Here is a 110,304-nt window from a genome sequence, read left to right on the forward strand (position 1 = left end):
CTTAAAGCTAGTGGCTGTCTTAATTCCTTCTATACCAAGTGCATACATATATATATATATATAGTTGAACAAGTCAATGAAAAAGCAAATTGTGATCACAATTCTCAAATTTATAATGCACGTGAATGAATTGAATTGCTGTCCAACAAATTAAACACAAGAAACAAAAGAAATTAATTCAATATGAAGGACATGTCAGAGAAATTAAAATTGGTACTGAAGATTGCAGTAATAATGGGCCTATTACCTCGTCAGATACCCTATCCATTTAATTAAACAGTAATAATTGCCCATTTAATTAAGATTGAAGATTGAAGTAAGAATGTCACTTGACATGGTCAAATGACATGTTATGATGCAACTTGTTAATATGCCATGATAATATGATATGTAACATTTTTCAACATCCAATCTATCACGTCTCAAATGCTTGACATAACAGACATCACATGCTCATGAAACTGAGTCTCATAAACATGTAAGGCAAAGGATATTATATAAATCAAATGTATTGTCTCCAAAAGTCACTTCAAAATTTACATTTTACAAAACTTTAAGTCGCCAAATGCAATAAAAATGCAATATATTCTAAGAAAGATACAACATTATCCATCTAGCTAACTAAAATCGAATAGTCACATCAAAGTTTATATAAATTAAAAGGACAAATGCTAATTTTGCTAACCAAAGTTCTCGCCACACTAATCTAATTCCCCAAAGATGCAATGATATTGAATTCTGTAAAAATGATGAAAGTTAAAAAATGAGTACAACCGCTTCGCAAGTAACTAATATCCCCTTAATTGAAATAAGCATGCTTCAAAACATTTAAATCAAAATTATCAATATTCATATAGATATCAAAACAAAATTTCTAGATAATCTCATTCATAAACATGTTTTTTCAAAATTACATTTTTAGATAAATGAAATACTTTTAATTTTATTTAAAATAACAGGACTGACATAATTTTGCAAAGATTATCAATTTTAGTGGTGTCTCGTCACATGTGATGGCCACACGTAACCTTTGTAATATAGGTCATATTCATAACAAAAACCACAATTAACCCTAGTGGCATTGATCATAAGCATATCAAAAGCAATCGATGGTAGCATAGTACATATATATATATATATATATATATATATATATATATCATAAAAATCATTATTTTGTAACCGATGGCATGATATGAGATAGATCTTTAATCACAAAATACATATCAACATGAGCAACATTTAACCCCCATTGGTAAAGTCATAGGATAGTCATATTAGGAGATAAGACAAAATGTATTTTCAAATTAGACAAATTTGCAAAACAATATTATCCACTTTCACAAAACATATCTCATGCACATCAAATTTCACATATTTGTTTCAAACGAAGTATTTTATGTTTGTATTCACAAAGATAGTCATATATGCATACATTAAACAAAATTATATTCAAATTTCAAAATAAGAAATCATGATTCGCAAAATTCACATTCTAAACCCATTATAAGGAATTGATATATATATATATATAGATATATATATAGATATATATGCTCAACCCAATTTTAACTATTCATAGGATAAAATATTATTAGGAAATCCAAATTCACATTGAGGCAAATTTTTAGAGTGTGAAAACACCAAAACAATATTAAGTCACTTATTTAATTCACTAAAACCAAAACTAAAGAACAAGAATCGAAATCATTCTAAAGCCTATTAATTCAAAATACTAGGAATTACATACCAACACTACTAACTTATCAAAACAACCCATGACTCTGCTGGTCGTTCTAAGGTATTTAAGGTGTAACAACTCTTTCGTTAACTAAAACTAATTTTAAAATATTTTTTAAAATTTAGATTGACTTTATTTAATAATTTATAAATACATAAAAACATTCAAAACTTAGAAACTCATAGATTAAAGTACAAAATCAGTAACAAATATGGAGTTTTATGAAATACCTCAAATACTAATTAAAATTTAGCTTTTGAAGATTGTTAATAATTTTTTCAAAATGTGCTAATTCAAAGATAAGTTGTGAAATAAATATGTATTCATGCAAAAATTAACTAAAGATTGAATAACTCAAAATTTTGAAGTTTCTAGCAAAATAAGTCGAATATTGGTCAAAATAATTTTCAAAATAATTAAAAGCAAGTTTTCATAAATTGTAGAATTTTAAATTTTCATGGCCATTTGGCCTACTTTAAGCACTTATAACTTACAACCTAAGTCGAAACTAGAGGTGTAATCAGTATTAAACTAAACCTTACATAATTTACTAAACAAATTCATTATAGAAACAAAGATCAATGGAAACACAACTTTCAAATGCCAAAAGTCACAAAATTATAACTGAAATATCTAGAATTTTTGGATTTCAGTTTCAAAGAGCAACTTTGAGTCTTCGATTCTCTTAACACAAAAGCCCCCTAACCAAGCCATTAACACTAAATTAAAGACCACATTTCATACAATAAAAACCCTTAAAGAATTGACTCAAAAAATTACCGGAATGTAGAGTTCGAATGACCCAAAGTTAGGTGGTTCAAACTGTCAAAAATAAGTTTCTAATCAACCTCAAAAATTCATATCTATCTAATCACTCAACTAAATGAGGTGTTATAAAAATTATTAGAAAGATTTTTCAAGACCTTTCCATTAGTATCCATCATGTTACCCGAAAATCATCAAAACAATACTGATTTTGGATGAAAATTGAACAAACATAAAATAAACTTGGGGTTTTTGTGCAATTTCCAACCTCAGTTTCTCTCTTAGGGTTTTCTCCTTAAAATGAAAACTAACTAATGTTAAATAAGTTATTTAAACAACCCTTACTAAATCTTTTATTTTCTAGTAAGTCTTTAACATAAGAATATACTAATATAAGCCCAACTATTTATAAACTAATTCAATAAGGGATCCATTTGTCAAATTTGAGGTTTTATAATATATTGTTGTAACATTTGGGGTGGGGTATTGCACAATCAATGTCACGTCAACCTAATGTCAAAGTCATATAAAAATAAAAATAACAAGTAACATTTTAACTAATCATAATTATGCTTTTTAAAAAATTGATTATAATTATAGTCAATTATTATTTAAATATTTATTTGACTTAAAATAAAAATACAAAGATTTAATTAAACATAATAAAAAGATAGGAGCTTATTTGATTTTTTTTAATAATTTAAGGACTTTTTCAAACATTATATCTTTTTTTTTTTTCATCTCTAGTTTTTACAGTGTAAATGATAAATAAAATAAGGGGAATAAATAAATTTCAAAAATTTTATTTTTTTCAATTATGAAATTAATTTGAAATATCATTATAATTGGTTTTTCCAAGTTTTCAACTACATTTTTTAATCTCTTGTTCAAATTTAGTTACTATTTATATCTAGTACTCTAAATACTTAGGGTGTAAATAGAAAAGGAAAATGAAAAAAAATCTAATACTAAAAGTCAAAAGGCCTTTGATTTTGTCACTTGCTAGTTTCTAAAATTAATTTCTTCTTTATTATCATAATCTTTTTTGATGAATTCTTTATGTGAGTTCATAGCATATTAGTTATTTATTGTTTCAGTTGTAATGTATGAGAAGCACACATGAAGAATATAATAGTAGTTAAGCTTCAATTCTAGCTTCAGCTTCCTGCAAAAATCCATAGTTATAAGGAATTAATTGATATTATGAAGTATGCTTTTCAATTATATGAGTATTTTTGGTACATTCAATTATTGAATTTTAAAGTAATTAATTGATATCATGTGATGTTTATAAATTGGTGCAAACTAGAGGTGCCCAAGGGTGCAAAATGCCCATTTAAACCCACTTAAGTTATTTTTATTATTAAAATATTAAAAAATTAATATTTCAATATTTTTAAAAAGCAAATTAAATAAAACTATAATGTTCTATTGACAAGTCCAGGCAAATTCTTATATAGTAATGTTTGTGATTTTAAATACTTCACATTAAGTTTGCACCTATATATTATATATACTAATTGGTTAATTTAGTAGATGAATTCATAACAAAAGCTAAACTTCAAACTATAAATAAGAAGATCAATTAAATTAGGTTAAATTTAATCTGTCAATGGAAAATATTTGAAGTCCCTATCAATTATAATTGGTCTATTACCTGAGTTTTCATGTGTTCATCTCCATGATTCAAAGCCTAAAGTCCAAAGGAACTATGTGATTTAAAATGTTTAAATGCAAGTAGAGGATACAAAGATAGAGGAAAGCCACAAATTGTGACGTTGCTAAAAGATAATAAAAATTGAAGGTCAAAAATGATTCATGCATCTAATTAAACCTTATTGGAAAAAACAATGTAAGATATTTCAAAATTTTTACTTGAGCTTGATAGATTTGAAAACTAATTTTAATATTCTAATCATTTTAAAATCCCAATTGATGAAATAATATGACTAAAGAACGTAATCTTGATTTCTAAAAACATTAGCAGACAAAAGAAACTTTGACTTAAGGTTAACTAATATGAGATTATTAGGATGTAAGACACATAATTACAAGGTTAGGTTTCTGTATTATCATGATGTTGAAATGAAATTAAAGTGGAATGTAAAAAATTTTGTGTAATTATATCATCATGTCACGTCAATATGTCATGTTATCATCCATTATCACACGTCAACATACTATGTCACTACCATATAACATAAAATGATTAATTACATTTTAATTAATGATAATTAATTAACTGTTAATCATAAAAAATAATTTTTTATTAAAAAAACTGAATTACGACTTTAAGTTCATATTTAGGAATTTTTTTTACAGTATGATCGGCATTCAGGTGCATGAACTGCCTCATAAGTCATAGTGATTTTTCCAGATAAAATCATGGTTGCAGATGGACAAAGCAATAATGTGTGGTCGTGTGGGTCAGAGTTTAATTTCTTACATTATTCTTTGTCCCTTTCTTCACATGCTTTTGTTTCTATTCCTATTTGTGTTTGCGTGTGTCACATTTCTTGTCACATGAGTGTCGTAATGTGCGGGGTCCGAGAACCCGATCGCCAGACGTCGGTGAAAATTAAATGGTTTAGGAGTCGCCACCAATCTTTTTTATCTAGATGTGATTAGTCACCTATTAACCCGATTCTAATCGACGAAGTCCTAAATTAATTTTAAGTTCGTCAAAAGAACGAGAACTGGTCCACATTTTTAGAGATGGATTCGGGAGTGCGGTTACGCATGGAGAAGGGTTAGCACCTCCGTGACACCCGTTCCACGAACGGTACCATTTAATCTTAAGTTATCTTAATATAATCTTCTCTTAATTTAATCCCTACTTTATTAATTAATTTTTTATTAAATTGACTCGCTGAGTTTTTTATTTGGTTTTACGTATGCACATGATGCAAGCGTAAAATGATGTCATGACTTGTTTATTTTAAATAATGGAGTTGGTAATATTTTATCAGAAAATTATTCGAAGACCATCCCAACGCTTTGGTGAAGTCTCGAAATTCTCCTCTATCTCTTTATGCATCATATCGTGGAACAAAGCTACCATTGCCCTTTGGTAGGTGGCGCCTGCATTCTTCAATCCAAATGGCATTACTTTGTAACAAAACATTCCCCACATGGTTACGAACGTTGTTTTTTCTATATCTTCGGGTGCCATCTTAATCTGATTGTAACCAGAAAAGTCATCCATGAATGAGAACAACGCATGTTTTGTTGTGTTGTCCACAAGAGTATCAATATGTGGCAAAGGGAAGCTATCCTTCGGACTTGCTCTGTTCAAATCCCTATAATCAACGCACATTCGAACTTTTCCATCCTTCTTAGGAACTGGAACTATATTGGCCACCCATTCAGGGTACTTAGCCACCTCTAAAAATCCAGCATCAAATTGCTTCTTTACTTCTTCTTTAATTTTCAGCAACATTTCTGGCTTCATCCTTCTCAACTTCTGTTTAATAGGCTTGCAATCTGGTCCCAAAGGTAACTTGTAGACAACAATGTCAGTATTAAGACCTGGCATGTCCTGATATGACCAAGCAAACATGTCCACATATTCACGGAGCAGTTCTTCTAGCTTCTACCATTCATCAGATGACAGCGAGGTGCCAATCTTAACCTCTTTCTTCTCTTCCCCATTTCCGAGGTTGATTATTTCTGTGAGTTCCTGATGAGGTAAAATCTCCTTTTCCTCCTATTCCAACATTCTCGACAAATCAGGGGGTAAGCCGTAGTCATCCACCTCCTCTTCATTTTTCAATTCATCAACGTTCGGAATCATCTCAAAATCGATATTCAAATCGTTGTCTAGATTGTCTTCGTGTTCATTATTTAAAGACCTGCAAACAAGTAAAGTTGGACGCATGTATGGGCAAGTATTTATTGGCTAAAAGAATAGATGAAAGAAAATATGTAAAAAGATTGATGAATTATGAAACACATTATGCATTGTCATTTATTTAAATGATGAAGGTAACAGAAAGCCCTACTTAAACAAGAAATTACTCTTAACACCCTTGGATATAGGCATTTAGATAAAATTGTTCATTACATTTCTGAAGACTTAAAGATGATGGGCAATTTCGTGACTGTCCAATTGTTTAGCTCCTTTCCTGGCAGTACTGGATACACCACGGGGATCTTCTCGTTAAGTTCTTCATCTTTGATCATATGGATTGATAGCTGATCAAATATCCGTAGAACCTGATTGACCTTTGTTGGTGCTTCGGGATGAATGAAGCCTGCAGAGCGAAAAGTCTCATATAAGTGTGGGATTGTCCGTTCCTCAAATTCTTCTTCTTTTCCCTCAAGTTGAGCCATCCTTTTAATCTTCTTTCGAGCTGCCAGTTTCCTTTTCTCTTCTTTGGTAGGCTTGTACCCCAAACCAAACCTTTCTTCATTCTTTATTGGAGTCAGAAGACGGTTAATTCCTTGTAAATTCTTTCCTAACCCCAAACCGACACGGCATCTTTTACCCACTATCTGTTTAACCCCCATTTTAATTTCTACTGGCAAACGAGGAGTCGGTATCACTTCTCTTTTCCCCACATAAGTAGCATTAACAAATTCAAAAGATCTGAAAGAGCATTCTGGGACTTCTTCTGTCGCCTCTACATAAGGAGCAGATGATGGTTGAATAACCAGTATGTCTTCCTCTGCAAATACACTTATCAGTTGACCCTCAGCTATGAATTTAACTTTTTGATGAAGGGAAGATGGTATGGCTCCCGTCATATGAATCCATGGACGCCCTAACAAGCAATTGTATGACGGGACAATGTCCATGACTTGAAATTGTACCTTAAAAATGCAAGGGCCAATTTTTATCGGTAGTTCAATGTCCCCTACCACCTCCCTCGTGGTCCCGTCGAAGGCCCTTACAACCATGCGACTGGTTCTCATATAAGACACATCTACTGGCAACTTGGTTAAAGTAGAGCGAGGCATGACATTTAATGCTGAACCATTGTCGACCAAGACCCTAGGTACGGCATGGTCTTTGCATTTGATGGTAATGTGCAGAGCTTTGTTACTTCCTCGACCACCCGATGGGATTTCTTCATCATTAAAGGCAATGAAGTTCCCCACTGTAATGTTCCCCACAATGTGGTCTAACTTTTCCACTGATATATCTTGTGACACATAAGCTTGGTTCAAGACTTTAAGCAGCGCGTTCCTGTGTGCTTCCGAATTCAAAAGCAAAAACAACAGTGAAATGCGAGCAGGCATTTTGGTTAATTGTTCTACCACATTGTATTCACTGTGTTTGATAAACTTGAGAAATTCACCCGCTTCTTTCTCGGTAACAAGATTTTTGACCTCATTGTTCGGGGTAACTACAAATTCGACAACTTGGTCATTGGAAAAGGTATCTGCTTTCTTCAAGCCTCCCTCTCCCTGTGTAGGTTTTCCTTTTCCAACTCTTTTCGCTATCTCAGAGGAATAACATCGCCCACTTCGAGTTGTACCCCCCACACCAGTTAGATCTTCAAAAGATGCTTGGGGGGTTGATGAAGCCGTGCCCGAAATATTACACTCATACTTCCATGGGACAGCCTTATCGCTCTTGTAAGGGAACGAGCTGGGGACTTCGATGGTAATACCACTTCTGATCATAGTAGGGGATGTATCATTCATCGGGCTCCTGTTTTCTTCATAGAAGATGGTGAGAGGTTTAGGTTTGTTCATCCAGAATGAACTTGATGCCACTTCAGCTGGGGTGTCTCCGTTTATGGTTCCGACCAAATACTCTTCGGCTTCTTCATAAAACTCAATTACCGATGAATCCATCAATTCTTGCAATTTACAACGAAAGCTATCACAATTTTGAATGGAATGCCCAATTGCCCCTATATGAAATTTGCAAGAACAAGCGAGATCATGCCCCAATTCCTTTATGTCAATTGGTTCTGGAGTGATGGCATTCATCTTGGATAACGCCTCAAACACTTTATCCATTGGCGTTTGAATCTCATCAATGCTCTTTTTCATCCTTCGCATCATCCCTTCATGTATGGCATTCACTGTTGGTCTTCCATGATTAGGTAAAGGATTTCCATCAACACTTGAACTATCTTTTTTGGTAAAATTTAAAAGTCCTGCCTTAATGAGGGCTTGGACTTTATGTTTTAAAGAAGTACAATTCTTAGTGGAGTGCCTTTGAATTCCAAAATGGTAATCACAATGTGCATTCGGGTCATACCATTTCGAGAAAGGTGGTCGGAGTGGTTCTAAAGGGGTTCGAGCAATGAGTAGATTTTCTATGAGTTGTGGCAGCAATGTAGTGTAAGGAACTGGAATAGGATCAAACTTTGGTTTTTCTAGGATAGTTTTAGGTCCTCTTTGACCATGACCAGGATTATTGGTTGAAGCTACCGGTCTTGGTGGTGGAGTTTGTGGAAGAACATTGGTCTGAAACGTTGGTTGCGGGGCAGGTTGGTACACATATGGGTTTTGTGTAATGTTGCCTATGTTCGGATAGAAGGGTTGGTATGGGGGGTACGGGTAATATGGGTTAAAGTTGTGGGCTTGTTGGCTGTCGTGAGCGACTGTTTGCACAACCCCTTCTTTTTTCTTGGGCGTATTTCCTTTCTTTGAGCTAGCAACTTCATGCCCTTCAATTTTTCCACTTTTGATAATACCAAATCTGCAAAGTTTTTTGTGGCATTGCCGATCAAGCACTCATAGAATGGAACTCGGAGTGTGTTTATGAACAACACAGTCATCTCTTTATCAGTGAGAGGTGGCTGAACTTGCGCTGCTGTATCTCTCCACCTTTGGGCATATTCCTTGAAGTTCTTGCTTTGCTTCTTTTCCATAGTCTGCAATGATAACCGATCAGGAGCTAATTCAGCCACATGCTTGTATTGGGCTATGAAGGCTTTTGCTAAGTCTTTTCAAGTCTTAATACGATTTTGATCTAACTATACGTACCATGGAGCAGCTGACCCAGTCAAGCTGTCTTGAAAAAAATGGATCAGTAACTTATCATCATGAGACTGTGCAGCCATCTTCCGATAATACATGGTAATATGTGCCATGGGACACTTTGTTCCGTCATATTTTTCAAATTCTGAAACATTGAACTTGACAGGGATCAATACATCCGGCACTAAGCATAGCTTGATTGCGTCCATGGTACCAAACCTAGCAACTCCTTTGATAGCATGAAGACGCTCTTCCAACAAATCGTACTTTTTCTGGTCTTTTTCATTTTCTCCTATTTGTGACGAGTCCTTTCTTAGTTTCTCTTGCTCTTTTGGATCGTCTAAATCTGGGACGTGTATTAGTTCAGCAGAATTTATCTCAGAATATGGCCCAAATTGCCCATGAGTCTGTTGATGGCCCATCGGAGGTGGTGCATGGCATATGGTGGAGCGAACCTTAGGGGATAGGGTGGGTCATCCCTTTGGTTTCCACTGTCTTGAGCTGGTGGGTTTTCTGACGGAGCTGGCTCTTCTATCACTCTTTTTCCTTTACTGAAACTCATCATCAATTCCATCATCTTTGCTAACTGTTCTCTCATTTCTTCCTAAGCTCTTTCCATTTTGTCCATTCGCTCTCTTTGTTCTTCTTCGATGATCCTTGCTCGCTGACGAGTATTATGAACACGTTGGTCACTTGGCTTAGGTGGTCGAGCTATTTTGGAACCTTATTGTAATCATAAACATGAATTAGATGTGTATTCGATGCATGAATGAAAAAATGAACCCATTATCTTTATTTTTAGATGAAAATACTTATTGTTATGAAATGATAATTTATGCATGTATGAATGATTATGTACTAAAAGTATTCGTCACATGACACCCAACAACAAAGTCATCCATTGCATAAGATATTTGTCTTTGATTACAACTTAAAAGTCATCTAGAAATATTCACCAATCTTATTATAATGGCTATACACCTCATATAAATACTTAATCAACTGTTGCTCTTGTTTTCCAACTGAAAAGACCTGGCTCCTTAATATGTCCGTCTTCCAAGCCATGCTTCTCTCTTTGTAAGCCACCTCCCTCATTTGCCAAACCAAGTAATCCATCTGATCATGTTTCTCTGTATAAGCTTGTCTGTAAGATTCATCCCACTCTTGAATTCTGGTGCTCTGTTGCTTGAGGCGTTCATATTCCTGTTGATAAGTCGTCATGACCCCTTCGAGCTCTTCATACTCCTGTCTTAGTAATTGGATGGACTCTTGTTCGAATCGCACTTGTCTTCTTAGTCCATCATTGTGCACTTGAAGTTCATTGCCTCGATTTTCTCTCACCTGTATTTCCCTTTGAAGTTCACTAGTTATAGCAGAAAACTTATCATTCAGGCTCTCATACTTCCCTTCTATTTTTCGGACCTTCTTTCTTTGTTCAATTACCTCTTTTTTCATTTTCTCACACTCTTTTTGAAGGTCTTCATACCGTTACTTCCAATTGACATTTTCAGCTTTGGACTTCTTTCGAGCAAACTCACTTTCGAGCAAAGCGTCTCGTGGTTCTGGATCAACTGGGCCACGCAATGCATCTTCTTTCGAATATACCACATTCTTAACTCGTTGGTCATGCCATATCTGATATCCGGTAGTCACTTCATTGGTGTACCTCCCTTGATCAACTCGGCTAGTTTTCTTCCAAGCTTGCGCAATCTCCTCAATCCTTTTCAGAAAACCCGGCTCTCCATAAGCAAACTCCAAAGTATTAAGTCGGTGTGTCATCGGCACAAACTGCTCTGACCCAAATTGTCTTCTCACCATAATTGGGGCGTAACTGATGGCTTCCCATGGCCCCATTAACGGTACCCAAGGTTCATTTTCACATTTGTACAAGACCGAGTGATGCGGCATCCACGAAGCTCTCCATGTCACTTCCACACTCATGAGTTCCCGAAGTCTAGAGATCCATTGCTCCTTAGTCCTATTTTCTGGCTATTCACTCTCACAAAATTCTCTTATAGGGGTAGTTTGCGGATGAAATGGCTTTCTGAACTTATCGACCTTGCATTCAAAGTGACTTACTATCCAGATGGAAATAAGCAGTGCACATCCCACAAATCGTCCTTCCCCTTTTCTTCGACAGTAATTCAGTTATCTGAGAGTTTCCGCTAGAATAGAGGGTGAAGGATTGCCCTTGTTGATGACTTGCTCGAAGAAGTCTATAATTCCGACCTCTATATGTCCCAAGACTTTGGGAAAGATCACTAGCCCGTAAATTTCCAAGGCCATCACAAGTTGTCCTTACTCAGTGTCCCGATGCTTCATGATATAGCTACGTAGAAAACTCCATGGGATACATTCATTGTCCCCTTTTTTCCTTAGGTTCTGATCAACTTCCGTCGGGGTAATACCCATCATCTTGGCTAGCTTTCGCCTGTGTCCGGTCTTTTGTCCTCTCTAATATATCTTGTCCCGATTATCAAGATCGATTTGTTGGAGAGCCAAGTACTCTTCGATTGTGGGGACCATATCCACCTTATTGAACACAAAGCATCTATACGACGGATCCCAAAATTGCACAATGGCCTTCAACAACTGTTCATCTATCTGGACCTTAAGGAGTCGAGCTATGTGGCCATATTTCCTATCGAAATTTGCCCGAATGGTAGCCCCCCACTTATCCCATATGTTGAGCAAATCGGTGAAGTCATTCTGTTTAAGATCAAGGTGGACCCTATCAGGTAGTGATGAGAAGTGATCCTTTGACAAGCAATCTTTTTCACTTTGTTGGGCACTCGCCATATGCTGAGTCACTTCGTATATTCCATCATAACTTGAGGATGGCCATGATGACTCCATGTATGCAATTGGATCTACTCTGTCAACGGTTGTCAGGTGACAAATACTTTTCCTATATGCAAAATTATGATGCAAATATGCATGTGACAAAAAGTTTAAGTCAGTACCGTGAACAAGAATTCCAAAAGATGAATGAAAGTAATTAATAACCTGATACCTTTATTACTCGCGGAGAAGAATTTAGAACAAGGGGATTATGAAAATTCCTTCATGTGTACCTAGTCAAAAGGTATATTCTCACGAGTGAAGCTCTACCTAAGCAAAGGCGACTATCGGTATTCTACATGTTGAGTTTGGGTTGAAAATGGAGCTAAAGGTTCCCAAATTGCTCCTCACTGTCGTCCACATGGACTAGTAAGGCACCCCGGTCCTCACCCATTACAAGCTTCAAACGAACTAGGTTCGATCTGAGTGGGAGTCTTCACTAGCCCATGCGGAGGTTATCACCTCACGAGAGCGTAGCTACTTAACTCCCTCCTAATTAAGGACAAAGCCCAGGTGGAAGGCTTATGCATGAATGCAAGATGTGTAGTGTGTGAGAAGGAATATACTGACCTTGGACCAATAATTTCACACTCCCCTTATCCTAAATTTCTCGCAATTATTAAAAATAGTGAAGTAATAATAGCAAAATAAATGAATGCATTAAACAAAAATATGCAAAATTGATGCTATGGAAAACAGCAAATTATTTAAGGCTTAAGATAACTTATGATTAATTAATGGATTGACTCTCGATGTCCCCAGTGGAGTCGCCATCTGTCGTAACGTGCGGGATCCGGAAACCCGACCGCCAAACGTCGGCGAAAATTAAATGGTTTAGGAGTCGCCACTAATCTTTTTTATCTAGGTGTGATTGGTAACTTATTAACCCGATTCTAATCGACGAAGTCCTAAATTAATTTTAGGTTCGTCGAAAGAACGAGAACTGGTCCACATTTTTAGAGATGGATTCGGGAGTGCGGTTACGCACGGAGAAGGGTTAGCACCTCCGTGACACCCGTTCCACGAACAGTACCATTTAATCTTAAGTTATCTTAATATAGCATTCTCTTAATTTAATCCCTACTTTATTAATTAATTTTTTATTAAATTGACTGACTGAGTTTTTTATTTGGTTTTACGTATGCACATGATGCAAATGTAAAATGATGTCATGACTTGTTTATTTTAAATAATGGAGTCGGTAATCTTTTATCAAAAAATTATTCGAAGATCATCCCAACGCTTTGGTGAAGTCTCGAAATTCTCATCACCTAGAGATATCTTTGGAAGAACTCGCCTCTACAAGCTCTTCGGGGAAATCCCATCATTGGAATTCTCGCACCATTTGCAAGATAAATGTGGCATGCTATGACAGGATAAAGTGATAATGTCTACATGCACGCGTTTATTGACTTAAGCGGTTCATAATTCATCCAATTATGTGTTTAATAATTTATCACTTTATTTATATATTTATTTTGTCATTTTTTTTCATGAATTATTTATTTATTTTATTATTATTATTATTATTTGTTTTTTATTTTATTTTTTATTTAGATCCATATCTTTTAATTAACATTGTTGATTATTAATATTTTACTTGATTATATAACTTATCAAATAATTAATTAATTTATTTTCTTTAACGATTAAATTAACTTTATTTAGTAATATTTATTTAAACTAATTAACTAATATAAGTTCAAATATGATATTATGTAAATCTATTATTTTTTAATATATATGTCATTTTTTTAACAACGATTATTTGACTTAACAGGTATTGGAGTTTAGAGTTCGGATTTATCTCGACGCTTCGGTGAAAATTCGTCTCGAACTTCGCACTCAAAAAACATCCACCCGAAATAGGCAACTCTTTGCCCCTTTTTTAAGCAGAATTCTATTATTGGATTAACTCAAATTAACCACTTGGTTTTTTTAATACTTGTAATTTAATATTATATCGTACATTCTATATATTTGTAAATACCTAGAACATTTTATTTTCTCTTGCCTTTACAACTAATTATACTTTATTCTCATTTTTTATTTCTTTTCATTTTTTAGACCCATTTCTATTATTTATTAATTATTTTATACATATTAAAAAAAACTAAGTACTTTCTAATCTTCCATTTAATTAATTAATAATTTTTTTGCCTTGTTCATTCTCCTATTTTTTGTTATATGTTTATATATATATATATATATATATATATATATATATATATATTTATACATGCATATCTATTAATTTACTACATCTACTATCTATTGTATTAAATATTTTCATTTTTAGCTTTCATATATTTTATTTTTCATATGCATAAATTTCAAACAACACCAAAAATAATAAAACTATTATAACACTTAAACAAGAAATTAAATAATCACTTTCAATAACTTAAGCCCAAACCATTATTTAATGAATAAGTCCAATACCTATTGGGTTGTAACTAACCTACTGCTCCAAATGGGTTTAAGCTCCACTGGGCTTCAAATGTCTCCTCTAACTCGGTCTGGGCCCAAAAGACCTGCTGCACTTGTTTTTTTGGTTTGGGCTTGAATAGTCCAATAATGCCTTAGCCCAAGGAGGAAATCAAGCTTGCTGCTATAGCCCACTTAATCCTCTTCAATGTGCACCGTTTTTTGCTTCAAAAAATGCTTCAAAACGACGTCGTTTTGGTCTTCTATACCTAGGTATAAAAGCTTCTTTTCTTTTCTCTCTCTTCACTTTCCTCTCTCACTTTCTCTCTCATGCCGCCACTCTCTCTATCTTCTCCTTAAGCTTTTCTTTTTTTTTTTCTTCCTCCTTCCTCTCTCTTCACCGGCGGCGGTTAAGACCTCCCTCTCTTCGCCGGCGGCAACCGAAACTCTTTCTTCTCTTTTTCACCGTCGGCCGAACACCTACACAGATCGACTCCCTTCCTTTCACCCACTACCCGAACCCCCTTTGTTCAAACACGGATCTCTTGGCTCTCTTTTTTGGTTCTTTTCTGATTGCTTTTTTTTTTTTTGTGTGTGTGGCTAGGTCTTGTTGCTGGTAGATTTTGGGACTTTTGATCTGCAGTTTTTTTGTTTTTTCTTTTCTTTTTGGTTTTACAGGTGGTCCTTAAAAAGCCGGGTTGTCCAAAAAATTGGACAACCCGGCAATGGGGTTCTGGCACCAGGGAGTTGGTGGCCAGAACCCCATCATGCGTGGTGGTTGGGGAAGGGATGGCTGGGCGTACGTCCAGCCATTCCTTCTTTTTTTTTTGTTTCATTTTATTATAATTTAAAATTATTTATTTATTTATTTATTTTAGGTCTCTACAATGAGAGTCTATTTTTTAATTGAAACTAAAGCTTTACAAGATAAACCCACAACGTCATGACACTGAACTCAAAGTTAATGGATGTTTTGATTGTTGAGTGCAGGCCAGAAACTTCTTAGCAGATGAATTCGATCCTATATTTCCACAAAATACCAATCAAATTGCCAGATTATGATGCTAGAATGTAAAAGGTAGAACATGAAAACTGCAAAACTTGGATAGTGAAGTAGACCCCCATGAATTTTATTATTTATTTCTCAGGAAAATGTAGCTATACAAGCAGATCTGCTGTCTCTAACGATATCCCATAAAATTAGAAGAAAGCAGAGTCGTAAGTATGCTACTGATCAAGCAACATTTGCAGGACATACATGGTATATTAAAATACCGTTTTCTTATTTCAGTACAAGGCAATACTTTAAGGGTGGAGAAGGCAGCATTTCCATGTAAACTCAGATAAATTAAGGAAGTTACATACAATTACTTGAGCAGCAGGGAGGAACAGAAGAAAGAAAATGGAGTATATATCGTCTCAGCCAAATTGCAGTTTGCATTTTCACTCTGCCTTCACTTCCTTCTCTGCTTTCTGTTCCTTGGCATCCTTCACCTTTGGTTTCCCTTGCTTGGGCTTCATGAAGCAGAAACAAGAGCAGCAAGGACACTGAAACAAGAACTTCATGGCTTCGCTTTTTTTTTTCTTTTTCTTTTTTTGGCTTTGCTTGGTTTCCAAATGCCCAAAAAATCTTATGTACAGAGAGAAGAAAGAAATGTCAAGCCTTTCTATCTTGTTTCCTGACTCATAACGTTGTTTATATTATCCAACATTTTGCAATTACCCCATTGGATTCCACCTCAATCACTTTCAGTAAAGAAGATGCTGCCTAATAATTCCAACTTTAGGGTTAGGGGGATGAAAGGTGGCCCAGGGGGGTGGGTCTACCCCATGATCAACAATGAAGTTCATACTCCTAACAAGGCTCCTATCCTGTGGGTCAACCTTGGCCATGATCCGTTAGAAAAAGGATGGCCTCCTTTTAATTTCCTTGCCTTAAACTAAAGATTCCTAAGCTGGCAAGCAATATGCTACATACATTTGCATTATTACCATGAGGTTGAAATTGAGAAACTTGTCAATAACAATATTGGCCAATAAAAGTATTACCCAATATCTCTGTTGTTAAAAAACATGAAAAGGGATTGCCTAATTTTATACAACCTGCCATAGAAAATGGTAAGGAGTATGAGTTCTATCATTTTACTGCATAATCTTAATTCCTAACCATTCCATATGAATATAAAATAGAAGACATAATTTATAATTGAGGTGATTGAATTCCCTCTAAAAACAAAAAGTGTACCACAAAGCTATCATTTTTGGAGAAGATTATGGCTTAGTCTATCCCAATAATGATGTTTGTCAAGAATTGCAACCCAATTTGCATTCTTTATTTATTGCAATTGACTCTATTAACCTCGGACAGCTGTATACCTTTTGGATAAAGTTTGGCAAATTGTCAATCTACTGCACATGCAACCCACTTGAAGAAAGAATACTATTTTTGGAGGTAATTAAGTATTATGGAAGATAATTGTATACGGTTTAGACATATTCATTTGTCAGGTTTCTGTAGTGTATTAAAGATTTAAATCTTTTCAGATCCTCATCTAAGCTAGGGGACATGTTCACTCATCAATATCAATATCAACCATCTGCCTAGTAAACTCATGTCCATGTACCCGTATAATTTCACATTCACCTCCTTATATGCAAGAATAGAAGATTTTAGAGATAATAGAGCACTTTGATCTATCCTCAAATCCCAACATAAATGTTCACAAGGCTCACAGCATCAATGATACTTGGTAGTTTGACTAGTTCTAGCAATATAACTTGACATCAATTCATTTAGAGTTCACAACAGTGTGCTATAGTACAACTAGTCTTTTGTCAATTTGACAGACGTGGGGAATAAAATCAAGAAGGCTATTACCAATTAATGCTTGCCCAAACAGAGCAGCAGCCACTATAGTGATCTGAGTGTAACCTCAGTTGCTACCATTATTTGAATGAACTAGTTGCATTCAAATTCATGTACCCATAGTCATGAAAGAAAAATAGTTAGGCATTGTATCAGATATGAATTCCTTAAAAGATATGAACAAAAAATGGCAAATGTAGTCGACAAGGGAATTTAACATTTTTATTATGGAATTTTTTACCTGGAATTTGGGCATGTTTGCCCTTCATTGCATCTGTACCCCACCCCCCATGTTATTTTTCTAAAGCACATGCTTCCCAACTGAAGAGTCCCCATCTCATTCCCCAACAATATTGTACTAAGAGATAAAGGGGATAAATGAAAATAGTAACTGGTAACCTCATCTCAGTAATCTAGGGTGCAGTATTGATGTGTCAATATTGTGGTTGTGAAGTCATGGATAAAGTTACATATACAACACTCGATTGCAGGAATTTGTACTGCCACATTTGAACCCAAGATACGACTTATGAGCTTTAGGCACTATTTTTGTTATTCATTATTCAGGAAATAATACATGTTCAGAGTCGAGGAGATGATTTTATAGATGCAGGCAGCCTACGGTAGTCATACACCCCAATACCACATTTTCTGCCAATGCGACCTGCATCAACATACTGCACAAGAAGGGGACAAGGGGCATATTTACTGTCACCTAGACCAGTATTTAGAACTTTCATTATGGATAAACACACGTCCAATCCTATGAAATCTGCAAGCTCCAAGGGACCCATTGGATGGTTTGTTCCCAACTTCATTCCTGTATCAATATCTTCCTTGGTTGCCACCCCAGTATAAAGTGTGAAAAATGCTTCATTTATCATTGGCATCAGGATCCGGTTCACAATAAAGCCAGAATAGTCCTGAGAGCATATTATTGTCTTACCAAACCTGCAAATTCATAGTTGAGTTAAAATGGCAGTAAAAATAATGTGGTGACCATTCATGCAGTAGCCAGTAGGTCACCACATGGGATCCAATCAAATCCTTAGATGTTTAACTTTCAAGAATGCAGAAGACTTCACAATTGAACAATTGTTGGTGATATGAATTAATTTCCCCCGCCCCGCCCCCAATTTCCATTTTCCCCTTCCACATTTAGAGATTTGGAGAATGTTTTAGCTTGCTCAATCATGCACAAGCCAAGAATGGTAATCCATTTGACCAGATGGATATAGCCAAACACACTTGAATGGAGAAAATATCACTAGGGGAAATGAAGTTAATTATGTTTTTTACAAGCAAATAACTTTACCGCTCTGCCAAGGCTTTTGTTGCATGAAATGTCTCATCTGATGTGTCTGCACCTCGCACAATCTCAACCAACTTCATTATAGGAGGAGGATTCATAAAATGCATTCCAATCACCTGCCAAAAACATGTTGCTACAACCTAATCAGAGTCCTGACACCTTGAAATTGGTAGAGACAATTCATGCACGGTCAGAAAGAAGCTGCGATGTGATTTTGCATGTGATTGTCAATTGCATCAAATATTCTGAACATGGCTCCAGGGTAAAACTAGAAAGATGCACTGAGCATAACCTGGCGTGGTCTGCTGGTTGTAGATGCTAATCGAGTAATGGAGATGGAACTTGTATTTGATGCTAAAATGGCTGAACTCTTTGCAATCTTATCTAGTTCAAGAAACAACGTTTTCTTCACATCTTCAGATTCTATAATTGCTTCAATAATAAAATCTGCTGATCGCAGCTCTTCCAAATTTGAAGTAAATTGCAGACGTCTTAAAGCATCAGTACTAGCAGCCTGTCAAGTCAAAAAATGAAATACTGAAAACTGATACCAACTGACAAGAAATTTGCTATTATGCCTTTTTCCCCTTCTTCTCTGTCCGTTTGCACCACACCTTTCTATTGTCAGTTAAATCAGGAAAAAAGTAAGAACCATGCAAAAAAGAAGTTAGACCTAATCTATCCAATACCATTTGACATTAAATGTGCTATGCTACTTAAGATTGCACTATTTAGTCAAGAACATTCATTAGCGTTGCTCATCAAGGCTTCATCAATTACTATGCCTACTTAGCCAAATATCTAAGACATCAAATTTCACCCCCCCCCCCCCCCCCCCCCCCTCCCAAAGTTTCTTTTCCTTCATATGAATTAAAGAGAAAAAAAGGCTGGGCCGAAAAAAAGGACTTCCCTCTCAACTTACTTTGGTTCATGCGATTGGAAAGAGGAAGGACAGGCTTATTGGAGATATTTTTCAAGGTGTCTTTTCATAGTACAACCTCAAACTTAATACCTCAGCCCAGCCCATGTTATGGAAAACCAATGACCTTTTCTCTGTGGTACGTTAACAGTATTTCTTTCAGATTATAATGTTATTAGAATGTTTCAAACATATTACTGATTAAAATACTATTAACATGTTTCACATTGCAACCTCAGCCCAATCCCTGATACAGAAAACCAACGTCTCTTATGAGATTGGCTACATTAATGCTTTCTGACCAGAATGTTTCAAAAATGTTTTATGCATGCAAGTAACCAGATTGGTTTTGGCAGAAAAGTAGATTCATAGGCAAGATAGCCCAGTTCACCACTCTAAAGGTCAATTAAATGGCTAAACTAAACTTTTAACTGTGTGATAGCACAATATTCCTGATAACAAACTCCAGCCCTCCCTCTCTCTCCCTCTATGAGAAAGAAAAAAATTAGGCAATTCTTAGGACACTATCTATTTGCCTCTAATTTCAGTGAACCATACTCTACTACTTCATTTAAGAGTAAATTAAAAATTTTTGAAGCCCTTAAAATAACATGTATAAATTTTAAGTGCTTAAATTTACAAGAAAATTATTCGGATTTTGTCTTCAACTTTCTCTTTTCCATATCGAGAGACCTTCTGTCCTTCATACACACACAAAAAAAAAAAAGGATGCAACAAATCAATTCAAATCCCAAAAATCTTTTATTCTGAACTGGAAATGACATTTTTCAATGAATGTAAACTTGTCCAACACAAATATCCTATTAAATTTAGTTAGAACATTGATGTAGTAATAGTTACAATATAGAGAACAATTTTTTTTTTTATTATGAAAGGCTCCATAGAAAAGGGTCTTAATCAGTGCAAATGGGGGATCCAAGGAAGTAAGGATCATTGACCATTCTTGATGACAAAAATGTGATTGGCAAGTATTTGGGCTGCACCACTATATTTGATCGGAAACTAATCAATGAACAAATTGGGAAATTTTTGCAATTCGATAAGTACTCCCTTGAAAAATAAATCTTGATCAAACTTAATAAAACATAGAAATTGAGTCATCTGCTATCTATATGGATTCTGATAAACCATGGGCAACAAACAAAAAGCAAGAAACAATGTGGGTTAGGTAGGAGTTGGAGGTTTCTTTATTTTTTTAGGCCAGAAGGGATAGTATGAGTAGATGAAAGCATAAAGATTTTTAGTGGGGTGGAAGTTCAAAACAGATCCTTATGATTGAAGGCCTAATATTCTATTCTACAACAACCCACAAACCAAAAAAATTATTATTTGGCATCTGGTTCCTAGTAAAGTTGCAAGAATTCAAGGAGTATACACCTATGTTTAGGGAGATAATTACATGATACTTACACTTTATGAGTATTTATTGGTAAGGACTCTTACATTTTTAAATTTATTCATTTAGCAGCTGGTAATATATGATTCATTGACAGTGTATAGGATTTATACACTATAGAGCATCAAACATAAACCCTTTTTTTTTTCTTCCCATTGTTTCATATCTCCTATCTTCGTTTCAACTTTCCTTCTCTTACACTACTAATTCTAAGCCATAGTGCAATACCATACCAATAGTATTTGATATCATGCCTTACACACTGGTATTTATAACCTCACACAACCTCAATTAATACCAGTCAGAATCAAAAGCAGACACCAATACAATATCTATAAAGAGCATACAGTTGACATCACATCAATAATTTCATCCACCAAGTTCTTCCATCAATTTCTACAGCTACCAACTTTCTTGATTTTCCCACCCCTGACCAAGTGTAGTAAATTAATGCTGCATTAATTATAAAAACTCTAGAATCTTAGACACAAACAATCAAGCCAGAAATTCTTCTCTCTTCAGCTCAAAAGCTAAAGCAGCACTAAAGTTATCAACTTTGATCTGAGCTCTATTTAAGATCAAGCTTTTATCTGGATTCCTAACTTGAATCTGTTTTAACTCACACCCAATCTAAGTTTCAATCAGATTCACACCCAAAAAACAAAAGAATCTTTTCATTCAAAAGAAGCCCTTTAAAGACAAGTGTTCATCATTAGCACTATCTTTATTCATTTTGATCACCTTTTTTCTCCTATGTTGAATTTCAATACATAACTAAATACAAAAAGAAGAAAAAGAACGAAAATTCAATTCATCAGCACATATATACAGAGTACACCAGCCAACTGTCAGAAGGCTAATTGCTTAACTGGAAACAATCACCTAAGCAAGACTTCAACCCCCATCAGAACAAAAGTTAACAAAACTCAAAAGAAACACAAAAGAATCATCATCAAAGATGGAAAACCAAGTTTACGTACCTGGGAGAGTTGACCTTTGGAAACAAAGCGCTGAAGGGAAGAAGAGATGGCTTTGGAGGCTCTGGAAAGCGCAACAGGGTCAGTATCAAGGAGCCAAACGTGTAGGCCATGCATGGCACCAAGCTGAGCTATGCCTGAACCCATTTGGCCACTTCCCACCACCGCTAAACACTTCGTCTCAGCCATTTTTTTCCTCTGCAGACAACTACAAAAACGCCCTTCAAGACTAGCAAAGAAGATAATACTGGTAGCAGCCTGGGAGTGGATTCCAGGCGCCCGTGAGCCGCGTGATAGAGCGTTAGTCAGTTGGGAGGAATATACTAAAATTAAGATTAATCCTTATCTCTCCAACTTAATTTAACTACTTTAATTTGAACGGACTGAATTTCCTTGCTTTTGTTATCCTTTGAAGATAAAAAAGCATTGGTCTAATTCAGTATTAAATCCCTTTCCTTTTCACCTTTGTCTTTCTTTGTTGTTGGCTTCAGGGGCGGAGCGTCCCTCTGGAATGGCCCCCCAAATTTTTAAATGTTTTATACATATATATAAATTTTTTAATAATTTTTTAAAATAATTTTTTATTAAATAATTAATATAATTAAAAAATAATAAAATGATCTTACAAATTCTATTCAATTTTACTCAATTTTTTAAATTTTTTTTAATTTTTTAAGTTTCTCCACCTATCTTTTTTTTTTTTATCCTTATATTGTGAAATTATAAAAAGATAAATTTTTTTATTTAATTTTTTTATTTATATAACAATTATTATTTATATTTATTTAATTTTTTCAATTAATTGCTCATATATTTTAAGTTTTCATAAATTTTTTGTTTTAAATTTCTACGAATTATCAATCATTTTCTTTTTCTTTTTTTGTTTTGTATGTTATATCTCTTACTTGTAATGATTTTTTTTTCTGTTATGTGGATTTTATTTTTAATAATTTTAATTTTTAAAAATTAAAAAATTAATTATTGTATATGTAATTCTCAAATATAAGTTCAAGTGTTGCATTATTAGTTGTTGTTTAAAATTTTACTAATATATTATTTTTTATTAATCCTAATTATATAAGAAAAAATTATCTTGAGTATATTTTTTTAATGTGTTTTACGTTTTATATTTAGTTGAAAGAAAATTATCTTAAATATAAGAAGAAATTATTAATTTTATATATCATATTTAACTATTAATATTTTATGCATTATAGTATAATATTTAGTATTATAAACTTAAATATAATAAAATAAAAATATTAGATGTTGACTATATTAATTTTTTAGTTATTTATATCGATAAAGACAAGACTTCGAAATAAAATGGATGATAAGTTTCTTATAAATAATTTAGTTATTTATATTTAAAAAGATATTACCATCGTCGAGCAAAATTTTTCTAAAATACTATTATAATTTTTTTTATTTACATGTTATATAAAATTATTATCTATTTTAAATCTTTTGATTATTAACGGTTAAGGTCAATATATTAATTTTAAAAATTTTTAACTTTTTATTTTTCTTAACCTTTGGCTCCCCTCAATAAAAATTAACTAGCTCCGTCCCTAGTTAGCTTGATGGTCTAAATAGATAATAATCATTCCCCACAAGAAAAGAATTGCCTATGCCTGCCTATACTTTAGATGAGAAAACTGAAAAAACATATGTATGTAACAAGTAAAGAAATCTTAGTAACATCTTTTATTTCGACGAAAAATGTTTGCCCAACCTTTTTTAACACCCCCTAAGCTATATCTTATATAACCCTTAAGTACATTAATATGTTCGGCAAACCCTCTTAACAACCTAATACTCTTTGGATACATCGTGATGGTGTATTTTCAAAGTTATACCTCCTTATATGAAAAATTGTAGACAAAAAGTTATATTTTTTCATACGAAAAGTTACAACTATTTGGAAGTCACATCAATAGAAAAGTTATATCATATAGTGTAATTATTAAATTGTAGATAAATTTTTAGATAAATAGTTATGCCTCTTGGTTAAGTGATATGTTGAAAAAATATTTTTAAATCTAAAGGTTACAAGATAATTGAAAAACAAAACAACTCAAAAGTTTAAATATAAAAAGTTAATTTTTCATATTGTAACTCAAAGATTATATTTATTTTGCATGAATAGTAAACAATACTTTTATTCAAGAACCATGTCTTGCAATATGTCGAAGTATCTTTAAAGCATAGAGATGTCTTAATGAAAGAGTTGTGTTCTTAAAAAGAAACACTTATAAGTTTATATAGAGGACTTGTTGTCAATCATATTAACACAAAAAACAAAACAAGACGAAAGTAAAAAAATCAAAAGCAAAAAAAGTGTTATAGTTTGAATAAAATTCAAAAAAATAAATATAAACACTTGAATTTTCATCGTATTCTAAATTTCTTATAATATACTTATTGTAGAAAGTAGTAGACCCTAAAGCCAAATAACTTTAGATACACTCAACCCTAAAGTCAAATAATTTTACAAATACTTAGAGTGTATCTAGTAGACTACTCTCGTAATGTGTAAGATGAAGTTAAACATTAGCTTATTGTATTTCTAAAACTATTTGCATAATTCTCTTTTACATATCGAGTGATATGAACGAAACAAATCTTAAAAAATAACGTTTATTAAAAACACTTTTTAAAATCAATTTTGTCGATTCACTTTGAATTCCAACTATAGATGCCAAATTATGGTTAACTATTATTTTTAAAGTACTCTTTACAGGAAAATTACATTAAGGGTATTTCAAGTGTGAAAGCGCCCAGAGGTGTTCTAAATGTATAAGCGTCCAAGGGTGTTCTAAGCGTGGAAACGTCCAGAGGTGTTCCAAATGTGGAAACGCCCAGGGGTGTTTCAATCATGGAAATGCCCAAGAGCATTCCAAGCACAGAAACACCCAAAAATAAACAAGGCATAGCTATTTGTACAAGTGAAGTAAAAGTAACTCAGAATAAGTAGCAGAGTTAATGAGTTACCTTCACATTTGAAATGTTCTAGAGAGTTTGGCTTGGTGGCTCAGATATGGAAATAGTTAAAAGGATTTCCTCTTAACTTTTTTTTTTAAGTACATGTGCTTTACCCCTTTCCCTTTCCTTACTCCTTAAAAATACATGTGACGCACTATTAAATGCTACTACTCCATTTACCCAGAACTTATGCCCACTACTTAATTACGTGATCATTCTTTTAATATCCTATAAACCGTTTTTTAATTATTTTTCCATGACAAGAACATTTTCTCATGATTAAACGTGCTCTCCTAAATAACTCTTAAGAAAGTGTTCCTACTCAATATAAATATAAAAACTTGAAAGGTAAAAAGGAGATTTTAGACACCCAACAATGATTAGATTCCTCCAAGCATTCTTTCTATTCAGCCTTCACTATTATCCGCCGCTTCTTCCACCTTTTCTCACCCCTCACCACCTACCACTTCAAGCACTTATGCTTCAAAAGCTGCTTCAATCTTCCTATCTGTTGCCTCTAGTGCATCTCTATTCACTCATTGCAACACACCCTATCTCTTTAACCAAAAGAACCCTCTACACCAACTAAACTCCATTTACACCAATCCATTATATTTTATCAATTAGGGTAACAACTTAGGCCAAGTAAACATAGAAATCATCTTAACCAAAATAGCAAGTTGAATCAGGTCCTTTTATGTTCGGATGTGTATTAATTCAAACACGATCACCAAGTTGAATCTCATATCAACTTAGTACTCCTCGGTACATTATGCTTTCTCAATTAGAGTTGCAACTTGGATCAAGTAAAGACAAAGATCGTCTTGACCCGACTAGCTCGGATCAAGTTGGACAATAGCATCGTGACCGGGTTGAATCTTGGATCAACCTGGTCCCTCTTAGGTACATTTTGCCTTAGTACCAATCCTTCGTCAATCATGATATCCAAGCTTTCACCATTGAGCCCATTAATAAGCGGACCCTGGGCTGAATTCAAAAAGGTGGTTTTGGGTAAGCCCAATTTTCAGGCCCAACAATAATAGGCCCAGAAATAGAAATGGAGAATCATGGGTCACAAAAACAAGGACAAATTACGGCTAATGGCTAAAGAATTTAATAACCCATTTTCTGTCATGCACCAACAACTATTAAAATATAATAATTGCATTTAATGGGTTGTTCTCCAAACATTATTCAATATAGCTAAAGTTGGTCTAAGCATTAATATTTTGAATTTTTCACCTATGTTTTCTATCTAACAATCAACACCTTGGTGGAAAAAAAAATAAAAATGTCAACGCCATAAAAAGCAGAAAAAAAATTTAAAAAAATCCATCAAATGGCTATCATTGCTGTGCTTTGTTGTGGTTAATGCCATCAATGGGGTGGGGGAAAAAACAAGAAGAAAATCTTGGTTTCTTCTTATCTATTATGCTTATCTAAGAAGCCTAATTATGAGTCATTTTTGAAAGGCAACAAAGAGCTGCCAAAGTAGCATTATGGGGTATGCCCCTCTTTTTACCATATTTACCATTTCTTTCTCTTATGCTGAAAAGTTGTCACAATATGTTGACCTTAGTCCATCAATCATACCTGCTTTTTTGTTTGATACCTTCCTTAACCCAAGCCATGTTATTTATACCCACTTTTATCCCCTATCAAATCCATCTTTAAAAAAAGGTTAAAGGGGATTAGTCTTTGATCAAATTAAAGGAAATAAGATAAGATAAAAGGCATGTGTATATATCATTGTCCTTTGACACAATTGATGAGTGTAAAAGGCAATTGAGAGAAGAGTGGCTGCAAGTCACAGCATTGATACCAACTTTGCTAGAAATCCAAAAAGAAAAATAACAAAATAAGAAATCAGAAGGCAACAAAATAGTAAGAATAATCGCATAACATACACTCAGAAAAGAACCCAATTATTATGCTTTATGAGACAATAAACCCCAAAGAGATTTTCAATAAATAAATAATTGGATTGCAAGATATGTATCAAATTCAACATTTTAGAACAAAAATACAAAATACTTAAAAAAACTTCTGAACTATTTTTAAAAAAATCAAATAAACTCTTATTGTTTTATTGCATTCAATCAAATATCTCATACTTTCATTTTAAGTCAAATAAGCTCTTACAATTAATAATTAACTAACTATTATTAGTAAAAAATACCATTTATCATTTTATATAATGAATGTAGCACTAATGAGATATGCCGACAAGTTACAATGATAAGAATATGATATGTTGATGCCGAGTAATGATATCATCACACATTATTTTTTACTTTTCATGTCAGTGACATAAAAATGATAGTCAATCATTAATCATAAAACCTCATTTTAATTAAATTAAAAATATAAGAACTTGATTGAGCATAATTATACTAAAAAACTATTTCAAAAACAAATTAAAAAATTGAATAACTTTCATTCGATGGAACTAGCTTAATACTTATCTTAATCACAATCCTCTCCCAAATTCAAGATTAGGTATATCTGATTTGGTGGGTGACAAGTTTTTCTAGTGACATAGTTACCCTTGGAATTTTGCTCCTTGTAGTATTGTGTTTGTTAATTTCTTAAATTTTATCTTTTATTATCTTTGTTGAGCAGTAAATACATGCATTTGTTGCTAGGTGGTTACCTAGTTAGGTCATCTGTTGTGTGGCTCACAATAGGGCACATGACCTTCTAATCATTCAACCAAGACTGAACAAATTTCCACCCATCAATCTTTATGTCTACTGATTGTGTCAATTATTGCTTTTTATAGATTTCATTATCCATTTTTACAGTGATTTTTTTGAATAATATGAACCCCTTTTTGAAATATTTCAATGTTTTTAGCTAATCTCATGGAGCAGTATAATTGAAGCAAACAATATTATTGCATTTGAATGAATCATATGTGGATTAAGAGTAGGATTTGGAAACATTTATAAGTTTAATAGATTTCCATTTTGAGTTTTTATTCAATAATAATTATATATATTTTAAAAGATTATATTCAAATAGCTTCCCAATATTATTCTTAAAAGACTAGGAAAATAGTGGTATAGATGACCCAAAGTTGATTTAATTTTTAGTACATTTATCTAAAAAATTAGAAATGAAAAATTCAAATTCTTTCTTTTCTTTTGAATTTTCTATTATATATATACAAATATATATATAAAGAAACGAGTTAGAGTTCTTGTATTGTTGAATTAAACTCAACTATACTTGTAAAGAACCCGGTGTCAAGTTTTTTTTTTTAAGAAAAAAGTGTTTAATTCATTTAATAAAACTATAATATATAATTTGTTAAAAAGTTACAATTGATTTCAACTTTTATAAAACCAATAAAAAATGTTTTCCAATTTTGTTTATTTTTAACCTAATTTTGATTTCCAAAAATGATGAATTGTTTTAAAAAATTGCACTTATCAATAAATGCCTGTGTCGAAGATTTCACATTAATAAGAGATTAGATTAATTTTGAACTTATAAGTAAGAGGTTTATTTTACTTAATAAGCATGTCTTTTAGATTAAAAATATGAGTATATTACCATAAATATCAGAACTTACTCAACTTTTCATTTATGTAAAACTCTCTTGAGAGATATTAGGATTAGTGAAAGAAGGCTAGGTTTGGGTCGGTGAAAGGAAGGATGTGAAATCCTCATGAGAGAAACCAGTGTTAGAGAAATAAGAGCTGATGTGAAACTCAAGGTCGAGATTAGTGAAATGGGGACTGAGGTATCAAGGCCAGTGAAATAAGAGTTGATGTGAAACCCTCATGAAAGATATCAATGTCAATAAAATAAGGTTGATGTAAAACTCTCACGAGAGATATTAAAGTCGAGCTAATTCAATAAAAAGATTAAACCTAATAGATATATTTTTTTATTAAAGATATGGACAAAACATGCTGGAGCACATATATCAATTAATAGAAAAAAATATATATCATGGACATAAAAGTCAAAAACAAATTTCCCAACCATTTTAATAAATGCTGAAAAATATTAATTAATATAAAAATAAAAAGATAGGAAAAGAGGTGGGTTTGGTGAGATTCACATGAGAAAGGGGTAGGATTAGTTGACCACACAAAAACCCAAAAGAAAAGTAAATGTTTGCTACTAATATCCTCTTCAAATTTTCATCTGTTTTTCGTTCTCTTAATCTTTTGATTTGATTAAATTGAATAGATTCACTTAACTTATTTCCAAGTCATTACTTAGATCACGGCACCTGCCCCCATCAACTCCTCCCCGTGACGTCCGCCTTCCGCCGCTCTTTTCCACCGGCTAGATCCGGTCAGCATTTCCTCTCCTTTGACTCCCTTGCCTCCCACAACTTGATTCATTTCCACTCTCGCACTCGTCCACGCGCTTCCCCCTTCTTTCGAGTAAAATTATGTAGTACAAAGAGGCGAGTGGTTCCCACGCGCTGGAAACGAAAGTAAGAGTAGAATCTATGTTAAGTCCTAGTTAGAGCGCACCCACAAAAACATGTCCAACCTCATCATTATTTGGTTTTTTTTTTTTCAAGACAGAAAAGAAAAAAAGAAACTGACAAATGTAGGTATTGACAATCAGAAACAGAGCAAAACTCCAAAACAAAAATTAAAATTAAAAAAGAATGCAATTTAGGTTCCAAAAGTCAGCTCTGATGTCTACACATTTCAAATCACTCTCCCAAATGTACCTTCTTTGCTGCTTGTTTTTGTCCAATAAAATACAGATTCTCTCTCTACACTAACAGCAAAGAAAAGAACTTTCCTTTTCTTTGCTTTTTCCTTTCAATATTTTTTATCTTCTTTTGATTTGAAATGTCTTCTCTCTTAAGATTCTGTCCTATTTTTTTTGCTTTGAAAATCAATGAGAGAGAAATTAAAAACGTCTAGGTTTGAAATTAGAGTACGCAAGTAAGACCCTTTTGTGGAAAAAGAGAAGTTGGCCACTGTTGAATTATAAATATATTTTTTTGGGAGTGTTGGGTTCTGAGGAAGCTATTACTTCACCAACAAGTGAAGCTACACAGATAGATAGTAGGAACTAGGAAGGTTTTGGCTTATAAAGTGTTTTTTTTCTTTGTTTGAGTCTTGGGATCTGAATATTGTTTTTCGTTGAAAAGATTCGATCTTGGCTACTCTTTAAGCTACTGATTTACTAGGAAGGTGATTTTGAGAACTGGGTCTATCTCATTTTCCTCTAAAAAGGGTTGGTTTTGTTCAACAATTTAGGCTTCTGGTAAGTGTTTATTGCTTTATTTGCACGTTGTTTGTTGTCGGTTTTTGTTTTGGTTGTATTTTATGAGAGGGTATGTTTTGGGATGTGAGGAAAGTTGCTTCAGTTAGGAGTTTTCTTTTTTCCTTCAATAGGGGGTAGTTGTTTTACCAAAACACTTTCATGTGTGGACTTAAGTTCTGAATTTCTTGATTTATGGTCTTGGGATTTGATTTTTTTTTTCAGGTAGGGATTGTTGATCTCAATATATTTTTCACCGTTGGCTTCAATTTCCCAGTTGCCAAGTTGAGTATTTGCTGGATAGTTCTTTCGGAATGTGGGCATGTAAGTTACTCTATCTGGGTTTTCTTTCTCTTTCTTTGCATATGAAAAGCAGTGAACGTTGTCAATTATGTCATATTGAATGAATTTGTTAAGTTGGGATTCTTCCTTTTGCTTTCAGAAATGGTGATTCTGGGGTATATTCCGATGACTTTCCTTAATTGGGTATTCTTGGCTTGCTTTATTTGTTCTGCACTGAGTCTTGAAACCTCAGGCCAATCCTGTTATCCAAATGATGTGTTGGCACTGAAAGAATTTGCTGGAAACCTCACAGGGGGGTCCATCATCACAGCCTGGTCTGATGAATCTGTTTGCTGCCAATGGGATGGTGTTGTTTGTGGGAATAAGAGTAGTGTCTCAGCTTCTAGCAGAGTGATCAGCTTGATCTTGCCTAAAAGGGGTCTCAAAGGGAATATTTCAAGCTCTTTGGCGAGATTAGATCAGCTGAAATGGCTTGATCTTTCTTGCAATCATCTTGAGGATGTACTGCCTTTAGAGCTCTCAAATTTGAAGCAGCTAGAGTTTCTTGATTTGAGCTATAACATGCTGTCAGGACCAGTTTCTAAATCGTTTTCTGGTTTGACATCAATTCAATGGCTGAATATTTCAAGCAATTCATTTAATGGGGACCTGTTAGAGTTTGGCCGGTTTCCAGATGTTGCTGTGTTCAACTTGAGCAACAATTCATTTACTGGCCAAGTCAGATCTCAAGTCTGCAGTTACTCCAAACGGATTCAGGTTCTTGATTTATCAATGAACCGCTTAGTAGGGAGTCTTGAAGGCCTAAACAATTGCAGTATCTCTCTACAACAGCTGCATTTGGATTATAATTTGCTCTCAGGCTATCTTCCGGACTCTTTGTACTCAATGACATCATTGGAGCGACTCTCAATCACTGGGAACAATTTCTCAGGACAATTAAGCAAGAAATTGAGTAAGCTCTCTAGCCTTAAATCCTTGATTATTTCTGGAAACCATTTTTCTGGTACACTTCCGGATGTGTTTGGGAACCTTGCACGATTGGAGCTGTTATGTGCACACTCAAATTTGTTTTCTGGACCCGTGCCTTCATCCCTCGCACTCTGCTCAAAGCTTCGTGTACTTGATCTCCGGAACAATTCATTAAGTGGTCCTCTTGATCTCAATTTCACTGGAATGCCTAGTCTTATTCAACTTGATCTTGCTACTAATCATTTTTCTGGTTCCCTTCCCACTTCCCTGTCTGATTGTAAAGAACTGCAAGTTTTGAGCCTGGCCAAGAATAAGTTCAGTAGCCAAATCCCTGAGACTTTTGCCAATCTCAGATCACTTGTGTTTCTCTCACTGTCAAATAATAGTTTTATTGATTTGTCTGGGGCCCTATCTGTCCTTCAGCAATGCAAAAACCTTACCATTCTTATCCTTACAAAAAATTTCCATGGGGAGGAGATTCCCAGAAATGTAAGTGGGTTTGAGAGCTTAATGGTTTTCGCACTTGGGAATTGTGCTCTGAAAGGCCAAATACCAGATTGGCTGTCGGGTTGCAGGAAGCTAGAAGTTTTAGATTTATCATGGAATCACTTAAACGGCATTATCCCACCCTGGATTGGTCAGATGGAGAATTTGTTTTACTTGGACTTCTCAAATAACTCTCTCACCGGAGAAATTCCAAAGAGTTTGACAGAGCTAAAGGGCCTTGTTTCTTCAAATTGCAGCTTTTCCACTCTTTCATCTGCAGCTGGGATCCCACTATATGTAAAGAGAAACCAGAGTGCTAGTGGTCTTCCATACAACCAGCTTTCAAGTTTCCCCCCATCGTTATATTTGAGCAATAATAGATTAAATGGGACAATTTTGCCTGAAATTGGGCTATTAAAGCAGCTTCATGTCTTAGATTTGAGCCGGAATAACATCACTGGGGTCATTCCTGATTCCATTTCCAATATGGAGAACTTGGAAATTTTAGATTTGTCATACAATGACTTGCATGGGTCAATACCCCAATCATTTGCCAAGCTCACGTTTCTGTCAAAATTTGGTGTGGCATATAATCACTTGCAGGGTGTGATTCCAACTGGTGGGCAGTTTTATAGCTTTTCCAGCTCAAGCTTTGAGGGGAACCCTGGACTTTGTGGGAAAATAGTCTCTCCTTGTCATGTTGTGGACAGTAGTATGCTCAGGCCAGCTATTCCATCTGGCTCAAACAACAAATTTGGTCGAAGCAGCATCCTTGGAATAACAGTGAGTATAGGAGTTGGGATTTTGTTGCTTCTTGCCATTGTTCTACTTAGAATGTCAAGGAGGGATGTTGGCGATCCGATTGATGATTTGGATGAGGAACTCAGCAGGTCACACAGGTTATCTGAAGCCCTTGGCTCATCAAAATTGGTTCTTTTCCAGAGTTCAAACTGCAAGGAGCTCACAGTTACAGACTTGTTAAAATCTACAAACAATTTTAACCAAGCAAACATAATTGGTTGTGGTGGGTTTGGACTGGTTTATAAAGCGTACCTTCCAGATGGTACAAAAGCTGCAGTCAAGAGGCTCTCTGGTGATTGTGGTCAGATGGAACGTGAATTCCGAGCTGAAGTTGAAGCTCTTTCAAGAGCTCAGCACAAGAACCTTGTTTCTCTTCAAGGTTATTGTAAGCATGGCAATGATAGGTTATTAATTTATTCCTATATGGAAAACGGAAGCTTGGATTATTGGCTGCATGAAAGTGTTGATGGGTCTTCAATTCTCAAATGGGATGTAAGACTCAAGATAGCTCAAGGAGCAGCTCGTGGGTTAGCTTACTTGCACAAGGTTTGCGAACCAAACATAGTTCATCGAGATGTAAAATCTAGCAACATACTTTTGGATGAAAAATTTGAAGCTCATTTAGCAGACTTTGGTCTCTCAAGGCTACTTCGCCCATATGATACCCATGTCACAACAGATTTAGTTGGAACACTGGGTTATATTCCTCCAGAGTACAGTCAGACGCTAACTGCAACCTGCAGAGGTGATGTTTACAGTTTTGGTGTTGTTCTTCTGGAGCTTCTTACTGGTAGAAGGCCTGTGGAAGTATGCAAAGGAAAAAATTGCAGGGATTTGGTGTCTTGGGTGTTTCAGATGAAATCTGAAAAAAGGGAGGCAGAAATTATAGATCCATCAATATGGGACAAGGATCGTGAAAAGCAGCTGTTGGAAATGCTTGAAATTGCCTGTAAATGCTTAGACCAGGATCCAAGGCGGAGACCCTTAATTGATGAAGTTGTTTCATGGCTGAATGGTATTGAACATGAGGTTGTTCAACAATGAACCTTCATTGGTTTGTTTACTCTTTGAAATCTTAGTCGGGAGGGTATACCTGTAAAGCAAACATTGTCAAGTTTCTATAACATTGGAAGGAGTCCTGACCAAATGACTTTGATTTGTTGCAGAAACGATCATTTGGCATTGTATACTAACGGTTGAGAGTTGTATACATAGGCTATTTTGGCCATTTGTTCTACCTGAAATAAGTAATTATAGAATATCTAATTATTTCCTCTAATTTTTCCTCTCTGAATCAGGAACAGGGTGTCAGGTGAAATGCAATCTTTATCTTTATACACATACATAATGGTCGAAATGGACTACTTTTTTGGTTCTCTTAGTATGATCATTGATTCTTTCTCTATCATGATTTCATTTGAATGGATGAAATGATGCCTCTCAAGTCTTTGTAAGAAGAAACAACTTAGTTTTGTTGCACTGATCATAATTATCCACGCCATTGTTCATTGTGAATTCATTTGCTTCTTGAACCGGTCAGGAGTGCGCGCATGACATGATGCTTTTATGACTTAAAAAATGCTAATTATGATCATTACATGACTTCACTGATTACTTGATTCATAGTCAATGCACCAAACTGATACTATTATATTGGTTTCCTGGTTGAGAAAAAAGCTCTCATGGCTATTATCATGCCCCGGGGTCCCTTTCCCAAAGCCACAGAGCTTTGCACTTGATTCTCATAATTCCTTTGCCCCGAACTCATGGAATGGAGATATATCAGTATCTGGAATGTTTTTCTATGACCTATATACGTCAGTTATCTTCAGCACCTGTAATGACTTCTTTCCACTTACCTGTCCTGAAGTTGGCAGATGTTGTAATGGTTCAAAATTTTGGTTAGAGATGGTTCTACTACTTTAGAGGAAATCGACAAATTGTGGTGTTTCAACAAAAGTTGAAGGACTCTATTGAAATGGATGGATGGATAGTTGTCAAAACCTTCTCACTTTGTAGAATCCAGGAAACTATATCATCATATCTGCTATCTGCTATATACATTCTTTGGAGCCATGGGGAATAAGAAGAAAGCATTCGGTTTTGCTTTGCTTGCAATTTGCACAAAGAAGCTTGAGAAAGTAAGCAAGCATCCAAGGTTCCAAGTAGGTTCTTTTCCCTCCATTAGTTTGAATAGGAACTTGAAAAACATGTTAAAAAAACAAAGCACTTCTCTTTTCTCCTTTCTTTTCCACCTTTTGGGGGCAGAGGCGTAGGGGCTATAAGGAGTAGTTATCTGTCAAATAAATGAGGTTTGAGACATGGGTATTCTCCTTTTGACTTTACTGGTGTTGCCCAACAAAAGCTAATCATCAACATCCAAAAAGCAAGATAAACTGATATGAAATGCTGTTTTATAGTATAAGACGTGGACAATTCCCTTGGATTTTCTTCTGCTTTTTTTCTGATTGGCAAAAACATTGTATGAGAAACTCTAAAAGAGGCTTTTGGAAAAGAGTGAGATTCTTTTGTTAAGTGTAATACGACCCTGGAAGAAACTAATGCCAAAACAAAAAGTCCTCCTATCCCTGCAAAGCTTGGAAGTCTTGACATTATAAATAGAATTAACCATTTTTGGTTATTGAAATTTTCAGTTCAAGAGAAGAGGGTGAAAACATTTTTCAAACACGTCTTTTTAGATGATGTTGATATATCAAGATACCCTTATAAACAGCTATGCAACAATTTGCCATGAGTTGAAAACAGGCCAGATACAGTACAGACATGATTATCATGATTCATGATGGGGAATTGAGTCGAAGAGTTGTAGGAAAGTTTGAACTGTTTGGGTTCATATTTCATTTTCACATTACAAGATTTGAGTATGAGAGAAAGAAAAGAAAGAAAAACTTGTAAGATTTACTGAAGAAGATGAAAGTGTCCAGGCTTCTTGTCATGATAGTCCATGAGAAATGAAAATGGAAGGGGAAAAGAACAAAGGGTAATTGCCCAAATATTGACCTTTCACTGCTCAACTGAATGTCTTGACTCAATTCCAACTTTACATTTTTAAGTTCATCTTAAAAACCATGAATTAATATCTTTGTTTATTGAGCTTGGTAAGCTTGGAATGCAGATACTGACTCTGATCTGAAGAATGACCTGATGATATCAGCCTTCATTCAGTGTTATTCTTTCCCTAAAAGGTAACAACGTGGCCTAGTTGCCCTGTAGTTTTTGCACCCATTGTTCTTATCGAACAAGTTTCTTCAGCATTGTTTGGTCCTAAATCAATCAATCAATCAATAGCTTTTAGGTGGTGACTTTGGGGATTTTATGGCGGGAATAATTTTGGGTTGAAGTTTGACATTGGCAACTTTGTCCCTCCTGTGTTTCATGTTCATGATTTTTCAAAAAAAAACAGTGGATAGGCCTCACTCACATATGTCAAATGTTCCTTATGATCCTATCCAGAGGAAGAAACTAAGGTCACTTGCCATGTCAGAATAGAAAATTGAATGTCTATATAATATTGTGATAGGTCCATTTGCACCTACTATGTCCTCTTCTCAACTCATGTATATCAAAGTCCTTACCTAAATGGAAAATAGGTGAACCTATAGTTTGAAAATTTTTCCATGTTCCTGCTTTTAGTCTTCAAATTAGGAACATGTTCCATGCAAGTACCAAGAATGGTGTTTTTGTTAAAAATTTTCTTTCCAACTAAGTTACATAATTAAAAATTCATATTACATGTCAAAAAATTTCTAAATTAATAAAAAAAATATTTAATTTTTCTCTTTCACATATACTAAAGACGAAATTAAGTATAATTACATATGACAATTATATATGGTAAAGAAGCAAATACAAATTAATCATATAATGCACTTTTGCATGCTCATCCATACCTCCCAATTCTAGTAGGATGTGTACAGAGAATCACTATAACATCTTAATTTATGAAAAATGAGAGAATTTTTTATTATTTCACTGGGGAAAGTTTCCTTCAATTTTTCTGTTGATTTTTAAATGTTTGTGTGATCACTATTCACTAGTGTCTCATATCAACAGGGAAAGCATGGTTATGCAGGTGAAAAGGAGAAAATACTTTGTTGCTTTCACATTTTTCATGTCTTTTCTTGGTTGGGTTTCCCTTTTGTTGCCAAGATATTTTGCTTCAAGGAGATTAGCTTTCTCTCTCTCTTTTTCCCCTCCTAGTAATGAAGATTGCACAAGCCTTTCTGTAGTGGGTGCAGATAAACACTTTCTTTAAGGCCTGGGTCTGAATTAGACCAACCCAAGCATACCAAACCCAAGACTTTGAATCGACCCATGGAACCTAAACCTTAATTATGGATCTACAATTAAAGCCCATAGCTAGGGTCCTGAATCCTGATGGAACAGGTGCAGGTTAGACCCTTTTGAATCATCATCACCATTCACCATGCAACAGCACCACCGGTTTGTGGAACCATGACCAAAACTCCATGAACAACCCACAAAAATTACTCATCCTCGGCGTGTCCCCAAAGGACCAAAAGGTGTCTTACTCCTTCCACATGTCACTTCTATAGCATGACAAGTTTCCTTTGTTTTTCTGACGCTCCCACCATCAAAGTTTGAGTATAATTAGGAACCCTGGTGAAGAGGTGCAAAGAGGATAATAACAGTTTCAGCACAAGAAACCAAAAATTATACAAAGTAAAAAATGGAAGCAACATTTTTGGCTAAGAGAACTCTCTTCAACATCCCAAAGTTCTTGCCTCAAAGCCCTCCTGGAATCCAATCTACCAGAAGAGTTACCAGGGCTTGCTTATCCACTGCTTATGAGCGTGCCGAAGTAAGAACTTATTCATTTTCTTTTTACATTTTTTTTAGTGATTCACTTCTGCATTTAATGTTAAGATATTTACTTCATTAATACCTTTACAAGTGTCTTAAGATTGATTGTTAATTGATAAAATTAATATGCAGGGAAGCAACGCAGTAGTAGAAGAAGAAGGGTCATCAGATATAACAGATGCACCAAGAGATTACATAAGAGACGGTACGAAGCCAAACGGTTTCCACCGGAGAAGGCAGGCCGCCGGGCAGCAAGACAAGCTTCGCGGCGGATAGTGCCGAAGATGGAATTAAAAGGGCCGTGGAGATGGCAGAATATGTGGGAGATACGGCTAAGAAGACCCTGGATGGAGCTTGGGAAGCAGCTAAAGATACCGCACAAGGTATAAAAGAAAGGGTGACTGAAAACGATGATGATATTGAAGAGGATGTTGCAGTTGACGAGATTAGGAAAGCTGATCAGATTGTTGACACACAAGAATATAGGAGTGTTGAGGAATTGAGGGCCAAAACTGGAGGGTATGATAAGGCACATTGAGAAGCTTAAATTGTTCATGGAATCACTTTTTCTTTCAATGTTTTGTCATGCACAATAATATGTTTATCAAATAGTTTGGTTACACAGTGAGATTAGTTCTCCATTATCAACATATTCCATCAACCTTCTCTTCTAAGAGAAGCAGTACTACTTTCAAATCTCACTGCAGCCTTACCAAACTAGATTTTTTAGCAGGATTGTATGTATGAATCTGACCTTAAATGAAGCAAGTTCGAAGAAAAACAGGATGGGGATTCCCCCAAATAACTAAACAAATAGACAATCCTAGAGCAAGATGTTGCATGCCCCATTGGCAATAAGTGTTCATGGGTCAGGTTAGGCTCATTACAAGAGCTTGCTTGGAGTAAAATTTGCGTAAAAATCACTTGTACTGATCTTCACTAACCAACGCAATCCTCTGTTAATTAATTCTAATTCCTGCGTAATTAATTTGCAACAATTTGATATATATAGGATAGGATAGATGTGGGAATTGGTCATGGACTAAATTTATTCACAAATGAAAGTGGAGCAAAGAACTAGAACCTGAGGTCCAAAATTATTAGCTCTCCCTTTCGAAACAAAAACCAGGACATTCTTTCAGGGAAAGGCAATATTGGTGGTGCACTAAGAGTACTGTGAGGGCCAATCCATATGGCGATGCGAAGTTGTCCAATGTTTGTCGATTTGCATGGCTGTAGAAAACAAGACTCCTGGAATCCGATACGCTGTCTACGTAATTTTCCAGTGTGGAAAGAAGAGATTGATAATAAAATGAGATAAGAAAGCAAAGGAGGAAAGAGCCAATGTATAGATTTTAAGGCCATTTCGAGAGCGATCCTTTCAAAGGAAGAGTAGCGGGCATCACCAATCAATCATTGTAAGTGAAATGTGAGTATTCTTTTGGACATCCCCATAACAAGAGAAAAGAAAAGTGCACCTTTTGCATAACATTATCTAAATATATCTGTAAAGTCAAATTATATACAGTTATTTCAATCTCTATGTTTTTTTTTTATGTACATTTTATATAAAAGAAAAACCATGAAATATCAAATATACTATCATTATTTGGAAAGCATATTGCTGAAAAAGACCTATAGATAATATATGTCTCATCAAAACAGCTGTATATCTTTCTTTATAGAATAGTTCTCCCATATATATCATAAGTTCCAAACTTTGCCTTAAATCAATGCTTGCATCTTTATATCCTATATGAGGAGGAAGGATAAGGGGGGATGTGATATTGGGTTGTAAAGACAATGGGAAAAGCTAAAATTTGATGCAAAGTTAAGCTTAAATCTGCCATGTTCAAGTCTAATACATAGTTAAGGCCATAAGTAAAAGGAAACAAAGCAAGAGAATCCAAAAGAAGAGAGCGGAAATGGACCAAAACCCAACTGAGGATCGATTGAGAGTGATGGGGCATTTTTATTTTTGTTTGGTTCAGAAAGAGTGATGGGGGCATTTGATGGTATATGTAGAATGATTGTAGTATTAAGGCATTTTCGTTTACTCGAAAAAGAGCGACGCGGAAGAGTGGGGAGGTGAAAGGTAGCCATAGATAGGACCACGGTGGTACTATGGGCGGAATATGAATATAGTTGGCACCCATTTGGATCTTTCATGCCTCTTATATGATTCTCATCATCATCGATATAAGATAAGCATTTCTCCACCTAACTTCTTACCCAAGTCAGAATAAAACCTTGTTAATTACTACTTTAGTTTAACCTAACTAGTCAGTCGAGGTTAAACCCAGAATTTTTAAGGCACTAAAGATGTAGAAAACTATATGATATATCTTGCAAAATACCTATGGTATCATATGATCTGTTTCATTACCCACAGCAGAAGTTGCTGACTGTTTTCACTAATCACTGATCCCCTATTTTAATTCAGCATTTTTTCGGATGTTCATTGTTTAACCTAGACAAGACATTGATGGCAGTAAAAGAGATGTGAGAGTGAAATGGGAGAGTGACAGATGAGAGTGAAAATATCATTTTGCAATATAATTTTAATTCAAAAAGTTTTGACTCCTTTGGTTGGCTTTTTCTTTTTTCTTTTTTTTTTTTTACACACGCGCGCATGCACACATAAACGTAAAGACTCAAGCCGATTAGTTCTGCACTGTTAATTTTTGGCTGAACATTTTTGTTGAGTACCTAGTACAATGGCCATGTGAAACCTTGTGTTGTGTCAATGTCACTAGTTCAATTTTTTGCAAGCTTCCCCCAGTTTTGTCCTGGTAAAACATACTGTTAAAAGTGAGTTTACACTCATGCATGTAATGAAACTCAATGATATACACATGGTAATCGAAGGAAATATTGCTTTCACATCTGGTAAAGACAGAAATAGATAAAGTAGAATAGGGAATAAAGCATGGACTAAAGACTGGTGAGCTACTAGCCCATTTGAATGGAGAAAGCATAGGGTACTCTGCTACACTAAAAGCTTGTCCAACTCAAACAGGCAGAATTTTTTTGTGAACCATTGGTGCTGTACAGTCTATTATAGGATTCATTCAATTACCTTTGATATGTCTCTCTCAAGGGTCTCTCAGCACCACAGGTGTTAAATTTTACAAAGCTGTAGAATTTGTTCTCAACTTACTTTCCTTTCTTTTTTCTTATTTTTCTTACTATATAGAACTTGGAAAAACTAAACAATGCCTTGTCTCGTTACAAATCAAATTTGGAGTTAGTTTTAAGAACCCTATCTTTTTTTTAAGGTCTAATTGTTTCGAATTATACAGTAAGAGATAACCCTTTCCATTTGCGTTAATGCGCTCCTACTGTATAAGTAAATCACATTAATTATGTATGTTTGAGCTCAGGACATGTATATTCCCATTGCTATGAGGCAAAAAGCATAAGTTCTGGTTTTGAAAGGAATTTTAACTTAAGGAGAACTGAACAAAGAGAAATCAGACAATATAGCCATATAGGTTTAGTGATCTGAAACAATTACAGCGTACGGACCAATGAAAGCTTTGTTGAAGTCTAATAGATACTGCGTCTATCTGTAAGGTTTTGTTGCTTTCCTCAGGTGATGATGCTGTGTGAAACATGTGCCATCATCGTCCAAATTTCAAGGAGGGACAATTGATACAATCCCCATTAAGAAGCAAGTAGCAACCTACTCTCTTAAAACCTAGTTTTAGAGTTTAAAACATCACCTGGTGAACTCAAAGTAACTTGGGAGAAGCAATAATTGAGGTTGTGGGATTCACCAATGATCAAAATTTAGGCCTGAAAACTTCCAGTAATTGCATATAAGAACAAACCAATCCACAGCTGCTTCTTTTTGAACTTCCAATCATTCACCATACAACACTACACTGACACACAAGCAAACATACAACAAGAAAATGTTGCTTGTGGTCCTCAACTTTTTTTTTTCCACCTTTTTTTTTTCTTTCACTCTGTTCTCCTTCATTTCTTCAAAGTCCCACAAACTTAGCTCCCAACATTTTATCACTTCTCCATTATATATATCTCCTTCTCCTGCAATGGAAACTACAGACTTCAGAAGAAAGAGTGCTTTGAAAACAAAGATGAATAAGGGTTTCATAGCCGAAGATCTGGACGATGACATGGAGGAAGAAGAAGAAGAGGGTGTTGGTGATCATGGTTTTCCAGATGATGAAAAGAAGAAGAAAGCATATGGAAAGAGAGGGTCAAGTGGTGGTGCTGGGGTGTCACCGCCTTCTTGTCAAGTGGAAAAATGTGGGCTTGATTTATCCGATGCCAAGCGATACCACAGGCGCCATAAGGTGTGTGAGATTCATGCCAAGGCGCCGTTTGTGGTTGTTGCTGGCCTCAGGCAGCGCTTCTGTCAACAATGCAGCAGGTTTTGGTTTTGTTCATATTTTGATTATTCCTTCAGTTACTTATAGAAGAATTCATTTTAATCTTAATTCAAGCTACTCATAACACTTAAAATTTAATTACTTGACCTACAAGTCAATCAATTTAAACTTAAAGTTCAATGGTTCTTCATTACAGTATTAACACCTACTTATTCCATATTTTAAACCATCTGAGCTTAATGGGATAATTGAAACACATTAATTGAAGATCTTTGCAGAACATATCTACTGCCCTGCATCAAGAAATCAGGTGCAAAAACCAATAAAGAAGTTACTACATTCAGTGAATTAGAGGGTTTCTCTATTTTTCTGTTAATAATGAAGTTGAATTGAGTGAGACTTCTCTGCTAAAAGGAAAGGAAATTCCCAAGATTTTTATTTCAGGATCTTTTTCTTTACCTACATGTATTCAGAAACAAAGTAGACCACAGTGAAAACAAATAATTCATTTGGCTATATTTCCCTTTTAGTTATTCCCTTGTGGAATACCCTCTTCTTAATTTGCATTCCAATTATGGCACGAGAATGCTTTCACAGTTTTGACAGCTAGAATTTTTCCTCTTTGTTTCCTTTCTTTCCAACAAGAGCACTCTAGTTCTAACGTAAGATGTTAACCAAATCTGAAACACCACGACCACTTGCATTTTCATATTTTACCTTAGTAAATGTCCCTTGGACATTTCAACTCTCATGAAGGTAATGGCTTGATTTAAATGTACCTGTAGTTTCAACCTACAGTAGTAGACTAGACATAAAACAGGGCAATTATCTTAACAATTATACTTAGGTCAATATTTCATGGGATACTTCACAGGTTCCATGAGCTATCAGAGTTTGATGAAGCAAAAAGGAGCTGTCGTAGGCGTTTGGCCGGGCACAACGAAAGGCGTAGGAAGAGCTCAGCAGAATCATCTACAGAAGGCTCGAGCCGCAAAGGGATGAGTTCTCAGTTGAGAGAGAGTCAATGCAGGCAGGCTGATGATCAAAGAGCCAGAGTTCCAATAGCAATCCCAGGCAATTCATCTTTTAAGCGTTCCCAAAACAGATAAGGAGCTTAATGACCAAAACATCAGCAGCATGCTCCCTCTCTTCTGTCAGCCAATGGTTTATGCATTTCACTATGTACTGGTACTTACTATACTACGTTGGAGGATTCAATAACTATATCAGGCATAGAAATTTAAGTCTAGTATCAGTGCTTCTGAAGCCTGTGTTCTCGTGTCTTGCCTGCCGCGTAATCTAGGCTTTCTGTACTGATAACCCTTTATCTATGGAGTCTTCTATTGTATCAATGGTTATATCCATATTCCCTATGAACTGGTTGATCGCTAACCTTTGCATTTGTTTTCAAGTAATGGGTATGATATATTTGATGGGTAAGTGTTATATACATGATATTGGCCATAGCTGGACCAAGAGGAAAGGATCATCTTTATTGAACCAAATGTCTCATGTTGCAAAGTAATGATATCTAACCTCAAAGTTAGTTTGCACCCGAATATTTATTTTATTGATTGGTGCGTAATCCCCTATCCAGACAGCAGGATTCAAATTCCTTTTCCCTTAATTATTGAAAACAAAAAAAACCTCAAATTTGGTTAGCGTGACAAAAGTATAACAATCTATTTCGACTAAGACTTGGCCAACTCAAAATTGACTTGAAATCAAATTTGATATTTTCTGATCCAACTTGGCTTGTTAAATTGCAATATGTAGTCATGTGATTAATTTGGTTGGAAACCACTAAAGTAACATTTACAGAATGTTAAACTACTACTTCATCTGGAGATTCCCATTTTTTCTATATTACTTCTGAGGAAAAATGTTTCAGTAATTCAGCTGAAATGCTAAAGAAGTATGAAACCTAGGCTTGAATGTTCCCACTACAAACATAACGAATATCGGTGCAATGCCAGAAGCAACTAGTTAGGTACATAGAGCAGAACAATCTGTTTACATTTGAATCTATTTAGTTTATTAGACAGCTTCATTACAGTTTGCTTATGTATAAAAAGCTTCTGATATGACACAATATGCATAACATTCTTTTAACATAACAAAGGTACTTTCACTTCATTTGTGAAGAGATTGTTATGAAACAGAAGAAAGACAGTTGCCACACTCAAGATCACTAAAATCTTACAACGACGCAGGAAATGTCATCTGTGCTGTTCCTCTTTACAGCCTCCTCAGTTAGGCGCTTTGCTGCAGACCTGGCATCCTTAATGTTCCTAATAGCATCGACAGCTTCTTGGTTCGTCATTACCTGGAATCAGTTTGAAGGAAAAGACTATTCAGTCTGGGGTGCAATGTGTAGTTTCAACATATAAAAAAAAGGCATAAAGTGGAAGAGTAATATTGTCATGAGATTATGACACAATTAGATAGGGCCAACCTTCCATAAACCATCGCTTGCTAATATTATCAACTCCATATCATCACCTATCATCTCTACGGTCACATCTGGCTCTGAACTAAGATGTTCCTTTAAGCTCTTGTCACCAAATGCCCTTGACACTGCCAACTGCCCGTCAACACGTGGAACATCCCCTGAAATGAGAACAGAACTTACACTGTTCATGATCAGAGCAGATGAGGAGGGTGTAACTTTGAGTATAATGACCAGAAAAAAGGTTCATTTCAAATTCTACAACAACGTGATCAAGTCATCACGAGATCTCCAAATGAAGCCTGAAAAAGATCGGCACTCATTACCTGGAAAGTTTGATACAAAACCACCTCTATTTTCAATGCTCTCCTTTTCTGTGGTGGGCTCATGATCAATTGACAGCTGTTTAGCCTCACCATTCTTACAGATAACAGCCCGTGAATCACCAACATTTGCTATTACTAGCTTCTTGCAGTTAATCAATATTGCTGTGACTGCTGTTGAACCCCCTTGGCCCAAATCAACTGCTTTCTCCAATATAGTTGTATCCGTTATACGATATGCTTTCCTAATTGCATTCTCTGGTTCTGTCCAAAAGCCAGGCTGCTTGCAGGAAAAGAAATAAAGAAGGATAAAGTTATAGTTCATTCCAGAAAACAAAACTAAGGAGCATTCTTGATAGGAAAAATATGATGACAATGAAACAAAAATGAACTGTGACCTGTTGTAAGTTTGAGAGCATATTGATGCAAAGTTAAAACTAGAGAGCAGAACATATAGATGCTCAGGGAGAATGTAGGATAAGATGCAGCCATTGCACATTACCTCATTCAAGATATTATCAAACAAATTTGACTTCAAATAATCAGGAATAATATGGCTCAGATGACCATCAAATATAGCAAATAAACCAAGCTCGCTGTCACCAACTTGCTTAAATTCTGCAACAACATAGTCTTCCATGGGATGATGCCCCTTCCCCTTCACTAAATGATAACCGTGTGTTATGTTCTTTGCCATCTTACTTTTCCCTTTTCCAGATTCAGCTGTGGAAGAGCATAAGCCAACTTTTTCTTGTACTTTTTCCTAAAGTAAATCAATATAAGCAGTTGAGCAAACAGGAAAGATAAAGTATAGATGATAGTGATACCACTTGAACAATCCAACATATATACGGAAATTTTGTAGAGATCCTCACTGATGAAGATAACCATGGCATCAACAGCAAAGCATTGTGATATAAAAAGGGTTCAAACTTTTCAAAATGTCTTACTTCCATAGTTTAGAATGCAGTTAATTAATTATACCTTGTGCAAAAGGGATCTGCACTCTTTGCAACAATATTAATATGTCAACCTGGTCCTAATTTCTAAATAAAACTTGACAAAATTTCATTTTGTTAAGGGAACTTTATTTTATAATTATTCAGGTAAATTTAGCCTCTTTATCCAACTAGCCAAGCAGTTGTGCAATATTGGCACATAAATAAGGCCAAAACTCAGGCACATGGTTTAGTCATGAGCAATCATTACCTGAAAATCAATGATCTTATAAACCCAATTCTTCCAAAAATTACCAAATTAAATTACCCTAAACTATTTCTTAGAAACCATTTCCTATAACCTTTTTATGGCAAAATAATCAACAAAAAATCTATCACCTCATCATCTTGCTAATGGTTTCTTTAAAAAAAAAAAAAAAGAGCGCCAGACATTAGATAAATAGCCCATGTGAAAACAATCTAAGACCACACAAGATCCTCTATTATTCATGGCATTCAAGTACATTTACATTCCATTACCAGACAAGGCAGAACCCCATGTTACATATATTCCTTTCTCTAGGTTCCTGTACATGTCATTGCCATTCATTTTCCAGAACACAACAAATCCAAAAACCAAAACTTCCCTTGATCATTACTCTTTCTTATTCCTTAAAGGTCCCAACGTCCGACTCCCTATCTCCTTCGATCTCTTCATATTATATAAGAAATATAATATAAAATAGATCATGCAAAATCTAACTAACCCAAGGAAACCATCAATATTCATTTCAACTAAAAGGGTATTCACACAAGAAAGAAAAAAAAAAGATGCAAAACAGAAAGGGAAAGAAAAAAGAGCATACCTTCATCTTATGGAGGATTTCTTTTCCCGTCATAGCTTTCCTTGGGAAACAAAGAGCCTCTAAATATAGAAAGTAAGTGAATACGTCTTCCTTTTGTTTTTTTGTTGAGAAAGTGGTGAGGACACAGTGGCCAAGACACGCAACAAACTGAAAGAGAAAGACGAAAACAGAGGAGGAAGCCAAGGCAGATAGGGTGTGTAGGGAGGAGAGGCAGACAAGTGCTTGAGGAAGTATATCAACTGTTGACACGCCGCGGCCTTTGCTTTAACACCATGACGCGTTCTTTACACTTACATACGGTCTTGCCTCTTTTTTTTTCTTTTACTTTTGGCTTTTCATTTTGACTTGGACAAAAGAAGAAAACTCTCGTGTCATTAACGAGGCTTATATGAAAAATTTTATTATCTAAATTTTATTTATATTTGCGATAAATAATAATTTTATTTAAAATTATTAATAAATAAAATATTATTAAATTTAAAATATTTTAACTCGAACTCAAATAATAAGTAAAGTTTTGCAATCTTATAATTACTCGACTATTTTAAAATTTTTTATTCAAATTTTAATATCCTATCTACTAACAGTTAATTATTCAAACCTTTGATTGTGTAAAATATATATATATATTAATTGTTTCATAATTATATTTCACAATTCATATCTATATAATATATTAATAATTAAATTTATAAAAATAAACAAACATTAAAATTTAAATTTAAATAACAAATTATTTAAAAATATTTCAAATAACAAAAACAAAAATAAAAATTCATAATAAACATGAATAATAAGACTCAATGAGTGATACCCACACCTTATTCGAATATAAAACAAATACTTAACTTGTTACCTCGAACTTATCTCAAATGCAAATTTAAAATACCCATACTTTATATAATTGAATGAAACATTTACAAATACCTAATTAAAAGATACCCATTATTATATCTAATTTTATAATCGAAATCCTATCTAAACTCAATTATACATACCCTAATCTTCTTTAATGTGGAAAAACAATGTGTGGATAGAACATCTTTGCTTTTTTTCTGAAAAGACAACCGTGATTAAGGGGTCGAAAATGGTTGGAAAATTGACCCAACAGTCAACTCCTTCGATATCAATGTCACCAGTCATCAACTTTCCCATTCATCAATTTCCACCACTATACCTTTTGTTTTGTGGTGTTTAACAATGACAAATTTGCAAATAAAAATAGATATATTAATAATAATCTCGTAAATTCGAGCATGCGAGAATTATTATAAAATTTAAACACGCACGTGATAAAATGATTATTTATTAAATTTAATATCAACTAAAATGATATAAAATAATAATTCGATTTTCATAAAATCTACATGATTATTACTCATAAAATCCATCTCTTCTCTTTCATACTTTTAATTTTTGATTCGTTTATCATGAAACCATCATTAATTTGTATTTATAATCGAACCAGTCCAATTAATTTGATTTTTGATTGGTTTAATTTGCTTTTTAATTTAGTCAATTTGATTTTTTTTAAAAAATTTAATTTATTCGATCCTTAATCATGACAGGCAGACGCAGTCCATTACTTACCCCTAGTTTCAAAGCTCTTAACTGTATTTAGATTGGCTCCTTGTTCAAGCCTTTACTTTTCCTCTTCTTTTTTTTCCAGCTTGCTTGTCTCGAGACTTTAAGAGTCCATGATGAAGTCAATTTCTCTCTCCCTCCCTCTACACACACCAAAGATTTTTTTTTTCTTTTTTGTTCTTTTATTAGTTTGCATTAATGAGTAATAAATTGATGCATGAATTTGCAGACTACAATGGTATGGGTTGTCACAACTATTTATAACCAGTACAAATTTTAAGTGTATTTATTACAATTACTATTTAAATAAATATCTTATTTATTGTATTATAAAAATCCATAAAAAAATGACCCTTAATTATATCTTATTAAATCTAATAATATGGGTTTTAATTTAATAAAAAAAAGACTCCCATTTAAATTTTTTTAAATAGCATCTGAACATTTGGCTCATTGATTAGTGCATGATCCTCTACTTAAAGAGTAAGATTCGAATCCTCTCTCTCCTAATTATAAAAAAAATTCTTTAAATAAAAATTATATGTATCAATCATTAAATTAAATCTGTTATGATAGTAGGTGAATAGTTTTCTGTTCACCCATGGTTGTCATTCAAGCCTTTGGGTCCAAAGTTTTCTCATTGGACTCATTACATTGGATATTCCTTAATTGGGCTTTTTCTATCTAATTAGGAAGAGAGAAAAAAAAAGCCCATGAATTTAAGAAGAAAGCAAGGTGCTGGTCAAAAGGTTTGGCTCAAGAGTCAGCTAGAGCCACTCCTTCTAAAAACAAAAGGACCTACCATCTAACAGCCATTAGAGCATCAACAAAGAAATGATTTAAGAAATGGCTTTGCTTGCTTGTGGGCCAAAACAAGTAGACCAGAATGTGGCTGACTGCTGGTGGTCCCAAAGGCATGATGAACTCAAATGGGGCCCAAAAGTTCCTCCAAAGAAACCCAAATGGGAGACAAAAGAAATTTCCTAAGGAGCTCTTTGTCCTCAGCTTCTAGGACTGATCCAAAGTGGTCTGATCAAATTATAAATATATAGTACAACTTTGGGTTTTCCATTTTGTGTAGTCCCAAACAAAGAAAAAGCTTTGCTTTGTTGATCCCATCATAGGCATGGTCTTTGAGGGAGCCTAAACAATCTAATAAGTTAGTTATTATTATTATTAACTTCAAAGAATTGTCTCAGCTTGTGGCAATTAGGTGGTCAATGTCTCTCCTCTCTATGGTCTAAAAGCTCTTTTCTGCTTTACATGGAAGAGTATTTTTGGGAGGCTGTGTCAACTCATGAAAACAAAAGCAAGTGGATAAAGGCTAAAGAGAATGCCAATGATTTGATCAAACTAGACATCATATGTAAAAACTATGTAGCTATATTTTTAATTTGGCATGATTTATTAATTAAACTTGGAGCCTATTTTGGCAATTTTATACCATCAAGTTTGACCAATTAATTATGTTTAATTAAATTTATCCATTGTATTTTCGAGTTTTCTTGATAGATATTGAATTGAAAATTTTAATTTTCATGATAATTATTTTACGTTGTTATTAGAAATATTGTTAACTCTAACTCAAGTGACAAAGATAGAATAGAATAATATAGATTTTAAATTTGAGATATGGCGTTCAATCCTTATTATACTGTTTTTTTTAAGACAAAATTGTATATAATAGATTAGATCAAAGTGATTCAGATCATTGACTAAATCTTGAGCTTTGGTCAAAGTTGAATAAACCCTACTTGAATCATAAGACACACACATTTAGGAATATCCCACACAAGCTAACAATATTATTACAACACTAAGCTCCATGTGCTAGATTATGGCTGAGTTGGCAAGAATGGCTCCATGATTTACACCACCCAGAACTCATCAGAATCACACAGAACACAAGGGCCCAGATCACTCTAGCTGTCCCATCTAGACATAACACATGATTCTCTCACCTTGTTCCTATCATACTATCATCGACTTACTTACTATAAATACAAGTACACAAGCTTACTCATGCACCCCAAACTCCCACACAAAAGAAAATTAGTATAGTAATTAAATTCTTCCATGGAAACCCGCAGGAAAAGGTCCAGCTCTGGTGAGATATTCTCCTTTCCCAGCACCCCAAATCTGCAAGACCAAGATTCCGATTTCAAGTTCGGTTGTTTTACCCCGGATTCACCCTCTCTAGATCCTTACAGAACCTCACCAGCTGATCATCTTTTCTTCAATGGCCGGCTCTTGCCACATGCCTTCCCTTTACAACCTGCAACAATGGTAGCAGCTGACAGTTATCGTGGGACGAGCAGAACAAGCAGCATCAACAGCAAGGATTCATTAATGTCATCAAGGAGCAACAGCGCTAACAGCAGAAGCAGTTGCAGCAGCGCACGAACAAGCTCGAGTGACAATTCAGAGAGGAGACTGTGGTACCATAGCAAAATCCATGCACGCAAAACAAGCATAATGGTAACCGCTCAGCTATACGGGGATTCTCAAAGATGGCAGTATATTACACAAGTACCTGTTCTGAAACGTGAGGTTTCCGGGAGGAAAAATAGTGGGGCTGTGGTGAAAGAAGCATTGAGAGCTAAGAAACAGGGTGATCATCTTCAAGAAAGGAGTAGTACTAGGGGAAAGTCAGGGCCCTGTCTGAGACTTTTCAGGTTGTTTCTGTTGGCCTGCAGAGAATGTCATGCCATGGAACCTTCCAGGAAACAAGACGTGGTGCAAGGGAATTTGAGTGTTGGATAACTTATGAACCCATGTCTTTAATATACAAAACTTTTTCTTGCTTTGGGTTTGTGTTGATTTTGTGCTATGAACATTATTTGTGTGGAATTTGGGCTCAATATATATTTCCTGTCAACCGGAAAAAACAAATTACTTTGGAGATATTGATCAGTAAAAGGAAGAAAACAGCTGCAGTACTGCTGCTGGTTTCTACATGATTTTTGGTAATGATTAATATGTTCTCCTAGGGTTTCCTGGATTTGTGACATGCTGCAAGGCTGCAACAGGTGATAACTTTTGTCAAAAAGATGAGTGGGAAGCGTCAGAGTGTCCTGTTTCTTTTGTAAAAGCATAGTCATAGCACTATATGCCAATCTCTTCCACCATAATCTGACACTAATTTCAAGCTTAATTATTAGAAATTGGACAGCAAGAGATCACCTTAAACCCTTTCACTAATCAAGGTTTACCAAGTCAAGCAAAAACAAAAAGACCTCCAGTTATAATGATTAAATAGTTTATTATTAGGATTTGAATCTGAAATTTTAGTCAATGACATTTCAGATAGGACTTCATATAGTCCTTGATGCTCAGTCCAATTCTACCCAAAAACTTAAGGGGTGGGCAATTTTCCATTAAATCCGAATTAACTAAATTAATCTAATAAATTCAATTAAAACAGTTCTATTAATTTGGAAATGAGTACTATGAAATCGATTAATCTGATCAATTTGATTATAAATTTTTTTCAATTAATCGAATTAATCGATAAATTAAAAACATATAAGTGGGAATAGCTTATATTTAATAATTGTATAAAAAGTTACCAACCCAACCCAACCCAACAATATATATTTAATTAAGCTCATACAATATAAAAACTTCTTTAGTGTAAATAAGAAATTGGGCTCCATCTAAAAAAAGGGCCCAACAGTGAAAGAAAGTGAGCCCAATTAATAAGTCTGGGTAAGAAGGAAATAAATACCCAGAAATGTGACTGCCACAGCCCAAGCCCATAAAGTGAATGACAACAGGCAGAAGGCCATGGAATTTTCCTCTCCCCCCATTAGTGAAACTGGGAAACAGAGTTCACCATTAAGAAAGACTGGGGAAAACTCGGAGCAGCAAAGCCATAAGTAGTACCACTCCATTCAAAACAGGTAAGAAGGAGAATCTTCGATTATTGGTTTCGTATATATATAAGTTTAAATATGAATCCGGTGTGATTAATTGAGTTGGTGTTGTTGAGTATTAGAATTGAGTTAGGTTTGAATCAGGCCAAGTTTTTTTTGTCAATCTTCCCAACATGAGCTTGATCAATCCTTTTTTGGATCATTCTGGGTGTTGAATTGTTGTTTTTTTTTTTTTGGATGTTTGATTTTCCGAGTTCGTTTATGTTTGGTTGGTGGGAAAACGTTTAGGAAAAGAAAGCTGAGATGGAGATAGCTGGTGGAGGCGGAATCAAAGAAGAGAGAGAAATGGAGATGGACGTTGATGAAATGGATTCTTTGTTTGAAGGGATGGTGTTGTTTACACCATCCCAGTTGGCAGAAGACAAAGAGCAAGAGCAAAAGCAAGATCTTGATCATCTGGAACACGAATCACAGAATTCAACGCAGCAGCATCAGGTTCTGGAGCCACTTGATGAGAATCTGTTCTCTGACCTTGTTCTTCAAGTGCCGCTTGATCAGCCAGATCCTGGACCTGAACCAGAACCAGAACCAGAAGCGGGGCCTCCTTCCGCTACTGCCTTCTCTAGGCAGACCTCTTATCCTTCTAGAAAGAAAAAGAGAGCTACTGGATTTAGGATTGGATATGGTAGAGATGATCAGGTTAATAATAATATTGATGATCATGACGAGAGCCATTCTGCTGCCCAACCAATTACTTCACCTCATACCAGTACCACCACAAGCACTACCATATCTTTGGTCTCAGGCTCAGATTCACAATCCCACCAAGGCCAGGCTCAGCAGCAGCAACAACAACAACAGCAACAACGAAAATCTATTAATGATGCTGAAGCCCAATTTGAGCAAATCAAGGCACAGGTTGCCGATAAACTCAGCCGTGCTCGCAAATTAGCAGCCTCTGTATCTGAAGCTCGCAAGGACTCCATCAGGAGAAGAAGAAAGGCTGCTGATGATCTTAACTTAGCAACTATTAGATTTGGGGACCTTGAAAAGCAGTTGGAGGATGCTTGTGAAGCCGAGGATTTTGAGGCCGCTGACAGGATCAATGAGAGCCTTGCTGCTGCTGACAAGGATAAACAAGCTCTCCTTAGTGCTCTCCGAGATGCTGAGGCCCAATGCAATGCTATTGATTCCAAAATGCTCGAGGTTCTTAATTGCCAGATTGCTGTCGAGGAGGAGTGTGCCTCTTTGCTCCATCATTTCTCTGAGGTCAGTCGTCCAACCATCACTATACTCTTTTTAGATACCTACCACTTACTATTTTAATTTAAAAAACCAGATATAGAGTGCTCTTGTTTGTTAATTTAAAGTAGATTTTTGACAAGTAACTACTGGCTTATGAGTAACAACTGGGTTGTATTCAATTCCTTTCTTCCATTATTACATGGTTGTGCTGTTTGATTCTGACTTTTACATTCCTTTTCCCCTAGGATGCTATGAGTAATGCTGATTTGGTCTTCAAGAAATCAGAAGCACAATCTTCAGAAGAAAGGGAGAAATGGCTTTCTTCAACTGAAGCTTTGGAGTTGAACAAGATAGAATTACAAATTGAGGCACACTTAGTAGATGAAGCTCGTGCGGTATTCAACACTTCCCTTGACAGCTTGATTGAAGATGATAAGAGAGAGAAAGAATTTCTCTGTAATCAAAAAGATATCTTGACTGATGAACTGCAAAAACTACTTGCCTTAGTGAAAGACAAGGAAAAAGAAATTGCTGAAAATAACTCTAAAATTAAAGAAGTAGATCAAAGGATTGCTGATGTGGTATCTGGCTTTCAAGAGATGCAATCAAGTATTGATTCTAAGTATGACAACTTACAATCTCATCTTTCTCAGATGGACATAGAGAGTGAAACTCTAGCAAAGAAAAAGGAAGAAATTGACAAGCTCCTTTCTGAAGAAGAAGATAGGGGGATTAAGCTCAAGGAACTTGCCAGAATTTCTGTAGGTGAGGCAAAAATGTATCTGGAAGTTGTAGGACTAAGAAAAAGTTTGCTATCCTCAGTTTTGAAGTCCATGGAAGATAAAGTGACCCTTGCTAAGACGGAGGAGAAGCTTTCTGAGGATGTCCAAATGCTTCAACAGGACGCTTCTACTGCAAGGGCCTCCCTACAGGTTCATTTTTCTTCTCAAATATATAAGAGAGGGATTTTCTTTTAATTGATTATGTTTCATTACACTATTTTTTGACCCCCAACATGTAATTTGTTCCTGTTTAAGTTTAACAGAAGTTTGGTTGTATGCTAACTGCTGAATTGCACCATCTTGTAGTCCTATTTTGGGATTCAAACTTGCAGAATTTAACTTGAGTTTCTGGTCTTGCCCTGGTTGAATGCTTTCCAACCTGCAATAAATTTCTGTATAGGAAGCTATCATAGACAATAACTCATCCTTAATGTCATTACTGAAGCTATAGATAATCAATTCTTCCTATCAAACAATTTCAGTATCATGAAAATCAGTGGAATTTTAAATTCCATGATATTGCTCTTTGTAGTTTGTTTCACTTGAATTGTTTATTTATTAGTACACAAGAAGCTTTGGATATCTGTTTTTCCTTTTTATACATCAACTTGACAAAAGGTGAACATCAAATAAACCACATTGTTTCTTCCCCTTCTATGATTGCAGTAGATGATTGGATTTTCTCGCTACTGATTTCAGGAATTATCTTCAACAAAGTCAAGCATTCAGCAAAATATAGCATCTTTAAAGCAGAGGATCTTTTTCATAGACAAAATGGTTCCAGAGCTGGAAGCAGAAAAAAAGGTTGCCGCTGCTTCAAGAAATTTCAAGGAAGCTGCACGAATAGCAGCTGAAGCAAAATCATTGACCATTGAAAAGGAAAGTGTACAAATTGAAATGGACAAAGCTGTGTTGGATCTTGGGAAACTGGAGGAAGAGATAAAGCATACTGTGGACAGATTGCAGGAGATTGAAGGACTGATTTTGTCCAAAGAAAAAGAAGTGGCAATGGCTAGGTTTCAGAGGTTACTTCTAATTGCTGGTGCTGCTAAAGCAGAAAGATCGGCTGCTCTAGAGTTGGGTGACCTTGAAGAAGCCAACCTTCTACTTGCAGAGGCTGATGCAGCTGATGCCGAAGCAAAAAAGCTTCAACCAAAATACAATTTGAAAGAGGAAGAATTTGAAGATTTACCAAAGCACTTCATCTCCTTGGAACTTGTAACAAACCTTGGCCAGAAGAAATTAGCAGATTTAGCAGCATTGTCCACTGCCTGATGATTAGTATAGTTTTTCATAATTATGGAATCGAAGAATACTTCAGAATCACCTTCTAAGAGGCAAAACATGGGTTTGCCATTTTCTCTTCTGCAGTTCTGCATAATTTGTCATTGCTTCAGTGCCTTCAAAAGCGACACCATTTGCAGCACCATCTGGGTTACGCTGTCTGGTTCTTTTGCTTTACTTTTCATACCTACCATTTGGATCATTCTATGCATGTGGTCACTAGGTGCTTGCAACCAAAAGCATCACCTTTCATTCATCAGCCCCTGCGGTGGTCAATTTGGTTTGTTGCGCTGGCTTTTGATCTCTCTTTTTCGTTGTCTCCTTGATTCTTTACCTGTAACTGCTATATATAATGTGTACCTTTTTCTCGTGAGTTTTGTTCTGCCATTTGCTCACAGTGGCTTTGAAAGTTCAATTTTAAGAATAGAAAATGGATATTTGAAGCTTGTGTTTTCATTGTTAATGTGGCAGATTTTATATATATATATATATTGTAAAAAGCACATCCTTGAATGAGTTTCTTACTTTCTTTTGTTCATGAGTTTTGTGTTTTAGATTGGTTCTAATAGCAATTAATATTTTGTTGGAATTTGGAGAATTTTGAGTGACCGAAATATATTTGTTTGATTATGTGGCAGGAAAAACCAGTGACGGGATGGAGGATATTTGGGAAAGTGTGTTAGAGGCCAATTCAAGGGTTTTGAGAGCCTGCCATTGCTTCAGAAGTTATGCTTCTAAACTGGTAAATCAGGTTTTGAACTGTGTGCTAGTTTTGTATGATGATCATAATACTGTTTTTTCCATTCCAATTTTAATTGTGAAATTTCTATTTTTCAGGGGGGAAAATGAAAATGCAAGATTTGTGTGTCTGTTTCATCAACACAAGAATGTGATAAGAACTTTGTATTTTGGGTGCAATATTCATGTCAACTGGAAAAAGAGATACTTTGGAACTATCGGTCAGGCTAAACGAAGAGCACAGTGCTGGTTTCTTAATGATTTATTGGTATCATTAGTTTGTTCTGGGAAATCCATTGCAATTTGCAAAATCCAAGGGATATCCAGGATTTGGTATATAATAACAAGCCTGCAACAGCTTCTTCTACTTTTGCTAAAAAAGAGTGGAGAGTGTCCCAGTGTCCTGCTTTAAATCTTTTAATGAATCAAGATTCACCAAATCAAGTAAAAAGTTCAAGCATATGAAAATACAGGTTAAGATTCTGTTCCTTGTAAACTAATAAACATTGAAGGTGGATCTGAGCAGAATGTTTCTCAAGTTAGCTGGACTGAATCATGAACTAGCGTATAACAATATTGGGTTATTTTTCTTTTTCCCTTTGTTTTCTATCTTTTAAGAAATGAAGCATGCATTTGGATGGTGATATGATATATGTAGAAAAAAGATAAACAGTCTCTATTATAGCTTATTATTTAAATACAGAAGGTGAATGCAGGGTCCTAATCAACAAGGAAAACTTCATTGTCTGGACAATGTATATTGAAAATCTGCATTGCCCCTGACCTTTTTAACCTGTTTCAATTGAGTGTTGTTGATTTGCCTTGGATCCGTAGCTATTTCCATCAAAGCTATGTTAGAGATTCAACTTGCAATAAGAAGAGGTGGCTACTTAACCTAACCATTACTTAAAAGTTCCTTCCACCTTCATTGCTCCCTCACCAAATAGTAATACAAGGGTTTTCCTTGTATTGAGTTTCATTGATCCAATTATAAATCCTAATGCTTTGTGAGTGCAGCATTTGAGCAGAAGGGTAAAGAGACTACTTCAAAATTCCAAGGCCGATATTCCACGCAAACCTAAAGGGAGGAAAACTTACATTAGGATAAACTACAACAAATGATTAGAAAGTTCAGTTGAATGGATTAAAGAGAAGGATGTAGAAAGGACATCAAAACACACAGGAATTTCAGCAACTAAGGAACACAACCCTTTGTGCCTAAATACAAATTCTCAACCATTTGTCCCTCTATTACAGACCCTTGTAAATTTCATTCCAAGAAGGTTTCCATGACATCGGTATACATCCCTGCCTCAGAGTTCCTATACTCCACGGGTTGGTGCTGATGATGATCTACTGAAGTTGAAGATGAAGATGAAGCCATTCTTGCAGGTAATGTAAAGCTCCTCTTAAACTTGTTTTCCATCTTCCTCATATTCTCTGGATGACTATCCAAGCTCAAGTACTCATTGGGGTTTGCACCGGCATCTGAATTTTGATTAGAATCTTTTCCTTCAAGAATCAGCGGATGGTGGTTTTGGTCCGGTTTGTTGCCTAAGCTGTCAGGGTTAAACAAGAGCTTGGCATCTTCAGTTCGTCCAGTGAGAGCATTGAAGAAAGTCAAGCCATTAGGCCATTTGATGTCATTTTCATGTTCTCCCATCATATCTTCCATTCGGGTTTCAGATGAATGAGGCAGGATAAACATGTGTGTCTCATCTTTGGCTTGTGGAAATCCAAGTCTAGCTGGGTTCTGAAAATTAGGTGAAGCGAGCATTGGTGTCGCTGGGGGAAGCGGCCTCTGGCTCCAGTTGAAAAGTGGAGGTGGGGGCCGTGTCGGAATGGCAGACTGCTTCGAAGGAATTGTAGATGAGGAGGTATTATTTCTGTTCGAAGAAAACAACTGAGAGAGATAGAAACCAGATTGATAGCCAAGAGATTCAAAGGTATGCCTCATTCTTAGCACAAAATGAAGGTCTTCAGGTATCTGAGGATACACACAGCATCTCAATGAGATCAAAATATCAAACAGTTCAGCTATTTCACAAATAGAAGACTTGACTTTGATCTCCAATTCAACCACGAAAACTTGCACCAACAAAATTTAAATTTCCAAGAACTACTTCAAAGTTAACCAAATTAGTAATTACAAATTCTAATATGTCCGACTCACAATCTTGCAGGAGCCTAACTGCAGAAGACCATGGCCAGCTTGGATCACAGCAATAGTCTGGTCAAAAGAAAGCAACAATCACCCCAAGTCTTAATGACTTGACAAAGAGGGCAGAAAAAATCAAACCAGAATAAGACTAACAACAGTGAAATGAGTTGTTTCTGTGCTGACCTGAATGCCTGACTCAAATTGATCAGTCCATTCAGGAGGAAGCTGCAATTAAACAACAAAAGGGGAAAGGTTACACCATCAAACCAAATAATAAAGCACAAAGTTATGCCACACGCCAACTTTTCCATAAACAGACACTTGATCATTGAACCCAAAGTTCTATTTAGGTTAAACAATTGAAAATTAAAAAAAAAAAAAAAAAAAAAAAAGGAAGATGAAGGTGGGCTATACGACATACAGCATCAAAAGAACTCTGCCAATAATTGGAGATGTTGGGTTCACATTCTGTTGGTTCTTTGAACACCCATTTATGGCACTTATCTGATGCAACCTTTCCCATTAACCTGACCATGAAGTAGGAATTAAACCAATAAAAAATATACACTAAGAAAGAAACAAAAAAACCATTTAATTCCACTCTCTATCTATATTTTCGCTCAGAGAGAAAAGGGGGGGGTCAGGGAGGGACAGAGTTGAAACCAATAATAATAATAATAATAATAATAGCACCTACCCAGTACCCACCCTTCTCCATAATTATATAACTGAATGGACATTTTGCTGAATGCCTTCCTCACTGGATCTTCTCCATCAATCTCTTCCAAACAATCTGCAACTCTCCCTCGGCAGAATCCATCTTCCCACATCAGCATCCTTCACATGAAATTTCACCACAAAAGATGAACAAAAAAGAAAAAGGATCAAAATTTAGAACAAAAATTAAACATAAAAATTCAATTAATTTAAGAATGAAAATACCTCTAAATCACAAATTAATAAAAACCCATCTCACAAAAATCAATTACTAACTCAAATTTCACTCCAACACCCCCATCTCTCATTAACCAAATTTCCCCCGTTTTTCTCCCCTGTTTCTCCAAAGGAAACAAGTAATGCCTAGCTTTTTTACTGATATAATGCAAAGAAGTGTCAAGCAAAATGAAATCAAATAAGTCAAACTACATACTCGTCCACTTAATTAGTCTAAATTTTAAAACTCTTAAAACCCTGATTTCTCACTCATTTTCCTGTCATCCCAGGAACCAAACAAACAAAAAAAGGCAAAGCATACTTACAAGCTGCCATTGTCATCTCCAACCTTGCAACCATTACCACCTCTCACTCTCCTGCATCAAAAGAAGAAACCCAATTAAAGAAAACAGCTAAAAAAAAAAAAAACTTGAAAAAGAGGAAAAGGATAGCAACTGATAGCCATATAAATACAAAGAAAGGAGAAAAAAAAAATTGAAGATTTCAAGGAACAAAAACAGAACATACGGGCGAGGACGGATGGTCCAGAAGACAGAGTAAGTCCAGTCTGAGTTGAGACAGACGCTTCTAAGTGCCTCATGAAGGGCCATCATCCCAACAGCTTCTTTGCTCCTATCTGCTGCTCCTGAGCCCACCATCTCTTTCTCTCTCTCTCTCTCTTCCCTCTCTTTCTCTCTCTTTATATATATCTATATATATAGGCGTTTATATTTGTATGTAAGAAATAATATGATATGTATGCTTCTTCTTCTTTTTTTTCCTTTTTGCTCCAAAGCAACTTCCTTTGAAACACAGCTGCCTTGCCACTCCTCTTTGGTTAACTTGTAGTCTGGCTTGTAGTATAACTTATTTATTTGTGTGTACCTTCTTTTTCATTTTGTTTTTTTATTTTTTATCTCTTTGTCTTGGCAATCACTTCTTTCCCTTCTTATCAACTACAAAGCCAGACTCTTTGCTTCCTCTCTCTCTCTCTCTCTCTCTCCCTCCCCCCTCTTTATCTTTATTACTACTACTATTCCTTTTGTTTGTCCCCAACCAAACCAGCTTCTCTCTTTGAAAGACAGAAGAGAGTTAAAAAAAAACAAAAAATGGGATGTTTTTGTTTTGGTTGCTGTTGTTGTTCAAGAAGGAGTTGAAGTGTGAAAGTAATAGTGGGGACAGCTCTTTACCTTTGTTCTTTTCTTTCTTTCTTTCCTTCCTTCCTCCCTCCCTTCCTTCCTTTCTGTCTTTCAAGGCTTAAGTTGATGACTGTGGGAGGAGCCAACTAAAATCATATATAAAATATAAAAGAAAAGGGTGGTTGTGGTTTTTGATGACAAGTGAGAGAAAGGGCAACAAAATCACTTTGTTGCCCTCTGTGTCTGGTTGGAATTTCAGTTGGCTTGGGGGAAGTTCTGTACGAGGGAGGGTTAGGTAAATTTTCACACTTTGGTTGGTTCTTGACTTAGTTTCCCTGTAGAACTAGTTAGTATGTTCTTTCTTTCTTTCTTTTTTGTTTTTTATCTACCTTTTTGTTTTGGGGTAAATGAATGAGTGAAGTATCTAAACTCTTTCTCAACGACTTTTGTTTTGTTTTGTTTTGATTTGGGTTTGGAATTTAAAAAAAAAAATAAAAAAAAGCATTGTTACTGTGTTTTTATTAATAAGATCGAAAAAACGACACGTTTAAGATATAACAAAAAGAATTAAGCAAATTTAATTGATTTTTTAAAATAATTTTTGTAATTTATTTTGAACACTAAGAATGATTTGGTGAGGAAAAAATTGATTTGATTTGAGATAACTTGTGTATCATTGTATAATTAGGGTAACAAAAGTGAATGCAATGATGGGATAAAGTTGAAAGTAAAATGGGATCATGATTTGATTTTGAGAATTTGTGATGATAATATAAGCACAAACAAAAAGGGCAAAGAAATTATCACTCTTTCACTAAAGTAAGACTATGATTGAAATTCATGGTTTAGATTTTGGCCAGAAACTTAGGATTTTAATTATTCAGTAAATAATTTATTTTACCTCAAGAACTTACCCTTTTTTTTTATGAAAAAAAAACAAGCTTTACCCTAGATCTTTCACCTTTTGTAAAGCTGATTTGGATTATGATTACCATTTGGTAACTGTCATCAACCCAAGCTTGTTGCAATTTCAAGTTTCGCGTAACGATCCATTGAAATTCAATCCTCTTGTTACTTCGATTCATTTTTAAATTTTAATTATTTAAATATGTTAATGATTTAATTAAGAGATTTAAGAAAATTTACCTAAGGCCTTACTGTTCTTTTCACTTCATTGCCTATTATTATACAATCAAAGCCAAATTTCTCTCAACCCTTTTTATTTTTCACCAACACACACAAAGATCATTTTGCAGAAAAAAAAAAGAGAGAGAGAATTACCAAAGTGGAAAAAACAATAAAGTTTTAGCTTCATTACTTGCTTTTAAAAATTCACTTATAGATCAAATTATTTCATCATTACTATCAAGATTTTCCGGTATAATGTTGATAAATCGTACCGTATGTTTAGAGGTTGATCGAGGTCATAGGATGTATTATCGAAATACAAAATTTCTCTTCTTGTGTCGGGATGCAAGAAAATCGCTCTTTCAAGTTCAAAGAAGTGAAACATTGTTGTTGTTGGATTTATGCCTAATAAAAAAAAAGTCTTAACATATTGAAACTTAATTAAGGGCCCATTTGTTTGTTGCATTTGTAATGTTAAAAAATAGTTTTAACCTAAATGTAAAGATCAAGTGCATGTTGGTTTGGCTAAAATTAGTACTTTTTCACTCTTTTTTTTAGGTAAATGGTAAAAGTACACAAAAGCGATTTTGTAGTTACCAAATGCAAATTTTTTTATATCAAATCATCGAAATAATTATTTATAGCATTCGAGCATTTGGCTCATTGATTGGTGCATGATCTCTTACCTAAAGATTAGGGTTTGAATCCCCATCTCTCAATTAAAAAAATAATTATTTATCTTTTTTAATTACAAAGTTATCTTTTTAATTATTTAAATATTTTGAATTGAAAATAAAAATTAGTGCATTTCAAAAAAAGAAAAGTATAGTGAGTATATAACTATTTAAAATATAGCTTAATTTTTTAAAGCAATCTAAAAATTAATTTTTGCATACACTTTTATAATTAAATTTTAGAATAATTTAAATTTTTTGGAACATATTAACAATAATTCCTTAAAAAAAAAGAAAATAGCTCATTTTTTCCTTTTTAATATTATGTTACATTTTAACTCTTCCTAACAACTTTTCACGATAATACCAAACACTCAAAAATCTCAAATCATTCGTTTTTCACAACAATTCATCACATTACTTAGTAAATTTTTCAACTTATTAAACATCAATTAGTAAATTTTTTAATACTATTATTATACTATTAATGAAAGATCAAATTCAAAACCTATACTCTTTTGTATTAAGAATTAGATTAATTATTCCCCTAAAAAAAGAAAAAAAAGGGTTACTTTCCTTACAAACACCAAAAAGTTTGCTAATAATTTTCTAATATTATTATTTATTTAGTATTATAATTATAATGAAAAAAAGAATGAAAGAAGGGTTACCTGAGAGCATGGGGATGGCACAGAATCTTTACTGGTCAAAAGTGATAGGAGGAGAGGATTAGATTTGGATTAATAATTTAATAATGAATATGATAATGTTATTATGCCAGATTACTGTGACATAACTTATAGTAATCATGTAAAATTTGTACGGCTGTAGAGAAAAGGATCTTCCCCACTTGGGGCAACATCTTTCCTCTTTCCTACCTTACCTTCTAGCTAAGGCATTTCAAAACTCTAAATTACCCCCCTTGTTTTCCTTTTTTTTCTTTTTTGTTTTTTTGCCATCATTTGGACATTTTAGATTTCTATTATACATTTTTCTTTCCTTTTTAATAATTTGAGTGTGAAATTTAAATTAAAAAGCTTTTTTTTTAAATTATTGATAATTGAATTTTTCCTGTTAACATAATTATTATAGTATTTTTAAATATCACGTCATCAGATTCAATGTTATATCAACAATAAAATATCATACTAGTATAATTATAATCAAATATTATGTCAATATAAATAAAAGAAAATTTTTATCATATTTATAATCAGATTAACATTATCAATATTGAAAACGATAAAGACTCATTATTTTAACAAATGATTGTACATAAATTAAATGCATCATTTTGGTAGAGTCTATAGACTAATTATATAATTTAATTTTATATGAAATTAAAAAGAAAATTTATTTAAATTTGAATTATTATTATTATTATAATTATTAAGAATCTAAAAAGCTTATGAATGGTTAATTTTAAGAAAGTGTATAATATCATATAATTATCAAATAAACTCAAAATGAAAAAGTACTCGAGCATTTAGCTCATATGTCGGTGTATGATCTTTTACCTAAAGAATAGGGTTTGAATCTCTCCTCCCTCAATTATAAAAAAAAAAAAAACTCAAAATGAAAAATTACACACGAGCATTCGACTCATTAGTTAGTATATGATTTTTTTACTTAAAGAGCATGATTTAAATCTCCCTTTTCAAAGTTAAAAAAAAAAAACTCAAAATTAATTTAGAAAATAATAGTTATAAAAAAAAAGGAAAATATACGTCAGAAAAGTCTTAAATATTGGGAAAAATAGAAGGGTAGAAATATCTTTTGAGAAGTGTGGAAAGCGAGGGTGGGGGTGCTCATATTAAATGGGAACAAAGAAAAGTAATTATTAAATTATATATAGAATTTAAAACAGAGATTAATAAAAACACACAGACACACACAAAAGGCGTGTTGAGTCAGAGACAGAGCGAGGGAGGAGGTGGGAGATGAAGAAGGGGTCACGTGCGCACGTGCCATCAGCAGTGAGTCGGTGCATCGTTTCTCATAAAGAAAAGTGAAGCGCACGAATTGCGGGGCACTGCGTCCCGTACCTGGGACATCCACCCCTACCACCATCACGCGCTTTTTTCCATCCAGGCACCACTGCCAAAAGTAATATATTTAGTTATTTACCCCATAAATTTAAATAAAAGAATCTTAGTGTTTGATTTTCTCAAAATAATAGTTGTGCCAAATTATAGAAAAAAATAATTTATCAAAATGATTTACCTATATAATAATGAAAAATGTAAATTTTTATAAATTAAGAAAATAATTCCAAAATTATTCTAACATTATTTGTTAATGGAAATAAAACATAATATTTGATGGCTTTTTTATTATTATAAATAGTATTTAAATAGGCGAGTGTCATGGTAGCGATTAGATAGGAGAAGATGGAAAGACAAAACAAACGTGTTGCATTAATCCAAATCCAAGGCTCCGCATTGACCGCCCCAGGCCTCGCTCTAACCCCACGACCGTATCTTTAACGGGGCCCACATTCAAATCCCTTAAAAAAAATAAAACAAAATAAAATAAAAATTTAATCTGAGCTTAACTTAACCAAAGTGGTTAACCCTAACCCCCTAGCTCTAATCTTTTTCTTTTGTTAAAACTGACCAAAGCTGATGCCATACACTGCATCACCTGTGTTTTTTAAAACGAATTTCCACTGTTTTGTCTTTCTGATCCTTTATTGTTGTGCTATATATTGTTCATCGAGAGTGACTTTATTTATTTTTAAAAAATAAAAAGGTTTATTTATTTTATTCAAATTTTTATTATTTAAATAATTTTATACAGTCATGCCACGTTGACACCTATTGAATTTAATAATCAAATTTCATGTTATACTGCGATACAAGTAAACGAAATTTGAAAATTTTATTTTATTCTTTTATTCTTGAAAATATAAATATATTCACCGACGTCTTATTCGGTTTTGCAAATTATTAATTTCATATAATGAATATTAAATGAATTTTTTGTTATGGCAATTATAAAGATTTAATTCAAAATATTTAAACTCCAATCTTGCATAAGAAAAACTAGAGTCATCAAATTAAACGAAGTCAAAATAAACATGTCATGATAATTAATTATGCAATTTTTTTAAAAAATAAAAAAGATATATTTATTAATTTGTACCATTTTATCATAATCTCTCTCTCTTTTAAATTGAATAAACCCCAAGGTTTGATGTTATAATATCTTTTGAAAGAATTTTTTTTATTAAACTTAGTGTTTTTTTTTTAAAACAATAAGAGCATGAACAAAAGGAATGTACATAAGAATAAGAGAAAGAAGAAAAAATAAAATAAAGGGTCAGGTTGACCAAACTATACATGATGCAACCACAAGCACTAAGTTCAAATAAACCCCTAAATATAGGTGAGAATAAATTAAAAATTAAAAAAAAGAATTAATTTTCTTTTGATTTTTGGATCACTTTGTCAACTTATTTTAAGTTGAACTAAAACTATTTCATTTGCAATATACAATTCATCTCAAATCTCTTCTGTTTTTGGTCATAATATTCTTATATGATCCAATTGGGCAAAATTTAGTCAACCAAACTTCCTTTTCATACAGTGGACAAAACTTGCTATTGTTCTCATCTCAGTGGCCGCCGAGATTCCCCCTCTGCCAGAAGTATGCAATTGGAATTTGGAATAACCAATTTCCCCATTTCTACTTTAGAACATAGTAAGCTTTGGGACTTACAATAATATTAAAATATGACAAATTTAAGATTTTATATGAAAAATGATTAAAAGATAATTATAAAAATAATTATATAATATATATCAAGTTTTATATATATAATAATATAAAAAATTAAAAATTAAGAGATGACGGTCATTACCATCTGTCACTCTTTTAACTTTAATCTTGGATTAAATCACCCAACCCTTTTATACCAAGAATCCATATTCATAGTAATTATAATTAGTGAATGAATTTCATTATCATATTTAATTTAAATTAACTTATAAAGTTACAGACAACAAGTTGATTCAATTGATAAAATAATTCGTATTAATGTGGGTAATTTTTGATTAAAATGTTACTAATGATTTGTCCTTATATTAATTAGTAAATGCGGTCATTTTCAAATATTTATGCCCTAGTTGGAGACTTATTTGCTTCCAAATTCTTATGTACCAAACGAAACATTGAATAAAGATGTAAAAGGAAGCGGTTGTTGTTTTACTCTAAACAGTATAGTTACACCTCACCTCCATAATTGTAGTTCAAAGCTGGATTTTTCCATCCCTAACTATCAAAGAAAGTTTGATCCTTACTGTAATGCCCGTATCATGAGGTTTTAGGTGCATGCACACGAAATCGTTTTGTTAGTTTTGGTTACATATACATGCACATGAACACCCGAATATTAGACTTTTTAGGTCATAAACCTTATACAGCTCTTTCAAAATAAAAACATTTTGCCCTTTCTTGAAGTCAGTCCAGAGAGGTTTCAATACATTTGACCGAAATAACTTGTCAAGAAAGGAAAGAAAAGGAAAGAGTGTGAAACATGATGGAAAAAATTAGCCAAGAAAATATACTGGAATGAAGCATATAAAACAATCCAACCAAGCAAAAGTAGAATTACAATGTGATTTGTGAAGCCAGAAAAGGTCAAAAGCAAACACAGTTCGTGCTCTCCTTGACCCCATGCGTTCATTGCTTCAAGCATTTTCAATAAGTGTCTCAAGTTTGGTATTTTACATTAAGTAAACAAAGTAAATATTGTTGAGTTTTCTTTGGAATGGACTGGCACAGTGATGTCAACAGATAAATTTGGTCCCCATGCAAAGGTGTCGCAGCATAATCAGGCACTGATGTGTGTCAAAACAGTGTTTTGAGAGAAGCTGAGTATATTGACCAAAAACCTTTTTAGAGTGCCAAAGTTTTCACCTTCTTCTTGTATTGTACCCCAAAAACGAACCATGGTTAAGCAGGTCAATGATGGCAACAAAGGACAGAAATTCCACATTCTTGAAAATCTATAGGAAAGACAATTTCTTAAACCACCTAAATATATTCCCATGAATGATCATCCAAAAAACGAAGAACAAAAGACTAAGTTTTCAAAGTATAAATACAGTTTATGTAAGGTCAAAATCCCATCAGTGTACTTCTTTGCCAACCCATTTTTTGGTTTTGTCATTTTCCAACTCTCAAATCTCTAAATTGTACTTGGCTTAGAAGCAACTCAAGAACGCGAGGTTTAATGTCATTAATGGGGATTCCAGTACTATATATTCCAATGTTAATTGCCGACAAAGTCATGATCTTCATTAACAAGAAAATTCAATGAAAATTGGGTTCATTATTAGATATTTACAAGCTGGTTATATATATATATATATTTCCAAGATCATGTCAAAGAAATATAAAGATCAGTGCAATACCAGGCTAGCTAGCTAGATCATGTCAAACCAACAGGGAACATAAAAGCAGTCCATGAGCTTAAAAAAATTTAGCTGCCCTCTATATATGTATGTTATATGATGAATTCTGCAAATATACAGGAAGGTATCTAACAGGTCTAGGGTTGAAAAGAAAAGATACTTTCAACAGCTAGGAAAAGAGGGTTTTTCTTTTGAAGCTCTTATATTAATAATGTCTATATACTATCTATATGAACATCACAATTAAGACATAGGAGCCTCACTTCCTCATGCATAAGCACGAATACAAAAATTGTCATTTGAACTATAATTAATCAAAGAATAATGCAACTTTTGAACTAAATTTAACCCTTTAAATAGTTAAAAACAGTCATGATTAGAATTAAGCTATAAGAAATCATTGCTAAACCTTTTGTTGCTCCTTCACATGATGCATCAATCCACAATGTCTAATATAAAGAAATTGAAAATGGGGTGGTGGATAGTAACGAAATTCCTTTTGGGAAGAAACAATTACTTTTGTGTTAGTGGGTCCTCTTCAATTTTTTTCCCCTTTAATTTAGCCCTTGATTTGTTTATTTAAGTATAGTAATTATTAATTTCTGATATCTCTGGACAGACCAACCCTCTTTTCCAACTTGCAGCTATTAAAAAAAAACCCGGACGATCACGTGAGGTGATGCATGAACATGACATATAGTTAACAATCCTACGCGTGTCTAGACAAAAGGCTCTTTCAATGTTATAAATCCTCCATCAATATTATATAAAGCTACGTTCAAGATAAGTGTCACGATTATATATTATATTCAATCTCAATTTTTTTCATTTTTATTGAATTGGGACTTAATCGTAAGGGTTACTTGGTATTCGTATCATCTATTATATAAGAATATCGACAAAGTCAAGAGAGTTATGGATAATGATGACGGTTATCTCTTAATTTTTATTATTTTTATTATTATATATATAAAACTTTATATATATATATATATATAGTATGATTATTTTTATAATTATCCTTTAATTATCTATCATGTAAAATCTTGATTTTGTCATTATATAAGGATGTTAATTTTCATATTATTTGTAATCTTTTGGTTGATTTTTAAGATGTTTTAAACCCATGAATCTTATATTTCCAGAGGTGTTGAGTAACAATACTAATGATATCTTGTTTTCTTAAAAGTTTGGAAATTTTACTTTAAGTTCATCTCATTTAGCTAAAGAAAATTACAACGAAAAATAGTTTAAGAGTTTGGTTTTTTTCAAAGAAAAAGTATTTATATTTGTATTCATTTTAAAATCGGATTTAAAATAATGCTGGTCAAAGTTTTAGTTTTTTTTATTATAAACAGAAAATTGAATACGACAAGACTCATTCTATACTGACGAATCAATGCAAAAATTCCGTATAATCAATGCCAATCCATACTTTCTCATTATTTTCCCAAGACCTTGCTAGGTTCCTTGAATTATAGAACCAACTCGATCCTCCATTTTGGATAGTAACCACCTCCCATTGTGAAACTACGGAGCGTTTAGGGTTTAATACATAAAATAATACTAATTTCTTATATGTTTATATATATATATATATATATATATGTGTGTGTGTATATCATGTGTACGTACGCGTGTGTGTTTTTAAGCGAAGAAAGTTTGGTCTATTCAGTACCATACACATTTAAGGAGAAAAAAACTTTGAGATGGCATTTCTAAAGTTGACACTTTGGTGTCATTAAAAGCATTGGGACTGTGTTTTATTTAGATGCTATGAGCACAACAATATTTGCAGTCTTTTGAAGTGTAAGGTTACGTGGTTACTTCATATCCCTACAAAGTTGCTTAAAGAGATAGAAATTAAAAAAAAAAAAAAAGACAAACAAAGGGACAAAACATAAAGTGACACTTTAATGGGTTGTTAATGTGTTAGGAACCCATAAAACAGTAGTTATTGTCGTGATCAAATACTGTAATTAATTGTTCAATCTAATCGAATATAAAACATTCTTTTTATGGTATATATATATACATATATATATATGTATATATATATATGTATGTATGTATGTATAGATAATTAGCAATAGGATTGTCGTGAACCATTCTTAAGTATGTGGATAACAAAATATATTATTTGGAATTTGGTATTAAAATTATAATAGTGATAAAATTTTAAATTTTACAAATAAGTTAAGTTATAATTGATATAATTACTAAACTGACACGTGATAATCTTATAAAGTTATTTATAAAATTAAAAAATTTTATAGTGGATATATAAAATAATAATCTTTAAACATATATTACACAATAGTCAATATCTCTTTCCATCTTTTACTTTCTCTTTTTAACTGTCTCCCTTGACCCCCTCCACGCCCTTCCAAGAAGCAATGGAATTTTGGTTGGGATTGAGCCAAGCAAAGACTAATAACAAGTTCACAACATGTGTCAAACATGTGAATAGTTAACTATAGGTAAAGATGTTGATTAAACATAACTAATCCACATGTAAATTGACTATAAAAGTTGTATTTTCAAGTCAAATTAATTAACCAAATTTAGCTTATTAGGTTTTCACAAGCTCCCCCTTGTTAACTATTTAATGCTGACTTGAATTATTGGTTCAAAGCAATATCTTACAATTTCATTTGAATTATTAATTAGTCCCTGGTAGACCTATGAATGATTTGGAGTGAATCCAATGCTTTATATCATCATTTAAGCAGCTTCAAGACATCCTTGTTAATCAAACTCTGATAAGGTTACTTGGAAAATGGCAAGTGGATCCAGGCCCAAAAATCATTATGAACAAGAAACAAGCTTGGTTAAGAGTAATGCCCCCTCCCAAGTCCCAACCCAAGGACACAAATTCCACAATTTTCCTCATCAAATCTTTGAGTTAAGGAGAAAAAAGAGTTAGGAATTATCAGATGATTCCAAAAGAAAGAAAGGGTTAGGAATCAATGAGATGACAAGAAAAACAATCTAGGATAAGCAACCCAAATCCAGTCATGGTTGTCAAGGTTCTTTAGAATCAAAGGTTTGGATGAATTGAGTTGGGTTGATGGAAATTAGTCAAATCTTTTTTCTTTTGGCTCATAATCATCAGGTTAGGTTTTGATATTTGCTAGCTATTGCTCTCAGATCCTAACCAGCTTTGTAGGTCACAGTAAGCGTGCTAGGCAGGATCTGGCTCATGTACTATCTCACCAGAACATCACCCCCCCACCAACCAAATTCAACAGTTCCAGTTCAATCCCACCAAACATTTTTGAAAGCTGTCCTTAACCATGAATTTCTTTTGCATGTTTAACATGCAGAGACAGTGAAGGTTTGCATCGTTTATCAGAAGAGTTGGACCAGAAAACCTCTGGAGCATTTAAAACTTGTTGGTCAGGTGGAGACTTAATTCAAATTTTCTGGTACAAAAGCTTAATGATCTCCACCAAAATTAGGTTTACAAGTGCTTTCAATCCTATATATGTGAAGAACCCCACAGAATTCATTCAACATTCAACATAGATTTAAAATCCCTACCATGAATGGTTGCTTGTAGCATTTTTAACCTGGAGAAAAAGAGAAAGTGTTGCTTTCATAAAGATCATTCAGAATACTTTAATGCCAACTTCTTGACACAACCTCTTAATGGTTTCAACAATTATCCTATTAATTATAGCAACAGTGATGCCAAGGATGTAAAACCAATGGTCATCTTTCCTGACTAATTAATAGTGATACTGCATCATTTATTATGATTTTCAATTTTTTTATCATGTTAAAATTTCCACAAATAAATACATACATGCCATATATATATATATATATATATATATATATATATATATATATATATACACGTATATATATATGATAAACACATATACATAATAAATTAATATTAAAGTTTGAATACTAATTAATCAATTACTAAAATTTCTTGTACACCAATACTTTCGATGTTTCGATACAAATTGCAACATTCACTATGGAAATAAGTTCATCTTCATTTTTGTTTTTCTTTTTTTTGAAAGGTTATGTTTTTATATTAGGGTGGTCTAGAAGCCATTGGATGCGGTTGTAAGTTTGTAAGTTCTTCAACTTAGACTTCTTATGGCATTCGGCTCCTGATAGATGTAACTTTACGTTACAACTAGGACCGAGCTGCATCTAAAACTCTTGACAGCCTCATTCTGAGCTGTTTCTTCTTGAAGTGCCTTGTCCTCTCTTTCACTACGGAAAACATTTCAACGTACTTTATTCTTATCTCTATTAGCTTTTCTTAGTTTAGAAACCAACCAGCCTATGATAAATTTTCTTATTCGCATCTAACTCACAGTCCCCATCCTCTCAACTCAAGACAAAGCCCCTATCACGCCATCATCTCCGAACCAAGACAAAGTGCCTATCATGCCATCATCACCATTTCAACTCTACTCCAAGCAATCCTCACTACCTCCACCAAGAGCACCACTCTTCTTCAACTCTCCCTTTTCAATTGGAGTCGTGTGATTTTGAGTCTAAAAAACTTTATGCAACTGCACTGTCCCTTGCTCCATGTCACTAGAAAATTTATATAAGTACATGTATGAATTTATTTATTTTTTTTTTGAAAATGTGAATTGTCATGAACAACAATAGAATAATTTATTTCTATCATCTCATTATTGTTTATCTCATTAAATAACTCAATACATGATGTATATTAAGCTTGGAAGTGTTGAAATCGATAAGCCCTGGTAAATTTTGCAACTTGAAATCATAAAGTTTCTATTTTTTTTTATCATGGTGATATGATGATGCTACTTCACCTACCTAACCGAGAAACATAGAATTAGAGTTAAGAGTTAGCTTTTTTTTATATCAATATGTAGAGGTACTTACATTTTTGTCAAATTAAAAAAAATGATATATTTATTTTTAAAGACTTGTAATATTTTATATTTATTTTTTGATAAGATGATAATATAAAATTCACAAACTCAAATAAAAAAAAATTAACTCAATAACCTTTCACGTGACCTATTAAAAAAATTCAAATGGTTAGTAGCAATTTCTTTAGACCTATATATTTTTATATAAATTATAATAACTGGATTTACATTCAATATGAGATGGGGTATTATGGGATTCACAAATCCCATGTGAAAAAAATTTTTAAGTGGTAAATTTTAGTTTAATACTAATTAAGAACCTTGGGCCTTACTGAGCCTCGTCATTGACCTAAGTGGGTCGTCCTGGCTCGGCCCATATGAGTGTTAAAAAACAGAACAAATAAAAGCAGACAAAAGGTGCGGGCCGTCCATCGCGACGTTGACGCATGTACAAACAAAACCCTCAAAACGCTGCGTTTTGACTTCATTCCGAAAATAAATTTGCCAGTAATGAAAAAAACGAAGGGAATTACAAGGCGCAGGAACTCCATTAACAGACACATTTTTTTTTTTTTTAATTTTCTCGATCTCTCTCCAAGCTCTGAAAAATCCTCTCTCTTTTTTTTCCCTAGAGAGAGACGAACAAACATCGAAAGAACGAAAGAGAAAGATCTGCCAAAAATCAAACAGGTAAAAATTTAAAAAAAAAACGCGTTTCTTTCCAACAGAAGAAGGAACATAATGAAACGAAAAACTAAGTTGTTTTTTTTTTCCTAAGACACGGTGGGGTGTTGCGGTTTCACTATCAAAGGAGAGAGATTAATGGGTAGTTGTAAAATTTGTTTGTAAGAATTCTTGTTGTTTTGTTCGCCTGTCACTTTAACATATCCTGTCTTTCACCTAACAGAAAAGGAAATTTTTATTGTTGTGTGTGTGTGTTTTTTTTTTGGGTATCTCTTTGTATATGCTTCGCTTACAGTGTAAGAGCTTATGGGCATTTTCTGCTTTCATATTTTTTGGGGGTTTTTAGATCTTGGAATGTGGGTTTGCTTTATTGGGTTATGCTTTTACTTTTGTTATTTATACTTATGCTTTTTTTCGAGAGTATTGATTGGTTTTGTTTTGAATTTCTCTTTCAGGGATTGGTTTTTTGAGGCTGGTTTTGGCAAATTGGAAATGGGTATTGAATTCTAATTGAAGAACGGGAGGAATGTGAATGTTTTTTGAAGGGGTCGAATTTTTGGGTGGTTTTGATCATTGGTGTCCGAGGGTTTGTATGTAGAAATGGCTGACATAGCAGGCTTACAAGAAGCAGCAGGGTCTAGATTTAGTCAGTTGGAGTTGATTGGCAGAGGATCTTTTGGGGACGTCTATAAAGCGTAAGTTTATTATTTCAATTTCTTTCATTATCACATTGCTTGAGTGCATGTCAATGTTTATTATCATTTTGTTGTAAGGAAAGAGCTTCGTATGAATGTGACAGTGTTAGTAGTGATTGAATGTATTATCCTGCGCATTGTAGAACTTTGTTTGCGATGTATGATTTAGTAGTATTTTGGTGTTTGATAAGAGTAGATTCCCGGAATGGTGTAAATGATACCAATGCCATTGTTGAACTGAAATCTTTTACAGTCTAAGTTGAAACATATAATGCCCCTGAGATTTGTATTCTCTCTCTCTCCTAATTTATAAAGAAAAAACATCTTCCTGTGAGTGGGGGCAAAAGGAGCCTCAAGGTCAGTCGGGTATTAATTGAATACAGGGCATAAATTCACTACGTAATTTAATACAATTAAAGTAGGGGTTTATGGAGACATCTGATAACTTTGTGAGCATTATAATAACTTTATTCAATTATATTTGTTATTTCATTAATACTGGTTTGATTCTGTGAAATTTGAATTGTTGGATTATCCTGAGATAGGCACATAACTTAGTATATGTTAATTATGAAATAGGCTTGGAGAATGACAGTTGCAAAAATAAGGTACTTGTGTAATATCTAGGAGCATTGGTAATTGTGATGAACTATTAAAATGAAGTGCAAGGTTGCAAATGTAGAGTGTCCTCAAGAAACTGAATTTTAGTTATATTGTGTTTTTAATCATTGAGGAGTGCCCTCATTTGACCAAAAAAAAAGAAAGCAAAAAAGAAAAGAAGATTCAATTTTTGTGTCATGTGGATGGAATCATGAAGCTTCATAATTAAGTAGTGATTTAATGGGTGTGATCCCTCTGATTTTGTTGGCTTAAAGAGGCACCAAACAATAAATTTAATGGATCTATCAATGAAATGCAATTTCCTCTTTCCTAACCTAGATATATGTTCTTGAGATCAAAATGTGCATTAGAACTTGTCAAAGCTGGTCTGTAAAAATTTAGATTTACAGATGTGAGTTGTTTGTCATGTAAAGGAAAGTGAACTGATATTGTGAATTCATAATGGTTGATGATTATTTAAAGAAATAATTTTTTTCAGTGAATAACATAAGCTTTTAATTAAAGTGAAGAAACCAAAGGCCAATTAAAGAACTAAAAGGTGGATAGATAAGCTTTTTATCTTATGGGATTTGTTATATATGTGAATGTTCCTTATCAAACCATTTATAAAACTATTTAAAATTGAAATTTTCTTTTATTGTTGCCCACATATTTCTTGAGATTGGTAAACTACTTTGCTTTCTTGTGGTGTAAAAGGTACGTGGCCTAATGCAATATTTAATGATTTATTTGGCCCTTGTTACACTGCAATATCACTTCTTATTGATGCAGGATAAAAGGAAGCTGATTGAAGACTTAAAAATTTTTAGGGCTTGTATTATATGAGTTTAATTCTAATTTTTTGTACTTAGGGTATTTTAGGGTTTATGTGGTGTTTTGTGTTTATCTTAGGATTTAGGGTTTAGTTATATTACTTCTGTTTTTGGTAGCTTTGGATTATGAATTTTGGGGATTTGGAATTTTGAAATAGAAATTTCCCTCTCCCTTGGTTTCCTTTCTCTTTTTCTCTATTTGTTCTCCAATTTCCTTTGTGCCCATCACCATTGTCTCCCTAATTTTCCTTTGATTTTTTTATTCTCTTTATATTTTCCTTCTCCTGTTCTTCATTGGTTAATCTAGATGTAGCATTTGTTAAGTGATAAACAAATACAAATACTTCTTGAGTGAATTAGGTCTGTATACATATTTTTAGAAATCTGTTTTTGAATTCAGAAAAGATATATACTAGCCTGTTTTTTCTTGCTCTGCACTTCATATTATGTTGACTCAGTTAGTTCATGGATTTTGGCATGAGGTAGTGGCATCTTTTTATTCATTTAGTAGATCTTTGACTTCTTGGTTCCCGTGTGTGAAGAGGGATGGATGCGCATATGATTGAAAAGCTCTCGTTTCAGTCTCTTATCTGATTTTTATTCTTTCATTTTTCCTTTTTCTTTAAAGAAATGGATGCCATTTACATAGGAAGTGCTTACCTTGATAAATGGTTTAAAGATTGAAGATTTACAAATAAAGCAAGCGGGGTTTAAAAGGCTAACCTTTGGAATAGAGCCCACTTCATGTCAAAACTGGTATCCCTTTTTGCTTATCAAGGCAAACTGTTATTTGGTCTCCTTTTCTTAAGTTCACTTAAAGAGATTAGGCTGATTTTTTTGAAAGATGGAGCCTTAATTACCAGGGAATGCCTCCTGAAATTGAATTGTACATTATTTATGCAAATTATGCTTCTACTTTGTAACTATTACACTACTGGTCTCTTGGTAATTGGTCATACCACTGACATTGATTCTTTTCAAATGAGTTAGAGAGTGGACATTCTATTTCATAGTTGAAGCATATATGGTGCTTTGTCATACTTGACTATGTCAGTGCTAGTTGTACTGCAACACATCTATGCCAGTTTCTCACCCATAATCATGTTGGATATGCCATGACTGTTTGAATCATGACTCAAGGTTGATGAAAATGAGATTAATAGCTGATGCCTTTCTTGATTTGCAGGTTTGATAAGGAGCTGAACAAAGAAGTTGCTATTAAAGTAATTGATTTAGAGGAATCGTAAGTGGATAGCTTTGTTAATTTTTCTTTGATTTATTCCTCATTCAAGTGTCAAACAGCAGGTGCTTGCTTTGAGCGAGAAAGTCTTGTTTATGATCTTCTGTTTGTTGTTCATTTGTTAAGTATTAACTTGTTCTATTTTCCTTCCCCCCTCTTGCTCTTGGTCACTAGTATATGTGTGAGTTTTCTGGTGAGGAAACCACTGTTGCGTGATACATATAATTGAATCAATAGTTTGTGCATGTTCATTAAAGCAAATTTATCTTTCCTTTATCAATTTCATTTCCTGAAGTTCCATTATAGTTCATCAACTTGCATGGGAGTTTACAGATGCCTTTATTTACTAGCAAGTAGATGGGGGCATATAACAACTTCTTTCATTCGCTTGGTGTTTATTTTGCTCTTGATTTTTTTAGCTGTTTCTTATGCTTGCCTTTGTTTCGCATTTCTGTAGTGAGGATGAAATTGAGGACATCCAGAAGGTATACCTCACTTTCTTGTGAGCTAGTATCCTAACTCTTTAATGAGTTGGTCGTTAGGTTTTTCATATATTTTGTTTTGTTCCAGGAAATTTCTGTTTTGTCACAATGCCGTTCTCAATACATCACTGAGTATTATGGTTCCTATCTTCACCAAACTAAACTATGGATAATAATGGAATACATGGCTGGTGGTTCAGTTGCTGACCTAGTAGGTTACTTCTATTACTTGCTTCTACATGTTTGGTGCATGACATTGGAATTGAAGATTAACTAGGAAGTTTTGCTTTCCAATTTATATGAACCCTCATTATTCTTTTTTGGGTTTGACGAAATGTATTTTATTTTATGAATACGCATTAGTGCACATGTTCAAACATTGAAATAACTTTTTTTTCATTGTGTTTTTGGCATAAAAGATTCTGTATAACTACCTTTCAGTGTTATGTCAACTAAAGTAGGTAATGGTAATTGCAAAATTATAAAGGCATTGCTGCCATCTTTCCTGTAGTAGTACAACATTTTTTTCTTAGTGCTTTTAGCTCCAATTTCAATGCTATTTTTTACTAGACCTTGGTATTCTCTTTTTCTTTTCCTGTTCTAGTGTTAGCACACAATCTCTGATTTGATTTTTTTTTTTTAATTTTGGGTACATACAACCACTAGTTTCCTTTTATTTCTCTGGTTGCATATGAATGAGTCTTCCTCCGCTTATATTTGTGTTGGTGCACTTGTTTATTTTCTGATTTGATGCAATATAATTCCTGAATAACATTTAGGTTTTCTGGAAAGTTAATGATGAATTTTTATGTACAGCTCCAATCAGGCCCTCCGCTAGATGAAATGTCAATTGCCTGTATTTCACGGGATTTGCTGCATGCAATTGAATATTTACATAATGAAGGGAAGATTCACAGAGATATCAAAGGTTGTTTTCCTTTACCTCTCCCTAATCTACTTATAAACATAGTTGTCACAGAGAACATAAGAAAAATTTTAGAACATTTTGTTTAAGAGGCTTGTATTCGTGCCATGCTCTGTTTCAAATTATTTGTTTCCTTTGTTTTCAACCTTCATTTAGTTTGTTTAAGTGTTTTTTGGATTTAATGGCTTATTTTTTGTTCAATGACGACATTTATGCTATCACTTTTGGCAGCGGCAAACATTTTGTTGACCGAGAATGGTGATGTTAAGGTACTTTTCTTTCTCTCAAATGGGCTCATATTATCAAATTATTTGTATAGAGTGGCTTTGAGTAAATGGATAAAATGGGTGGAGATATATGCATTTTGCTGTTGGAAGTTAAGTATATGTACTTGTAACAGGTTGCTGATTTTGGTGTGTCAGCACAATTAACAAGGACAATATCAAGGAGGAAGGTACGGTATTTTGTTTCATTAAGATGCATCACTTTTCCAATAAGCATGATTGCTCTTTTCAGGCTTTGGCTGCAGCAATTTTTAATTTTTATGGCTTGAGTGACTTTTTGATTTCTGGCCATTTTCTCTTACACTCTATGGAAAAAGTTAAACTTATTTTAGTTAATGTTCATATCTTTTAGAGAAAAGAAAAGAAATGTAGACAGGTCCTTTGGTCCGTGATAATCTCTCTTTCTCTCTGAACCTCCCTATATGCTCTGAAGCTGCTTACTTATAACAAGTTTTTTGTCCCAAATAAGTTTTAATATACTGAAAGCTTTGATATATGCCCTTCCCATAATAAATTGATGGTCTACATTTGAATTGACATCTAGTTTTTGGAAAAAAAATTCACTGTAAGGTATTTTATATTAGAATTTAGTTTCTTTTAATATAGCTGTTCATGGTTTTTAATGCCATGAAGAAGAAAATTTGAAAAACTAATTTGTAAATGTAAAAAGTAAGGTTTTTAGGTGTTCAAAAAAGGAAAACAGGACATAATATTTATGTCTCAAAACTGAAAGTTGGACATTTGATCTGGAATTGAAGGGGTTCAATTTGGTAGTGCATACAAGGTACGAATGATTCTGGAGCACAACCTTTTTCCTTTCTCAATACCTCTCCTTTCTAACTATTATCTGTATGTTTCCATACCATCAAATCTGGAATTGTTTTCTTTGTAAACTGCTTTTTCGAATGGCTGCTTTAGTGTGGTATTGTGGAACTATTGCCATTTATTTGAATTTTACCTCCAATGTATTCACAGCCACCAGAGCCATAGAAATGCAGAGTTGTCTTGGAGGGAAACTTGAATGATATTTATAAAAGGATTAAAAAATTTGCTCATAGCCCATTTACCCCACAATTCGTAATCTTTTTAATGCAATCAGTGTTACAAGTTGTGTGATTGTCATATGATCATCAATGAACTAATATGGTTAACAATGTCAGACTTTTGTAGGAACACCATTCTGGATGGCACCAGAAGTGATTCAGAATTCTGAAGGATACAATGAGAAGGTAGTTCTAAAAGCAGTGCTTTGGAGTTTTCTCTTGAGTTTTCTGGCATGTCTTTATGCTTTCACCTGCTTTCCTTCTGCACATTCTCTCCCTCTTAGGCACACATGCACAGCCTGCAATGTCTTTGTCTGCTGAGTTGTGTTGAATAATGAGCATTCCATCACTGGGACTATTTGGTTGATACAGGCAGATATCTGGTCTTTGGGCATCACTGTGATTGAAATGGCGAAAGGAGAGCCTCCACTTGCAGACCTTCACCCTATGAGAGTTCTTTTTATAATACCTCGAGAAAATCCACCGCAGGTAATCTCAAGAGTTTTGTTATCATTCATGTCAAATGATTTATTCTTATGTTTCTACTTCTCTTGATGGGATTATCCTTCTTTACAATTTAAATGTAACCAAAATTTCTATCCTGCAGTTAGATGAGCATTTTTCTCGCCCTATGAAAGAATTTGTTTCCTTATGTTTAAAGAAAGTGCCTGCTGAGGTAATCAATTATACTTTCTTGGAGGATTTTCTTACTTTGAACTGTTTCTTATATGCTAATTGAATATATACCGTTAATTGATTGAAACATGCACTAGTTCTACGTTACAGATTTTTACTTCAAAGGGACCACTTGTGCAGCTGTTGATTGTTTTAGCTGATACTTTTGGCTAATTTGTTCTGTTTTCAGATATCTTGGAATTTGTCTCCTTCATCTCTCTCTCTCATTTAAAGCTAATCTGCCAGTTTTCTTGATTGTTTTTTAACCATTAGCAGTGACATATTGTGAAATTTCTGCATATTGGAAATGGAAGGAAATACTTCTTTTTGGTTCTTTGTCCACTAATCACATATGGGGAAACTTTTTCTTTATTTCCTTTTCTTCCCAATGTAGTAGGAAACAGATTTTGTGGTTGACCCCACAACCAGTAGAGTAAGGTGTAGAAGTTTAGTGTTGATTATGTTAGAAAATGGATTTTTGTTGTATCTAGTTTTTTCCTGAACTCTGTCAGCTGCCAATTAAAATGCACCGTAACTGTTGGTGTATTGGCTTCTAAATTCTGATGTGTATATAAGTTGAGTGATCCTGGGATATCGGCTTAATTATTTCTGAATGCTGTACAATGCCTTATGCTTTTCTTTAATCTGTTCAATTTCAGAGGCCTAGTGCCAAGGAACTTCTCAAGCATCGTTTTATCAGGAATGCTAGGAAGAGTCAGAGGCTTCTGGAGAGAATTAGGTGCTATGCTTGTACCTAGCGTTTCATATTTACATATGATAGGAAGCTTTATCAACACTGTTTTGGGGTGTCAAAGCACCTTGGAACACTCCAAATTATGCTTATGGTGTTAGTTATGTTCCTGACATGTCATGACAAGAGGATGCTGAGTTAGAGTATCATTCTTGCATTGGCTATTATAGTTAAGATGGTTGCCTTTTGTTTCTTAATAGAGAGCGCCCAAAATACCAATTAAAGGAAGATGCAGAAACCCCCAGAAATGGCCCCAAAGCTGTAGGAGAGTCAACTGACACTGTGAAGGTGACAAGAGATATAAGAGGTGAAGAAACTGTTCGAGCTAGGTGGGTTAATCATGTTGATTAGCTGTACTTCCTTGATTTTGATGGGATTTTTACTGACTTGTTCTGATCAGCAGTAAGCAGGGGAAAACGTTTAAAAATGCTGGATGGGACTTCAGCATTGGTGGAGAACAGAGTACAGGAACTGTCCGAAATGCTGTAAGACCTCCTCAGGTTAGAGAAAGGAAACTAGAAGCTGTATATAATCAAGCTACACCAAGAACTGCAGAGAGTGTTAACGCACTCAATGAATTCCCAGAAGTTTCTTTTGGAAAAGACACTAAGAAGTCATATTATGATGAACATCAGGATAATTACCAAGAGGATGTAAGATTCTCTCTCTCTCATGCAATCACACACGCACCTGCACACACTAAAAACTTTTCACTGCATAAAGGCTGTTGGCATCGTAAGTTTTTCCCATTTGTCCTATGCCCTTAATAAAAAGCTCTGTTGCATGGGATGATCTAGGGGCTTTAAAGATTGTTGTGTTTTAGAAATTGACTGAGAAGAGTAACACAGGATTAAGTTGACATGCAATGTAGTAATATATTTAATTTTTTTGAGAATTCTTTTCCTGCCTGCTCTGATGGGGCTAGAAATTAAGTTCACTTGTCTGGATTCACCAACCGTTTCTGTCAAACTAGAGCCAATTTCATATAATCTGTTGTTTCTGTCTCTTACACCTATCTTATATATATGTGTGTGTGTGTGTGTGTGTGTGTGTGTGTGTATCTGATCCTTTTATGCTCAGATCTTGTGACACTGTTTATGTTGCTTTATTCAGGATGACACATCTGTCAGTGGGTCCGGAACTGTTGTCATAAGATCTCCCAGAGGATCTCAATCATCTGCATTATTTCGTGACCCAAGCTCTCTTGTAAGCTTCCTTCACTTCCTTCATGGTTGTCTTCACAAAATTATTAAGTAGATAAAGTTTGTTGCCTTTTGTGTCCCAGCCATTGATTTTATTGGATTTCAATGTGCTGTGTAGTCTAGCAGCGCATATGCTTCTTTTGAAGATGCTTCTACCAGTGGAACTGTTGTTTTTCGTGGCCAACATGATGACTCTGATTCTCCTCGAACTCCAAGATCCAGGCTAGGAATTCAAGAGAGAACTTCGAGTGCATCAGCTGAAGACAGTGCAGCAAATCTTGCAGAGGTTGTTTTTAGTTAATATTTTATTTTTCATCTTTCTTCATCAGTTTTCTTGCCCTGCAAAGCTTTTTTAGATTTTTCTTGTTTAGTTGTGAATTACAATCAACAGGCTATAGAGTGTATGTTTCATTGATTGATAAACGATATTGATATGGTGTATGATGTTTGTATAACTTCCACTTTTGTTCCAACTATTTTTCTTACCATTTATATCTAACATGCACTTGTTTGATAATTTCTTGTTTTCCTTATTGTTATTATGTCCACAATCAATTATATTAATTATTGTCTAGTTGGAGTTTTCCTAGAACGTTTTGGTGTATAATGTATTTATTATTGGAGACTCAATTTCCTCCTGTAGAAATCTGAGTTTACCATGGAATTTGTATTTATTATTAGCTTCTAGATATAGTGTGTGACCATGCTTTCTGTTGAAACGCTCATCTTTTAATATGTCGTTTCAGGCAAAGGCTGCAATTCAAGCAGGGTTGAGGAAGTCAAATGTTAGGGACAGGCCTGCTTTGAGCAAGTTCAATAGTCCCGGGCACGAAAATAGAAGAAGAGATCAAATGAGTAACAGTTCTGATTCTTCCAGGTAAGCCTGATAAAGAAGTTACTTTCCGTATCTTCAATGCAGAATTTATTGTAGCTTTGGTTATTATTTGGTTGTGTTATCATCTCTAAAGTATGGTAATCTATTTCAGAGGTTCTCGTGAATATTTTGATGCACAAAGAGTATTTCCAAGATCACGTCAACCAAGTGATGATGAAGAAAATGCAAAGATAGCATCATCTTCTGTATCACTATCCATGTTGCTTATCCCTTCCCTAAAAGAGGTGTGCACCATGATGTTATACCTAAGTTTTTCCTTGCTAATTAGTGTGATAGAGGTAACTTCTGAAATATTCTTCCAATTTAAGCAATCTTCAATGCGGAGGCTGTATGGAGATGCTTGTATTGATACAGATATCTCTATATCAAGTATGCAATTATTTTGGTGCAGATTCTCATATATCCAGATTGAAGTGCCTTTTGTAATGTTAGGAGTGAAACAAGACTCTATACCAACTTAAGTGAGTTGGTAATCAATCATAAAAATTTACTTTGTTGAGATAGAAGATGGAAAAATCCAGGACTAAGAGGTATGGTATTTGAAATTGTTTGACTAGTAGAACATAGATCTACAGTTGTTTTGAGGCAGAGGAGCAACTTAATATGGGTAAAATCATGAGCAAGTCCAGGGGAGGTGATTATAAAATTAGTTAATAAATTCCTTACCTGTGCTGTAGATGGTGTGACCTGACACAAAAGTATGCATGTTTGTAAGGCATTAATTGAGGTTAAGAGCTTGTTTGTGTAAATTTCTGCCTTTACCTGAAGTCAGCATCTGAACATGGTTGTAAGAAGAAGCTGTTTACTACAGCCATACTTCTGCTTTCCTGTTGTACTGTGTCAGCTGCAACATTTATTAAGTCTGAATCAGTTTCTTCTTATCTTTTGGATCTTAATAGTATGTCAATGCATGTAATGTAGGTCGTTGCTGATGATTCAGAAGGGTCAGTTGCGCGTGCAGTTACAAATTCTCTCATAAATATGGAACGTACAAAGCCTGGATCTTGCGAAACTCTTGTTCGCAGGTTGCTCGAGCGATTGGCAAGGTTAAAAATTTGTGGAAGAAAATAATTTATTTTGTATCATAGTAATACCACCTTTATACATTATTTGTCTTGGTCTTGATGAAACTCAAGCAGAGGTAAAATTTTGCAGCTTGAAGGAACCTTCAATGAAAGATATCCAGGAACTAGCAGCTCGCATGTTCAATAAGGGCAAGGCGACTCCTGAAGATACGCAAAATGCAAACATGGAACCTGATAGTAGGAAAAAGCAACAGCATAAAGAACTTAATTCAAATTCCAACTTGAGCCCACTTGCTAGATTTTTACTGTCTAGGTTTGTTGAATTATTACTCCCTTACCTAACAAATGATCTTTAGTTTACAAATAGTGAAGTCCTATTTATAAATGTGTTAATCTTAATAGCACCTAACTGTTCTGAAATCTTCTCATGTGATGCAGATGGCAAAGCCAAACATCGCGGGATCTCAACCCAACTTGAAGGAAACTGCGAGATTTGATTATATCTCCATTTTGCTGTGTGTTGTCTTTAATGCAATTGTTCTGATTTTGATGTACATAACATTGTAAGAAATTGTGTATTTATTATCCATTATGATTAATTTTCTCTCTTACATTTTTGTTTTGCCATGGCAGCATTGGTGTATAATTAGGTTTTGCTATTAGCAACATTACAAGATGTAATCTCAGTAAACATTGATCATTCATTAAAATAATCTCTTCACTGTAATCTTCCCAGTGAACTTGCTGACAGTTTATAGTTCCCTTCATTTTCCTTGATATTTAGTAATTTTCATGAATGAATGGATTGGAGGCCTCATGAATCATTGGCACTTTCACCATCTGGTGATAGGCCCGTAAGAGATCATTGCCAGAGCTGTAATAAATTTTCAAGGGTTGTTGCATTTCTCTGGGTTTTGCTGAGTAATGGTAGGGCAGCTCAATAGCCCGTGTCATTGATGCATTTCGTGTTGGCTAAACTAAAGAGTATAATATTGGGCTTATTGCCCACCTTCTAAACTGGAAAATATGTTTAAACGCAATGGAGCTAGCAAACCTGTATGTCAAATTATCAATAGTGCTTCTGTTGCATTAACACTTTCAATGTCTTCAAGCATCATGAAGGCTGTCTGGACCACAGCATTACACGCAAAGGAGGATTATAAATGAACAGCATTAACTCAAGAAATATTAGAGAACGTGGCCATGGGCAACATTCAATTACGGTAAGTTCTACACATTGCTCAGCAGCACAAAAGGGGTTCAACTTAGCTTTTTCTGGCTGGATGAAGGGAGATTGTCATTTAACAACAAGATCAACAAACCATCCATAATGGTTTAGACTTAGTTACAAATTTGTGAGCAATAGCCTATGACCTAAGATTACTGGCACAAAAAAAGTTAGGAATTCAATTCATATTCACCTCTTCAAATTCTATTCGAGTTCTGCAACTAGCAAAGTTTAGGTTGTTGACTGCCAAGAGCTGGAGAACTGCAAACTATGCATGAATTAGCCAACTTCTGGGCAAAAAGAAGGTGCATGAGCTTTCTCGTCGTAATATACTAAGTTAAAACCCGCTAAACAACCTTACAGGTTATAGAAGAGCTATCAGCATATGGTTGATACACTGCAAAACAAGATCTTCTATCACATGTTTATTGAGTAATAGTGCATTTTCCTTTTTTGCCATTTTTCATGTGCTGACCAAGATTAGAATCACACAAGCATCATCTAGCATATAAGCTGTTATGCTTTACAGAGGTTGTTTCCCTATCTCATTGAAGAAAAGCTGTTGATTTCTTGGCTGCAAAATAAAACCACATTCTGGGGTTGCTCGTATGTTTGTTTAGTTTGATGTGATTTCCTATTTTCGTCTACCTCGAGAAGGTTGCTTTACTGGAGTCAGCTTCCGAAATGCAGCATGCAAAATCATAACTACAAAGCACATACAGTTATAAGTTCATACAAATCAGAGAAATATCAATAAAAGTAGAGAAGAATATGTAACATTTTACCTATATAACTGACACCAAGGGCACAGCATAGAGCCATTTGAACATTCAACCATACCAAAATAACTGCAGTAGCTGCAAAAGATGAGACGAGGTTAATGTTATAAAAACGAAAGAAAGTAGCTTCTATCTGCTATCACTCGCCTTCCTTCAGCGTCAATATGCTTAACTGATTTCATTATTGAGAATACATACTGATTAGAAAATGTCCATCCAAACCATAATCTTCTGACTAAGATTCCCAGGACAATCTACTCTTTTTTTGAACCCTGGAGGGCTCTTCTTTAGCAAATTCAAAATAACAAACGAGGCATTGAGTCATTGAGTAAGCTCTACATGTAAATTCTACAAGCACAATGAACAATTCTTCTTAAAAGCACAAAAAAGGTTATGAGAACTCACCACACTGCGCTATGCGAATTAAGACCTGTTGAGTGGCAGGAAATCCATCCAATTCCCATTTATCACTAAAGAACCTGAACAAATCCCAGAGTGCCAAACTTGATATCAACCCAACAAGTGCAAGTGGCAGCTGATACCTATTGACAACAACAGAAAACAAGTGATTAACTAAGTTGGCTATGCAATCATTACTTTCGTAAGTTTTACCTATCCAAAGTTTTTTGTGCTCACAACTTTCTCAGGAAACAAACAGAAAAATTAAAAGCTGAATTTACCTCATTCTAGAGTAGAATCAAAATAATTCTCAAAACCAACAAAAATTCACAAAAAAAAAAGCAAAGAACAAATAGGGTTTTAGCTTACAAAGAACAAGCAAAGAAGAGAATAAAAAGCGAGGCATAATTCCGAGCATAACGCTTAACATTCTCATGAACCCTGAGCCTGGCCTGAGAAACCGCAGCTGGAAACGAGTAGGATCCACAATCCCCGAAAAACCCTTTAGTCCAAGACGGAGTTTCGCCGGAGAAATCGTTGGTGGTGAGCTTGGAGAATGGGTTGAGCGTGAAGAGGGAGAGCAGAATCCATAAATGAGAAAATAAAGAGACCAAATAGCCCCAAAGGATGCCGGTGATTGGGATGGTGGTAGTCGATTCGGTAATTGTTGAGGCAGGGTCGGTGGCTGCGGCGGCAGACTGGTGGTCGTCGATGACGTCGAGGTAGCCGGAGTCACGGAGCCATGTTTCGAAGGTTGGGTCGGGGACGCTGAGAGATAATGGGTTCGAGGAAAAGACCATTTTTTGGGAGGGTAATTTTTTTCTCTAATTTTCTTTTTTTTTTTTGTGGGGTTTAAGGATACAGTAATTTTTTTTAATATTAGATTTTTTTTTATATGACCCATTTACCGCCATGGATTCCAACCAACTAGACGTTCAAAAATCCCAAAGCTCTTACCTTTAAAGAAAATGCCATTGAGACATATCCTCAAGCACCTTACCTTAACTTCCAGCTATGGATTCTCCACTCTCTCACGCCGTTTCATTCACCCACCTCTCACTCTCCTCTTCACAAACATCAACCCCAAAATCCAACCATTGATTCCCGCAGAGACTTCTCTTCCATTTTCTCATGGTTACACTTCAGTAACTGAACCTCAATCTTCTACCTTACTATCTCCTTATATCACTGTGCGTATTCAATGTCAAAAAGAGATTGCTGTAAGCTTTTAATTTCAATGGTTCATTTTCTATTTTGGGTTTTGTTGTGTAGATGAATTATTTATTTATTTATTTATTGGTTTGGGTTTGTTTAGGATATGTTTTCTGAAGCTCTTATGTGCTTTGGTGCAAGTTCAACCACTGTGGATGAAGATAACAATTGCGACACTTCCAAAGAGGTTACCCTTTTTTTTCTTTTTCTTGAAGACACGATTTTTATTGTAAAGTATGGCTTTTTTTGGGTTGTTTTCAAGGTTCTTGTGCAAGAAGAATGAGTGACCAAGCTTGTGAATTTGCTTCTTAATTAATGGTTTTAAGAAAAGGTTTTTGAAAGATGTTTTTAAAGAACAAATTTTGTATAATTGGTATTTCTTATGCAGATATGCATGGAGTCCATATTTCCTGAATCCGAAGATGTGGATGTATGCATTTCACAGGCTGCTGATTCTCTAGGCTTAAAAGAGATACCAAGTTATGAAGTTACAACAGGTGAGCATTATGACTGGATAAAGAAAACTCAGGTTAGTTTACTTTTCTCATTCTCTCTGGTTTAGTACAACTAGCTTTCCAAGGCACCTGCTTTGTGTGTGGCAATAATTGAGAAAAAAACTTTTTTTATTTTCTAATAGAATTTTAATTATGGTAATAACTTGTGATTTAAAAGGAGAAAAACAGGAAACAAAGAGTTGGTTATGGTGATGATAAAATCTAACTTCTTTCATAATATAATTTGAATCTTTGTTTTGATTTGAGACAGGAATCATTTGATTCAGTTGAAGTTACTGAAGGACTTTGGGTTGTTCCTGAGTGGAAGACTACCCCAGTATGGTTATATCCAGTTACCTTCTCTTAAGGTTTTGTTGTAATCTGTATTTATCATACATACACAACTGCCCTCTTTACTATTTCTTCAGAATCTAGTAGGCCTACTTGACTGTAGTAGGCCTTTAATGTAAACTCCTTTTAAGTGAGGACAATATTGCAAGTTAGCTAAGCATCTATATAAAGCAAAGCGTGTGTTTACATCTGCACATGTCAATCGTTTAGCTTCCTGCAGATAATCACCTCAATTTTCGTACAGAGTAGAACTCTTATTTTCTGTGTAGATAGAAGAATATTATTTTTTGGGTGAATTCAACAAATATAAATGTGTCTGTTTTCATTCCTTTAGGATGTTCAAGCAATGAATATTATTCTGAATCCTGGATTGGCATTTGGAACTGGGGAGCACCCAACTACTAGATTGTGTTTATTGCTGCTACAAAGATTGATAAAAGGAGGGGAACGTTTCTTGGATTATGGCACAGGTTCTGGGATTTTGTCAATTGCAGCACTTAAGGTAATTAAGTCTTCATTATATCATTGGAATGGTAACTATAATAAAACCTTGTCAATCTGAGTTATCAGTAAACATTTCTAGGTACCAATATTGGTTTTACCTTCCATTCCATTTTTGTAACCATTTATTCTATGATATGTTGTTTGTAATAGAGCTTGGATAAATATTTGATCAATTTTGAGTTCTCTAATACATCTTCCATGCGTATATGTCTCCTACTTTTCTCATATCTTCTTGCTATGAGATGATATGCTCACATGTGATTTAGAATTCTTGTCAATAGTTTGGCAATATGTTGTGTCTGCTGATCCTCACACACTAATTTCTCAATAATGATGTGAACTGCAGTTTGGTGCTTCTTTGTCTGTTGGAATTGATATAGATCCTCTAGCAATAACATCTGCACGTCAGAATGCTGCTCTGAACAACATAGGACCTGAAAAATTGCAATTACGCCTGGTTTCTGGCAATACTTCCTCTCCTTCAATTGATGATCAGAAATATGATGAAAACCAGAGTTTATGTGAGCCAGTAGTTGAATCTGAACCAGAAAAATATGATGTGATCATCGCAAATATACTTTTAAACCCTTTGCTAGAATTGGCAGATGATATTGTCTCTCATGCTGAGCCTGGGGCAGCAATTGGTCTATCTGGTATTCTATCTGATCAGGTATCTTCCTAGCTTAGTTGATTAACTTTTGTTGGCATGATTTAAAACTACATATTTGATCGGTATGGTTGATTATGATAACTATGGCTTTGCGCAAAGTGGAAATTTGATGTGTACCTGCAACTTTATCTTGAGAGTGTTCTTCCACTCAGAGAGCACATCCGAATGAACCTCAAGAACGAACCCCAAAGTACCCCACCTTTGAAGGGGATGGACTACAATTTGGTTACAGTAATCAGCAACAAAAATCGTTTTATGATTTGATTTTGTGTATATACACATTTCATGTAGCGTACATTAGTTCCAGTCTTCACTGGTTTTCAATATCTGCCAACTGCTGAACACTCAAGTGCATTTACCCTTTTTGTGTGAACATCCCCATAGGGTGTAGAATAGATCAAGTCACAGTTAGACCAAACTGTTCTTGCTAAACTCATTTAACTTGAGAAACCATGCGGTCACATAAACTTCTCATTTGTCTTTGCAAACACTTCTCACCAATATCTTATTTCATTGTATCACCTCATAGGTGCTTGGACCTTATCTTAAATTATGTTTTATGCAGCTTCCTGACATCATAGATCGATATTCTCCATTGTTGGACAACATATCAGTGTCAGAGATGGACGATTGGGCTTGTTTAAGTGGTACAAAGAAAATTATTCTGACTGGCAGCTGAAGGACATTTTAGTGTCCAAACAAGAAGAAACAAAAATGGTCAGTTTAAGAGCTTGGCACCTGATGGGCATCTCGTGTACTACAATCTTTTCATCTTGCAGAATGTCATTAGATATGTTGTTATTATATCACTGATAACATATGTAATGAAATAAGATCCAATTCTGTTGTCCCAAGTTCAATTTCGCTTGCTTTAGCTTAGTTCTAAATGACGAGTGAACCTTATTTCCTCAAAGCTATCATATCCATAGTTGAGTTCATTACAAACAAGCAAAGGGAGGCTAGGGATGTCATCTACCATATACTCCCCCACCGCAAACCAAAAAAGGGAGAAAAAAATCTATCCCTGAAATAGCCATGAAGCAGCAGCTGTCAATACATCTTATATTTAAGCAAGTCCGCTAAGATATAATTTATTACCACATTAGAATAATTATGGCACTGTAACAGACTATAGAGCCCGATGTTACCAAAATATACTGCACAATCAATTTCCCTACTTATAAAAGCTATAGCTGCTGTACTACAGGTCAATCAGAAATCAGAAGGTCTACTATTGTTCACTCTTTTAACAGCAGAAATATCCTTCTACTGATGTAGCAGGCAAAATTTTAGTTCGCTGCAGCTCTCAAGTCATCCCTTAAATCAAATCATTAGATAAAACGTCAGCGCTTGAGTTGTCTCCTAGCCAAAGCAGGGGCTCTCTTAGGGATATAGACCTGGTAGTTCACCTGGAAAAGAACATTTAACAATATTAAAATACCACTTAAAAGAAATAAATAGATCAATGGTTAAAGGTTAGGAGACTTAATATACAAAATTTATGACAGGTTAATATCTAACCTGTACCATTTCCCCACCACGCATCACAGACATTGTCTTTTGCTGAAATTGTGAACCATCCTTGGTCTCATCTTCCAATTTATCTGAACTGATATCACCAGACGTAGGTATAGAAGAAGAGGGTGGCTTATCACAAGCAGAATCATGGGTATTATTAACTTTACCACCATCATTGCCACACTCAGGGGGTTTCACAGTTTGGGCAGTTCCTAAACCACCCTCATTCACACTACTCTCAGTAACCAACTTAGCTTGAGAAAATTCTAGTGCAGCAGGTTCTTGATTTTGGGTGGTATAAGTATTAGGTGATTCCTGTCTTACTCGCAATTTAACTGACTTTGGCCTATTAGAAATAGAATTGATAGCTGCACTGTTCTCAGGAGGTTTCACAGTTTGGGCAGTTTCTAAACCACCCTCGTTCTCACTACACTTGGAAACCAACTTGGCTTGAGAAGGTTCTTGTGCAGCAGCTTCTCGTTTTTGGGTAGTGTAAGTATTAGGTGCTTCCCATCCTATTCGTGAGGTAACCAACTTGGACTTATTAGAAACAGAATTAATAGCTGTATTGACCTCTACTCTAGGAACACCAGCAGGAACCACCTGAGCCGGTGGAGAAGCAACATTGCTCCTCACAATCCCAGAATCTTTGCCATCATCATTCAGATGTGAAATCTTCCTATCATTCTTAGGAAGAATGGTGGACTCTCTTCTAACTGGAGGCTGTCTAATCTGTTGTCTTACTTGGCTTGCAATCACCACTCCAGCATCTTCTCCTTTAGGGGTTTTGATTTGAGATGGGTCAGTGTTCACAGAGGATGGTGTTTTAAGATCACCATCAGTCTTATCATTCCGAGTAATTGGAGGGTTTATGCTTGTCTGGAGCCCTCCACGAAACTTTCTTAAGTTTTCCAGTGCACGTTGTCTTAAAATTGATTCCATATCATCACCATTTAAACCACCAGTGGCACTTGAAACCTTATTGTTTTCCCTCAAGTCATCATTTTTTCCAACCCCATCATACCTAGAATGACAATCCTTGCCACTCTCTTCAACACTGCTTGTTCTGATGTTAGAAACTTCTCCTTCCTCATCATCTAGAGGCCTTTTTGTTTCAGATACAACATGGGAACGCTGAGGTAACTCCCTCCAACTACAGCCATCATTACTATCATTGCTTCTGCAGGATGGGTAATCATCATAATCATAAACTTCTTCTTTAGGCTCATCAGTATTCAATTCTCTGCTGCTTTCATTTTCTTGTTTAACAACAGTAATAACTGATTTCAGCCGTCTTGAATTGCTCTCCTCCATAAATCTCTCCTCAATAGGATCATCACTACCTTCATTATACCTACTGAAAGAAGAACAACTCCTTGATCTGTCCCTACTCCTTTTGCTTCCTCTCTTAACCTTCTCCAACCTTCTTCCATCTTTCTCCTTCCTTTCAGACCTACCCCTTCTCTTCAATCCAATCCCATCACTGCCACTACTACTGCCACTCCGACAAGTTGAGCAACTCCATGACCTACTACTCCTAAAACTTGCACTCACATCTCTCCTAGACCTCTTCTTCTTACTTGTTCTCTTCTTCTTTGCATAATCATTACCCCTCCTTGATCCTTTATGTTTCTTTACAGGAGGAGAATCCCCACTACTTTCCCTACTGGAGGACCGCCTTCTAGCCTTCTTCTTACCACCTTTCACATCCTTCCTATTACGAGATCGGGACCTTCGACTTCTATAATCATCCTCAGAACTAGAGGATGAAACAGATGCCAAACTTCTCGAATCACTATCATCCGAATAAGAAACAGAACCGTCACGTCGACATCGAAGCTTCTTGGACTTGCTTCTCCTGCTCTTAACCTTATTTCTCTTCCTTGTTCGCAACTAAAATGAACAATGCACATGCATACATAGGGAGAGAAATTAAGAACCCTTTTTCAGCCTACCTTTTTATTCAAACATTAAATGATGTTTTTAGTTACTAACAAAAGGGTTATCAATTAGCCAATCAAATCACCCAATTAAATACACACGAACTCAAAGTTCAAATTTTTAAATTAAACAGGAAAATAACAAAAAATATCAGTCTGAATTTCTTAAATTTCAGTTTCCTAGAGCCCAATAAACCCAAAGCTTAAAATTTTCACTCTTCTAAGAACAAAATACCAAAAACATGAGCCTAAGATCTCAAATTTCTTTAATATTCCTAAGTTTCCTACGCATCCCAACAAAGGGTAATCTTTAAACCACTCAACTATGAATTGCAGGTAATAATTGACCAAAAAAATAAACAGCAAAAATGAAACCCATCAAAGAAAAAGAATTCTCATTTTAACAGGAAGAAAGAAAATACCTTATATGAATTTTTGGAACGTTTCTTCTTTAAAGAAGATGATTTTCCCATCTCTGATTGTTCGCCTTTTCTCTACCTTTTATCTGCAACACCGCAAAACAAAGGAAAAAAGAAAACCCAAAAAAGTAGAAAGGAAATCAACAACAAGAAGGTTAATTGATGAATAATTAAATGGAAAAGGAAAGAAATTTGGAAGACAGAAGAAGAAGAAGAAGAAGAAAGCTGTTCTGGCTTTCTGTTCTTTGGAAGAGTTTGGCAACCTTAACAAATGGATGAAAACACGATGGCTCTTGACATTATCAAAACCGGCTTGCCCTTGTTATGCTTCCCATAAAAGTTATTAATTTTATTTTCTACTTTATATTTTATATATAATTATTACTTTTTTATCTTACACATAAATAATAAAGTTTTAATTTTAAATTCTAAAAATATAATAATAATAATAAAAATACGGAATAAATTATTATGTTGCAGTGTGATTAATATGTAAAAATAAATTTGAAAACATTAAGAAAAAATAACACAACCCAAAAGTTTATTTATTTTTTTGTCTTTTATTTTTGTTGATGTGAACATGGAATATACATTTCATTTCCCAAAATTTTCTTTTCTCTTTTATCTTGGGAAATACTTCAATATAACATTTTATATATGTTAATTACAGTCTTATCATATAAATTATGTATCCAAAAATTCATCTCAAAATTATTTATTTATGAATAAAGGGATTTTATGTTTGCATGAGCAAAATAACTTGAGAAAGTTTGGGTAGTTTCACATTTACTTGTACGTGTAATCAAGCTCATCCTGGAATTGTTAACGAGGGGGGAAAGTGGAGCGAGGAATCCATTATTATTCTGTTAGTTTTTAGGGCATGGTCCCCAAGTAAAGAAAGAACAAAATTTCAGGTTAAAGTGGGATATGTAGAATCCAGAGTGATATGCCAGAAAGAGCATAGAAAGGTTTGAATCAGAAACATCAAGGGATTGAGAGTAGGCTTGTAGTTATCAAAACAATATCATGAATTAAACTTGTAACATAGTTGAAGTACTTTCTCATAGGAATCAAGTTGCAATACCTAATCTTCCCTGGCAATTATTACATTATTCTCAGATATGTACAAAATTACACCTGCTATTGGTAGATTTACATAATGAAACAGTTGTTACAACCTAAGCATCTTCGCTGTCACTCATGCTAGGACGGGTATCAATGTATACTTCTGATGAGAAGTCGATTTCATCAACGATCCTCCCCCTGTCTCGTGCAAACAACAAATAAACCTATATGATGTTTCATTTTCGAGGACAAATAATGAAAACCAAAGGTAAAAAGTTCTACCTCTCGAGAACAAACTTTCCTTCTTTGTACTTTTGACTCTTCTCATGTGCTGCCTCCTGCCCAGCAAAGTTGGTTAGATTTGATTATGACTACATCTTGGGTACTAGATGCACTGCCAATCTCAATTTATCTTAATAAATAAGTGTATAACTTAGAGAGAGATATTACATATTTCCAGCCAACAATTTGTCCACAGCAGCAGCAAAATATATCTGCCACAGTATGCATTCCAGAAATCATCACCCTGTCTTCTAAGGCTCCAACTGTTATGTTCACCCTGAAGTATGAAACTCTAAACACTAAGCAACTCAAAGCATCCATCTGATTATGAAGCATTTCACAGGAAAATGTCCCTTATGACATTTCGAAGATGCATGGCTTTTGTAAAGATTACAGAATCATAATACAATAGCTTCAGTATTGCAGAAATCAAAACAGCTAGAAGAATTTGCCAGCAGGTTTAGGTGGTTGAATAAAAACAGCAAATTCCTTTTGAAAAAAAAATCAGTGAAGAAATGATTTGCCATCAACAAAAGATTTTCAGTCAATCAATCATTGAAGAAATTGTGAGATCTTACGCATTGTTGAAGAGGTAGGCTTTCCCCCTGCGACAATGGAAAGACTGAATAAATAGGGAAAATGGCAAAAAGTGTTAGCAAACTAGCAGGGAGTTCAACTGTATGCATTGTTTATATCAGAATAAAATAAGAAAATGAAAAATTAAGAAGCAAGGTGTGCAGCTGAGAGAAACTAATTGTATATCAATAAACTCTCTCTCACACACACATAGTGATGGAAAAACTAGAGAAGAAATATGTGCGAGAGAGCAATAGAGAATCAACTAACCATCTAAAAATACAAATAGAAACACCAATTTAACAGATAATTAGTATCCAATTTAACAGATAATTAGTAATAAGGACTGATACTCTGCAGTGGTCTAAAAGTAAATCTACATACATGTTCATCAGAGCTGCTTTATATTGATACTGAAAGTATATTTTTTATTTAGCTAATCTTACAGATTTCAAAGCATGCAGCATCCCTATATTGTGTAGTTTTCAGGATTGAATATATCATCTTAATCTTGAGTGGGGTCATTGGAAGAGGTGGAAACCATCTCCACAAAAAATGGGATTGGGAAATGATCTTGGTAATTCTTGTGTTGTCATGAGGTCATTGAAAAAGGTGGAAACCATCTCCATAAATAATTGGATTGGGGATCAATCTTGGTGATTCTTGTATTGTCCTATTTCCAAGGTTGTCCCTTGCTGCTATCCTTGGATTGCCCATAGAAAACTGATCAGGAGAACATATGGACCTATTTAGAAGCCCAGGTATGCATACAAACTCCTTAAAATTGCTCAGAAATGAGGAAATACCAATTAGCATTGAGTAAGTACATGACCATAGTTTGTGATTACTGAGAATAATATTTCCATTCAATTATGACTAACAACAAAAAAGAACCCTCATTTTCACACCAGTGCATATTCTGTTTTCTTGGAATTCTAAGGTATCCTAGAAGATGGCTTTGTTGGCTTCAACTTAAAAGAACGACTGACTATAACCTGGATACTAAGTGGTGTTACCAGGGATAACTCATTACAATTAAGAAAAAGATACATGTGAGAAAGAAATAGCACAACAAAGAATTTTCAACATGGAAGGTTCCACGATCCCCATACTGCAGACAACAATGCCCAGAAGCAATGTATTCGGAGAAAGCAATGTATCTTTAGAAGGTAAATCAAAAACTTCAGTCCACAATGTGCACACAATGCATTTAACATTTGAAACAAGCCAAGCAAGGACACAAGGCATAATTGATACATCGAACAACAGCTAACAGGAAAAGCAAATTAATTTATAGGTAAGGTAATCTTCAGAACACGAGGCCTTTAGGCATGGCATAAATGATTACATCAAGCAAAGAAAATTTCCCATCTTAAGAGAACCCAAGACCCTTAGGTAAGGTAATTTTGGTGTAACTCTTTTTATGTAGTTGATTCTGAACTGTGATATCCACAGTTGTGATCCCATATGAATCAACAAAATTTGATCACAAAATTACTAATTTAATAAATTCTGAACGAAATTTCACAATTTTTTCCTTTTTTTCCGCCAATTCACCACTTTTCTCTTGCTTCATTCTTCAACTATTGCCTTCCTAAACTTTGAGGTTCTTATATATCATCTTTAATTAAATGCCAATTACATTTGCAAATACACTCATATTCATTACACAACCTATCATCAACAACCATCACAAAACCAAATAGTACTTCTTTATCATGCTTCTAATGTTATCTTGCTATCCACACATCAAAAGTTCTCAACTTTAAGACTTTCTTCCATCAATAATTTCCAAAAGAACCAACTTTTACCACCAAAAAGGGTTGTTCGATGATAATTGTAAAACAAAGGGCTGAGAAATGAAAAGAGAAAGAGAGAGAAAGAAAAAAGTGGGTACCCTGGAAGCAAGATCTTCAGGGAGAGCTAAGTGAGTTCTACAAAACTTGCATCTGTAAGACCTTCCATCAAGCTCAACCACAAATATCCTTCCCATTTTCCCCTTCTTCTTTTTTTGTTTTGTTGCTGTTCTGTTCTTTTCACAGCTATGGCAGAATCTCAGTTTCGAAGATAAATAAAGTGAGATTACTGAGGTGGGGAGGGATTAAGTGCAGAGGTACATGAGTTGTACACTTTATGATAAGAGCTTTGGTGGTGATAAGGATAGTGGCAAGAAAAAGCCCATGAACCATTTTAGTCAAGTCTCAGCTTTGGTTAGGTTGGATTGGGCTTGTGGTATCCTAAAGAATCCAGTGTGAAGTTGTTGTTCACAGATATCTACATCCATCCATTGGATTTGTTCTTAATTAAAAGTAAATGCCAAGAACCAAAGGATATGTATTTATGTGCCATGAGAATAGAACTTGGCAAAAGTGCTAAATTTCTTAGTAATTATTGATTTCTCACACCCTTTAGTTGATAATATCAAATTAAACTTGAATAATTGGTGTTAAAAACAGATTAATGTCTCGTTATATTTTAACAATACCGATTAAAATAGTGAAATTCTAGTCATTTTTTCATTCAAAATTCTTGCTTTTATGGCTTCATTGCCTCTAATAATCAATTCAATAAGAGGAGGCTAAGGAAAGGAGGATGAGAAAGAGCCAAGCAATGGGTTTGGTGAAAAGCTTGGGGATTGACTAGTTGAGAGAAGTTATGGGAATTGGGAAGGAAGGAACTATCCAATGTATCTGGCTCCAAGGTTATGGCCCCGTAGTTGATGACTACCATCATGCTGTTCTCACTAGGAAGTGATTTGGATTCATTTCATTTTAAACGTGATACTTATTTAATTAAATACAATATAATATCATCACATGGCAATGTTGGTTTCCTATTTTCTTTTGGAGAAAACGGCAGATTAATGAAAAATATATAATATATTAAAATATTTTGAATTATTTGAAAATTTTTAAATAGATTTTTATTTCTTTATCATATTCATTCAATTATTAATAGTTGACTAATTGTTGTCAATTAAAATATTATTTATTATTTTTTTCAAGTGACGTTGACATGACACATATAAGATGTGATATGATGACTAATCTTGTAACATTTTTACCCTTTACGTTAGGGTGTTAAGGGTATAAAATGATAATAATTATTTTGATTAATGATAATTAATTATTTATTAATTCAAATGACCTCTTGATATAAGTTTTAAATACAGAGCTTGATCAAATGTAATAAAAAATAAAAATTTATTTAATTTTTTGAATAATTCAATTTTTTTTTCAAAACATTATGTAAAAAAATAAAATAACAATAAGACCTCGTTTATTATGAAACTCTTATGAAAGATAATAGTAAAAATTAAGTTAAAATGATTTGATAAATTTATTTTTATAAGCTATTTTTTATCGATAAGTTGTTGGATAAAACAACTTATATATATTATAATTTAAATTTAAATTACCATAAAAGAGTATTTAATAATTAACTTTCAATTAATCACAAATTTCTTTCTTCATAATGTAAAAAAGTTAACTTTATTTTTTTATCTATCCAGAACAATTTTTTGAAAATATAAAAAACCATTTTTATCTAACTTAAAAGAAAGAGAGTGTATTTTTTGAAAGGATAATGTTGAGATTATTTTTAATAGATTGGGACATTTTGAAACAAAAAGAAAAATTCTCTTAAAAGTTGATGTGTTTTTAAAAGATGAAAAAAAATACCTTTCCTTTAGAGTTTTTCTTTATTTTGTAAAATTTTTTTTTTTTAAACTTCTCAAAATTTTATTTGATTCGAATTCAAGATAAGTTGAAAAAACAAAAAAAAGGCTAAACAAGTACTAAGTTTTGGGCTTGGGTCTCACCTATGATTAAGGCTTATTAATTAAATTATTATTTTAAAAATATTTACTTAATATGTTACTTTTAGTAAATTTAAAAATAGACAATGTACTAACTATATAATTAGATGATGATTTTAATGCATTCAAAAATATTATTCATATTAAATTTAAACAGTATTTAATTTATATAAATATCATCTCGAAATTTAAAGAATTTTAATAAATAATATAATTTTTCTATAACTATGCACAAAATTGAATTTTTATAACTTATAAGTATATTAATTTTTTTATATTTTTATATAAAAATATAAATAAAATTATACATATATATTCAAATATTTATTTCATTAATTGATACATAATCTCTCTTACTTAAAAAATATACTCGAATTTCCCATCTTCAATTATAAAAAAAAAAATCATACTTACAGAAATAAATGGGGACAGTCAGTCAAGTAACACTGCAAGTCAGCAATACTCCTCAGCCGCCCAAACTCTGCCACGTAAAAAAACAACAAGCAATTTAAAAATTTTTAAAAGCGGACACATTTCCGCATTCAAAAAATATCCACAACGTTTCACACAACCGCGTCGCCAGTCCCCATCACTTGCGGCCCCAACTAGTCCAAATGGCGACCAGCCGGCTGAACTGTCACTCACCTTCGGACATGTCACCCTAAGCCTACAGCCCCTTTCTCAGCCGCCCAAAAGTACCCGTACAAAAGTTTCACGTGAAACGAGACAAGTGGCGAATGATAATTGGGTAAAGCAGTTATTAAAATTAATTTTGAATTTCATTTAAAAAATTATCTTAACAAATGCACTTATAACATTTGGCAAGAAATAAAAGTTATGTTGGCGGATTCAAGACGACACGAAGACTGGGGCCCACTGCAAAAGCGGCCGCCGGGGTCACCTCTTTGAAGACTGTTTCACGTGTGGACCCCTTGTTTTTTAAATCAAAATTATTACAATAAAAAAATTTTATATTAATTAAACAGTAAAAAAATTATTTACATTGATATACTCGTTTGGTTAGGTAACGTCCACAAAGGGTAACTAATTGCTAGCACGTGCTGCTAAATATATAAAAATGGTAGCCACTAGCCATTTCATATTAAAAGGTATGATGTATTATTACAAATTGCCAAAAAAAAAAAAGAAAAAATTGGCTTTATTATTTTTTCCTATTCCTTTCTCGCGTAAGTCCCCGATTAATAATATAAAAAAATGCAATACAGTAAAATATTTAATTGGGCGGCGAAGGTGCACGTGACGACAACCGAAATCCCGACATGAACCTCGTCAACACGGAATTTCTTCCCCCGCTAAAATTGGACCCCATTACCCACTTGATTCCCGCCTCTCACTTCCCGCCGTCGATTCCTCTCTTAAAGAATACCATTACCAAGTGCGCCCACACGCTCCTCACTTCTCAACCCTTGGATCTAAAACCGCCCATGGAATCAGATCCAATAGACGGCTTTGATCTCTAGCAGATATTTTTGATTCGGCGGAGCAGCCGATCTTCTTTTTTTTCTCATTACGTACTGAGTGCGGTTTCCGTACGTAATGGGACCCGCGGTGATGTCACCCCACATGATTTTCTTTCACCCGCCGAACCTCTCGCAAAGCAACCTAAACTTTGACATAGACGTGTCGCTTGGTTGCCTGGACGGCCGGGATCCCAGATAGAGTAACAGTAACAAGAAAACTTTTTTTTTTGTTAAAAAAAAAGGAAAATTCAGAAGAATAACGAAATATTTACCATCAGTGGGTTAAAAGTGATATTCAGGAAATAATTTTTTTTCATACAATTTTTTAATTTAATTAAAATAGTTTTATGAAATGAACATATTAATCAACCTCTTTGAAAATACCGGATCCGATAATATTTTTTATGTATTAAAATTCATAACATTAATAATAAATTAACTATAGTAAATCTATTTTATTATACCATTAATAATCAGTTTGTTTGGTAACGGTAATTGATCTCCATTTCCACAAAAAATAAATAAAGAGCTAGATAAATTAGATAAGAAAAATATTTAATTTCGTTATTAAAATTTAATCATAATAAGAGTAGAAACAACATTGAGAAAATTTTCTCAAGTTGCCAAAAATAGATCTTCAGGAGTTACATTGTTATATACATTACATGTCAGCTTTTAACCCAAAAAAAGAAAGCATAGGAACGCCAAATCGCAGAGAATTAAACCTCAAAACGACATCCAACCAAAAGGGAAAATCAATCCATCTCAGCTGGTAACTGATTAAGATCAAGATCAAACACTCTCCGTTGCACCCCTCCTTCGAAATCAACAACCGACGACGACGAATCCGAATCGCTATGGGCTCCACAGGTGTCCGGGCAGCCCGCACCGGTAGATGCAAAGGCATCGAAGAAAAACACCGGACGATGCGTCGTCACGGGGAGCGAAAAACTCGCGTTGGCGAGAGTGAGGTCTAGCGGCGGCGGAGAAGACGACTCCACGGTGCTGCTCTGGCTGGGGCTGCGGGTGAAGTCGTTGTTGTTGTTGTCCGTGAAATTAGTCTTGGCTTTAGCGCCACGGAACTCGCGTGCCGCCGCATCGTATGCACGCGCTGCTTCCTCGGCTGTGTCGAAGGTACCGAGCCAGACTCGGGTCTTTTTTCTCGGGTCCCGGATCTCCGCCGCGTAACGGCCCCATGGGCGCTTTCGAACGCCGCGGTAACGGATCTCTCTGGAAGTCGGGTCGGAAATCGGGTTAACCGGGCTGGCTTTTGATCTCGGAGCCATGGCTTTCTTTTTTTCCTTTTCAAATTGTAGAACGCAGGAAAGTGAAATTGGTTTACAAAGGACGGAGAAGAGGGGGCTGGCTTATATAGAGGAAGCTGAGCACCCATACGCATCGTATCGGCGCTTTGTTGTGTGCAGTCAAAGCAGTATCTGTGGGAGTTGGTTTTCTGTTGCCCGAACCACTTTAAGTCGATTCCGGCTACTAATCATTTTGCACCACTTGTTTCTGATAGTATCAATTTAATTACATCTGTCATACTAATTGCTTAATTTGTCTTGTTTTTGTTGGCCTTATTTTATTCTATTCACTATTGCTAAAATTTGTCTAAATTTAAGAATTTTGGCAGTTTTATAGCACTAATTTCCTGTTTTTTAACAAGTTATATAATTAAAAAAAGAAAGAAAGAAAGAAAGTTATGCACCTAGGAAGGAAGGGATCACAGTTTCATAACAAATAAAACAATTAATTTTTAAAACAAGGTAATCACAAAATTATTTATTTATTAAAGGATAATTTTTTATGGGTATATCAGAGTTTATTAATAGTATGTTTTAATTTTTTATAATAAAAAAATAAATTCAATATTTAAAAATTAGAATAATTATCTCATACATTTTTTAAGTTAATTAAAATTATTATTTTAAAAGATTAAAATGGTTTCTTCGAGGAAAAACCATGGAAGTACCCGAAAACCGCGTTCAAGCACCTGCGCATACTATCTGACACGTGTGAAAATCTAAGAGATTATTCCATAATTAACGTAGTATCGGTTGTACCAGATTCTAGTGACTCAGTCAGCCAAGTCTCTGACTGCACTAATCCACAACCATATTATACAGTTAATTAAAATAAAAATTATATAAATCCCAACCCGTAGCCGCCCTGCCGCAACAAAAAGACACAGTGGGTCCACCCTGCAATAATCTTAAGACGCCACGTGTCAAACGTGTGGCAAATGAGTCTATTCAGGGCGGCGTTGGTTAACGGCGGCCAAGACGGCGATTTTGACGTTGCTTTGTTTGGTTGTCGTCCATATTAACGGAAAAGGCCCTCAAAGTGACGGCGGTTTCTATTAATTATTAGTTTTTTTCTTTAAATTTTTGGTCGGTATTATTTGGGGCGCTCATGCGGCGTGAGACGGATCTCGTAATTTTCTCGAACTCGCTTGGAAACTGCTGTCGGCTTTGAAGTGGTCAAGGGGATCGAACGGCTGCAAGTGAATTGGTTGTCTGGTTGTGATATTGACACGTTTTGTAGTGGAGTAGGAGTAGTAGACTTGAAGTGACGTGGAAATTTATTTTTATCCATCCAAAAATATTTTTCTCATTTTTTGAACAAAAAAAATCCTTAATGCAATTATTATAGGAAAAAAAATCAAATAAAGGCTAGCTTTCAGAGTTATTTCCTATAGAGTATAGAGTTCATGTACATAACAAGTTGACCATTATTTAGAAAAATATCAATTATAAGCATGATGGATCTTAAGAAATAACTAGCATTAATAAAATGAGTTTCTCAAGTATATATGGATAATTACGTATCATGCATAAAGATAACTTAATTAATAAAATTGGTTCGTCTTGATAATAAATAATTTTGGATTCCAATACTATTAATAATTCTTTATTAACAATAATCTTGAATGTGCACTCTCTATAAGGTATGTCGTATCTTAATCTTGGCATTGGGCATCGTATCTAAACAAACGTATCATATCTTACTTTCTATAAGGATATTTTACTTTATCTTGGTAATTCATATTTGTGTGTCTTAATCATATCATGTGAATGTAAAATATTAATAGTTATATGGATAAAACACAAATATGATATGATTAATTAAATTTATTTGAATCTTAAATATAAATATGAATACATTTATTAAACATGTAACATGATATGACATGTTTATCACGTTTATCAAATGGGTCGAATTAAATTTTATACGACACAATTTGTAACTTTTTTAAACAATTAAAATTTTAAATACAAATAACATGATTACATTAAAATGCATACAATTACAAATAAAATATAATCTTATTATTTAAATTTAAAAATAATAATTATAAAAATAACTACTTTTATACAAAGACGACTAGCAGGCTATGTGAAGATTGAATAGTATAGAGACAAATAAGTTATCCCAGATAAAAGGTATGCACTGGCCAAACACGACCCTCTTGGCCCTAAAGGTGGCATGGGCCTTTCATTTATCAAGATAACCTAAGTGGCTTTAAACAATTCATCTTCATTGCTCAACCTTGTCAATTCTAGTTCATCATCGTCTTTGAGAACATAATTCTTTCCGATATACAAGTTCCATCAAGGATGGCAAGTGTAGAGCATACTCAAGGATCTAAACTCACGAGAGAATTGTGCATATTTCCATGTGATAACCCTTAAGAAAGAAAGAGAAAGACTTAGAAACTCATGTTGGAAGACACACACGATTTTTATTTCTAAGGGTGTTCTGCCCCATATTACAATAGGTCTTTTGCTTTTATAGGCAAAGAATTTGGAAACAACAAAACTTACACTGTGAAAAGATAAGCATACACGTTGGACTGAAAAGATAAAGACGAGTACAAGATAAAGATGGGTATAGACACTTGTACTAACATACCATAGTGACTCATACTGACAGATAGTGACTCATACTAGAGTTTTAGTCATAATTTGTTTTTGGGTCAGAGGTAAGGTTGAGCTCCACTATCATCTGTTGTTTTCTTTCCTTGCAAATATACATGTGCAAGGAAAGGGCCTCAAGTTTTGTATCATAATGTCCTTTGCACGTTTCACAAGGTGGCTTTATAAAGAGCTGTGCAATCTTATCTTCATTGATTTCTCCGTAGTCCCAGGGGTCTTGAGACCATTCACGAGGGTCTAGAATCCTTTCATTGTATTCTTTTAGTGTTGCTTTAATCTGGTCATGATAGGGTCTAAGTGTCTCAAGAAAGTAATCCCATGACATCTCTATTTCTAATGAAGGCTAGATGTGATCAGGGATGATCCTATTATGTTGATAGATTGGTCTTTGAAACTCCTTGTATTCTTTGTCAAGTTTTTTGATATTGTAAGGAAATGACTTATATGCCCAAACTAAGGGTATGGTACCAAGCTAGGCAGCTTTTCCAAGCGTAACGAAATATTGAGGCTTGTAGAGGATAAAAATGACTATCTTTTTTTTCTTTCCTACCTTTGATATGGATAGTTCCTTCCAATGAGAAAGTGGATAGAACCATGTGAGGATATCCATAAAATTTTTTCACCATGTCTCAATTTCTTCATTCATCACTTTTTCTATGAATTCTAAGAAATCCATAATATGAAGCTGGATAACAATGTGGTGCTTATGGTTTAAGTACCAAAATATCCATTTTAATTCATTAGGAAATTCCATGAACTCGTAGTAGAAAAGATGGATGAAAGGGTATTTTGGATGAAAACCATAAGGTTTCAAGATAAGACCATCATATTTTCTAAAAACTTTGATTTGGTATTCAAAAATCATATGTTTAGTTTTTTGGTGAGATGTTCCTTCTTGGACTAGCTTGAGAACTTCAGAAGGATAGTCAGGATGAAGGTTTAGACTTATTGGGGTAGAGGGTGAGGAGGATGACCCTGTAATGTAGGTTCTTAGTTTTAGTGTGAACCTTGAGGGTTTTGCATTAAACATCATGATTTTAGGTTTTTGGGAAGGTTTGGATAGGAAATTTGCAAAATGGTTTGTTTTCCCTTTGATATGATTGGTTTCAAAAGAATACTTTGAAAACCATTTTATCCATCTTAATAACTGGGGATGTGGAACTGCCTTCTGTTTGAACTTCAACATCTGAGCAAAGAAGGGCATAACCATTTCTACTAAAAAGTGATGCCTAATAAGATGAAATTCAAATTTTATGATTACTTTTTTGACTGCAAATATTTCTTTAAAAGTAAAATTATAATGTATTTCAAAGCTTGAAAAATTTCCACTTTTGTATGCATAAATACGCCTCTTACCTTGTTTTTCTTCCAAGAAAATCGCTCTTAAATATTTGTCGCTAGCATCAGTTTGTAGAACTCTTTTACCATCAGACAGGATTTATAGTGGTTTCAAGTCTTGAAATTTTTACTTAAGATTCTGAATGGCTCTAGTTTGGGCTGGTCCCTAGTTTGGAGAGTCTTTCTTAAGCATTTTTCTCAGAGGATTAGTGTACTTTGAGAGCTTTGGGACAAAATTTCTGAGATAATTCATAACACCAAGGAACTGCTGAACTTACTTCTTTGTAAGATCTTGGTTTGGGAATTTTAGTAGTTCTTGTGAAATGTGGGGGTTTGGTTGATATTTTTCTTGGACTATATGTATTCTAAGGAAGTTTATCTTAAACTTGAATATTTGCATCTTGTCTTTGAAAGCATAACTCCGTATTTGAAGATTAGTTTTGAAAACTATTGAAGGAGTTGTATATGGTTTTCTTCTGTTGAGCTAAATAAGAGAATATCATTTATGTAAATAAGAGCTTGGCCCAAAATAAGTTGGAAGATTTTGATAATGGCTTTCTGAAATAGTGATGGTGCGATTTTCAACCCAAATGGTACAATAGTCCAATGGTAATGATGATTGAGTATGCAAAATCTTGTTTTTGGCTTGTTTTCAAGAATAATCCCTAATTGCCAAAATTCTGCTTTAAGGTCAAATTTTGAGAAAAACTTTGCTTGACCCAAACTTGAGAAGATTGAATTCCTGCTAGGCAGAGACATTTGTCATCAAGTAGAAAATGATTAAGAAGCTAGTAGTTGATGACCAATCTCAATTTGCCCTTAGCTTGCTTTACCTGTTTGTTAACATAAAAGGCTTAACATGCCCATTGAGAATCTAATGGCTCATTCAATCTTTGTTGTAATAATTCTTTACATTTCTTTTCTTCCAAGTTTTGATGTTCTGGATTCATGCTTGAATGACTTGCTTTGGTGGGGTTAATGTCTACATTAAGCTTGAATGGGAGCTTAATAAAGAATTTAGGATTCTTTTAAAGAGGATTGTTGCATTTCAGAAGGAATTCTGAGCGATAGTTAGCACATACTTTTTACTTGAGGAGTTCGACTATCATATGACTTTGCTCTTCTAGTTGTCGAAGAGAATAGAACTTTGGGATAGAAACCAAAGGTTTGAAAGAGTTTTTGTATCTGATCCCATTTGGAAGTATTCTTAAATGCTAGCATTCATGATAAATGTCAAATCTGACAACTATATCTTTTCCAAGTAGCCCTGATCCAAGTACTTAGTTGTGATGGAGCATTGGGGGAAAAACTGGATAGTAATTGGCTTACTGATTAGATGAGTAGTGAAAGTTTGGTCTGAAGTTGTCTTGAAGTACCTTTCATAAGGTATCTAGAATTCCTTGGGTAATATTTTTGGGTTCATTACTGTTTGTGCTATTGCAGTGTCAAAAAAAGATATTATAGGGATTAGTTGATTGTACTTTGATGGATATATGGAGACTGGTGTGGAAGGTACCTGTGGATTAAGAAGACTTTGACTTTTCAATTAGGAAGGAAGGTCAAGTTGAAGTTGTATCATAAAGAAGTCTTCAGTTTCGATGTCTAAGTCAAGAGTGGCAATTTGGATGGCAAACAGGGTTTTGTTTAAGGGTTGGTCTTCTACTGAGAAGATTGATTCAAGATTTTCTTCATCTAGATTAATTCCAGTCTTCTGTTGCATGTCTTAGAACATCTTTGCATTATTTTTCTTATTGGTAGGACATTGTTTGGCAGAATGCCCTTACTGGTTGCAGATGAAACACTTTGTCGATTTTGTTCTTTTACCTGGGGGCATTTTCTTGAGATATTTCCATTTGGTCCCGTATCTACGATGTGAGGGGATAAGCTCTAGTTATTTTGTACTTTTTGAAATGCTTTTTCATTTTTGTTTTGCAATTGCAGTATCAAATTTTAGGACTTTTTATTTGCTATTATGTTCTTTCATAAACTCTTTCTAAATTTTTATTTCTTGACTACTTTTCTTCTATGGCTGATATCTTCAAGAGCAACATGGACTTCCTGATATATTTCTCTAGGACTAAGGGAAAAAATGTCTTATCTTTGCTATTAAAGGGCTTTGGTGACCGCTGCCTGAACTGGATCCGATAGTGATGAAAGAAAAACGTGTTTTAAGCTTGTAAAGGCTCCAAAAATATAAAATAGTTTTTTCATCTTTTGGAAATGTCTGTTAAGATTGCCTTTTTTAAAAGAACAACATCTTCTTTGAAGAAATTCTTTCCTTTGCAAAGTTTGGAGATCATCAAGACTTCCAAGAAAGTATATATGGAGAATTTGAACAACTTGCCCAAAATCTTGTAAGACCAAGAATTGCATGTGGTCTGCCTGATCAATAGTGTTTCACCAATTTCTTAATGTCCCTGTAAACCTTGATTCAAATTCCATTAGAATAGTATAATGACTGTTTTCTGGTAACCTTCTGGTTTCTAGCCAGGAGTGGAATTCTTAAAATTGTTTTGCCCATTTTGTTAGTGGAATATCATCAATAGTGAACGTCAACTTGTAGACGGCTAGTGGTGTTGATCCTCTAAGAATATAGATGTATGGAGGATCTTCATATATATCCATTTCTTCAACTTTTATGCTTGAATTGCTTGCCATAAACTGTTGTTGGTTTTGTTGTGGCAAGATTTGTTCTTCTTCTTGTTTGTGAGGAAGTGAATCTAAATTCTCACCTGAGGAATGTTTTGAAGTGTCAAAAGAGTTTGGTCGTCTTCTGGGACTGCTTGAGTTTAGAATATTTTGGCATAGTATTCTCGGTGTATTCTTTAAGAAGAAAAATTGAGAGAGTTGTCAATCTTGATCATCGTTGTTTTTGGCTCTTCTTGTTCTTTAATGACAATCCCTGATCTTTGCCTTGATTGTGGAGTTGTGGACTCTTCTAGCATTGGTATTTTCCTTTAGGCTTTTTTAGATATGTTTTCTGGATCAAGAACATCTTTTGATTCTTTTTTCTTTTTCTGTCTTTCCTCTTCTTCTTTCTGTTTTTTGAGCTTTTTGTAAAGGTCAAAGAAAGTAACTTTTGATGAAAGAGGTGGAAAATCAATTCTTGTTATCGGTGGTTCTTTTGGTGCCAACAAAGTTCGCGTGGTCAATCTAAATGGGTCATTTTGATTTGATGATGGAATTCTTCTAGTTTCTTGGAGATGCTTGATCTGGGACTTGAGCTTCTATGTTTCTATTTCTTTTTGCTCTTTGCACAACTAGAATGGAACACCTTATTCTGGGACTTCTCTAGAGACTTGTTTGAGCCTATTTTGGAGAAGTTTGATCATTTCATTAGCAATTTTAGTATTTTCATTAACCTTGTCTTCAACTTTTTACATTTTATCCTAGATAATGTTGACTTTTTGGTTGATTCCTTTAAGAGAGAATTTTGAGCAATTAAATTTGCAGTTTTCCAATTTAATGTTGCTTCAGTTGCAGTCATTTTGGTTGGTTTCCCCATTGCATCTGTTTGGAGTGGAGCTAAGATCTTAGGTGTATGTTTAAATTTTTTTCTGTCAATTACTTAAGTGGAGGAAAATCATGATCATAAGAGGGATTTAAGGATTGAAACATGCAAACTTAGGGGATCAATTGTGGAATCTGAACTCATTGGGCATAATTTTGCTTCTGTACCCATTTTTGGATTTTTTTATAGGAAAAAAGGATAGGTTTTTGGGAATTTTGAGGTGGTTGCACTTGAGGAATTGGTTTTAATGGTGGTAGTTTTGATGTTGTCCATTTTGGGGGAGAGTATTTGACCAAATACTAGTACTTTCCTTTGTCTTCTCCTAAAGGTCCGACTGAGGGATTTCTATCTTGGAATCTCTTGTACATTTCTTGGTCAGAACATCTTGACTTTTTTTTTGACCTTTTCTGGATTCTCTATCTAGTTCGTAATTTGCTTTCAGGCTTTCTTCTTGGTATCCTTCACAATTACAGTTAATATCCCATGGACACGGCCAAGTGAGTGGGTCTGTAAAGTGAAATATAGGACTCCCTTTGTAATTAAAACTCTGGATCAACTTTTGTTCTGGGCCAAGTTCACATTCTGTTGGCCTGATCATGAACATGGTGGGAAAATTGGTGGTGTTGATGGTTATTTCAAATGAGAGTGATCAAATTTGATTTCAACTATTTCGTCTGCTCTTTTGGTGAAATGGGTTTCTGTAGATTGAATAGAAGTTGTGGCTTTTTGTAGTTTGTCGTAATTGTTCACCCATTTTTCAGGAAGAAGTTTAGCCAAATCATTTTTTGGAATTCTTTTAAGGGCTTTTTGTAGTTTGTAGTAATTAGTCACCCATTTTTCAAG

General features: G+C 34.3%; 16 protein-coding genes across 20 annotated transcripts in view; 7 read left to right on the forward strand and 9 right to left on the reverse strand.

Annotated features, from left to right (window-relative positions):
• Positions 1-12, reverse strand: part of LOC18594034 (protein DETOXIFICATION 18-like) — a 2,621-nt gene extending 2,609 nt beyond the window's left edge. The window contains exon 1 of the mRNA XM_018125217.2: positions 1-12. This exon is cut by the window's left edge and continues 325 nt beyond it. The gene's annotated coding sequence lies outside the window, so the exon portion shown is untranslated.
• Positions 13-15,827: 15,815 nt separating this feature from the next.
• LOC148761553 (uncharacterized) lies at positions 15,828-16,401 on the reverse strand. The gene has a single exon (XM_088807807.1). The coding sequence runs from the start codon at positions 16,277-16,279 to the stop codon at positions 16,157-16,159; it is 123 nt and encodes a 40-aa protein (XP_088663933.1). The 5' UTR covers positions 16,280-16,401; the 3' UTR covers positions 15,828-16,156.
• A 1,705-nt stretch (positions 16,402-18,106) lies between these two features.
• On the reverse strand, positions 18,107-22,621 carry LOC18594035 (3-hydroxyacyl-CoA dehydrogenase family protein). The gene is made up of 4 exons (XM_007021476.3): positions 22,208-22,621; positions 19,184-19,405; positions 18,895-19,007; positions 18,107-18,530 (listed from the first exon to the last, which is right to left on the reverse strand). The coding sequence occupies exons 1-4, from the start codon at positions 22,391-22,393 to the stop codon at positions 18,161-18,163; spliced, it is 891 nt and encodes a 296-aa protein (XP_007021538.3). The 5' UTR covers positions 22,394-22,621; the 3' UTR covers positions 18,107-18,160.
• A 7,380-nt stretch (positions 22,622-30,001) lies between these two features.
• PSKR2 (phytosylfokine-alpha receptor 2) lies at positions 30,002-34,271 on the forward strand. Its single transcript, XM_018124493.2, has 3 exons — positions 30,002-30,436; positions 30,659-30,757; positions 30,876-34,271. The coding sequence occupies exon 3, from the start codon at positions 30,878-30,880 to the stop codon at positions 34,034-34,036; it is 3,159 nt and encodes a 1,052-aa protein (XP_017979982.2). The 5' UTR covers positions 30,002-30,436; positions 30,659-30,757; positions 30,876-30,877; the 3' UTR covers positions 34,037-34,271.
• Positions 34,272-37,471: 3,200 nt separating this feature from the next.
• On the forward strand, positions 37,472-38,455 carry LOC18594037 (uncharacterized). The gene is given in 3 exon segments (XM_018124526.2): positions 37,472-37,835; positions 37,970-38,053; positions 38,055-38,455. Coding segments are annotated over 3 exon segments (537 nt in total). The 5' UTR covers positions 37,472-37,703; the 3' UTR covers positions 38,376-38,455.
• A 3,325-nt stretch (positions 38,456-41,780) lies between these two features.
• Positions 41,781-43,572, forward strand: SPL5 (squamosa promoter binding protein-like 5). Its single transcript, XM_018124522.2, has 2 exons — positions 41,781-42,236; positions 43,070-43,572. The coding sequence occupies exons 1-2, from the start codon at positions 41,896-41,898 to the stop codon at positions 43,302-43,304; spliced, it is 576 nt and encodes a 191-aa protein (XP_017980011.2). The 5' UTR covers positions 41,781-41,895; the 3' UTR covers positions 43,305-43,572.
• Positions 43,573-44,165: 593 nt separating this feature from the next.
• Positions 44,166-47,016, reverse strand: LOC18594040 (Protein phosphatase 2C family protein). The gene is made up of 5 exons (XM_007021483.3): positions 46,772-47,016; positions 45,470-45,730; positions 44,971-45,247; positions 44,651-44,805; positions 44,166-44,521 (listed from the first exon to the last, which is right to left on the reverse strand). Exons 1-5 carry the CDS (start codon positions 46,802-46,804, stop codon positions 44,387-44,389), a joined length of 861 nt encoding a protein of 286 aa, XP_007021545.2. The 5' UTR covers positions 46,805-47,016; the 3' UTR covers positions 44,166-44,386.
• Positions 47,017-50,362: 3,346 nt separating this feature from the next.
• On the forward strand, positions 50,363-51,486 carry LOC18594041 (uncharacterized). Its single transcript, XM_007021484.3, has one exon. It carries the CDS (start codon positions 50,432-50,434, stop codon positions 51,116-51,118), a length of 687 nt encoding a protein of 228 aa, XP_007021546.3. The 5' UTR covers positions 50,363-50,431; the 3' UTR covers positions 51,119-51,486.
• A 636-nt stretch (positions 51,487-52,122) lies between these two features.
• LOC18594042 (neurofilament light protein) lies at positions 52,123-56,875 on the forward strand. Of its 3 annotated transcripts, none has more exons than XR_016027432.1 (6): positions 52,123-52,257; positions 52,519-53,499; positions 53,721-54,407; positions 54,957-55,821; positions 56,180-56,292; positions 56,379-56,875. XR_016027432.1 is itself a non-coding variant. In XM_018124499.2 (4 exons), exons 2-4 carry the CDS (start codon positions 52,534-52,536, stop codon positions 55,530-55,532), a joined length of 2,229 nt encoding a protein of 742 aa, XP_017979988.2. In that variant the 5' UTR covers positions 52,123-52,257; positions 52,519-52,533; the 3' UTR covers positions 55,533-55,987. The 3 variants fall into 3 exon arrangements, 1 of the variants encoding a protein (XP_017979988.2); XR_001928677.2 differs by having other exon boundaries at positions 56,180-56,283; XM_018124499.2 differs by lacking the exons at positions 56,180-56,292; positions 56,379-56,875 and having other exon boundaries at positions 54,957-55,987.
• A 470-nt stretch (positions 56,876-57,345) lies between these two features.
• Positions 57,346-60,789, reverse strand: LOC18594043 (protein RICE SALT SENSITIVE 3). Of its 2 annotated transcripts, XM_088808075.1 has the most exons (7): positions 59,902-60,789; positions 59,700-59,750; positions 59,149-59,277; positions 58,862-58,967; positions 58,624-58,665; positions 58,453-58,509; positions 57,346-58,266 (listed from the first exon to the last, which is right to left on the reverse strand). In XM_088808075.1, exons 1-7 carry the CDS (start codon positions 60,030-60,032, stop codon positions 57,550-57,552), a joined length of 1,233 nt encoding a protein of 410 aa, XP_088664201.1. In that variant the 5' UTR covers positions 60,033-60,789; the 3' UTR covers positions 57,346-57,549. The 2 variants fall into 2 exon arrangements, with proteins under 2 accessions (XP_088664201.1, XP_007021551.1); XM_007021489.3 differs by lacking the exons at positions 59,700-59,750; positions 59,902-60,789 and having other exon boundaries at positions 59,138-59,273.
• Positions 60,790-73,151: 12,362 nt separating this feature from the next.
• LOC18594044 (Protein kinase superfamily protein) lies at positions 73,152-84,669 on the forward strand. 2 transcript variants are annotated; one of them, XM_018124500.2, is made up of 21 exons: positions 73,152-73,298; positions 73,748-73,987; positions 76,607-76,663; positions 77,118-77,145; positions 77,231-77,353; positions 77,959-78,070; positions 78,299-78,336; positions 78,468-78,521; positions 79,512-79,580; positions 79,767-79,883; positions 80,002-80,070; positions 80,729-80,808; positions 81,021-81,149; positions 81,221-81,473; positions 81,934-82,026; positions 82,141-82,308; positions 82,769-82,899; positions 83,009-83,141; positions 83,839-83,963; positions 84,073-84,255; positions 84,381-84,669. In XM_018124500.2, exons 2-21 carry the CDS (start codon positions 73,893-73,895, stop codon positions 84,418-84,420), a joined length of 2,097 nt encoding a protein of 698 aa, XP_017979989.2. In that variant the 5' UTR covers positions 73,152-73,298; positions 73,748-73,892; the 3' UTR covers positions 84,421-84,669. The 2 variants fall into 2 exon arrangements, with proteins under 2 accessions (XP_017979989.2, XP_007021552.3); XM_007021490.3 differs by having other exon boundaries at positions 81,224-81,473.
• A 517-nt stretch (positions 84,670-85,186) lies between these two features.
• Positions 85,187-87,183, reverse strand: PRA1.H (prenylated RAB acceptor 1.H). The gene is made up of 4 exons (XM_007021492.3): positions 86,718-87,183; positions 86,355-86,491; positions 85,956-86,027; positions 85,187-85,875 (listed from the first exon to the last, which is right to left on the reverse strand). Exons 1-4 carry the CDS (start codon positions 87,146-87,148, stop codon positions 85,805-85,807), a joined length of 711 nt encoding a protein of 236 aa, XP_007021554.3. The 5' UTR covers positions 87,149-87,183; the 3' UTR covers positions 85,187-85,804.
• Positions 87,184-87,316: 133 nt separating this feature from the next.
• On the forward strand, positions 87,317-90,433 carry LOC18594046 (ribosomal protein L11 methyltransferase-like protein). Its single transcript, XM_007021493.3, has 7 exons — positions 87,317-87,568; positions 87,664-87,747; positions 87,949-88,089; positions 88,326-88,391; positions 88,740-88,907; positions 89,256-89,579; positions 90,145-90,433. Exons 1-7 carry the CDS (start codon positions 87,317-87,319, stop codon positions 90,256-90,258), a joined length of 1,149 nt encoding a protein of 382 aa, XP_007021555.3. The 3' UTR covers positions 90,259-90,433.
• Positions 90,434-90,598: 165 nt separating this feature from the next.
• On the reverse strand, positions 90,599-93,713 carry LOC18594047 (transcriptional regulator ATRX-like protein). The gene is made up of 3 exons (XM_018124502.2): positions 93,460-93,713; positions 91,101-92,990; positions 90,599-90,988 (listed from the first exon to the last, which is right to left on the reverse strand). The coding sequence occupies exons 1-3, from the start codon at positions 93,508-93,510 to the stop codon at positions 90,923-90,925; spliced, it is 2,007 nt and encodes a 668-aa protein (XP_017979991.2). The 5' UTR covers positions 93,511-93,713; the 3' UTR covers positions 90,599-90,922.
• Positions 93,714-94,466: 753 nt separating this feature from the next.
• On the reverse strand, positions 94,467-97,505 carry LOC18594048 (Yippee family putative zinc-binding protein). Its single transcript, XM_007021495.3, has 5 exons — positions 97,277-97,505; positions 95,382-95,425; positions 94,972-95,080; positions 94,804-94,859; positions 94,467-94,719 (listed from the first exon to the last, which is right to left on the reverse strand). Exons 1-5 carry the CDS (start codon positions 97,370-97,372, stop codon positions 94,635-94,637), a joined length of 390 nt encoding a protein of 129 aa, XP_007021557.1. The 5' UTR covers positions 97,373-97,505; the 3' UTR covers positions 94,467-94,634.
• A 3,710-nt stretch (positions 97,506-101,215) lies between these two features.
• Positions 101,216-102,134, reverse strand: ERF4 (ethylene responsive element binding factor 4). The gene has a single exon (XM_018124527.2). It carries the CDS (start codon positions 101,961-101,963, stop codon positions 101,433-101,435), a length of 531 nt encoding a protein of 176 aa, XP_017980016.1. The 5' UTR covers positions 101,964-102,134; the 3' UTR covers positions 101,216-101,432.
• Positions 102,135-110,304: the final 8,170 nt, after the last annotated feature.

The sequence above is a fragment of the Theobroma cacao genome, chromosome 7 (genome assembly GCF_053813885.1).
Source record: "Theobroma cacao isolate CCN51 chromosome 7, ASM5381388v1, whole genome shotgun sequence".
Taxonomy (NCBI): Eukaryota; Viridiplantae; Streptophyta; class Magnoliopsida; order Malvales; family Malvaceae; genus Theobroma; species Theobroma cacao.

What these genes read in the sequence shown, in the direction of transcription:
- LOC148761553 (XM_088807807.1), bottom strand. Translation starts at nt 16,279, where the DNA reads ATGAAGTTCTTGTTTCAGTGTCCTTGCTGCTCTTGTTTCTGCTTCATG.
- LOC18594035 (XM_007021476.3), bottom strand. Translation starts at nt 22,393, where the DNA reads ATGGCTGAGACGAAGTGTTTAGCGGTGGTGGGAAGTGGCCAAATGGGT. An exon ending in CCAAAGGTCAACTCTCCCAG is followed by an intron (nt 19,406 to 22,207) that starts GTACGTAAACTT and finishes TTGACTTGACAG; the next exon opens with GCTGCTAGTACTGATGCTTT. An exon ending in ACAAAAGCCTTGGCAGAGCG is followed by an intron (nt 18,531 to 18,894) that starts GTAAAGTTATTT and finishes ATGAATTTGCAG; the next exon opens with GTTTGGTAAGACAATAATAT.
- PSKR2 (XM_018124493.2), top strand. Translation starts at nt 30,878, where the DNA reads ATGGTGATTCTGGGGTATATTCCGATGACTTTCCTTAATTGGGTATTC.
- SPL5 (XM_018124522.2), top strand. Translation starts at nt 41,896, where the DNA reads ATGGAAACTACAGACTTCAGAAGAAAGAGTGCTTTGAAAACAAAGATG. An exon ending in TTCTGTCAACAATGCAGCAG is followed by an intron (nt 42,237 to 43,069) that starts GTTTTGGTTTTG and finishes GATACTTCACAG; the next exon opens with GTTCCATGAGCTATCAGAGT.
- LOC18594040 (XM_007021483.3), bottom strand. Translation starts at nt 46,804, where the DNA reads ATGACGGGAAAAGAAATCCTCCATAAGATGAAG. An exon ending in TTTTGTATCAAACTTTCCAG is followed by an intron (nt 44,806 to 44,970) that starts GTAATGAGTGCC and finishes TTCTCATTTCAG; the next exon opens with GGGATGTTCCACGTGTTGAC. An exon ending in CAAGCGATGGTTTATGGAAG is followed by an intron (nt 44,522 to 44,650) that starts GTTGGCCCTATC and finishes AACTGATTCCAG; the next exon opens with GTAATGACGAACCAAGAAGC.
- LOC18594041 (XM_007021484.3), top strand. Translation starts at nt 50,432, where the DNA reads ATGGAAACCCGCAGGAAAAGGTCCAGCTCTGGTGAGATATTCTCCTTT.
- LOC18594042 (XM_018124499.2), top strand. Translation starts at nt 52,534, where the DNA reads ATGGAGATAGCTGGTGGAGGCGGAATCAAAGAAGAGAGAGAAATGGAG. An exon ending in TGCTCCATCATTTCTCTGAG is followed by an intron (nt 53,500 to 53,720) that starts GTCAGTCGTCCA and finishes CTTTTCCCCTAG; the next exon opens with GATGCTATGAGTAATGCTGA. An exon ending in CTGCAAGGGCCTCCCTACAG is followed by an intron (nt 54,408 to 54,956) that starts GTTCATTTTTCT and finishes TACTGATTTCAG; the next exon opens with GAATTATCTTCAACAAAGTC.
- LOC18594043 (XM_088808075.1), bottom strand. Translation starts at nt 60,032, where the DNA reads ATGGTGGGCTCAGGAGCAGCAGATAGGAGCAAAGAAGCTGTTGGGATG. An exon ending in GGCAGAGTTCTTTTGATGCT is followed by an intron (nt 58,666 to 58,861) that starts GTATGTCGTATA and finishes GTTTAATTGCAG; the next exon opens with CTTCCTCCTGAATGGACTGA. An exon ending in AGTTAGGCTCCTGCAAGATT is followed by an intron (nt 58,267 to 58,452) that starts GTGAGTCGGACA and finishes GTGTATCCTCAG; the next exon opens with ATACCTGAAGACCTTCATTT.
- LOC18594044 (XM_018124500.2), top strand. Translation starts at nt 73,893, where the DNA reads ATGGCTGACATAGCAGGCTTACAAGAAGCAGCAGGGTCTAGATTTAGT. An exon ending in GTGGTTCAGTTGCTGACCTA is followed by an intron (nt 77,354 to 77,958) that starts GTAGGTTACTTC and finishes TTTTATGTACAG; the next exon opens with CTCCAATCAGGCCCTCCGCT. An exon ending in CCGAGAATGGTGATGTTAAG is followed by an intron (nt 78,337 to 78,467) that starts GTACTTTTCTTT and finishes TACTTGTAACAG; the next exon opens with GTTGCTGATTTTGGTGTGTC.
- PRA1.H (XM_007021492.3), bottom strand. Translation starts at nt 87,148, where the DNA reads ATGGTCTTTTCCTCGAACCCATTATCTCTCAGCGTCCCCGACCCAACC. An exon ending in AATTCGCATAGCGCAGTGTG is followed by an intron (nt 86,028 to 86,354) that starts GTGAGTTCTCAT and finishes CATCTTTTGCAG; the next exon opens with CTACTGCAGTTATTTTGGTA. An exon ending in CCTTGGTGTCAGTTATATAG is followed by an intron (nt 85,876 to 85,955) that starts GTAAAATGTTAC and finishes TGTGCTTTGTAG; the next exon opens with TTATGATTTTGCATGCTGCA.
- LOC18594046 (XM_007021493.3), top strand. Translation starts at nt 87,317, where the DNA reads ATGCCATTGAGACATATCCTCAAGCACCTTACCTTAACTTCCAGCTAT. An exon ending in AATGTCAAAAAGAGATTGCT is followed by an intron (nt 87,569 to 87,663) that starts GTAAGCTTTTAA and finishes GGGTTTGTTTAG; the next exon opens with GATATGTTTTCTGAAGCTCT. An exon ending in CTGGTATTCTATCTGATCAG is followed by an intron (nt 89,580 to 90,144) that starts GTATCTTCCTAG and finishes TGTTTTATGCAG; the next exon opens with CTTCCTGACATCATAGATCG.
- LOC18594047 (XM_018124502.2), bottom strand. Translation starts at nt 93,510, where the DNA reads ATGGGAAAATCATCTTCTTTAAAGAAGAAACGTTCCAAAAATTCATAT. An exon ending in GTTCCAAAAATTCATATAAG is followed by an intron (nt 92,991 to 93,459) that starts GTATTTTCTTTC and finishes TGTTCATTTTAG; the next exon opens with TTGCGAACAAGGAAGAGAAA. An exon ending in GTGGTGGGGAAATGGTACAG is followed by an intron (nt 90,989 to 91,100) that starts GTTAGATATTAA and finishes GTTCTTTTCCAG; the next exon opens with GTGAACTACCAGGTCTATAT.
- LOC18594048 (XM_007021495.3), bottom strand. Translation starts at nt 97,372, where the DNA reads ATGGGAAGGATATTTGTGGTTGAGCTTGATGGAAGGTCTTACAGATGC. An exon ending in CTGAAGATCTTGCTTCCAGG is followed by an intron (nt 95,426 to 97,276) that starts GTACCCACTTTT and finishes CTATTTATTCAG; the next exon opens with TCTTTCCATTGTCGCAGGGG. An exon ending in GGAAAGTTTGTTCTCGAGAG is followed by an intron (nt 94,720 to 94,803) that starts GTAGAACTTTTT and finishes TGCACGAGACAG; the next exon opens with GGGGAGGATCGTTGATGAAA.
- ERF4 (XM_018124527.2), bottom strand. Translation starts at nt 101,963, where the DNA reads ATGGCTCCGAGATCAAAAGCCAGCCCGGTTAACCCGATTTCCGACCCG.